The following is a 144,179-nucleotide window of genomic DNA, read 5'->3' on the forward strand; positions in this document are numbered from 1 at the left end:
GGATCATCTATGGGTCCCTTGAAACATGACCTGCTCATATTAATCTTTCTAATATAGGTAGTATAAAGCAGCTCTTCAATCACTATGTTCAATGAAAGAACCATAAGATATTTGGTCATTTTCAAACAGTGATGCATAGCAAGACCATTCTAATCTACAATACATATACTAAAATTTATACGTGTGCAATATTTCAAAACTATAAGTATAGCAATAACTGTACTTCTATCTAAATTGTATTTAGAATTTAACTATTTTGCCTCATAGCTAGAAAAGAATTCCTTAATACATTTAAGGAAGAAGAGAGTGAAGTACATTTTACATTTATGATAAAAGATAAAAAGTTTACAAAAGTAAGTATGAGGTATAACCTCATTGCTTAAGAATAGGAATTAAAGTAGGAAAAGTATAATACCAACCTGGGTTCAATTCTGGTTCTGCCAAGGGCAAGTAATTCTACTATGGGTAAGTAATTTAGTATTTTAGTGGGCTGTTTTCTAGTGCTATAAGTTGAAATTCTGAATTAGAATCTAAGGTTTGTTTTATTGTACCATTCAATTATTTCCCTATTTAAAAATGTATCAGATAACAACGGAAAGAAAAAATTAAAGTAATTTTAAAAGTAAAATAAAACTTTTGTAGTGAATTAATCAGTAAAGGTGATTGTAGTAGTGGACTTTAGTGTCTTTTCTGGGCAGTGTAGTTCTGAAGTACATCAGTGCAGTTCTGAAGGACAGGATCCCAGGGAGAGGAGAGTGTTACCAGTACAGGAGCAAAAGGATTGGATCAGTTGTCCTTGATTGAATCAGTTTGTTCCTGATTTTTCTCTATTTAAAGATTTAAGTATTGGAGCCATTGGAACAATGATTCAGCATCCTCAATGTTTTACGAGTTTTTTTTTTTTTTTTTGACATTGCCATTAATAATCAACCTGCTGGAAGAGTTGTCTTTGAATTTTTTTCTGATGTGTTCCCCCAAACATGGGATGAATTTCATTGTTTTTTTACAAGTGAAAAGGGGTCAGGGATATTCACTCAGGGGCCATTATAAGAGTTTTCTTTTTCACAGCATTGTCAAAGATATTATGGTTGTGACTTCATAGGTGAAGTCAGGTGGTGACTTCAGTGAAGAAAATGGAGGATATTTTGAAGACGAGAATTTCATTGTTAAACACAAGAGAGAATCTCTCTTATCAGTGAAAGAAGGAAGGATACAAACGGTTCACAGTTCTTCCTAACAAAAACAGCTCCTCATTTAGATGGGTATCATGTTGTTTTGGGGGCAAATGACTTCTTTGCAAGAAGTCGTGCAAGAGAGAAAACCAGAAAACAGATGCAGTGAGCAAACCATTTGCTGAGGTAGACACTCAGTTGTGGAGGGCTAATTCCCAAACTAAAGAAAGAAAAAAATGCATAAATCCTCCTCCTCCTCCCTCCCCATCCAGTGACTCATATAGCTCAAGAGATTCTCAGTCCTATTCTAAAAGTGCTTCTGAAAAGAAATTTTAAAATTTCTCTTAAATTTTCTTTAAAAAAAAAAAGAAAAGAAACGTAGGAAAAATGCCCCCCACACACACAATAGAAAGAAAAGAAAATCACATCTAGTGAAAGTGAGGCTGAAAATCTTAAAGCATAACACAAGTGTATTGTTTATCCAGAAGAGTTCCCTCCTATGCCTGAAAATTGATTCTTAATTAGAAAAAGTGCTCCCAGAGCTGATGGCAAAGAAAGCAGAGAGGGGAGAGAGAGAGAGAGAGAGAGAGAGAGAGAGAGAGAGAGAGAGAGATTGATCTACCTAACTTCCAGCCTACTTCACAGCAGAGGAGACTTTCAGTTACTAGGTCTGGCAATAAAATTAAAGAAATAGAACAACAACATTATCAAACTCCTTCCAGATCCAGTTCAAGGGATCGTTTCAGATGTAGTGAGACTACTTCACAGTGGAGGCACGAGATTCAGAAAGCTCAAAGAATGAGGGTATCCAATGGTGAAAGATCAATCAAAGGAGCTTAAGAATGAGTTAGCTAAAACTGAAACAAAAGAAAATCAAAGAAGCCCAGTTGGAGTAAAAGAGAAAAATATAACTGACCATAGGCATGCCAAGAGTCCAAACAAAAAGTAAAGAGGAAAAGAAAGTTTAAGACCATAAATCTAACAGCAACGAGAGAGACATCAGAAGAAATTCAGAAAAAAAGATAATATAATAAAAACAAGGTGAAAAAGGGGCCAAATCTAAAAGAGGCAATAAGAGCAAACAGAAATCAGAGTTAAGAAAAGCATAATACAAAAAAAGAAAAAAAACGATAATACAAAGTATAATGGACATGAAGAAAAGAATATGGGGTCAAGGAGTAAAGGAAGGGATCATGAGACTGTTAAAGAAAAGTCAAAGTCTAAAGGAAAAGATCAGGAAAGGGGTAAAATTAAAGAGAAGTTTAAATAGAAATCAAAGAGCAAGTGAGCATGATCATAATAAAAGTGAGACAAATAACAGATGCACATAGTCTAGAAGGGAACGTGATACAACCAAAGGCAAACAGTTACATGGTCATCACTCATCAACAGTTACTCCTCTGTCCTCACTCCTCCTGGGGCCTCAGCCCTCCTCCTAGTACCTCACTCTCATCAGGAAGGAATTGGGCTCCAACAAACACATAGGAGACAGGGTGCGAGCAGGATTCTAAAAAAGAAAAGAAAGAGCTTTTCTTCTTTTTCCATAGTTGAGGTGAGGCTGAAATACAATAAAATGGTCCCATTTTTTCAACAAAAATTAATTCTACCAGCTACAAGAAGACTGTAAACCAGATGCCACTTCTTAATAGTTTAAGAAACATGTGACCTGGAGAATCAACTCAATTTTGTCACCCACAAGGTGAGGTTCTTTTATCTGACCCCAGTATCAAAGGGATATTATGAGAAACATTTATATGGTATCTTTAAAGTGCTTGTGGTTGTCAGAGAAGAAAGTGGTGTACAGGGTAAAACTACAAAATAAAGCATCCCCAAAGGAAAACCAGTTACAATGGTAGAATGAGAGAAAGAAGCAGTAGGGCTGGAGTGGAAGGGTGCAATCTAGAAGCCCTGATAGAACTAGCAGCAGAAGCAAGGAGTCCCACAGATACAGAGAACAGGGTACAAGAGGGGAAGGTCATAAAGCAGAGAAAAGTAACATCAAGAAAAAAAGAAGGAGGAGAGATTTATGGAGCTCAGAGAGAGAAGAAAATCAAAGCAGAAACAACAAAAAATACAGAAACCAAGAAAGTTCACACTGGAAAGAAAATGCTGAAGGTCAGAAAAGAATGTATCTTTTTTTTTTTTTAATATTTATTTATTTTTGAGAGAGAGGGAAAGTGAGAGAGCGAGAATCCAAAGCAAGCTTCAGGCTCCTAGCTGTCAGCACAGAGCCCAACACAGGGCTCAGACCCACAAACAGAACCATGAGATCATGGCCTGAGCCGAAGTCTCACTCTCAACCTACTGAGCCACCCAGGTGCCCTGAAAAGAATCTACTCTTAAAAACATCCTAACAGCCCAAATAATAACAGGGGGGAAAGGCTGATAGAGATCAAAGTCATTCTTAAAATGAGAACAAAGTAGGACAAAGAATTAAAGTTCTTCACATTGAAAAATAAGGAGCATGCAAAGTCCATATCCTCAGTGGAAAAGGAAAACCAAAAATCAAAGGGTTAACAAAATGACCACATACATGATAAAAATTAAAACTTTGACCATAAAAAAGTTGACTATGAGTCCAGCTCTAGAACACTTGAAGACAATAGTGGATGAGTGAGTTGTGGAAAGTTCGTTTCCATTTTGTCTCAAATTTTAAGTTGTAGAGTCTTGCTGATAAATCTTTTTGTTGTCTTCCTCTTTTCATTGTTTTTGGTTTATGTTTGTCCTTTTTTTTTTTTAATGTGGACTTCATCTCAGTTGATCTTTTGATAAATTGCAACCTGAATAATTTGTACTGCTAATATTTTAATAAACTTGAAATGAGAAAAAATATTGTAGTAAAATTCATTTAAATTTCAAATTTTTTAAAAATTTCTAAATGGTAAAAGGTTTACATTTCCAAACTGATCAATACAGAAACAAACCCCAGAATAATGACTTTATTGTGTGTGTACTTTCTAAAGGATTGAAGCCACCTACTGTCATAAGGATGTGCTTCAATGGGCAAAATGCTAATATCAGCTGAATTTTCATTCCTTTTTTGATAAAAAAAATTATAGTTACAACATATATGAGTGCAGGTTTATGCACATTTTTCTAAATCTTTCAGAATAGTATGGGGTTTGGGTTTTTTTTGTTTGTTTGTTTCATTCTGTTTTGCTAAAATATGTAAGAAGTTTTAAGGCATATGTTAGTTTAGGGAAAGGTTTCTGAACTGAAATGTGAAAATAAGAAAGACAAAGATTGGTCTTTTGAATTATCGGCTTTTATTATGTTAATTAAAACAAAACTCTATAGAGCATCTAAGTGCCTCTCAAGCTACATAAAAAAAAAAATACCCAGTTGATGCATGGGAATTATAAAGATAATTTACACAGTTGGTGAAGAAAACAACCTATACTGAAAGGCAATTAAACAAGAGTGATATCACCATATTACATTTAAAATAGGAAATATATGTGCAGAAAACCAACTAATCATCATTACTCTTCTAGTTGTCTTCTGGAATGGATTCTCTTAAAATTCTGATATTGCCTCCTTTCCTTTCCTTTCCACCTTAAATAAGTGCTTCTCACAATGCAACGTGCATGTAACCAACCCAGGATCTTGTTAAAATGCAGATTCTGGTTCAGTAGTTCTGGAGTGAGGCCTGAGAACTTCTAACTCCAGCTCCAAGGAGTTTCTCCTATTACTGGTCTTTGGATCAGACATCGAGTGGCAAGGCCTTTAACTACTGGCAGCCAGGAAGTGACAAGCTAAAGGATAAGAAGTGCCAGCATTTTCCTTTCTTTTTGTTTTGTTTGTTCCACTAACCAAAACCCACGTTGAAATTCTTAGACTATTTACATAATAAACTTAGTAAACTTAGTTTAGTTTACTTCTCTTTGCCCTAACTTTCTCCTCACTGGTATCTTCTCTAGTCCCACAAAAGTAGAAGTTCTTAAATTAAAAAAAATTTTTTTTAATGTTTATTTTTCAGAGAGAGAGAGAGAGAGAGAGGCAGAGTGTGAGCAGGGGAGATACAGACAGAGACAGAGACACAGCATCTGAAGCAGGCTCCGGGCTCTGAGCCATTAGCACAGAGCCCCACGCGGGGCTCGAACTCACATTGAGCCAAAGTCAGACACTCAACCGACTGAGCCACCCAGGCACCCCAAGAGGTTCTTTATATCGACACCTGTTCTGATGTAAGATGCCACAGGTGTTATCCATATAACCCCTAGGCTACAGGTCCTCAAGTAGCCTTGAGATCATGTAGCTCCCTAACTATCCTTGATGAGGGTGTTTTCTAGAAATGGGGTCAAAGTAAAGAGACACTTTGTGTGACCCTACTAAGGAGTAAACTGTGAATAATTTAGCAATCATTTCTATCTGGTTTTGGAATGCATTATAATAGAATTTGAAGATTTATTTTTTAATGTGTATTTATTTAGAGAGAATTGCACGTGTGCACATGATCTGGGGGGACCAGAGAGAGAGGAGAGCAAGAATTCCAAGCAGGTTCCATGCTGTCAGTATGGAACATGATGTGGGACTCGATCTCACAAATCATGAGATCATGACCTGAACCGAAATCAGACGCTTGACCAACTGAGTCACCCAGGTGCCCCAGAAGATTTATTTTCTAATTACATTTTACTTAAGGTAATACTAAAATAGATATATATGCTCTGACCATAAAACTAAGAATGCTGGTGAGGAGGGGACAGAGATAGAGCAATCTACCTGAAAGCATGAGGAAGTGTACATAGGAGGGAGGTCCAAGAGAAAATTTCTATGGATGATTCATCTATGGAAAGTCAAAGAGTTCATTTGTCAAGTCCTATGCAACTTACTGCAATTCAAATATGACAAATGAATGCAGATTTTCCTTGACTTACACTTACGATAAGGTTATATCCTGATGAACCCATTATAAGTAGAAAACACCATTAAGTCAAAAATGCATTTGGGGTGCCTGGGTGGCTCAGTCAGTTAAGTGTTGACTCTGATTTTGGCTCAGGTCATGATCTCACGGTTCATGGGTTCGAGCCCTGCACTGGAGCTCCACTGATAGTGTGGAGCCTGCTTGCGATTCTGTCTCTCCCTCTCTCTCTGTCCCTCCCCCGCTCATGCTCTGTCTCTCTCTTTCTCTATCTCTCAAAAAAATAAATAAAACATTTTTATTTTATTTTTTTTTTGAGAGAGAGAGAGCGCGCACGCGCGCATGAGTGGGGGAGGGGCAAAAAGAGAGGGAGACACAGAATCTGAAGCAGGCTCCAGGCTCTGAGCTGTCAGTACAGCTGTCAGTGGGGCTCGAACTCATGAACCATGAAATCCTGACCTGAGCTGAAGTTGGATGCTTAACTGACCGAGGCACCCAGGCGCCCCAATAAAACATCTTTTAAAAAACATTTAATACACCAAACATACTGAGCATCATTGCTTAGCCTAGCCTGTCTTAAACATGCTCAGAACAATTATATTAGCCTACAGTTGCACAAAATCATCTCACACAAAGCCTATCTCATAACAGAGTGTTGAATATTTCACGTACTTTATTGAATACTGTACTGAAAGTAACAGTTTGGTTGCATGGGTACAAAATGGTTTGTCAGTGTATGGTTGTCTATCCTCATGGTCCTGTGGCTGACTGGGAGCTGCAGCTCCTTGCTCCTGCCCAACCTTGCCACAGAGTATCCTATGCATATCACCAGCCTGGGAAAAGATCAAAATTCACAGACCAAGTATGGTTTCTATTGAATGCATATCATTTTCACACCATCATAAAGTTAAAAAACTATGAGTCCAGACAGAAGTTGGGGACAGTCTGTTTGTATTATTTCACCCCTTCCCCATGGGCTATTTAAAGTACTGCTCAGTAGGGGCGCCTGGGTGGCTCAGTCAGTTAAGTGTCCGACTTTGGCTCAGGTCATGGTCTCACGGCTTGTGGGCTGCTTCAGGCTCTGTGCTGACAGCTCAGAGCCTGGAGCCTGCTTTGGATTCTGTGTCTCCCTCTCTTTCTGCCCTTGGCCCACTTGCACTCTCTCTCCTTCAAAAATAAATAAACTTTGAAAAATAATAATAATAAAATAAAGTACTGCTAAGGATATTTTTTAAGTATGAACAACTACCACTTACTAAGAACATATTATGCATCAGTCCCTAAACTAAGAGCGTCCTACGCAGTGGCTTATTAAATTCTTGTTTCATACCTATGAGGTAGGAGCCATTATGCCAACACTGTGAGAAAAATACAGCCTGTTAAGGACTTTTTTAACTGAAAAAAAAAAAGATGAAAAAATTGAATCCAACAAAGATTTTTGTGTAAAGCTCTGTTGTGTGGTTCATCGAAATATATTTAAACCTTACGCTACAAAATGGAAACTGTAGGGTTATTCACTCATGGAAAGAATACCCAGTGACTAGACTCCTTTAAGAGATCAGTCTACTTCTTAAGAACTACTACATTTAACTTTCCAGGTAAACACTTGCACAAAATAAGGCATGTCTATGATAAAGCTGTTAATTTGCTATTTGTTTTACTTATGAAGTGAACCTACCCATGTGTTTCCAAAATTGGCTTGATAATAAAGAACAACCTGAAGTCTTGTTAAAACTATAGAATTCCCAGTCCCTTTCACCTGGCGATTCTGAAACAGGTAAGGTCTAGGAATTTTTATATTTAATATATTATCCATATGTTTCTTATGATCAGGCAAGTTTGGGAAACATTTGTCTGCTGAATAAAGCTCAGGTTTCTTAGCATTTAAAGTCTTCCACAGTCTGGCCTTAAGATACATTTCAAACACCTCCTACAACACTAACCTATGTTTAATATTATCTATTCATTATTCCCCAAATAGATATTTTCCTCCCTAGGAGCTTTGCTCAAGCTGTTTCCTCTGCCAGAATGTTCTTCTCTCATGTGTTTGTTCATCAAGATCATTTTCATCTTTTAAAGCTCAGCTCAAATTTTAACTCCTGTATAGGGGCGCCTGAGTGGCTCAGTTGGTTGAGCTTCCGACTTCGGCTCAGGTTATGATCTCACGGTCTGTGAGTTCGAGCCCCGTGTCAGGCTCTGTGCTGACAGCTCAGAGCCTGGAGCCTGCTTCGGATTCTGTGTCTCCCTCTCTCTCTGCCCCTCCCCCGCTCATGCTCTGTCTCTCTCTCTGTCAAAAATAAATAAACATTAAAAAAAATTAAAAAAAAATTTAACTCCTGTATAAAGGCTTCCCCGACTCTATGGTCAGGATTATGTTCTCTCTCCTATGAACTCCCAGAGCTCTTTAAACCTCTATTGCAGTGTTTCTCAAGGTGCAATCCTTGGACCAGCAACATCAGCATTTATTTGGGCATTTGTTAGAAATGCACATTCTCAGGTCCCAGCCCAGACTTACTGAGTCAGAAACTCTGCGTATGGTTCCCTGCATTCTGTTTCCAAACAAGCCCTCTAGATGACTGCAATGTACCCTGAAGCTTGAGAACCACTGCTCTAATGTATTCTGTATTTTATTATTGCATTACTATATGTCTTAGTTTCTCTCCCAGAATGTAAAGTAGGCTCCATGAGAGCAAAAACAGTATTTTCATCATTTGCTTCCTTTGCAGTATCAAGCAGAGTGCTTTTGCTTAGCAGATCATAATAAGTCTCGAATTAAATTGCTATTTCTTTAGTGTCATAGTCTATGTATGCAAGATGAGCAGATTGCAGTGCACCAATTTTTCATTTTAATGGTGTTTAATAACCTTTAAAGGTTGTAGCATGATTGATTCAGATGCAGAAACATGCCAATTGTAAAGATGACTAAAATAAAGGAACTGGTTGCTCTTATTTTTCAACATGGTAATAAAGCTTCTTAGTTTTGTTTTAAGCTTTTTCTCTATGCTTAATATATGATGCTTCATAAATGTTTACCAATGATAATAACAACAATCTCATCTGGAAGTTTCTCTTCTCTACTTTTCTCATCTCTAAGGCTTTTATGCTTAAAGAAAAATTCCTAAAATTTCTTTTATTTATTTATTTATTTATCTATTTATTTATTTATTTATTTTGAGAGAGAGAGTGAGCGAGCTTGAGAGGGGGAGGGGCAGAGAGAGAGAGAGAGAGAGAGAGAGAGAGGGAATCCTAAGCAGGTTCTGTGCTGTCAGTGCAGAGCACAATGTAGAGCTTGAACTCATTAACTGTGAGGTCATGATTTGAGCTGAAATCAAGAGTCGGACACTTAACCAACTAAACCACTCAGATGCCCCTAAATTCCTAAAATTTCTTAAGTGGACTTCAACTTCACCTGTATCTATAAATAAATAGAATAAAAAACACTTCTTAGACTGCCTATACACTACTTATCAATAAATATCAATAAATTTGAGAGAAAATTCATGGGAAAATAACATGAAATAGTGTTTGCTAAAGGTCAACGTAACAAAGTTTTAGGATTCACCATACTGGAAAACAAGCTAAAGGAAAACAATCTATGTTGATTAATGTTTCATTTATTATTATTTGAAATTATATAACAACAGGTTCAGACAGCCACAGATTCTTAAAAATATTTAGTAAAACAAAACAGTATTGGTGAATAACCCATACAATAAACAGATTCAGTAACCTAGCATCATTTCTTTTCATAGACTACCTTTCTTCTTGTTGAGAAAATTAAGAATAATTTTTTTTTGTTTTTTGTTTTTGAAGAACAATTTTTTAATTAGTTCCTGTCAAAATCCAGTCAAGATGTATTTAATAACCAAATAATTGCTAAGAGCAACTTAATTTTCAGCTTACTGAAACAAACCCACTGTGAGAGTGCTTTTCATGAAGTTACAATAGGAAAATGAATCTGTCCAAATATTTTGTTGCAAATCAGTCAACAGAACTGATCAAATCCAAGAGAAAAAAAAAATTGAACAATTATGAACTACCTTTAAAAAATAAAATGCTTGCTTTATAACTGGATGTCTTTATACTTTGTCTTATTAATATAAGATAAAATTTTTTGGTTTGTTTTAGAAAATACCATCAAATATTCCCAGAAAAGACTTTATTTCCTCAGCTTCATCATCGGGATGATACCTACTGGGGGGAAAAGCAAATATAGAAATATATATAGATTGCTGAGAGGTAATATATCAAATGAACTTCAATATGCATAACCTTAAGAAGTCTGTTGGGGGGAAATCAGATTTCATAAACTGTGAGAAGTAGGGATCAAACATCTTAGGTATTTCTTTAAGCATTTAAAAAAGTAATATTTAATCAATATGTGAACAAGTCTGTAAACCTTGACTATTAAAGAGAGATAGAGAAATTGCTATAGTTAGCCATAGAAGTGACCAGTCATGGGGGCACTAATTTGACTTAATATGACTTTTCATCGAACCTGTACAATTGTGAAAAAGCTCCATGGCTAAAATACAACTTGAACTTTTGAAAAACTAGCAAATCTCATTTGGATTTTAGTAATTTTACACTTTACATTATCAACATGTTGTGTTCAAATCCTTAAAAAAAAAGTTTAGCAACAAAATATATTTTAATTAAAAGTATCAAACATATATTCTCAAAAACTGACATACTTAAAATTATGAATTGTCTTAAGGGTTTAGGTCACCAGGGGTATAACTTTTCAATGTCTTTAAGTAAATAAAATGTTTAGGTTATCTTTAAAATAAATCAAGGAAAAAGGAATGCTGAATTTCTTCACAGAAAGTTTTTATTGGTATAGTCTTGAAAGACTTTAAAGAATTCTTACCTGAAATCAATTTCCTTTTTACATTCATTGTTGCTAATAAAGAAATCCACTTTCTCAATAAAATGTGAAGAATTTGGTATTTTTTTAGAGTGAGTAAAGCACAGTTTTTCAATCTCTGGTGACAGACTCTGCTGTTTTCTTTCTTGTAAACAGACCTATATTTTGAGGAAAACAAAAAAAAGGCAATCACTGAAAGTTTAACTCTTCAGGCAGAATTTAAAAGAAAAACAATGAAGTGCTTCTTACAATATCTGCATTTCCAGCTTGTGGAGGCAATTTTGTCATGGAGGATGCATCAAACTTGAACACAGGAGAATCTGATAAATAAATATCTGGCTTCTCATGTGATGAAACAACACTAAAAATCAAAATTAATTATTTGTAAAATATGGGAATAAGAGAAACAAACCATCTTAATTAGATCAATAGTGATTCTTTGGGGAAGATGATTATAGTCTTTCATATTTATTACAAAAAAAAAAGATGCTGTTTCTTAGACTCATGGAAAATCTGGTGTTATCTCCTTTCCTTTAGACAAAATAACACTTTATACATATTTTTTTAATTTTTTTTTTGTTTTTTTTTTTTGAGAAAGAGGAAGAGTGTGAGCACAAGCAGGGGAGGGGCAGAGGGAGAGGGAGAGAGAGAATCTTAAGCAGGTTCCATGCTCAGGGCAGGGCTGGACAGAAGGCTTGATCTCACGACTATGAAATCATGACCTGAGCAGAAATCAAGAGTTGGACGCTTAACTGACTGAGCCATCTAGGTGTCCCCCAATCTATATATATTTCAAATTAGATAAAAATACTATTTTTAAAAGGCTACAGAAGTAATCATTCAGTAATTTTCCTTAAAATTGGGTCTCATGCTTAATTTTCTATTACCTAGCAGTCTGTAAATCTTTTCTAAATCTCACCTGGCTCAACTTTTAATCTCCTTTCCCTGCTCTGGTCTCACTGTAGATAGACACCTTTATTTATCTTCCAATCTAAAACTACACTAGGATTCACCTTCAATCTTCTGTATTAAATTTATTCATTAAAAAACATTTATTATTCACTACCATATGCTAGATATTGTACTAGGAGCTAGGTATGAAGAGGTAAACAAATCCTGAGGGAGTTATCATCTAGTAGAGGAGCAGACAATGAGTAAACAATAAATACACATAATTATAGATCCTGAAGTTATATGAAGGAAATTAATTGAGTAATATTACAAGAAAAAGTGTGAAGACATAAACCCACTTTAAAAAGGTAGTCATGAATGCATGTCTGAGGAGGTGACAATTTAAGATGACACTCAAAGGCTAAAATATGATAGTCATGTAAAGAGTAATAAAGACCAATTTGCATTCCCACCAAAAAAAAAAAAAAAAAAAAGAGAGAGAGAGGAGGGAGCCAAAACATAAGAGACTCTTAAAAACTGAGAACAAACTGAGGGTTGATGGGGGATGGGAGGGAGGGGAGGGTGGGGGAGGGGTACTGAGGAGGGCACCTGTTGGGATGAGCACCAGGTGTTGTATGGAAACCAATTTGACAATAAATTTCATATAAAGAAAAAAAAAGAGTAATAAGCAGTGGATACAGGTAGTAGAGAAGTACATGTATTGATAGGATTGAATCTTTTTGTTTTTGATCAAAAGCAAGGAATTAAAATAGTCAAAAAGGGTACAAAAGGAAAAGCATGATTCCTTCCCACCCCAAATCCTCAGGTCCCACAGGCCTTCTTTCTAGTTCCAGCTTATGGCACAATTTTTTCTTTAGAGGCTACTTGATAAGGATTCCCTTTTAAATCCACTTATTTTCTGTTCATCACTTTTAAACTCTCCCCAAATTATTTATAGCTTCTAAAAGTATGGCTCACTAAACTGTCTACGTGCTTTGTTATCTTCCTACTTTCTACCTATTTTTTGCTTCTCTACACCCACAGCTTTGTTCTACTTTGATGCTTCTAATCCATTTATTTTGTATGACTCAGAGTTAGAACCAATGAATGGAAATAGTAAGAAGACAAATTTTAGACAAATATTCTTAAAAGCTATTGAATGGTCTGAGAGATCCAAACACGGATCAGGCATGTTGAAGTGAATGAGCTCCTGGTCACTAGAGCTGTTTTAGTAGAGATGTCATGAATACCTATGGCAATGGCGTTGGATGGTGATTCAAGTATCTTGCAGTGGAGAAACTAAATGATGCTTAAATTAAGCACACTTCAGCTCTGGAATTCTCTGAAATCTATGATTCTATGATGTTGATAAGTAAAATGACTAAATAAGAGAAAAATACCAAGAGACACCACAAATTTCGTATTTTTTTAAACTAGGAGAAATAAATAATCCTTAAGTAAATTAGACCCTGAATAAAAAGTTGTCAGTATTTCTTTTGGGGAAAGTTTTGGTTGTGGCTATAATTACTCTCCATGACTTCTCGCCAAGTCCACTATCCAGATGCACTTCGCATTTCTGCAAAAATACTTCAAGTTGTTTTAAAGTAGGCTCCACACCCAATGTGGGACTTGAACTCACAACTCTAAGATCACAAGTCTCATGCTCTACTGACTGACTGAGTCAGTCAGGTTCCCCAAAATTGAACATTTTTAAAATTACTATTTACTTTTACAAATGTCTGTGTGCCTTATATTCTCAGATTAACATCTTTGTGTACTCACTTGCCATGTATTTTTTCCCTCTTCCTCAACTACTGTAGTATGTGCTATCTATGAAATGTTTCAAAAATCTAACTACCTCTCAGTTCCCATCACCTCTGCTCTAGTTTAGGCCTTACCATAACCTGTCTTTTGTGCTGGCCACCATGCTTCTCATGGTCCCACCTTCTACAATTCAATCTATCTATCTATCTATCTATCTATCTATCTATATTATATCATATACCTATATCTCATCTACAAATAATTTTGTCTCATCAAATTGTTTATCCTGTGCGTAAGTATCTTGGAAGGCTTCCTACTGCTTACTATGGAGACTAAAAACTAGACTATACCTGGAGTGGGGGTTGCTATAGATTATATCACATTTTTAAAAATTAGTTTTCAAAATTTAAGTCAGGAGATGTCACACCGAATTTTAGACACCTAGCTTTTTTTGAAAATCAGAATATTTGACAACACTAGATACTTACTTCTTGCACAGCAACAACTGGCTGGACCTGAGTAGTGGTTGCTCCTTTTATTTATTTTACTTTTTATTATTGAAATATAATTGACATACAATGTTATATTAAATTCAGGCATATAACTTACTGATTCATCAATTTTATACATTACTCAGTGCTCGCCACAGTAAGTGTATTACCATCTGTCACCATACAATGTCATTAGAATATTATTGACTATATTCCCCGTGCTGTACTTTTCATCTCTGTGACTTATTTATTTTACCAGTGGAAATCTTGTACATCTTAATCCCCTTTATCTATTTTGTCATTCACCGCCACACAACCATCAGTTTGTTCTCTGTATTTAAGAGTCTTGTTTTTGTGTTTGTTTGTTCATTTGCTTTGTTTTTGTAGATTTCACATCTAAGTGAAATCACATGATCTGACTTGTTTCATTTAGCATAACACCCTCTCGGTCCATCTATGTTGTTGTAAATGGAAAGATCTCATTCTTCTTTATGGACGAGTAATATTATATAGATACAAATATATAAATATCTCATATCTTCTTTAGCCATTCATCGATACCCACAACTTGGGCTGCTTCCATATGTTGGCTATTGTAAATGCTGCTGCAATAAACACAGGGGTGCATTTTCTTTTTGAATTAGTGTTTTTTTTCTCTGGGTAAATACCCAGCAGTGGTATTACCATAGTTGTATTTCTAATTTTTGAGGAACCTCCATACTGTTTTCTACAGTAGTTGCACCAATTTATATTCCCACCAACAGTGCACAAGTGTTCCCTTTTCTCTACCTCCTCACTTATTATTTCTTGTCTTTTTGATATCACCCATTCTAACTGGTGTGAAGTAATATCACATGGTTTTGATTTGCATTTTCCTGATAATTAGTGATGTTGAGCATCTTTCCATGCGTCTGTCAGCCATCTGTACGTCTTCTTTGGAAAAATGTCTATTCAGGCCCTCTGCCCGTTTTTTAAATCAAATTGGTTTTTTGGTGTGAGTTGTAAAAGTGTTTATATATTTTGGATATTAGCCCCTTATTGGATATATTATTTGCAAATATCTTCTCCCATTTAGTAGGTTGCCTTTTTGTTTTGCTCATGGTTTCCTTTGCTGTGCAAAAGCTTTTTATTTTGGCCTAGTCCCAATAGTTTATTTTTGTTTTTGTTTCCCTTGCCCGAGGAAATATACCCATAAATATATTGCTAAAATTGATGTCAAAGAGATTATTGCCTGTGTATTTTTTTTAGGAGTTTTATGGTTTCAAGTCTTATACTTAGGGCTTTAATCCATTTTGAGTTTATTTTGTATATGGTATAAAAAAGTGGTTGTGTCTATTTTTTTGCCAGTACCATACCATTTTGATTAATATTTTTTGTAGTGTATCTTTTTTTAAGATTTTATTATTAAAAAATTTTTTTTAATGTTTATTTATTTTTGAGAGACAGAGAGAGAGAGAGAGAGAGAGAGAGAAACACAGAACATGAAGCAGGCTCCAGGCTCTGAGCTGTCAGCACAGAGCCCAACGCAGGGCTCGAACTCACAGAGTGTGAGATCATGACCCAAGCCAAATTCGGGCGCTTAACCAACTGAGCCACCCAGGTGCCTCATTTAAGATTTTAGTTTTAAGTAATCTCTACACCCAATGTGGGGCTCAAACTTACAAACCCAAGATCAAGAGTTGTATGCTCTACAGACTGAGCCAGCCAGGTGCCCCAGCTTTGTAGTATACCTTGAAATCTGTAATTGTGATATCTCTACAGTTGTGCCTTTTAGATGGGACACTCTGTGGTTGGCCTTGGCCCACTACATCTTGAAGGTGGTTTCAGTTTGTGAGCCCTGACCTACTGGATATGGTAAAGTTATATAAATATGGCATTTGAGGCTCTTTACAATCAGACCTCAGCACTCTCAGCCTCAATGCTGTGACCATACAGACAACACTTTATTGACCCTTGAGCATGAGATGCCTTTTCAAGCCGTATCCCTTCACACATGCTTCTTCTATCTGGAATGCCTTATCTTCCTCTTTTCTACCTGTCAAATTCCTACTATTTACTTTTCAAGTCTTTTGAGAAGTGAAAATTCCTGTGCACCGGCCCTAGAGATCATGATATAGTAAGTCTAGTGTGGGACCCAGGAATGTGTTTTGTTTTTTTGTTTTGTTTTGTTTTTTTTAGGAATGTGCACTTTTAATATATTTCAATACTTTTGAAGTAGTTGGTCTGTCAATAGATCTTTGAGAAACACAGCTCTAAGAGTAAGAAGGTTCAGGTTAGCTAATACCTTATAGCTTCTCTGACATCTAATGATTTGATCCTCATTCTCCAATTATATGTCAGGAGGATATACACTTTTAAAGTATTTCAAACCAAAATTCCAAAACTTGCCTTTTTGACATTTCTCCTTGGAATTTGCTCTTTGACTCTTGAAGGGATAGCTTACTTCCCTGGATACTTGAACTCAAAGTGTTTCTAAATCCTATGTAAAGAGATAACATTTTGAAGTAAACTGTCAGGAAACAGAAGAATGGATCTTTTCAGAAGTTCTACAAGGGCTGTCTCCAACAGATATGATCTGATTAAAGAAGGAATGAATACTTCTCACTAATCACATTTAATTTGCATAGAGAAATAAGGGAGCAAAGCTAAGGGAGTAAAACTATAAACACACGGGTTAGCTTATTAGTCACTATACTAAAAGGTCCCAAACCACTTTTACTTACTTACTTAACTCATGTAAATGATCAGTTTGAATTTCATTCAATATTTTCAATGGTCTGCATGTAGCTAAGTTCATTTAAAGTGCTATATACATGACATTTATTGAGACTGATTTTTCCAGTGTCAAAGCTATGCCCTCACAGGATTAAGCTACCTCAAAGAATCAGTACAAATTGCCTCTTAAATTGCAATACACATGACTATTAATTTTGAGGTAGGGACTAGTAGTTGTACAGCGATACAGGAAATTGTGCCTACTAACTCCACATCATATATTCTCCGGACCTATTTTGTGAACGTGGTCAAATCCTATTCCTTCTGGAAGGAATAATAGCTCTTTAGGCAATTCTTAGAGCCCTAAAACAATAATATTTTGACTTCTAATTGCTTCCCTTAAGAAGATTTTTTTTTTTAAAGAGCACTGGGGTGGGATACATTAAGAGGCAACTATAGTTCTGAAGGACTGATTTCCTTCTGTCATCCATCAGTATCTCCATTTTGCTGTCTTCTCATATACTTACCAAGATTTTCATTTTCTGTTTTAGTGAGATAGAGTGAATCTGCCAGTAATTCAGAAAATTCAGTCCCATTATTTTGGGGTTGTATACGATTTAAATACAATATCCAATACAGAAGAAATTAATTTTTTCCTAATTTTGTTTACTTATACCTGAAAAAAAATCAGTTATGTCTGCTAGAAATAAAAGGTGTCTTTCATTTTCCTGGCTAACAGATGAATACTTTTAAAAATGGAGTATTTTTTGTCCTTCACAAACATTAGCAGATTACGTGTGATCACAGAATTGAAAGCTGGATAGTGTGTTTTATAAGGGAAAATTCAATAAATAATCTGAATTTGAATAGCGTTTTTAACAATATAGGGGAGCAATAGAATAGAAAAAGCTCATGTGCTGCACCATTATCATGGAAAACCTTGACCTCTGTCCTTAGAGGAGGAAATGCAATTTATGGAAGGGTTACTTTTTCAGTTTCGCTAAAAATCATAATCTTAACAAACCAAAGCTAGTTAAGCAAGCGCATAAACAAGACAAAGAAAATGAGTCCCAGAAACTGAACTGAAAAATACTCAAAGAATTTCTCATGAAATTATTTCATGCTAAGATACAATTTTACCTGATATATTTGTCTTCTCAGTACCGGCTGAAAAATCAGTAACTTCTATTAAGTTCTCATCATCAAAATCATCCCAAACTTCATCTCCCAATTCAAAGTTCACATTCGGAACTTCTGAGAATGGAGAATTACTTTTATCCGCATCTGTCAAATTCTGGTTTCCAGATGCATTAAGATGTCTGTTGAACAGTACTGTTTGAGGGGCTTTCTCATTTGAAGTTGTAGAAGAGTTCCATCTAGAAAAATCTGTCATGTGCATGTATAAAAGAGTATAGGTACTTTTTAAACCATTAACATCGTTTTCTATTGATATATCAAACACATCTTTCAACTACTAAACTGAGGTTTGAACAGTAGTTTTCAAAAGTATTGGGTCAAGCATTATTGTTGAATATTGTTTTCAACCAATTCTATTTACTGTAGTACATATATTGATAGTTGCACTAAATTGAATTTTCAATAGATTCTTTCAGACAGAATTAATTTTCCCTATTAATTTCTAGATGAGAATACCCATACTCTAAAAATGAATAATTTCTAAAATGGTATTCCTCCCCCCAGCTCTTTTCCCTACAGGTGAATTTTGAATATTGTTATGAAATATATTTATCCAAAATAGATCTTAATTTTCTCCTGCTAAAAAATCCTCAGTGTTATCTATTATTTATAGCCTGGGCTTAGAACCAGACTACCTGGGTGAAAAATTCCACTTCTCTCATTGTATAATCTTAAACAACTAATTTAAAGTCTCTGAGCTTCATTTCTCCTCTGCAAAATGGGAATTATAAAAGTACCTTTTTCATAAGATTGTTGTAGGGAATAAATGCCTTTAACTCTTGCAGTTTTCCAAAGTAATTGTGCTAATAAATGTTTAATAAATTGCTTCTCAAAACATGTATGCATTTATATACATACATGTGTTTATTATATGTATTTATTATAGGTAAAAGATATGTAGCACATGATTTACAAATAATAATAAAATATATAACATGCATAATTATAAATTCCATATATCTGATTTTCACTGAATGTTTTCATTGAGTTTTGCCAAACTCTTACATCTATAGCCAACCTATCATTACAATTAACAAATGAATACAGTTCTCACATAAATGCTATTTAACATTCTTGTTGACTTTAGCAACTAAGATGAAAGTAAAATAACAAAGACAGAGGTTGGGACTTTACTCATTCATTCACTGACTTAGGCAACTTCTTCGCTAAATTAGACAATGGTTTTCAAATACTACAATATTCCTTCAATTTTTCATGGTATTCTCAATGTAATAGCTATGTACACAACATACTATTAAATTTAATCTGCATGATTTTTTTTAATGTTTATTTATTTTTGAGAGAGCATGAGTGGAAAAGGGGTGGGGGAGGGGGGCGGGGGACAGAGGATCCAAAGCGGGCTCTGCGCTGACAGCAATGAGCCCAATGTGGAGCTCACACTCACGTACCATGAGATCAGGAGCTGAGCCAAAGGTGGACACTCAACCAACTGAGCCACCTAGGTGCCTCTAATCTGCACTATTAACATTTTATCCATCACTCATAAATCTAAACAAAACAATAAATCAAGTCCTAATTTGTAGTGTTTGCTGATTTCTATGGTATAAATACTCCCATTATGATTAATTTCAAGTGTCCAATGTAATATCTCTAAAAGTAAAGTTGAAAAGAAATGCATAGTAGCACCCCATAATATAGTATTTCCACCATACAGATACAAATATAGAGGTAAATAATCTCAAGAACACAGAAAACAGTAATATCTGGTAGAATATTAGTTCTGAATACAGTCTTTGTTTTTAGTATAACTTATTTAATTGAAATTTTATATAATTAAACTTTTAATAATGGCTGAACGGTTCCCAAGAATAATCATCTCTCACAAGCCAGCACAAGTTTGCTCCAGCGCACTGAGTTTCCTTCACTTTTAAATATCCTCTACACTTTTCTTCACCTAGCCAAATCTTACATTATCTCTCAACTGTTCTACAACTCCAGTTCACATTTTTCTACTTCTGTTCATTGATATACATACACAATATAATACATACTAAAAACAGAAGTAGGCACAAAGTGCAATGAGAATGCAAAGGAAACAGGACTTAAACCTATAACGAAGTCAGAGGGGACACCGCTAAGAGGGTAAAATGCTTAGAAGTTAATGTTGGAATTTGAGCTTGATAGAGTGGTGCATGGAAAAATGGGCAAGAGGGGAAGGCAAGATACTCTGTGAGGGGAGAGCAACATGTGAAAGACACAGCAGTATGGGAGACCAGAGAATGTTTGGTAAACTACGTTTTCAGGATTTCTAGAGCACAAAGTAGAAGAAAAGGGCTCATTGAGACCGCACAAGCATTTAAGTGCCAAATTATGTTGATGCTTAACTTCAATGTTAAGGAATTCATTTTTTTTTTTCCATATAGGCAATGGATAACTACTGAAGATATTTTAGCAAGAGGTTTACGTGATGGGAGATGCCTGTTAGATCATTCGGAATAGGTACAGATGGAATGATAATGAGACTGAAAGCAAAGAGAAAAGTAAGACATATTATAATGGATAAGACATTGAATGTCTAAGCTAGAGTATCAGCAGAAGGGAGAGAGAAGAAGAACAGATATGAGAGATGTTTAGGAGACAAAATAAATAGGACATGGCGATTACTTGCATGTAAGGTAAGATACTTAGGATGACTCTTTTTCTGCCTTTAGCAGCTTAGAAAAGAAGAGAATTCATTCACCAACCTAAGGAGAAAAGAAAAGGAGCAGTGTGAGGTACAGAGAAGACAGAAAGAGTTCAGAGGCTGATATGTTAACTTTTAGGTGGATATGTCCAGGAAGGTGATTGTATAGATGGGTCAGGGGCTAGACAGAAAGATACAGATGCAGATGTAGAAATCATCTAAATATAGTTAGTAATTGTAGACATGGACTTGAATGGCAGTGAATAAGAAAAGTTTACAAAGCAAGAAGAATAAAGAAGCAAGAAAGAATCTTTTCTAATATCAAAAGGAAGAAAAGCCCAAGCAATTCAAGAAGTAGTAGGAAAAGCAGAATGGCTTAATTAAAACCAAAGAAGAGATTTCCAAAAGGAAGGAAAGACCAAATGTGTCAAATACAAAGGTCAAAGAAAATAAAAATTGAAAAGAGTTCACTGAATTCAGAACTTAGAAGATCACTAAATGGTCTAAATGAAACCAGTTTCAAAGGAGTGATGGAGGATCCAAATTTTGGTGAATGAAAAGTGACTAGGAGGTAAGGAAATGAGCACAGTGAGTATAAATTGCCTTTTGAAGAATTTTTGTTTTGATGTGGAAAGCAAGACATTAAAGTATATAAAGACTCTGGTGATTCTGTTTTTTTGTCTGCCTGACATGCTTTCCCTTAAAAAAAATTTTTTTTAAGTTTATTTATTTTGAGAGAGATGCAAGAAGGGGCAGAGAGAGAGAGGGAAAGAGAGAATCCCAAGCAGGCTCCGTGCAGGCTGTAAGCATAGAGCCTGACATGGGGCTCAAACTCACAAGCTGTGAGATCATGACCTGAGCCAAAGTCAAGAGTTGGATGCTTAACCAACTGAGCCATCCACATGCCCCTTTTCACTTCTTTTAATAGGAGTATCTTTTTCATCCTTTGGGGAAACTGCCTCCACCCATTCCATGTGATCCTGGTGAGGATGTCTTTCACGGTACCCTGGTCCCTAGGGCTACAGCGGGGGAACATATGACCCAATCCCCAGGCTGTAGGAATTGATCAAGAGAGAAATACAAGACTCAGCTGAGGCCAGTTAGAATGAACTCTGGTTTACCAAAGCTAAAAGAGGAAGACTGTTTTTCTACCAAGTCTGTTAAACTGGGAAGATGTGAGTTAGGGGTGACCTGTCATGTGAGAAAGACTATTGAAAAAAATAAAGCCAAGTAGTAACAGGCATATCTAAAAGATTGAGAGAAAACTAGAAGCATGACTAAAATCATAGTGCCTGGATCTAGCAAGATTAAAGCCAGATGCATGTCTGGATTTACAAGTTTACATGAGTGGTCTTCTTTTTTTGTGATTAAGTCACTTTGAGTAGCATTTCCGCCACTTACCACCAAAACGGTCAGGAGTAGCTAGATGAGAACAGGGAGCTGAAGAAGGAAGAGACATGAGCATATTTATATGTTGAAGAGAAAGAAATAAGGAAGAGAGATGGACAATATAGGAAAGAGGAAATGGATACTGGTCTCCTAAGGCCCTCCCTAAGGGGAGGCAGGATTGGAAAGATTAAAACTACAGCTGGAGAGATAAGCCTTGAATAGAATAAAAGATAATTCTTCTTTTAAGACAGAGTTAAGGATGGATGCAGAAATAGAGAATATATAGTTGTACAGTGGAAAGTTGAAAGAGTTCATATAGATTCAATTTTCAATTCTCCACTGACAACTAAAAGTCAATTTCATTTTATAGAAATGGCATTGGACTGGGAATCAAGAGATATAGAATCTATTTCTGGTCCTGCCATTAATTAGATATGTGATTTTAGGCAAGTAATTTAATCTCTCAGAGTCTTGGTTTCTTTCACTATAAAATGAAAAATTACACAAAGGTCCCTTACAATTTAAATTTTATGATTCAACATGCTTTCTCATATAGTTTCTGACATTTTTCTTTTTCCTTTCTTGAAAATGGAATTAGGATGACAAAAATTGGCATGTTTTTCTTAAAACATTCTCAAGAGCAATATTTGAATACATATAAAGTATGTTTTGCCATGCAAAACTAATATGTGAAAGGAATAATGAATATACTCAATTGCTATTAATAACAGTACCAGATACTATGCTAAGAGCTTTGTGTACATTATCTCATTTAATTGTAAAATCCCTAAAACATAAGCAGATTAGGGAATTGAGATAAAGTGGTTAGATTTATTATGAAATGTGACACAACTAATAAATGGCAGACCTAGAATTTGAACCTAGACAGATTATTCTAAGCATTTATTTTTTAGTAATTTCTAAGCCCAATGTGGGTCTCGAACTCAAAACCCTGAGATCAAGACTCGCATACTCTACCAACTGATTCAGTTAGGCACCACTAGACAGATTATTATAGATCCTGTGAATTTAAGTACTATACTACACAGCTTCTTCTATTAAAAAAAAAAAAAGTGGCCCATTCAGTAAAACAGGGATACAATTATCAATGATATCTAATGAGACTTTAATATCATAATATAAACTGGATTTGGAATGGGGGTGGGAAAGAAATCAAAGTAGGGAAACTATGTAAAGACAGCATGAAAGTAAACAGAGGGATATGTAAGTAAAGAGGGATAATTAAAGTAAGCAGAAGTGCAGGGAACAGAGCAGCAGAACAAGGAGTAAGTTAGAGGGCTATAGGTTGAAGGGACATAAAAATAAGAGTTGACAATCTCATACCTTCTCTCCCTGTTGTAATGATATTCAGGCTTTGAGGAAGTTGGATAAATGCTCTGATACTCTAAGTGAGATTAGGGGACTTTTCTTGTTCTTATTTGGGCCTAATGACTGCCATGTCATAAGAGGTGATTGGTATGCCAGCCCTTGCCTACTTAAGATCTTAAATTATGGCCAGAGGAAGCATTAAGTGACAGCATGAAAGAAAGAGTGTCAACAGATGCTAAGGTCACACACATGAAATTATTTGTGGGAAACCCCAAGTTTACCATTTCTATATACAGCAACTCAAACAAACAACTCTATAGCCAGGATTATTTCTCACACATTTTAACAGACTGGCTATTAGTGGCATGACCCAGACAAAGGATGCTATTAATATCAGGATCCAGAGTATTGATAAACCAATCTCAATGTTGAAAAAGAATTTAATGACTGACACAGATGAAAAGCAAATCTAGACTACATACAAGCTATATTCCACAAACTAGGTTATATTCTCTTATTATCATGGAAGTTGTAAGAATCATAGGTTTAGAAACTGGAGAGATATTAAAGGACACCTAATTTAATCCCCTAATTTAAAAGATAAGACTAAGACCTAAAGGGGCTAAATAATTTTCCCAAGGTCACACAGATATTTTGTAAAACTGGACTAATTTTATAAACATAAAATTATTTTAAATAATTCTAAAGACATATAAAAGTAATAGTTCAGCATTTTAACACTTTGTGTATCTTGAGATCCCTTATTTTCTCAGCTTTTCCTCATATTATCTTTAAATAAAAATAGTCAATGCTATGTAGGGCAGAGATTTTTTAAGAATCTGTGACAAATATAGCAAGACCATCTGAAATAACAGACCTAAGAATTTGAAACTGGTTCAATAACCCAAGAGAAAAATGTTGCCAAGTTAATCATAGTAATTTCAGATGCTGGTTTTTCAATAACATTGTCATTCTGAAGTAATAATAAATAATTTTCTCTTTCAAGGCAGTATCAATGGTAATTTACCTTTGTCTTGATATTCAGATGGTTCTTGTTGAACTTTGGCACAGATTTCATGCTGATCCCTCTGCTCCATTATAGACAATTCAGGTGTATTTAAACACTCTGACCTTTATAAAGATAAAGCCATAAAAATATTAAATATTAAAATTAAATCAACACTTAAATCAAAATTAGATCAACAATTAAAATTAAAATCAACACTTTTATGATAGACTGCATTAGCCTGAGTAGTAAAGGGTAAAAAAATAGGTGTTTAATGGAAGCAAGATACTTAGTCATCTTTACATGTCCCAAATATGTAGATATCTGCTATCTGTGTATAGCCTTAAAAATCTATTGCTAATGCTACTTTCAATTAGATAACAAAAGCTAGGATATCTTGAAGTAGTGTTGGCATCTGTTCTGATTGGTCAGTGGCTGTTCTGTACTGTTTGTTAAGTATATTAAATGTCATCCCTGAATATAGAATACACTTATCTGGAAGGGAAATGACATATATGATTGCCTTCTAGGCATCATGATATAGGAAAAGAATGCTGAGTTATCATCTAGGGTCTTCTTAAAACCAGGAATATGAGTTTCGATTATTTTATCTATGAGATGGGATAGAAATACCTCATTTTATGAGCTAGGTTGTTGTTAAGGTCAAAAGAGATAATGCACAATGTGCAATTTTTAAATTGTAAATTATTTTATAAATCTGAAGTGTTATTAATATAGAGTGGGCCCCTAAATGGAAAAGATTAGACTTTGTACAGCAACCTGATTTCTCTAAAATATACTTTTGTCTCCTGTTTAGAAGGCAGAAAAAGCCTGAGGGCATGACATATAGGATGGGTAGTTTCCTGCGAAAGAGATGATTCAATGAATGTTAAACTATTCTATAACTACAGAGTTCTAAATAAATTTAGATAACCAAACTCTTATGATGCCATTACTTCATTACGGAACTACATGATTACTGTGATTTGAATGTAGCCAGTGTTCACCTTTCTCTGAACACATGATTATTTGGAGAAGCAAAGAATTTATAAGGACTATTCTACCTTGGATATTAACATTATATTTATACCTTGATATGCTGGAAAGAGAAGGTTTTGGAGTAAAACCAAATTCTTTAAGATCCACACTTTGAGATTTATTCATTTGCATCTATTAATGAAAAAAAATTCAACTATCAATTTCATAGCAACACTTTTTAACAAGCCAAACAGCAAAATTCCTGCCAGTACATAAAGTCCCAAAATCAATGAATTATAAGAAATTCAGGCTAGTTTTCAAATCAAATCTCCTTCTCAGGCACTTCTTAAACGTAGGTATTTCTTCATGGTTCTTTACTAGGCCTTCTCTTCTCCCTCTACACATTTTCAAACACCTCACTTACTTCCCTGGCTTCAATTATCATCTACATGTGAATGACTTTCAAATATGTATTTCTACTCAGCTCCTTCTCCTGGTTTTCTGTTATATTCAACTGTCTGTGGAACATCTTTACCTAGACATCTTGCAGGTTTCTAAATTCAGTATTTACCAGATTGAAATTAATGTATATCTACTTCTCTAAACTTGTTTTTCCTTTGGAATTCCTACCCTAATGAAGCCTCACTTTGTTCCTAGCTGCTCAACCCAGAAAGCTGGTCATCATCTTGATCCTTCTACGTCACCCCTCATAAGCAATTAAGTACCAGGGTAGTTGATTCTATCTCTGAGAAATATTTTAAACCTAGCCACTACTCTCCACTGCTACTGCCATTACATTAGAGTAGGCCAATCTTGCCTAGATTACTGCAAAACCTATCTAATGAGTCTTTATGTTCCTTTTCTATCATCCTCTAATCCATTCTCTACATTGCATCCGGAGTGAATTTATAAAATGCAATTCTGGTAATGTCACTGCTTTAAGCCCTTTAGTGGTTTCCCAATACTTTCAGGATAAAGTCCAAATCCTTAAAATAGCAAAAAGGCCTTCATTATCCAGCTCTTACTTACCTCTTCAGCCTTTTCACCCTCATCTCTCCACTCCCCAACGTGTAACTGAACTCCAGACGTACTGTATAACTTCAGTGTTTTAAAAGATCTCCTCTGGCTCTTTCTTAGCTCTGGACCACTGCACATTTTCTGTCTGGAATACTTTTTTATCCCTCTCCACCACCACTATAGTGCCTCCCTCTCCATACTTGGCTTCAAGTCTCAGTCATGTTTGTTTAGAATACTTTCCTGGCCTATCAAATGTGGAATGAGTACACTTTCTATCCAAATTCAAGTTAACTTAAATTTCTATCATAGAATCATCCATCACACTACATTGAAAAAGCCTATTTAGCTATCTATATCCTTTACTCAGCTATAAGCTCTATGAGGATTGGGACTAAAGCTGTCTTTTTCACAGCAGTATGTTAGCATCTATAACAGTCCTTGGCATATTCTTGGTGCTCAATGAATATGGAAGGGGGGCACTTGGTTGGCTTAGTTGGAAGAGTGTGAGACCCTTGATCTCAGGGTTGTGAGTTTGAGCCCCATGCTAGATGTACATATTACTAAAAACAATAAATCAACTTAAAAAAATGAATATGGAAAGAAAGAAGGAATAATATGGAATGGAGAAGGAAAGAGGAAGGAAAGATGGAAGAAAGGGAGGGAGGAAGGGAGGGAGGAAAAGCTTGGGCTACTAAAAAATTATAATCTCAGAGAAGGTGGTAGCTGTTTCAAACTGCATGTCACTCCCTGTTTCCCAATATTCCCCTTGTTTAAGCCTCATGACTTAAAATCTTCATTCTTGTTAAAGAGAAGAGAAACAGAAGAAACAGACATTCTGCTATTTTCTTGCCTCTCTTCTGGGGCTGATCAATTATTTTGCCCTGGATATGATGATGCAGGCTTAGAATAAGTCTGCTACTGACTAGCCTATCAATTGTATAAGCTACCATTCTTTCATGACTTGGAAAGCAGGCTCTTGCTCAGTACTCATCCAAGTACATGAATCAAAATCAACTTCAGACTTTCCACACCAGTTTCAACACAAAGAGAACACAGGAAAGGGTAAGTGTCTCTAGTTTCAATTGCTGGTTAACAACAACAAAAACACTAATAAGGGACTATGTAGAACTGTGTTCCAAAAGTAGATTTACAGATTAATTATTAAGAACTATATTTTCCTTCAGAAGAAGTATTTTGAAAATACAGCCCCGAAGTAACTAAAGTACACTGCTGATACCTACCTAATTGATATACAGAATATAAAGGAATATTCATATGTATTAAATTACAGAGCAAGGGATAAATGTTATTAAAACTAACCTTGAGACGTTTAACTGGAGGAAGTGATGAAACAGCATTCCTGTTTCTTAAATCAGATAAATATGAAGAGATTGTTGACTCTTTCATTACTGACTTTTGTGCAACTCCAGTTTTACCTATGAGAAGAAATTCTAGATCCTTTAGGTTAAACTTTAGGTAGTGTTCATGTAAAGCCAAATTTCTTTATAATTTCTAATCTAATTTTTTTCATGAAAGAAAATCATTTGAATTATAAACTGCATAATATAAATATCATACATAGATAATTAGGCTGTTATTACTATTCAAAGACCTTTCAATTTTTAAAACCTGAAATAAACATCTTTTATGGAACTCACAGCAGTCATGTCCACATGTATGTTTATTTTTACAGTGATGATTACATTCTCGGTTCCCAGGTTTTTTGCAAGCAGTCATTCCTAAATTTATATAAGAAAAAAACCTGTTTTTTACTAGAATTTATTTCCTTTCAGACAGTACAAAAAGATTATGATTTTACACTTCCTCAAGTGTTAACCCATTTAATATTTTAAAATGGTATTTCTGATAACACCTAGTCCCTGTTGGGCTATTTGCCCAATCCCAGCTTTTTGCAAGGAGCATCGACCCACCTATAAGCTTCTCTTAACCTCCCTGACATAAATAGAGCCAAATACCACAGAATATCAGTAACTCTTATCTTGAATGAGGTAAGAATGAGGGTGGAGTTTTTAAACTTCTCTGCTGCTTTATACTTACACTTAAGAAGAACCTGGAAAGAAGCAAACGTCGTTTCATTTTAATGGCATCAGTGATAGTTTCTAGTAGGGAGGACACCATACGTATTTAATAAACATTGAAATAAGTGTTTTAGGGGTATAAGAAATTTGCTATATGAATTCATAAAGAAAAGAGATTGCTGCCTGCTTGACCCACTGAGCTAGTATATCCAAATACATAATTTATTCTTCATAATATTTTAAGTAGGTTTTTTCTTGATCTTAGTAACATGGGGGAAGGGACAGACATCTGAATTGATAGATAGGATCTGGACATGAGAAGGGGACCAGGGGAACATGTTCACATAGAGGGCATAATACCCAAAGAGGGCAAACCACATACTGTAGAAATAGAAATAAGTTTATTTTTGCTGGAGCACAGATTTTAACTAGAAATGTTGAAGATAGTGAAGAATTTTGAAAACCTTTACAATCATTTTTTGGTCCTTTACTCTTAATTTTCAACGCTGTTGCTCATTTTCAAGACATGGCATATCTGGATAACGATAACATCTGTATAGCATTCTGGACTACATGGATAAGTCTACTCACCACAAGAGGGAACTGGTTAGATGCCTTAAGGGCCAGCAGATCAATGTACTGGGTAGTGATAAAGTAATGAAACTGCAAGCTGACAGCTGGACCATAGTGCTCCCAACTGAATACAATCAACTTTGGCAGAATATAAACAATACTCAGATAAGACCATTCTGTGACTGTGGTAAAGACAGAGATAAAAACTACTGTGTAATTATTTCTGAAACTAGAGGCAAGGACACTCAGGAACCACAAAAATAACTAAACATCCCCCTCTTCTGGCTAACACAAATGACTACTATTTCCTTAATCCTCCCATCTCTAAGATAAGATACCAAAATATCCAACTCCACTTTTTAAAAATATCCAATGTACAATTGACCTCTGCTCTCCCTAAACTCTCCCAAGAATCACCAGCACAAGCTGAAATCCTATAAATAAGCTCCTCTCAACTCCCTGAGATAACCCACAGCTCTGCCACAGCTGTGCTCTTTTGCTATAGCAAGTTTAAAAATACTTAATCAACTTTCCTCAAATATACGTGTATTCCCAGTGGTCTTTGGTTGAAAGGTTTCAATATTATATTCTGCAAGATATGCCATGGCTTACTGGTTAGAAGTTTTGCCCCCCCTCCCCCCTTCATAATTTCATCTCTCAGTCACCTGGTCTCCTTGTCTAGTCCTACCAAGCTACAATTTATTCTCCACGCTGTTGTTTAATTAGTCCTCCTAAAGTTCAACTCTGATCAGATCATTTGCCCACTTAGAAATGTTAGTTACTTCCTGCTGCCAACAAAATTAATTCCATATTTAAAGTCTTCCACAATGTAATTCTAGCCTCCCTTTCTGGCACCCATATTAACCCTAATTCATCAGAACACATTCGCTTGCCATTATTCAAACAGTCTCAAGACTTTCTATGATTGTACCTTTGATATTACCTCGTCTTAGAAGCCCCTCACTTCTTCATCCATCAGAGGTTTATCAACTTTCAAGGCCAACTTAAATGGCACTTTTATCATGATCTATCCTTATCACTCCATCTGAAGTGATTTCTCCCTCCTTTTGAGCCCCTCCAGCATTTTCTTTGTCCCTCTGGCTCACAGCATGCTGCCTTACATGAAATGTATTTACACAAAAAACACAGTGGTGAAGTACAGGGTACCCTAAACTAAAGTAAGAAAACATGAGTTTGGGGGGTGTGTGACAAGTTCAGTCAGTAGAGCATGCAACTTACAATCTCAGGGTCATTAGTTCAAGCCTCATGTTGGGTGTGGCCTACTTTTAAATAAATAAATATACAAATAAATAAATAAATAAATAAATAAATAAATAAATAGAAAACATGAGTCTTAATATAGGCTCTTATTGTAAAAAACAGATTAAAAATAATACCTGTTTTGTTCATCTCAGAGATAAAAAGATAAAATGAAATTAAGTATATGAAAGCATTTTAAGTTTTTAAACGTTTATTCATTAAAAAAATTTTTTTAATGTTTGTTTATTTTTGATAGAGAGAGAGAGAGAGAGACACACACACACACAGCATGAGTGGGGGAGGGGCAGAGAGAGAGGAAGCAGGCTCCAGGCTCTGAGCTGTCAGCACAGAGCCCGACGCAGGGCTTGAACTCACAAACTGCGAGTTCATGACCTGAGCCAAAGTCAGACCCTCAACCGACCGAGCCACCCAGGCGCCCCTTAAACGTTTATTCATTTTTTTGAGAGAAAGCGCAAGCGCGAGTTGGGAAGAAGCAGAGAGAGACAAACACAATCAGAAGCAGACTCCAAGCTCTGGGCTGTCAGCATAGAGCCCAATGTGGGGCTCGAACTCATGAACCATGAGATAATGACCTGAGCTGAAGTCAGCCACTTAACTGACTGAGCCACCCAGGTGCCTCTGAAAGCATTTTTAAATTAAGTGATAAACTAATGTATTAGAGTATGTACTATCTTTACTATCATTACTTAAAGATTATACAAGTAACTATAAAATTAAAATTGTTCAGAGTGCTATGAAGGAGAGGGACACAATGCTATATGATGACAGGAGGCACTGTTCTGGTTAGGGGATGTCTTGGAAGGCTTTCCTAAGAAGCAACAACTGCGTTGAGGATTAAAAAAAAGAATGGGAGTTAAGAAGGCAGAGGTAGGAGAAAGAGTACTTCAGGCAGAGAGTATGGCATATGCAAAAGCCCTATGACAAGGGAAAGCATGGCATATCATAGAAATTGAAAGGTCAGTGTGGCTGATGCTTAGCATCTAAGAGAGAGTACACGAAATGAGATTAGTGGAGAAAGGTCAGGCTATATTTGTAGGAGAATGGTTCTACCATGGTACCCTGGCAATTCCAGGTCTCCACATAGGCCACATAGGTAAGACTCAATCATTTTCAGAATGCCTTCTGATCCTCTTTGGGATATTTCTAGATAGGCAGTCTTGTAAGGAGGTGTTAAAAACCATTTCTCATCTGCCTCCTTAGCTTGCAAGAGGCTCCATATCTTCATGAGACTGCCATGAAGCAGTTTCCCGTCCACCTCTGGTTCCACTAAGGCACTGGACTTTCAACCTTGCGTCTTGCAAGGTACAGGTGCAGCCTATGGTTGATGTCTCAAAAATAAAGCAAACCACCATTTCTGTCATCTGGTCCTTCCAGTTCAGTGTTATCCTGTGGGGTTAGGAATGTAAGCACTTGAGAACATTATGATCTTGTTTTGATGTCTATGTAAATAATACACTACCTAGATCCATTTAGGTTTCTTATGTCCTTACCAGGCAATTCTATGGAGGTGGGGTGAGATTACCTAGCGGCTGCCACCCTACTGCTGCTTAGGAACTGACCGAACACGTCCCAGTATGGAACCTTGTAGGGATGTTAATGATTTGGATCTTTTATTCTAAGACCTATGGGGAGTTACTACAAAGCTTCAACCTAGGAAGGGACACAATTGAATCTGCATTTTGAAAAAAGGCTACCATAGGAGTCTAGGCAAAAGGAAAAAAAAATGATGGTAACTCAATCTAGAGTGGTGGTAGTAGTAGAGTCAGAATGGACTGATTTAAGAGCTATACAGAAAGTAAAAATATTTTTAATACAGAACCAAGTGAAATGCTTTTCTTTCTTAAGCAGCACATTGTTTTCTCTCAAGTTTTACTGCCTTTCTTTTAGTCTAGCAATAGCTAAAGTTTTTTTTTTAAGTGTATTTGATATTTTAAAGACAAAGACAAATACATGGAAACACCAGCCATTTATTCTCCCCCTCATAGATACCTCCTTCCTTGAGCCTTATATCTTCCTCCTAATGCAATCTAGGCCTGTCCTATAGTTGTCATCCAGGAACTTCCTTTCATTTAGCTTCTTGACTGAATCCAATATTCTTGGACTCTTTAACTTTTTTTTAAGTTTATTTTGAGAGAGAGAGAGAGAGAGAGAGAGCAAAAGCAGGTGAGGGGCAGAGAGAAGGAGAGAGAGAATCTCAAGCAAGGTCCATGCCATCAGGGCAGAGCCCGATGCAGGGCTCGAACCCACAAGGCATGAGATCATGACCTGAGCCGAGATCAAGAGTTGGACGCTTAACTGACTGAGCTACCCAGGCACCCCTCTTTGACTTTTTCTTTCTTGGTTAACTGCTTGGTTAACTGCTTGTGCTCATCGTCAAGCAACTGCTTTGGAAAAGATGTTTATGAGTTAAACATTCCAAATCCTTGAATATATTAAGGATTCACACCTACTAGTTTGGCTGGGTATAGAACACAGGGTTGAAAATCATTTCCCCCTGGATTTTTAAGTCTATTAAATTTTCTACCATCCAGTGCTGCTGATAAAGATTAATAAAATTTCAATTTTTGTTCCCTGGAAGTATTTATGATTTATCCATGATGTTCTAAAATGTTGCAATTATTCCCCCTTCGTAGATATTCTTTCATTTATCCTAACTAGCACTGAGTAAGCCTTTTTGATCTGCAGATTTATATCTCCAAGTGTAGGAAATTTTCATAAATTATTTCTGATTTGTTCGTTCTTTCTGGAACAGTTATTAGTCAGCTATCAGACTCTTATATTTCCCTTTATCTCCTACACTTTCTGTCTCATCTTTTTGCTTTCATCTAGATCATACTGACTTTATCTTCTGGTTTACTTCCCTGTGTTCACTGTTATTTTCTAATTGTTCTCCCTCCCTCCCCATGGCATCCTATTCGGTTTCATGTTTGCAATTAAATCTTTAATTTCTCTGATGTTACTAATTTGTTCATATGATGTTTTATTACATTCCTGAATTATCCTGTTCTTTTATCCATTTTTGGTTTACTTATTTTGGGCTTTCTTTCATATACTCCAGATTTTCCTCAAATGTCTCATCTTTAGTTATCTGCCTATAAGGCAGTCCTATTATATCTCCATTTCACAGATGAGAAAAGTAGTTCATACATAGATTAAGTAATATGTTCAAGACTACCCAGATAATAAATATCAAATCTGAGATTCTAACTAAGGTAGTTTAATTCCAGAGCCTTATCTCTCAACCAATCTGCCTCCCTAGTTATACTAGCTACCTTAGTTCTTCCCCAAATAATGCATTTAATTTATTTAGTAAAGAAACAGAAGAAGGGGCACCTGGGTGGCTCAGTCAGTTGAGCGTCCGACTTCAGCTCAGGTCATGATCTCATAGTTCATGAGTTCAAGCCCCACATCGGGGCTCTGTGCTGACAGCTCAGAGCCTGGAGCCTGCTTCTGATTGTGTCTCCCTCTCTCTGCCCCTCCCTTGCTCACGCTCTGTCTCTCTCAAAGATGAATAAATGTTAACAAAAATTTTTTTTAGGAATAGAAGGAGCTGGAGATGGGAAAAGTAAGAGGAAGTGCCTTATAGCTTGTTGTTTTGCAATAAGGGATAAGGAACTGCTTTCGTCTCTTAATCCAAGGACTCCTAATAGATGTATTTCTAAATGTCACCACAAGATGGTGCAAAATGACTACACATATTTACTCCCAGTGGTTAAAAACCACCATTTGGGAGCTGAATTTTAGAGATTCTGGAGAATCCCAAAAAATTCAAGGCAGAGTTGGCAAATCTTGTCAGGAATAAGGACTGTATACAAATTTCTTTATAGAATATTAGCACATGGATGTTAATTATCTAAGGGAGAAAAACTTTATTTCTGTTAGAAATGGTACTTAGAAACTGTAAGTGCTCCCCCATCCCCACCCCACCTCCCATATCCTGAGAATTGTCTGAATTTGTCTTGTTAGCAAATATAAACTTAAGCTTACAGAGATTGATAATTGGAAAAATTAATTAGGTTCTCAAAGAAAACTGACCTATGCTGTACTCAGGTATAATTTAAAGAGACCCATAACTCCATCACTATAATAATCTGAAATACATACATTTTCACAGATTTGTCACATATGAATTTACATGTTTTTAAACCTCTAATTCTAAGTATTTAAAGTAAAATAAATTTATTTAAAACATAAATTTATTAATGTCAACTAGAACAGTATTTAAGGAAAATATTTAAAATGACTTTAAGACAGGGCGCCTGGGTGGCTGTCGGTTAAGCATCCAACTTCGGCTCAGGTCATGATCTCACAGTTCATGGGTTTGAGCCCTGCGTTGGGCTCTGTGCTGATAGTTCAGAGCCTGGAGCCTGCTTCCGACTCTGTGTCTCCCTCTCTCTCTGCCCCTTCCATGCTCATGCTCTGTCTCTGTCTCTGAATAATAAATAAAAGTTTTTTAAAAAGTTAAAAAATAAAATAAAATGACTTTAAGAGATCAATAAGGGTTGGTGGGGCAAGGGTTAGTTGCTTGAAAAAAAAATCTTAAGGAAAACTGATAATAGTAGGCACATAATCCCTGATGCACTTAGCTTCACATCCTAATTATAAATTTAATAAGTGGTCTGTGCCTAAGCTACTGAAGTTAGTATTTCTAAAAGAATATTACTTTGACTTTTGCAGTTTCTGATTTATGCTAAGCAGATTTATGTACTTTATGACTTCACTTTTTAAATGAGAACATCTCCTCTTAATTTTTTGTCAAATCTTATACTATCATCTTGTTATTTATCAGGAAAAGGTTAACACTATGAATTGGAGTCCTTGGTTTTGCAATTTAATGTATTTATACACCAAAAGGTATAAAGAACAACTAAATGCATTTTGACTAGCATTTAAATCTGCATACTTTCAGTGCTCAGGCATTTGTTTTATCCTTGCATTTTTCAAATATATTAAATTTTCAACTCAGAATGGCATAGTAAATGCAAATGAATTTATTAGTGTCAAATCAATTTTCTTCAAATTAAACAAAGTCCATACTTCTTATTATGAATCTATTTAAAGAAGAAGAAGTTTAAATGCTTAAACCTCGTATATTAAGAATTGACCTGGGGCGCCTAGGTGGCTTAGTCGCTTAAGCATCCAACTGTGGATTGTGATCAGGTCAAGATCTCCTGGTTGTGAGATTGAGCCCTGAGTCGGGTTCTGCTCTGCAATGGGTCTGGAGCCTGCTTGGGGTTCTCTCTCTCTCCCTCTCCCATTACCCCTCTCCCACTCCCACACAAGTGCATGCTTGCATGCACACACACACACTCTCTAAATAAGCATTTAAAAAAAAGAATTGACCTGAAAATATTTAAAACTTTTTAAAACCAAAAAGTGTATTTTTCACATTGCTATATCTTAAAAATAGCAAAATTATTTTTCCTTTAACAAAAGAGTTATCTATTGGACTGTAACTATATATGAGAAACTACTGCTAAAAGAATGCTTTTGGGTTTTTTGCTAAATTGGGTTGGGTGGCGCTTGGCTACTTCAGTGGTGATGCCACTTCATCCTGTCTTTCCTGATACTCTCATATCTGGAGATCTTCAGATTTCTTTAAGTTCTTCCATCTAGATACATAAGCCTGTATCTCCCTCTTTTTTTTCTTCTCTACCCTCAGCTCAGCAATATGAGTGTGGATCCAGTTCAGCCCCAATGCCTGCCTTGCCCCGAAGCCCCCAATTCTAGGGAGTCTTCTCCAATGCCTGAGATTTATGGGCCTGAAGAAAATTATGCATCCTTGCAAATGTCATCTGCTGAGACCCTCCCTCACCCCCTCCCCCGGAGACTGTCTCCCTTCTTCCTTCCTCCATGGATCTGCTTATTCAGGACAACCCAGGTTCTTCCACCAGTCCCAGAGTAAAAGTGCTACCCACTTTTGCAGAGATCACGGTGAAGAAGGAAGATCCAGGTCAGGGCAAGAAACAGAAGATAAGAACCATCTTCTCTCAGACCCAGCTATATGTACTCAATGATAGATTTCAGAGACAGAAATATCTCAATCTCCAGCAGATGCAAGAACTTTCCAACATTGTGAACCTTAGCTATAAGCAGGTTAAGATCTGGTTCCAGAACCAGAGAATGAAATGTAAGAGGTGGCAGAAAAACAACTGTCCAGATAATAATAACAGTGTGATTCAGAACAGCTCTGCAACTCCAGAATACCCAGGCTTCTATTCCTATCACCAGGGATACCTGATGAACACTTCTGGAAACCTTCCAATATGGAGCAACCAGACCTGGAACGGCCAGTCGTGGAGCAACCATTCCTGAAACAGTCAGGCATGGTGCCCCCAAGCCTGGAATGACCAGGCCTGGAACAACCAGCTGCATGACTGTGGAGAGGAATCCTTGCAGCCCCAGATCCAGTTCTAGCAAAATTCTGTCAGCAATTTGTAGTCCATCTTAGAAACTGCTCAGGAAAGCCATAGTGTAATACAGCAAACCACTAAGTATTTTAATGTTCAGCAAATAATAGATTTATTCCCAAATACCTCTGAACCTACAGCCTGAAGATGCGAGAGGATGAGTATATTAGCCAATCTCCATTTGGGTGGTGGCTATATTACTTCTCCTAGGATTTGTCTTTTAGGGTCCAGTATCTCTGCCTTGATATTGTTTTTCGTTATGCTTATTCTGTCAATCAAGGGAGTACGGTTGGAGTCTAATCAAAGAGGATTCCATAGCTTTGGCTGCTATGGACAACATGCTAAAAGATGTTTCTGGCTATAGATAACTAGATATAATACTAATTTGGATATCTTTAGGCTCCAGAATTTAACCTCAAGAATAGAAAGTAAAAATACAGAGACATGTGATGAAGGATTATTTGTATTTTCTGAGATTGTGAGGCTTGTTAACAACCTCAGTTGTTAATGGTGGAGGGTTAAGTTATAATGTGTGTCACTGATTTTCTCTGCCCCAACTCCTAACCTGTTCATTATAACCAGTATTTGTAGAAAGCTGTTTTATATTTTAATGTATCATGATAATAGGGCCAGTCTGGCTGGTGGTTTATAGGTTTAAGTACAAATAAATACCCACTTTATCTTAAAAAAAAAAAGAAAAGAATGCTTTCAAAGACTTACAGGAAGCAGGAAAATAATTTTTAACTATATTATGTAAATTAAGGTGCATACTTCTATTTTTATATGCAGTAGAACCTTTGACTGTAACTTGTTCTGCGAGTGTTCCACAAGATGAGCAAAGATTTCTAATAAATTTTAACTTGATAAATGAGCAATGTCTTGCAATATGAGTAGTACGTGACACTGAATGTCGCATGATCACAACTGAGCCAATGGTTCTCTCTTTCTCTCTCTGCGGGATTGTGGGTGATCATCTCCCATGCTCAGATGCTCAGTCTCAGGTGCACTGTTTGGCAGGAATCAGTGATTTTTCAGAATGTTGGAAGATGCCCACACAGGCACCAGTGTATTTTTTTGTCAAAGCACCTATGGACAGTCCTTTGCTTTTCCATAAAAGAATAAGCCTGGGAATGCTTTGCTTCATTCTAGGTCAGGCTGCCTGCAAACATAGACCCTTTCATCTGCTGCCTTAATGCCAATTACATTAAGTACACTATATGACAAGAGTTTGTTAATACTGTACTGTAGTCAACATCTGTGTAAGCGTATACAATGGCCCCCATGCAGATAAAGGTTGAAAAGAAAGGCAGTGAGAAGGAGATGATTACAGTTGTAGGAAATCATCGAGAAGTACAAATGAGGTATGCAAGTGGCCAAAATTCCAAGATTTTATAAGAGGGTCTACATGTGCATCTCATCTGCAAAGAGGGAGGAGAAAAAGGCAGAGAATCCCTCACTTAAAATGAGACTAGAGAAATGTGTAAAATGTGGTAAGCAGTACAAAATTTTACAGAAAAGCACCCCCTAAGGTTGTATCAGTGCGAGCAATGAATCTGTTTAACGACAACACAATGTCACATTTCCTCCTCAGAAGGAGGCAAAAGTAAGTGTCATTGGATAGGTTCCTTGTTAAAATTGCAGGAAAAGAAAAAGATTCCATGATTTCATTAGTGACAGTGAAAGTCATCCTACACAAAAACCTTCCTCTCTCTCCTCCCTCACACCAGCCATGAAGGTTTTCAGAGGTTAAGTGCAGGTTGTTTATTTTTCTTTATATTTTGTATTTTCTTTATTATTTTGTATTATATTATAGCATTGTAATCATTTTTATATGACTATTTTTGGGTGGTGGGATGAATCATCTGAGTTTCCATTATTTCTTATGGGGAAATTTGCTTTGATATACAAGTGCTTGGGATTACAAACATGTTTCCAGAAAGAATTATGTGCACAAATCAAGGGTTTACTATAATTGGAATGTTCATAAGATTTGGGATGGTTATGTGTATGTGTATGTGAAGGGTGCATGTGTAAGTGAGTGTGTGTAATAAAACATTATTTGTATGATAGGAAGCATCTTTTATCTGTTTTCCACAGGATTGTTCTAAATATGTGGGGAACTTTTGCCCTCATAAAAGGCTCATACTTGGGGCACCTGGGTGGCTCAGTCGGTTAAGCATCCGACTTCAGGTCAGGTCATGATCTCACAGTTTGTGAGTCTGAGCCCCGAGTTGGGCTCTATGTTGACAGTTCAGAGCCTGGAGCCTGCTTTGGATTCTGTGTCTCCTTCTCTCTCTGCTCCTCCCCCGCTCATGACCTGTCTCTCTCTCTCAAAAATAAATAAAAATTTTTTTTTAAAAAGGCTCAAGCTAGCAGGAAGTATAGTAAACATTCCAACTTCTCACTACATTGTAAGTAACAAACAATTCAAGCTATTTTAAATAAAAACAGCTGGTGAGTGGGGGAAATGTGTTACATGAACATAGATACGTCACAGAATCCAAAGCAGCAGTTCAGCTAGGCATCAGAAGGGACTGAAACCAAGAAACTGAAAGTCATCAGAAACCCAGCTCTGGCATTTTTACCTTTGCACCTCTCTGTATCTCTACTTTAGTCTTCTCTTCCATAGTCCAGCTGTCTGTGATCCTGCATGTGGTAAAGGATGGCCAAGTGACAGCTCTGAGTTTATACTATCTTTGTGCAGCACTAATTCTAAATTGTCTTTCTTAAACTGATTTCTGATGCTATAAACGGTATTTTTAAAATTATGATTTCTATCTCTTTTTTGTTTGCTGGTATATGGTAATAATTTTTCAAATTTTTTAGTTGAAATATAATTCATACTATAAATCCACCCTTTTAAGGTGTACAATCCAGTAGGTTTTTAGTATATTCCCAAGGTTGTATACCATTATCAGTATCTAAGTTCAGAACATTATCACTTTAAAAAAAATCACATACCTATTAGTAGTTACTCCTTATTTCTTCCTACCCCACCCTCTGCAACTACTAATCTGCTTCCTATCTTTATAGATTTATTTATTCTAGACTTTTCATATAAATGGAATCTAACACTATCTGATATTTTTTGAATGGCTTCTCTCATTGGCATAGTGTTTTAGCATTCATCCTTGCATCAGTTTATTCTTTTTTATGGCTGAATATCCCCTTATATAGTTCTAATACAGTTTACTTATCCATTCATCAGTTGATGAACATTCAGTTGTTTCTACTTTTTGGCCATTATGAATAATGTTGCTGTAACATTCATGTACTAGTTTTTCTATGTTCTCAATTCTTTCGGAATTATAAACCCAGAAAAGGAATTGCTGGGTCACATGGTAATTCTATGTTTAACTTCTGGAGGAACTGGCAAACTGTCTTCCAAAGCAGCTGCACAAGTTTACATTCCCACTCACAGTGTTATGAGGGTTTCAATATCTCCACATCCTCATCAACACTTATTTTTGTCTGCCTTTTTTTTTTTTAATTGTCCACCTTTTTGACTAAAGTAGGTGGGAAGTAGTATCACACTGTGGTTGTGATTTGCATTTCCATATTGACTAATGATGTTGAGCAATTTTTCATGTGTGTGTTAGCCATTTGTAGCTCTTCCTTGCACAAATACCTATTCACATCTTTTGACCTGTTTGAATTTGGCTATTTGCTTTTTTATTGTTGAGTTATAAGACTTCTGTATATATAGTAGATACTAGTCTATACATAATTTGCAATCAGATATAATTTGCAAATATTTTTCTCCCATTCTTTAGATTGGCTTTCCACTTTTTTGATAGTATTATTTGAAGCAAAAATGTTTTTAATCTTGATAAAGTCCAATTCATCTTTTTAGCGGCTTGAGCTTCATGTATCATATCTAAGAAACCACTGCCTAATCCAAGGTCATGAAGATACAAACCTATGTTTTCTTCTATGAGTTTCACAATTTTAACTCTTACTTTCAGGTTTTTCACCCATTTTGAGTTAATTTTTATATATGGTATGAAGTATTTATGGTATGAAGTAATACTGTAAATGATATAAAGTAATTACGATATAATTAATGCAATTGAATATCAAGTTGCCTAGCCCTATTTGTTGAAAGCCTATTCTTTCCCCCTTGAATGGTTTGACATCTTTGTCCAAAATCAGTTGACCACCGATGTATGGGTTTATTTCTGTACTCTTAATTATATTTCATTGATCTGTGTCCATTATTATGCCAGTCCCACATTGTCTTGATTACCATAGCTTTGTAATAAGTTTTGAAATCAGGAATTATGTGGGCTCTGTGCTGACAGTGTGGAGCCTGCTTGCGATTCTCTCTCTTCCTCTTTCTCTGCCCCTCTGCTGCTTTTGCTCCCTCGCTTTCTCTCTCAAAATAAATAAACTTTAAAAAACAAAGAATGTGTGTGGGTGGCTTAGTCTGTTAAGCATCTGACTCTCAATTTCAGCTCATTATGATCTCATGGTTCATGGGTTCAAGCCCATGTTGGGCTCTGTCCCGACAGTGTGGAGCCTGGTTGGGATTCTCTCTCTCCCTCTCTCTCTGCCCATTCTGTGGTTGTGCTCTCTTGCTTTCTCTCTCAAAACACATAAACTTTGAAACCAGGAATTATGAGTTCTCTTTTTTTTTTTCAAGACTGATTGGCTAATTTGGACCCTTACATTCCCATATGAATTTTAAAACCAGCTTATGAATTTCTTCCAAAAGCACAGCTGGGATTTTGACAGAGATGGCACTGAATCTGTGAATTTGGAAAATGTTGCCATCTTAACAATATTAAGACTTCCAATCCATGAACATGGGATATCTTTCCATATATTTAGGTCTTTTTTAACTTCTCTCAATGGTGTTTTGTAGTTTCTGTTCATATCTTAATTTTATTAAATGTATTCTTAAATAATTTATTCTTTTTAATGCTATTGCACAGGTTTTTTAAATATTGACTCTGTATCCAGTGTATTTCTAAACTTCCATGTTAATTCTAACAGTGTGTCTCTAGTCTTTTGGATTTTCTAGATACATAATCATGTTGCTTTCAAGTAATGACAGCTTATTTATTTCTTCCCAATCCTTGCCATTTTTATTTTTTTATTATATAACTGTACTGAGCAGAACTTCTAGCACAATGTTAAATGGAAATTGTAATAGAGAACACTCTTGTATCATTCTCCATCTAAATAGGAAACATTTTAAACTATTTCACTACTGTGTATGACATTTGTTACATGTATATATTTTTTAATAAAAATGAGCACTGAATTTTTGTCAAACTTTTCTGATCTCTGTCAAGACCAGATGGTTGGTTGGGGGTTTTTTGTTTTGTTCTGTTTTGTTTTTTGCCAGTTAATGTAGTGAAATACACTGATCCATCTTTGAATGCTAAGATACTCTTGCATACATGGAATAAGCCATACTTAATAGTGCTATATTATGCTTTTAAAATATATGGTTGGATTCAACTTGCTAATATTTTGTTAAGAACTTTTGGATGTACATCCATGAGAAAGATTGGTGAATAATTTCCCCCTTTTTTTTTAATGTCCTTGCCAGGTTTTGAAATAAAGACCATGTTGGACTTGCTTTAAAAAATTAAAACATTAGAAAATATTCTTTCTTTTCTATTCTCTGAATAAGTTTGGGTAAGTTTGATATTTTTTCCTAAATGTTTGCAGAAATTTACCAGTGAAATCATCTGACCCTTAGGATTTCTTTGTTGAAAGATTTTCAATTGCTTAAATTTCATTACAAGTATCAGACTACTCAAATTTTCTATTTTTTCTGTGAGGGGTAAGTTTTGCTTCACAAGGATTTATTCATTTTTACCCAAATTATGTCAGACTTATTGGTATAAATTTATTCATAATATCTTTAACTTTTTGATGCCTGTAATGGTATCCCCCTTTTCATTCCTAATATTGTTAATTCATATTTATTTCTTTATCAGTCTTGATAAGGGCTTCTTAAATTTATTCTTTTCAAAGAACCAAATCTTAGCTTTGTTGATTTTTCTGCTGCACATTTGCATTCTATATTTCATTCACTTCTGCTTTTTTTTTAAATAATTTTTTTTAACATTTATTCAGTTTTGAGAGACAGAGAGAGACAGAGTGTGAGCAGCAGAAGAGCAGAGACAGAGGGAGACACAGAATCTGAAGCAGGCTCCAGGCTCTGAGCTGTCAGCACAGAGCCCAGTGTGTGGGGCTGGAACCCATGAACTGTGAGATCATGACCGGAGCCGAAGTCAGAAACCTAACCGACTAAACCACCCAGGTGCCCCTCTCTGCAGTTACTATTTATCATAACTACCAATACTATTCAGAAAGCATAGTTGTTTAGGTTACTTTGGTAGGAGCCATTGCTCTCACATTCCCAGTACCTATTAATTGCTCCCCTTACTGTGCCAAAGCAGTGAACTGGATGCCTCCAGTTAACAACATTCAGTTTTTGCTTTATAGATTTAACTATAGAACCATGTAAATGCTTTACATTACTATAAAAGAAAATTCCTAAAAGTTATTCTAAAAACATAAAATATAAAATAAAACAAGGGCACCTCAGTGACTTCAGTTGGTTAAGCATCCAACTTCGGCTCAGGTCATGATCTCACAGTTCCCGGGTTCAAGCCCCACATCAGGCTCACTGCCGTCAGCACAGAGCCTGCTTTGGATCCTGTGTCCCCCTCTCTCTGCCCCTAACCTGCTTGAGCACACTTTCTCCCTCTCTCAAAGAAATTAACATTAAAAAAATTTTTTTAATGAATAAAATCAAAACAAAATGTATCCAGTTAGTGGCACAGCCACATACAGATCTATTCCAAGTAACTTAAAACACAGTAATTTGATTATACATGCCTAGCGAGTTATATTCTAAGAACAAAAATATCTCCACAAAAATTTTAAGCTATTTTTAACAATTATATTAAGAATGGTAGTTTGGTTTGTTATTCTGAGACTATTTGTTGTGTGTATAATGTGGAATAAAGAAAATGAGTGACATTCCATCATTTCTGGAGTCACTGAGAAGCAAATTTCTCAGCATGGCAAGAAGGATATACTAATAATTGCATTTAAGGATAAACCCTATAGCCCTGAATTTGACTTAGACATTTAAGCATGGGTTACTTATGTATTTTATCTCTAAACACAAACAAAAATCACATATTTCCTAATTCTGTGCATGAAAAAAAAAAGCCAAGAGATAAAGATCACATAATAGCAATGAGCTCCTCTAGCCCACAGACTGTGATCTTGGAAACGTATTTATCACTAAAAGAAACCAAGGATCCTTGGAGAAAAGGCTTATTACAGATTTGGGGCTAGAAATATACATGATAAGCCTGGAATATCATAGCATCCCACACATTAAGGAAGCTCTCAAAAGTACTAGGGACAGACCAAAAGGATTCAGGAGCCAATCTGGTATATCTAGATAGTATTAAGATGATGAAGCTGCACTTACGAGATAATTGTTCTTAAATCCTTACCATTTACAAATATATACTAAGACATTTACAGAGGATATGATAGGATACCTGATTTTCTTCAAACTATAGAAGGGGAAAACTAAAGAGAGGTATAGACAATATAAGCCATGAGTTGATCATTGTTAAAGGTGGGTGATGAGCATATAAAGGTTCATTATACGTGTCTGTTTACTTTTGTGCATAGTTGAAATGTCCCATAATAAAAATTTTTAAGTTTACTGTCATCTGGTTTACCTCATCAAATCTACAGTTTTGTAAATCACTTGCTCTCCCCCAACAATGGCTATAACAATATAGTGGGTATAAAAAAGAGGCACTGTATATCAAAAAACTAGCCAACTAATTTGTGCTACAAATATCACTCCAATATGACAAATATTAATTATAAGAAAGAATTCCTGCTATATATTATTAACTCAATTATTATGAAGCTTAAACATCTAATTCCAGAGTATCCACATCTGAATGGAACAGAACTGTAACACTGATACTCCTCCCTAGCCATAACTTTGCTTTAAGGCAAAACAAGAATAAATATAGCTATTTACCTTTATTGGATCCTGTTATAGTAGATCTATTTGAATGTTTAGAATGGGAAATCTCTGTTTCTGATTTTTTTTGCATAATTATTTGATTTCCAAACCTCTTAGGTCCTAAGTAAAAGACTGTAAATTTCTGCTGTATATCAAGTCCAACTGGAAAAAGGAAAAAAATATACAAGTGCTAATTTAAGTTGTATAAATCTAGCCATGAGACCATCTATTTGTTGTTATTTGTTGGTGAGTTGGTTTCAAGTTTGTATTTAAATTCTAGTTAGGTAACATACAGTGTAATATTAGTTTCAGGTGTAGAATTTACACACTTACATATGACCCATAGTGCTCATCAGAACAAGTGCCCTCCTTAATACTCATCACCCATTTCTATACCTTTTGAAATGAAAGAGCCAACAAGTCCAGGAAGTAAAAATGTTTAAAAAAAGGCATTAAAAATATAATGAAATTTATACATCTATCATCATAAAAATAAAAATCAAAGTTCCTACAAGTTCAAAATTTATCTTGGAAATTAAAATACCTATAAATGAACAAATAAAATTTTAATTTTGTTATCTTAGTCCACGCTACCTTTTATATCTCTAAATACATGCAACTTCCCTTAAAATTATTCATAGTATTTAAATGAATTATTTTTACACAATATCATTTAAATTGTTTTTCTGTTTCAGCATGAAAGAAATAATTTTTAAATGCTATCACATGCTTTACATTCATGTGTTCATTACTTCAATGAACTTACCATATTCAGAACTAATTAGATTTATGCTAAGATCTTCAGATTTAAAAGCTCTCCTCACATCAATCTTTTTAGTCCAATTTCCAGCTTTTAGCAAAACAGAATCCCTGAAAAAGAGTAATTTATCATTTAAATAGTGATCCAAATACTAAATGAAATAATATTATTGACCCTTAGATAAGTCCTATCTCATAGTAAACTAAAGTCAATACTGAAAATCACTTGCTGCAAATTCTGAGGGGAGAAATGGGGTGTCAATGGAGATACCACAACCATTGACCAAACAGCTGATTCCAAACTGCATTGCCTCATTTCAGGCCCACCTGAACACATAGTTGCTGTCAACCACACAAGAGCCTGCCCCTAAATCACTACCACTTTTAAATGGCTATACACAGGTTACATAAATTTGTGAGAACTTTAGTATCTTTAAAATTAATATAAAATAGCTCATATCCAGTAACATCACAAACCAGCAACCAATATTGTGACTGAATTTATTTTAGCCTTAAATAGTCAAGACTATAATCAGATTTAATTTTCACAGAGAACAAAGATTTGTATAATGACATATTCTCTACAAATGTGCCATGGCTAGTTGCAGGAGAGTAGTTAACAGTGAAAGGGATATCCTATCAGACACTGTAATTCCTATAGGAATCTTGCATAGAACATTTCAGGATGGTATCCTCCAGTACTCTGGCAACAATGAGGAGTTTCCCATTTCAGAGTCAATGCCATTCCTGAACTTATAAGTAAATCAATATAATTAGGAACACAGCCTCTGGACTCAGAATGCTTAGGCTCAAATCTAGACTTTGCTATAAACTATCTATATGCCATTGGACAAATTAATTAAACTCTCTTAGTCTCAATTTCCTTCTCTATTAAATGTAGATAATGATAGCACCTATCTATACAAAGATTAAATAATTCAATACCTGAACCTACTAAGTGCTCAAAACTATTAGCTATAGCTATAACTGATATCCTTAGAGTTTGCTTATGACATCCTGGGAGAAAATAACAGTATTAGAAACAAGGCTGATGTAAGAATTACAGAATGGCATGCTAGACAACTAGCATGAAGGTACCTCCTTTACATATTTGATCTGGTTGCCTGGATCCTACAGTGGAGCTACAGTAGGTTGTTACGTTTTAATTTGGAAATAGAAGATGTATCTTAAAGGAGTAGGAGAAAGATAATCAGAGTAGTAAAGTCATGAATGGAGAAAAGCAACAAAGTAAGAAAGTTCAGCAACAATGGACTACAGCCACCCCTAATGGTCATTTATTCGCTTGTTTCAAACCATGGTGATAGGTTTCACACTTTATTCATTTGAGTACTAACAACGAACCCAGAGTTAATAACTTCTTTAAAGGACAAGTGGAGAAACAACCCTACTACAGTGTAAGGAAAATGTAATTTAATTGATCCGCCAGTGATTTTATTACTTTCTCAGAATTTTTATTTTAATAGTATACACTTAAAAATAAAATCAAATAGAAATTATACACTTACATAATTTTGTGCTTGAAAACCAGTTGATTATCTGCATCACCTATGATTAAGGTAACATAGTGAGAATCTGGCGCTGTTCTTTTAGTTTGTAGCTGTTTAAAGTTTCTTAATATAATGGTCACTAATATTTCTGCCATGGTATCATTATATCTTGCAATCTTAAAAAAAAAAACGATAGGAATAAAAAGTGTTAAAAATAACCTTACTGCTCATATTCAGTTCCAAGTCAGCTAGAGGTAGATTTATTCCTGAAAAGACAATGAAAATACCTAAAAAACAACAAAAACAAACAAAACCAAAATATTTACCTGTTCCACTTCAAGTTCATATTTTGGTAGATACATCACTGTTTCTTTTATTTGCGTTCCAAAAGGAGGGTGTCTATTTAAAATCTAAAAACATTTATATCATTATATTCTCACCACAACACCAGAAGTTCTTTTAGTAAAATATAGAGTCAATAGTTTTAATAATGCTTATTATCCAAAACTTTAAATAACTTATGACCACAAGAAAGAAAGTATTTTTTAGAAGAAATAAAGATAAAAAAGATTAGAAGAAATAAAGATATAAAAGGTAGGCTTTATGGGAATGAAAGCTGGTACAGCCACTCTGGAAAACAGTATGCAGTTTCCTCAAAAAACTAAAAATAGAACTACCCTACGACCCAGTAACTGCACTACTAGATATTTATCCAAGGAATACAGGTGTGCTGTTTCAAAGGGACACATGCACCCCAATGTTTACAGCAGCACTATCAACAATAGCCAAAGTATGGAAAGAGCCCAAATGTCCATCGATGGATGAATGGATAAAGATGTAGTATATATATACAATGGAGTATTACTCGGCAATAAAAATAATGAAATCTTGCCATTTGCAACTAGGTGGATGGAACTGGAGGGTATTATGCTAAGTGAAATTAGTCAGTCAGAGAAAGACAAATATCATATGACTTCACTCATATGAGGACTTCAAGAGACAAAACAGATGAACATAAGAGAAGGGAAACAAAAATAATATAAAACAGGGAGGGGGACAAAACATAAGAGACTCATAAATATGGAGAATAAACAGAGAGTTACAGGAGGGGTTGTGGGGGGGAATGGGCTAATGGGTAAGAGGCACTAAGGAATCTACTCCTGAAATCATTGTTGCACTATATGCTAACTAATTTGGATGTAAATTTAAAAAAATAATATAACATAAAAATAAATAAAAGGTAGGCTTTAAAATTCAGATAAAATTCATGTAACATTAGTAATAAGTGAATATTAAATACCAGTTCAAGCTCCCTTGCATCTGTTTCTTCTATTTTTTTAAAGGAGGTCAAACCCGCATTTACCATTGCATTTGACAATGTTATACCTGTGGAAAATTAGTCAAATAGCAGTTTTTAAACAATCCATTTTAAACTAAATCTATACTTAAGTTTTCAACAATAGTAAAAAAAAATATTTTAAAAGATCTAGAATAAGAACTAATTTTTAAAGTTTTTTTTTTTTAAGTTTTCAGTTAGATTAACTGGGCTGTGACATTTATTCAATTGTACGTATTTATTTTTTCAAACTAAAATAAAACATGTATTCATTTTATAGAAAAGGAACTCTAGTCCACGTGATGACTCAACCCTTATTTATATCATATGTCATCCACAGACCAAGTACCAAGAGATTCCTATTGTTATACTCATGTTTGAAAAAAACATGATTCATGGATGGGAATATTGCTTCATAAAGCTATCGTTCTCTGAGCATTTTTTTAATGTTTATTTTTGAGAGAGAGAGAGGGAAGGAGAGAGGGAGAGAGAGAATGAGGAAGGAGCAGAGGGAGACAGAGGATCCAAAGTGGGCTCTATGCTGACAGCAGAGTCCGATGTGGGGTTCTAACTCACCAACTGTGAGATCATGACCTGAGCTGAAGTTGGGATGCTTAACCGACTGAGCCACCCAGCTGCCCCATCTGAACATTTGTATCTTAGAAAGAGTTCTCTGTTTCTGTACTGAAATCAGATAACTTTATTCTTCTGTCTAAAATTTCATTACATTTAGAATAAAGTGAAAATTTCCTACCATGGCCAAAATCCCTTACCTATCTGACTTGACCACAGTCTACCTATCCCTCTAATTAATTTCCTACCATTCTCTTCCTGACTAACTCTCTAGTCACATTGGTTTTAATTTTGTTCTTCAAGTACATCAAGTTCATTTCCATATTTGTATCTTCCCTGTTTCTTTATGCTTTAAGAAACTGGAATTTAAAATTCTTACACTCATAAATGAATTTAACCAAACCCCCAAATAGGAGATACTGTCAGAAGTACAAAGTTCCAAAATATTACCATGTTGTCTAAGGCACATACATTACTGGTGGGAATATTACACTATTCTTTTTCCAGATCCTTAACTATCCTTGGGAATTTCTCTTATTCATTCGTAAGATACAACTCCTAGTATTAATAATTCCTTCATGTTCATTTTCCTTTAAAACTTTTCCTGAATTTTAATTTTTTATAAACATTGTTGAAAATCAATATGCATTCATTTTTTTCCCCCTGATACTCAATAAGAACTTAGATTTGCTTTTTTGTTTGGATTCCCTCACTTTTCTATTATATGAGTTTTGCTGGGTGATTTTTGCTTCCTTCTCTTCAGCTGTACTAAGTATGAAAAATACATTAGTGTTTGACAATTTGGAAGGGAAAGAATGCAAATGATCCCTGATTGACAATATTCTAGAAAGTCAGACAGGCTGGCTTTTTCATTAGTAATTTTATTAGTAATCATTTAATCTAATTTCAAAATTTTCTATAAGTTGCCATTTCCTAATGTTGTATGGAACCTCCTTCTCAATTTAGAACTCATCTTTGTGAGATGAGTGCAGCATTTGGTTTGCCAGGACCTCCACAGAAAGGTGAACCTTAATGTCAGGAACGTTTCCTCTAATTTGACCTTACTTTCACCAGCCAATCCCTATTTCCCCCCAGTTTCTATTTCCCCCCCAGAGGACTAATTAGTCCTCTGCCATCCCACTAATTTCAAACCTCAAGGAAATAAAAAAGGACTTCCTCACAAAATAGCTGGAGAACTTTGTTCTAAGGAATAATGAGACAAGCCCTAATAACCCATTATATAATTTTTTAATGTCCCCAAGATGCACGTAAAATTATAAAGCTAACAAAGCTGTCAGTCATGGAATATAACAACTCTCTTCTTCTTAGAGTTCTAGGTATCTAGGAAAGAGTAAGGGTCACAAAGTCAAAGGCACCAAGCTGGAAAACTCTAGAGGACTTTAGTTATACCCTAATCTTTGTAACTGACATACTCCATAGTTTTTCAGTTCATACCCAAGTTAGATCTCAATAGATAGGAAATAATTAGGCACAATCTTTTGTCTGCAGAGTCTCTATGAAGATAAGTACAAATATTGTGCTGTTACTGAAAAAAAAGAGGAAAAGTTAAGATATAATTAGATGGCGTAATTTTCTGTAATGTATTAGGAATAGCCAGGATTGCCAGCTCTGTAACTTATCATTGAGATCAAACCAAAATAATCATAAAAGTGGAAGAGAGAGCAACACAGAGTTACCCAATCACTAAAACAAAATTTCACTCTTGGTTTGAGAACAAATTTAACAATAAGAGCATTCACTTTTATTGGGTTTCCCAATTGATTTCAAATAGAATCCTTCAAGGAGGAAACAAAAATCAGATTTTCAAGAGAAGTACAGTACTTATTTAGGCCTACAAACACATTTTTTCTCAAAGTCTATAAACACCACAGAATAATTTTCCTAACAATAATAAATAAAATAAACTGCAGACATTGACAAATTGCCTGCCTGTATTTGGTACCTACCAATTTTTTCCAGCTGTTTTGATACATGCAGAGAGTTTTCCCAAAGTTTACATCTAAAACATTTAGCTAAAATCAAACTGTTCAACAGTACAGCAAACTTCTTTTCTTGAACAGCCACAAAATCTGACAACCCTAAAAAAAATTTTCTGATGTTAAATCTAGTATACTAGTTTACTGGAAAAAATACTGAAAAATCCATTAATCCTGTAACATACATCTTGTAATTCGTGAGCCATTTCTGAAAATCTTCGAGGTATCTTGGGTCAAAGCAAAGTCTTGTATGGGAATGCATCCTAGTTGAGCCTGAATAAGGCTGAGGGAAAGAAATTTCATGATTTCCTTTTACAAACTATTATCTCATAGTTTTTGATATCATTTATTGAAGTTATCTCTTCTTAAATACCTCTCTGCCTTAATCTCTGTGACACTAGATGATTCTATACCTCATATCATTATTGTCACAAGTCATTGCTGACTTTCTCTTTCCAATGTCTAAAAGTCCCCTTCTTTGTCTCTCCCAGAATGCCACTAACATTCAATACACATTTATTACTTGTGTTTCTATACTGTTATCTTTATATATATGAATCTCATTCCAGCCAACCTGAAAGCTCCTGATGATGAAAAACTTAGCTTCTTTTCTGTCATTTACCTTGCTTCAGCAGAACACACTCTCAAAAAAACGTTTGTTGATTTAAAAAAAAATCACAAATTATCTATTTTAACTGAAGTCTAAGAGATTTTGGACATTAATTTCACATCTATATTCTGATATATATTCTTGTTTTATGTAAATATGTTCTTTTTGTATTAAAGAAAACAAATTTAAAGGCTTAAAACTAAAAAAAAAACTTTCAGAAATATGAATCACAAACAGTAGTCAGTATTTTAAGACATGTAACAATCATCTTTACCAATTTACTTTCATTTCTCTTGTTTTAATTCTTCCTTCCATTGGAAATCTGTAAATAAAAACACAAGGCAAAACTTTTATTACTACTTATTTTAACTAAATAAAACCTTTTAAAAGTTATTTAAAACATATTTCCATACCTGATAGTTACCCGATGTGGATCTTTGTTCAATGTATTCAATGTTTTCTTTTCATTTATCCTTAACTGCACATCTACAAATTCCTTGCAGCTGGCTATCATTGTGACCTATAAAATTTCACATTTGCTCATTCATTTATGTCCATTCTTTACTTCTTTCCTTTCATACTCTATGTATTTACTTCTTTTTCTTTTTTTTAATTTTTTAAATGTTTATTTATTTATTTTGAGAGAGAGCAAGCAGGGCCGCAGAGAGAGAGGGAGAGAGAGAGAATTCCAAGCTGACTCCACACTGTCAGCACAGAGCCTGACGTAGGGCTCAATGTCATGACTGTGAGATTTATGAACTAAGCCGAAATCAAGAGTCAGACACTTAGCCAACTGAGCTACCCAGGCACCCCAGTATTTACTTATTTTTCATGCTGCCTTGGGACATCACAGCTTTGTCATTTAGCACAACAGAATTAAAGATTTACTTTATATATTTTGCTTTTTAAAGGATTCATTCACTAATTCATTCATTCATTAACAAGTGTTTACAAACACTTGTTATATGCTAGACATTATGTTACACACTGGGACTATGCCAATAAAATTGTAAAGATTAACAAAATAAAATTTAAAATATTCAGTCCCATGCCTACCACATAGTAAGCACTCAATAAATGTAGCTTTCATTTCTACTACTATTATATTATTATTCACCCTTCTGTAGTTTGCAAAATATTATCCTGATTGAGACTAATTTTGTAATGAAAAGAGTACTTTAGATATTAAAAAATTTGTGTTATAGAGCCTAGTTCTGTCAGATGACTGAGCAAAGCACTCTTTGTACTTTGGTTTCTCATATCTGTAACATGAAACTCACATCCCTTCTAATTCTCTTACACACTTACTGAACTCAAATTAAGATGAGTTAATTTAATATTAGTTTAATATTAAATATTAAGTGAATTTAATATTATTCTTGATTTCTTCTTAGTTAAGAATAATATTTACATAAAATACAAGCATTCTACTTTTCATCAATTTTGTGCATTTTTTCACATAATAATCTTATCTCAGTAATCAACGTAGATATTTTAAATAAAAATTAATGGTTGGGGCACCTGGGTGGCTCAGTCGGTTAAGCAGCCCGACTCTTGATTTTGGCTCAGGTTGTGATCTCATGGTTTTTGAGTTCGATCCCTGTATCTGGCTCTGTGCTGATGGTACAGAGCTTGCTTGGGATTTTTCTCTCTCCCTCTCTGCCCCTTCCCTGCTTGTGCACTCTCTCTCTCTCTAAATAAATAAATAAACTTAAAAAAATAATGGTTAAATTTGAAAATAAAAATAAATGTCTTATTGCATATTCATGTCCCCTGTAAAGAGAGAAAGGACCAATACAGTTGTCGGGTATCAACAACATGACTATGGTACTATTTACTGCTGTAGCTGCAAAGTTGTCCCCCCTGTTGATATCTCAGTATAACCTTGTTTTCACTCCCATTTTCTCCACAATCACTGCTTTTCTCTGGTCTATCATCAATACTATTCTATTTCTACTATTATTGTTATTCTTATGCAAAAGATTTAGGGAAGAATTACAAGTATATAGCACACTTGCCCCTCACTATCCGTCATTCACAGCAGACTGGCCTAATATATCATGCCATATCATCCTGGATCCTTCTCAACAAAGTATACTTGGTAGCCACTACCAAGGTAATTGGCATTATCACATAAATTGAAAGGCAGTTTCCATCCATACTTCGGCTATGTATATAAATTTTCTTAGCCCTGATACAGAAATACAATTGAAAATACATTATAAAGAGTAATATTCCATATCTAATGATCAAAGGTATATAAGGTTGGAAGACATAAGCACTATTAGAAATGCTTTCTTGGGCGCCTGGGTGGCTCAGTTGGTTAAGCATCCAACTTCGGCTCAGGTCATGATCTCACACTTCGCCAAGTTCAAGCCCCGCAACCAGCTCTGTGCTGACAGCTCAGAACCTGGAGCCTGCTTTGGATTCTGTGTCTCCTCTTTCTCTGCCTTTCCCCCATTCAGGCTCTGTCTGTCTGTCTCTCCTCTCTCTCTCTCTCTCTCTCTCAAAAATAAATAAACATTAAAAAATTAAAAAAAAAAAGAAATGCTTTCTTATCTGCTCAATCTTAAGCTGCAAGAGATATGCAAATTAGTTGTTTCCCCAATATTATTTTATACTATGTCATTACATATTTATTTTCTAGTGACAACTAATTTACCAGATCTAATAAAGTCTCTTTTCCACTGATGGTACAAAATTTCTTCACTGTCTCAAATGTAATATAATACCAAGCCATCAATCTTCCTGCCTCTGTGGAAAAAGATGAAAAAAGGAACATTGACTCCATCAGTTGAAGCAACCTGCTTTTTCATCAGTTTAACAAAGATTCCTTAACATGTATTCTGTACCTATAACAGCATCAGGTAAAAAGACACACCAAAAAATCTCGAAGACACAGTGTCTGGAATTTATAGGTTGACTAGGGAGATGGCTACATGCAAAATAGCTAGACTAGAGGACAAAATCCAGTTAATGATAATGTTTATATATACAACCTTAAGTTCAGAGGAAATTAAAACCTAAGAGAATGGTCAGTGTGGGACGGCTTGGTAGAGAAAATGGGGCTTGAGCAGGATTTTAAAATAACTAATATGCCTTGGCAGAAAGAAAATAAAGCTGTCATGACCTCAGTAAAAATCAAGACTTGTTTATCAAAGGAGTAAAGTTAAAAAGACTATCTTTAGAAAAATAAAAAAGACTATCTTTAGAACACTGTAATGAGAGATATGGCTTAACAGTGACTATGCGTTCAGGTCAAACTGACCTGCTTCAAATCACTGCTCCACCACTTGCTAAGTAGGTGATCATGTGCAGGTTATTTTACCAGTTTCTTAATGTAATGTGGGGATAACAGAAGTACGTATGTCATAGATTTTTTGTGAAGATTAAATGCAGTAATACATATATAGTACTTAGCAGAGTGCCTAACATTAAATAAATACTGCCTACTTTTATTGCCAAACCATGATGAATAATAAACTATGAAGGCCTGAAGAGCCTGGAAATACTAGTAAAGGAGTTTAGATTTTGGATTTGATTTGTAAAATAACAGAGGACCACTTAAAATTATAAAGCAAATTGTAATTAAACTGAAGTTTGAAAATAAATTGTTTTGAAATAGAACTTTGAGTTGGTTGGGGGTAGCAAGATGGGTAGAGTGGGGGTGAGTAAATGATGACATGAAATTCATTTAAAAAGCTACTGGTTTCAATTACAGGTTGTTAAAAGCATTACAAAGAATTTCAGCCTTGTGAACACACACAAAGAAAACAGCTGGGAAGAGAAAAACGGCATACTGCTTCTCAAGGAAAGGGCTAACATTTATGTATGTGCTACAGGTTTTGCTGAAGAAGGGAAGAATTTGACATCCCATCAGACATATAGGCATCAAGGACATGGTAGAGTAGAAAGAACTAAGAATCAAGAATAGAGAAGTAACCAGGGCAGCTTAGAAGTCACTTTATCAATTAGGATCCTGATGGATTTGTTCAGCCAAAATGTAGGTGATGCAGTGGTTCATAAAAGGGAGCATCTGGGAGCAGTGTGTGAGATATAGAGACTATGGTTACCATGGGAACTAGTACATTAACCCGTAGGATACATTTAAAGATGCTCCTCTTATCCTAGATGTTTATAAATTAATAAAAGGTTTCTCCCTGCCAGAGAAAATGAAATGTTTGAGAAAAGACTTGATACTTGCTGGCTTATTAGAAAGGATGAAAGTTTCCTAGGTAAGGGATAAAATTAACTTAGAAAGGAAGCCATGAAGCAAGTGAGTCAAAGAACTGGCAAAAGAGCATCTACAAGTTATAAGAGATTTGAAATGACCCTAAGATTTGAGTATTTCAATTCAAGTTACCAGAATCAGTGAAGACAAAGTCTGTGCCTGCCAAAAAGAAGTTCTATTAATTTTATAAACAGGACTCATAGAGTATAAATAGATCATGCTAACAATGATGATACCCTGTTATCATCATTGAGATATTTAATGAGATATTTAACTGAGATCACAATTTAATTTTAGCATCATCTAAATTTTAGTAGAACATATTTTAAAATTTAGTTTTAAGCAAGTGTTAAATTTACTAACTGATGGAAAAATTACCAGTTGGTTTGAAATTAACATCTTCATCCATCCTAATCAAGTCCAGAGATGATAAATCATTCAGATTCTTCAAACACAATTCTGTTCAGTAATAAGAAACATATTTTTCTATTTTAGTAAGATAAGGGAGTAGCACAAAATAGAATTGATAATCAAATATGCTAAAGTTGTGTTTCTGTATATTTGCTGTGGGAAAAACTATAGTCTCTACTTAAGTGGTAAGAAAAAACTCATTAAATAAAAAAGCCAGCTAATAGGCTAAAAAGTATTGTTTCTAACAGTAACAATAATACAAATAATCAAAATAACATTCATTAAGTGATAAAATAACATTTACAACTTGGAACTTTTCATTTTAATAAGGAAATTTGTATTTCCTCATTTAATCAAAATAACACAATGAGGTTAAGTATTAATATTATTTGATATACAAGCTAGGAAACAAAGAAAAGGGCTAGGTTACTTGCTCAAGGTCTTTGCAACCACTTTCTATCTGACTTCCAATATGGCATGGTTTTCTTTTTTTTTTCCTTTTTTTTTTAAAACTTTTATCAAACATGTATACACATGAAGTATAGAGTCAAACAGATCTATAAAGATTGTTCAAAAAAACACCAGTCTTTTCCCTCCTCTGAGTTTGCCACTTTTTTGAGTTTGCCACTTTTCTGAGTTCGCCACTTAAGAACATATCAGCTGATGCTTTTAGTACTTACTTCAGCATCTCTAAAATGCTACTATTGCTACCTGGAAGGAACTTTTGAACAGGAAGTTCACTCTCATTGACTGATGAAGATCAGAGCAATTATAGTAGCCTGCTGCTTACAGTGCTCTCATTGTTCCATGCTATAAAGCTCAGAAGACTGGAGGTTGTTCAGAGCAGGGAGTGAAAACACCACAACCTGCTCAATCTTAAAGAGAGTAGCCACTCACAAAAACACAGCTCTTGGAAGGCAAAATTCTTTGAGAAATACTTCAGTTTAAGCAACATTGCTTAGGCAGCTTGATAGTTTTAAGTATTTGTTTAAGTAAGGCTTTGAGGTCTTTGCTAATTTTCTTAATTTTTCACTAATAACTTTCAGTAAGTTAATCAAAGGAATGCTTATTACATTACATTCTGAGAGCACTATTCTAAGCTTTAGGTTTAAAGCAGTGAAGAAGACAAGGTTCCTTCTCAAAAGAACTTACATTTTACTGAAGGAAACAATCAGTACACAGTTTAACAATAATAAGATTTCAGGTATTGGTGTGTTTAAGGAACAACAAGAGATCCAATTTAGAGACAGAATGAAGGAGGGGGAAAGTGACAAGAGATGAAATCAGAGAAACAGGCAGTGAGATATCAAGAAGGATTTGTGGGCTCTGGTGGAAAGTCTGCATTTTATTCTAAGAGTGATGAGGGAGCTATTGGAGCATACTAAGCAAATATAACAATATTTAGCAATATTTAACAATATAACAATATTGGGGCATACTGAGTAAAACATAACAAACTTAGGAAAACAAGGGATCCTTTCTAAGATTTAATGCAGATCTCCAAGGATACCAAAACATTATATTCAGTTATATAATAAACTTGGCTATTCTTTATAAGCAAACTTAGCTACCCTATAATGACCAAAGATAAGGCAAATATAAACTGTGGTTCTACTAATTTAACGAAGTTAATTAGGCTTAATTAAACTAAATTAAACTTAATTAAATTATAGTTGTCAAAATATAGCAAGACATTTTTTGGACTATCTCTGATTTCTTGTGTTCCTTATGATCAAAATATGTTTTAAAAAACTCCATTCAAAATTGGCCAGTAAAGGACAATACAACTATTTTATAGATCTGTTTTTCAGCAGCAGCATTATGAATATATGTTATTACTTATCACCTTGTTTCAACAATATATTTATTCTTTAATTTTTTAATGTTTTTTTTGTTTTGTTTTGTTTTGTTTTGTTTTGTTTTTGAGAAAGAGAAAGACAGAGGGCAAATGAGGGAGGGGCAGAAAGAGGGAAACACAGAATCTGAAGCAGGCTCCAGGCTCTGAGCTATCAGCACAGAGCCCGATGCGGGGCTCGAACTCATGAACTCTGAGATCATGACCTGAGCCGAAGTTGGACACTTAACTGACTCAGCCACCCAGGCACCTCAATAATATATTTATTCTTTAATCAATACAGTTTTACTGCTTCATCCTTATCTCTGCATTTTAATATGCATATGTGTATATCCAAGTAAAGAATAAATAAAAGTTGGCTAAATATTTTTAGATCTACACCAGGTGAAGGCCCAGACTAGTATTGTTGCTCTGTAGATGAATATCTATTCCTTGATCCTTTTTTTTTTTTCTTAAAGTAGTCTTTGTACCCAGCATGAAGCTCTGGGGCTTGAACTCACAACTCTAAGATCAGGAGATGTATGCTCTACTGACTGAGCCAGTGAGGTACCCCAAAAATGGCTAAATATTTTTAGTGAATCTAACATTTTTTCTTCTACTGAGAGTCTCAATACAATGAAAAGGTAACAATTTCTAATCTTAATAAATGCTCAACTATCTTTTGACATCTTAAAAGAGAGATCATGAAGTATTGACTGATTAATTAGAATGAAGCTAGGGTTTGATGGGAATATACCATTAGCACAAATTAGGATAAGAAGCCCATAATCAAGGTAGGCTTATATTTTCAATTAAAATTAAACTAGAAAAGAAAAAATGAAGAGTTGTGTATCTACAGCCAATATTTTCAAAGTCAAGGATCATTGTAAAAATAAAAACAAACCAAGTTAACATATTTTACAAAGGAAGATATTCTGATAGAATTAATTAATTCAGACAAAAGTACATGTGCTAAACTTTATTTGCATGTGAAAAAGAAATAGTTCATTTTTTTTTTCTGGAGGAAACAAGTTTACTTTTTAAAAATAATTTTAAATTAAATTTTAAATTAAAAATACTTTTAAAAAATAATTTACCAAAAAGTATTCTTACTTTCACTCTAACCTTTTTCATTAAACTTTGTAAAATATAATTTTTTATAAGGAAATACATCTAACCTTGTAATTTTGCTTCAATTCCATCTTTGTTCAATCCAGATGCAAAACCTATATAAGTTATGAAAATTCATAAAAAATAAAATAGAGAGGATTTAACTTACTTTATAGGCTCAGTTTACACCTGGTTAACTAGAAAAGAACAATCTAAATCTTAAATTGGGAAAAAAATAGCTTACTGAGTTAAAGCAAGGCTTAACTATCTACAGAAGATAACCACTGTTGTGAAATCCTTTCAATATCAATTGACTATCTTTTGCATATTTTATAACCTTGACCAGGCATTCTGTACTTTTTTCCCTTGGAGATCTTAAAGTTTTTTGTATTGTTTTGTTTTGTTTTGTTTTGTTTTTGGGTTTTTTTTACTCAGGAATACATTTAATTAAAGATCTCTACTCTGAAAACCACAACATGTTGAGGAAAGAAATTACAGAAGATACAAATAAATGGTAAGGTAGGAGATCTTAAAGTTTCAAATGTGTGTGCATTAGAATAGTATTGCAGCAAGTCAGGTTTTAATTTGATATTCAGCAATTGTAAGTATTTTTACTTTATAATCTGTACCACATGAAGAACCCTCTAGAAGCAATATAACCACATGTATATTAGCTTTAGAAGCAGGATTCAAATTCCAGCAGCAAGAGCAGTACTACATACTTTGATGGGAACATAAGTTCAGACAAAATTCAGGAATTTTTTATTTTAACTTTTAAAAATAATTTTAGGCATATTTTAAATTTTTATTCGAGTTAATTTTTTTTTCTAAAAGATCTATTTTTAATGGTGCTGATTTCTAACCTTATTAAAAGACCAGAAGCATAAAAGATAAAGATTTCTCACATTTGTCTACTCTTGCCTCTAAATGTATTTCTGAATGTTATTACTTTTTGCTTTTGTTACCTACTAGTGTCTGTAATCTATTCTGTGACCTAATACTATGCCTAATAGTATAAATATAGAACCATCTGGCTTGAAAAATTTACTACTTTTTCAAATCAAAGTAACAAACCATAATGAGATGGATTTTTCAAGGCTCTGATATAAAGCAAAGTTGATCGTATCCATTCCAAAGCAATATTCACATCTGTGATGGTATGCAGCACTATCTCTGCATTTAAATGTTCAATAAGATGTCTGTGTAAACTAACAGAAAAAAAAAAACAACTTCGCCTTAGTAACATGTATTTCAATGCCATAACCCTTACTTTTTTAAAACTTCAATATTTTGAATAATTCAATAATATAATTGAATAATATACTCATTGCTATATAAAAATTCATGAAAGATAACTTAATTTTCAAAATATAAGAGAAAACTTTAACAAGCGAGTTAAACTGTTAAAAATTTATAGATTTTTCTCTACTACATGCCTCTAGAAGACATTATTACTTAAAAAAGAGTGGGGAGTGAATTTTCTCCCAGAGTATTAAAATTATATACTTTACTAAAAGGTCCCAGATTGCCTATTATTAAACAAATTTTAAAGATGTAAAAAGATGTGAAAATTATAGTCTTCTCTTATTACTAATTTGGCCTTTTATAACAAGGATACATGCTACCACATGCTAAGAAACTACTGGATGAAAATATTATGTTGTCTTTTTTTTTTTTTTTTTACTACTAAGTTTCTTAAAAGGATACAAACTTTCCACTTAGATTATTGAAAAATTTCAAGAAAATAGCCTTAGAAAATCTCCTAATCAAATTTCCTTTTATATGTGAAAAGTAAAAATATAGGCTATATTAACATTTTTTAGAATATTTTCTGTATTACCTGCTTTCTACAGTGTCACTACAAGCTAACATCTGAATATACTTCTCTTTTGTACTTAACCGAGTCATAATAACTGCAGTAGCTGTAGTGTCAAACTGGAAAAAAGCACACACACACACACAGACACAGAGAAATGTAGTAAAAAAGAGTACATGTTGGTACCAGTCCTCTTCAATAACTCATGAACTTCATTTTATATTAAACAGTCTCTGTCTTAAACAATAGGTCAAAAGGGCATTAAAAATGCTTCTGAATTTGAATGTTCACTGAAAGTGTAATTTAAAACCTTCCAAGAGTATAGATGCAAAACTATCACTTGGTTTCAATGTAATATAATTTTGGCAATGGTAAAATCAAAACAAACTTAGGCAACTGGATAAAAGTTATAAGATTTGGTGTACTTTACATATAATCTAATTGATCCTATAAAAATCATGGATTTGGATAACACAGTATTTTGACATTCTTTGAAAAATTATTTTTCCTACATGTTCCCTTACTACCCATACGAATGACTTCTATAAGTATTTGTTAGAGTAGGACATGTTTTGTAATATATATGGGCCAATTTTTAATTGTCACAATACCTGGGGACCACTATTGGCATTTTGTGCTAAGACTCAGGGATACTACACATTTTGCAAGTTATGACAGTCCTACACAATGAAACACTGTCCCATCTAAAATGCAAATAGCATCCCCATTCAACAAAAAATAAAACAAAAACCCTCAAAACCAAAAAAAGCATTAACAGCATACACACATTCATAAATCCAACTATCAGCCAATGGAAACTCAGAGGGAGTAGAGCAGTATGTGTCCTTTGGTAAGACTTGTTTTACTTCTATTAAAGTAGATTTTCCATTACATTTATTTTTAAACTTAATCTAAATAGGAAATGTTAATCTCCTGTTTAACAAAAAGTACACAAAAAGAGTTTTTGCTTTTTACCTCGTTTTAAAACAAGTTACCAAAATAAACATTGTCACTTACTTGAGGTCGACCCGCTCTACCAATCATCTGTAGAATATCTGTTTCACTGTATTCTTCAAACATTCCTCCAGCATAATGCATTGTAGATTTTATAACTACTAGGTGAGCAGGCAAATTTACTCCCATAGCTAAAGTACTGGTAGTAACTGCATCGGATTAAGAAATAGTATTTTCAAGCTTTATAACTTTATTGCTTCAGGTAGATATCTTCTTATAAAATATATATTCTTATAAATGTAATAAAAACTCATACATAGGGAATTTATGAAGAACAAAGAGGAAAAGAACACTACAATGCAAAATAATGACACTTTTAAAAACTATTAAATTCTTATTTTTGAAGTAGCACTGTGTTCAGTAACATGATAACTAAAACTGCCAAAAAGTTTACTGTAGCATGTGTATGCACGGGTAGTTACATAATTTTAGAATCTTGGAAGAAAAGCAGAAATAAGTCAGAATGATTAGGCTTTTTCTTTTTTTTTTTCTCTTAATAAATAGTTTTCCAAAATATCTTATAATAGCCACAAGAATTTGTTTTACTTACAAAGAACTGGTAGATCTCCAACAGTGAAAGCTCCTTCAACTACTTTTCTATCTGACGGCTCCATACCAGCATGATGATAAGCAACACCATAGATTAAGATATCTTTAACAGAAATATATAATCTGTTATACACTGTTAATATTGCATCAGTAATTGATTCCTTTTATCTATAGCTGAAAATGCAGTTCAAAAATAATCTCTAAACCTACCTCTCAGTTTTGAATCTCTTAAGGAATATGCACATTTCTGTAACCTATTTTAAAAAATCATAAAATTATTAAATCATAAAATTATTAAGTTATTCACTTATATACTTAATAAATAACTTAAATAACTTAATAAAAAATCATAAAATTATTAAGTTATTCACTAATATAAAAACTCTTAGTTTATTAATTATTGTGAAAGTACAGATATCAAAACAGTTTCACAATATCATTGTTTGAAATCATCTTTAAGAAGTAGAGAATATCTAAATGTTTGTTTGTTTGTTTGTTTGTTTGTTTGTTTATTTATGAAAGGGGGGTAAGGGCAGACAGAGAGGGAGACAGAGAATTCCAAGCAGGCTCTGCACTGTCAGTGAAGAGCCCAACAGAGGGCTCAATCCTACAAACTGCGAGATCATGATCTGAGCCCAAATCAAGAGTCAGATGCTTAACCAACTAAGCCACCCGGGGGCCCCAAGAAGTAAAGAATATCTAACTTTGATACTCAGACATCCCTAAATTCACAACTCAGCAAAACAAAACAAAAATCAAAAAACAATTTAAAAATGAGCAAAGGACCTAAAAGGACATTTTTCCAGAAAAGACACAAATGGCCAACAATACATGAAAAGGTGCTGAACATTATTAAACATCAGGGATAAATACAAATCAAAACTATAATGAGATGTCACCTGTTAGAATGGCTAGTATCAAAATGACAGGAGACAACAAATGTAGAGGATCTAGAGAAAAGAGAGCCCTTTCACACTGTTGGTGAGAATAGTAAACTAGTATGGCCACTATGGAAAATAGTATGAAGATTCCTCAAAAAAAATAAAAATAGAACTACTAAATCATCCAGAAATTCTATATCTGAATTATATCCAAAGGAAACATCAGTATCTCAAAGAGATATCTGTATTCCTATGTTCACTGCAACATTATTCACAATAACCAAGGCAGCCAAACAAGAGTCTCAGACAAATGAATGGACAGACAACATTTGACATACACACACACAGGAATATTATTCAGCCTTAAAAAAAGAAGGAAATTCTGCCTTTTTTGACAACATGGATGAAACTAGAGGGTATAGTCCTAAGTGAAATTAGCCAAAAAAAAGAAAGACAAGTACTGCATAGTGTCACTTCCATGTGAAATCTTAAAAGAAAGAAAGGAAGGAAGGAAGGAAGGAAGGAAGGAAGGAAGGAAGGAAGGAAGGAAGGAAGAAAAGAAAGAAAGAAAGAAAGAAAGAAAGAAAGAAAGAAAGAAAGAAAGAAAGAAAAAGAAAGGAACTCAGAAACAGAGTAGAAAAGTGGTTGCCAGAGGTTGAAGCTGGGGGAAACAGGAAGAGGTTGCCAAAAGGGTACAAATTACACGCGCGTGCGCACACACACACACAAAGAAGTCCCTATTTTATCAGCTGTAACACTGAAGCTCATTTTAAAACAGGAATTTGGAAACCTCACTTTCCACCAGAAAAAAACATAAATGGTGATTATTACATTCATGGGTCAGAATATAAGTCTATTCCCATAATTTGCCTGAAAAATATTCACAGGAAGTAACAATTTTTAAATCTCTACTATATTACTAGTAAGCCAAAAAAGATAAAAATAAGAAATAGTTGTTTATAGTCTTCTGAGATATGAAAGAAAGAAAACTAGGTTAAATCAACAGAAGAGGAAGTTAAGAGAGTTTCTTGACAATCTGAAAAGGAATTCTGGGTACTTTAGAAGATTTTGGAGGTTGGTGGGCTTGGTTCTTATTTATGTCTAAGAACCACCAAATTTGTGTTTTTCCATTTCACTGTTGCAGATAATGACACTAGCACACATTATTTCTAATATAACATTCACAATTTTTTTAAGGATTCATAATGTAATGAAGAGAAGGTAAGAGGAAAAGACATGTTGGTATTAAGCACAAACTCTGTGCTATACACTGTTAAGTGTCTTAGAAATGTTGCTTTATTTAATTCTCACAATAACATAGTGATACAGATAGTCGATTCCCATATTAAGAAATTGAAACTGATTAAGAAATTGAAATGGAGAGGTGTGCCCAATGATACACTGCCAGTAAAGTGGCAACACTGCAATCCAAATCATGGTCACTAAGTTCATGCTGTTTCTAACACTACCATTTCATTCCTGAAAAAAACAGGAATAAAAAAGGGGGCTAAAGAAAAAAAAAAAAAAGGAGAGACAAAGAGTGAAGACAGCAGGGAATTAAAAGAGCAATTTTTCTTGAGTTACTTGGTAAGAGTGGGAAATGAGAAAAGGAGAAGTATGATACATGCTTCTGTCTAAGAAAATGATTATCTGAAACAAAATTAGCTACTTTGTGTGCAGCAGACAACAGAGGAAAAGGGAGAAGATGGAATGGAAATTAGTTTTAAGGATGTTTAAAGGTTAACTATTTTAGTTCCTTACTCCTATAAACAGGCTCAGGTCCAAAATGCTAATTATTAAGTATTCATTTTGGGAGGCTATATAGTCATTCCGTATTAATGATGCCACCACTACACAAAAAATTCTGTAAGTTTTTAAAAATTTCCTTCAGAGTTAGTTTTAGATCAAGAAAATAAGCTTCACTGCTTGACAGCCACATGTGTTTCTCACTAAAAGTCACATGACCCAACTTGATCAACTAGTTTATTCACCCAAGTAGTTTTCAAATTAGTCATTGATGGGGCGCCTGGGTGGCTCAGTCGGTTGGGCAGCCAACTTCCGTTCAGGTCATGATCTCGAGGTCCATGAGTTCGAGCCCCGCGTCGGGCTCTGTGCTGACAGCTCAGAGCCTGGAGCCTGTTTCAGATTCTGTGTCTCCCTCTCTCTGACCCTCCCCCGTTCACGCTCTGTCTCTCTCTGTCTCAAAAATAAATAAACGTTAAAAAAAAAAAATTAGTCATTGCTACTTAGAGTCTTTTTATACCTACTTTTTTTTTTTTTTTAAACCCAGTTTACATTTATTCTATTACTAGTTTTATAATGACCTGGTCAATCAGTTTTTGAAACACCATCTTTGCTGAAAACATTTAGAAAATTAATAATCAAGAATGTTATAAAGCCAAGTGCTGCTGGTTTGAAAACTATCAATTGTGATTCGATCATAGAAAAGGTTTGTGCTAGCAAAATGACCTGATGGATGCATACAGTCTCCCAATATGCTTGATCATGGCACATAAATAGCCAAGGAGTTTTCTTGATTAGAACCAAAGGCTCAGACTAGTTGATTAAAATAAAAACTTAAAAAAAAAAAAAAAAAAAAAGCTCAGGAAACATTCTCATTATGAAAATACTACCAATTAACTTCCTGAAGTTAATTAAGAAATTTCAAAATACAGAAATATTTTGTTATTTGGATGTATGCTACAACAGAAAAAGTATTTGGGGTGCCTGGGTGGCTCAGTTGGTTAAGCATCCAACTCTTGATTTTGGCTGAGGCCATGATTTCACAGTTCGTGAGTTCGAACCCCATTTTGGGCTCTGTGCTGACAGTGCAGAACCTGCTTAAGATTCTCTTTCCCTTTCTCTCTGCTCCCCCAATGTTCTCGTTCTCTCGTTCTCTCTCTCTCTCTCTCTCTCTCTCTCTCTCTGTCTCTCAAAAGTAAATAAGTAAACAGGGGCACAAGGGTGGCTCAGTGGGTTAAGCATCTTACTTTGGCTCAGGTCATGATCTCACGGTCTGTGAGCTCGGGCCCCACATCAGGCTCTGTGCTGACAGCTCAGAGCCTGGAGGCTGCTTTGGATTCTGTATCTCCCTCTTTCTCTGCCCCTCCCACACTCACACTCTGCCTCTGTTTCTCTCTCAAAATAAATCAACATTTAAAAAAATTTTTAAATAAATATGTAAAAACAGAAGCAAAAGTATTTAATAAAAAGCTAAAGAAAACACAGTACAAAATAGGTCATAGCTGGGGATGTTAGACAGACTTAGAAACCTTAGTAACAGAATCTGGGGATTGATGGACAAAAAGAAGTCTTGTATAAGTTGTTAGAATGTGAGCGGTTAAAGGCAAATTGAGGTAAGCATCAGTCTCTTTCCCTGGTCTACACCAACTCAAAATGGCATTCCATTCCTTTTCGTTCAATGTATCTAAAATAATTCTATTTTATGATTCTTTCTCTCAAACCAACTCCTCCTCCAGTGTTTCCCAGCTGAATTATATAGCACTCCCTGGTTGCTCATTGCAGAAACCTAACACTAACACCTCCCTCACCTTCCTCCACATAGGTTATCGATTACCAAGTCCTGTTGATTTTTACTTCTAAATATATGTTAAATATATAATTTTACCTCCATCAACACTGCCACCTCCTTAGTTCAAATCACTATTAGTTTCTAATAGTTTGAGATGCCCATAGATATGTAATTGGAGATGTCAGTTAGGCATGGAGTATAGACCTGGAACTCAGAATGGAGATCTGAGTTGGAGCTATAAATTCACAGACATATATAAATATGAGCGTATGTATATTCTTTGAACCCATGTGATGGATACAAATACTCAGAAGTATGGAATTCGAAAGAATGAACCTTGGACAGAACCTCTAGAATGTCAACATTTAAGAGCTGAATAGAAGAGGTGAAAAGAGGGCTGAGAATGAGCAGCCGGCAAAATAGGAAGAAATCTGATAGAGGATGATCTTGAAAGCACAGAGTCCAGAGTTTTTAAATACAGTGGGAGGGACCAAATGTTTTAGAGGCTCCTGAGAGATCAACAGCAAAATTAGCTTTAGTGAAAGATTACAACAGATGCTGAATTGAAAATGGGCAAAAAAAAAAAAAAAAAAAAAAAAAAATGAGGACAGCAATATGAATAATTTTTCAAGAAACTTGGCTACGAAATAAAGAAGACAAGATCATAGTGTCACTAAGATTCAGTCTCTCAATCTTCCAAATTACTATTATCCTTGTTTTATAGACAAGGAAACTGATGCTTAGAGAGGTTGAGTAACTTCAAAAGGTTAAGGAATGAACCCAGATTTCTCATCTCATCAAGGTAATCCCTAAAAGTCTTTCTACCTCCAATAAAAAAAAGAAAAAAAATACCTCTGCTTCTGTTCCACAGCCATAATAAACTTAGCATCTTTCACAAGAACCAAAGCAGCCTGTTGCACACCTTTCCTTGTTGCACAAAACTGAAAATAAATGCATAATTCTTGGATTAATCATATTAAAAACTGAATACTACACTCAAAAATATGCAACTAACAATCCATACCACAAGTGTGGGTTTCTGATCAGAGTATGTTTGTATAACATTGGCAATTTTGTAGTTGAGGGTTAAATCAAACTTAAATTCAGTTTGGTTACTACTGCAGGGAAATCCAAGGACCACTTTCCGAAGTTTCACCGGCCGATGTTTCTCATCCACTTTCAGACATACAGCAGGTCTTTCACCATTTGAAAGCCATTCTGCAATCTTTAAATAACAGAAATATACATTAAAAGTTTTGTCTAGTGAAGTTTTATAATAACCAAAATTGGCTAAAAATAACTAAATAACAGAACACTTTAAAGTCAAGGTATAAAAATATGTAATCAAGTAGTCTTTTTCAGTATTACATTATTCCATTGACACTGCTCTATTGATATATTGGTAAATATTATCAGTAGCAGTATTTTAAGATTATACCCCATTTTCACTATGATAAATTCCCAATTAATTATAATTATTTTGTTTTATTTTCCTTCCTACAAAATTGATTTCAGCAGAGAAACTGAATTTCTCACTATCATTATAACCTTCCTATTTTTCAGAACTATGCCTAGATATGGGTGACACATCTTTTGAGTTGTGCTAAGTAACAGCCAAAGAGTACCAAAGTAATGGTTGGCCTAGATTGGCAAGAGCTGACAATTTTTAAACAAAGAGTAAATAAATACTTGAGAAATGGCAATGCCAAAAGCACATTACAGGCTCAATGCTGAAGTCACTAATTTCTGGAACTATTGTGACCAGAACTCATTGTCACATAACCCGGTTAGTAATCAGACTTCATGCCCTGCTCTGAAACTGACCATTGCTTTTACAGGAAGATGGATTAATGAAATTGTAGTTGCACAGGAAGGAAATATAAAAACATTTTCAAGATTATCATGGGTGTAAAAAAGATCACACAATAATTTAATTTGAAAGGAGCAGAAGGCCAAGAGTAAAGACACTAATTTAGGAGAAAACTGAGGAAGAGGATTTGTACAAAGAGATAGAAAAGTAGCATTCACAGATGTAGCAATTATCACAAAGGGGGAAAGAATTTCAAGAATTACAGAGTACTAATATTTAATGACTGTTTACAAATCAAAAGAAAAGTTTATTATCCCAATGTGGAAAAAGGGTAAAGAACATGACCTGGCAAGTTGCAAAAAAGAACTTAAAGTAATTCATTTTTTAAAAATATTTACTTCAGTAAAAATCAAAGCAGTATAAAATTTTAATGTACGTTTAAACAAGAAGTGTGACAACCATTTAAATGTAATAATAACAATAATAACATTATAATATCCAGTGCTAGAATAGAGAAATGGCTAATAGTGGAAGTACAAATGCCTGTACCATTTATTGAAAGCACTATGTCCTTAGAGTTTTATATATCCTTTCACTCAGTTATCCTACACTAGAAGTTCATCCTAGAAAAATCATGTTTTCAAAGATATATTAATTTTAGCACCATTTACAATAGCAAGAATGGAAATAATCTTCCATCATTAAAGCTAGATAAATAAATTACAATAAAACCACAAAAATTGTATTAAAAAAGAATATTTAGGGATGCCTGTATGGCTCAGTCGGTTAAGCATCCAACTTTGGCTCAGGTCATGATCATGAGGTTTGTGAGTCTGAGCCCTGTATCGGGCTCTGTGCTAACAGCTCAGAGCCTGGAGCCTGCTTCAGATTGTGTCTCCCTCTCTCTCTGCTCCTCCCCTGCTCATACTCTGTCTGTTTCTCTATCTCTCTCAAAAATAAACATTAAAATTTTTTTAAAAAAGAATACTTAATAACATGGAAAAGACTGTAGGTGACTTACAAGTCACAAAAGAGCATGTACATTTTGATTCCACCTATACATCTAGAATGACAAACACTGGGTTTCTGTTGATTACATATACTTAAAATTTTTCTTTATTATTCTTGAGCATGAACAAAACAAGTTGTCAATTTAAGAACAAAAAAATGTTTAATGGTGCCAAATTAAAGATAAAGATAAAATTTTCCATTGTATTAGACAATATGGGAACAATTTGTGAAATTTCTAAGTAGTGGGAGAAAAAAGTCATACTATAGTAAGCTGAGAAGTAAATAAGAGGGAGAAATAATAATTATTTTTCAAGAAGTTTCCCTAAATATTGAGGGAAAAAATTAGGATATATATTCATTACAGCAAGTATAATATGGCATACAATTATTTCTTTACCTGTCTGTGTACCCCATTAACCATGAGATCCTCAAGTTCAGGGTCTATATGTTTTCACTTTTTTATCTATTGCTAGTGCTTACCATAATGCCATTCACATAGAATGTGGAAAGGTGGGTAGTAATCACTTAAGCAATTATTTTATTCTCTATTGTACTTTGCTATTCAACCAGAGTCAGCTGATTAGAACAACCATAACAAGTTATTAGTCAAGTTATTATGAGGCATCTGAAACTCATAAAAACTAAGACTCTTAGATATTAGTAAACAATAGACTTATCCCAAAAATGTTTTATTAAACAAATCAACCAAATATTGATACTGCCGTATCTATGAGATACAGCCATAACTTTCTACAACATACTTTCCTACTAAACTGGTTCTGAAATTTTCAGGAAAAAAACCTTTATTTTCCTCTAAGATTAAAATGACAAAATGTTCCACCAGCACCAGTGATTAAGAAAAAAAATCTGACAGACTAAAATTCTAACTTACATCCTCAGCATTTGGAATTGTTGCAGATACAGCTACAAATCTCATTGGAATAATTGTGCTGCTATTTTCTGAAGCAGGAGATAAAGACTGTACAGTTTTCATTCTGCTGACTACAACTTCAAGAGTTGGTCCACGATTTTCATCTTTTACAACATGTACCTAAGAAAGAAATCAAGAAAAAATGATTGGCTATAAAATTAAAAAAATCCTTAATCAATTAAAATCCTTAATATTATCACTCTTCCTTAAGAAAATAAACTTTTCCACTTAAAGGGATAAAACATATAGTTCAGTTGAAAATGTCTTGTTTCTTTCTATCCATTCTAATCATTTTACCTTTATCTCTAAAAGTGAAAATGTGTTCACTACCTCATCAATGAGAAACAGTCTAACCAGCTGGACCAAAGAGTTGTCTCTCCATTTTCTAGTCATGCTATCCCATTTTTCCTAGAGAAAAAATGCAAGTGGCTTAACATGATAAAGAGTTATAATAAATATTATTAAGATATCAATAAAAAATTTTAACATGATACAAATCATGGGCAATATTTCAGTTCAAACTTTTAGTTCTTAAAAGTATCCTGAAAAAAATGTAAAGATTAAAAACACTTTAAAGGATTTTGATAGTCTTACAAGTGCTTAAAAAACTAAACCCCCATTTATTTTTAAGTTTAACCAAAAATATTCAAAATTCTAGTCTAATTGCCTTTTTAAGCCCTCCCAAGTTCTTCCCTCTGCAATACATAATATTTGGATAAAAGAAAGCAAGCAAAAAGTATCATTACAAATTATCCTAAATAACAGATTGTTTATTCATATCTTTTTCTTATTTTTCCCATTTGGTAATTTGTCCTTTACTGCTGATTAGTAAGTATTCTTTATATAACCTGAACACTAGTACTTTTTATGTTTGTTTGTTTTACATTGCAAATATATTCTTCTACTTTGTATTTTCTTTTAACTTTTATTCTTGGTGAAGAGAAACATATTTTCTAATAAACCAAAAAAATAAGAGTATAAATAACACCTACTGGAGTTGTCATTATAATATGGGCATGCTGAATCTCAAATAGGTCATCCATTACTGTATCTCCAGTGAGTTCTTTACAATTCAATCCTATTGATCCAAATTTTTCTTTCCAATCATCAAAACGCTGACTACACAGGGCTTTTATTGGTGCCACTACAACAATATGAGATATTTACTTTGAATGTCAGTACAGTTTTAAATTTACTTTCACAAACATTGGTTAATAAAATTAGGATAAAACTATACATCCAGGTGCTGTGTAATATTTATTAATTGAGAGTTAATAATATAAACATATTATTTAGAGATATGTAATAACCAAACTGAACTAAAAATAGAAAAAGAAGTAAGTGTTCAGGGAACTGTAACTAAGAATGAAGAGAGGTAAGGCAGGAGATTACTGGTCTTCATTACAAGCCTTTTTGTGATAATTGATTTTTTTAACCATGTACATAAATTACTTTGATGAAAAATTTTAAATACATATATACCTAAGAAAGGAGAGTAGAGGTTCCTATGGAAATTTTTAGAATTACAAAATGTTTCAATTTATTGTTCATTTTGTTGTCCTTTTAAAAATAAACTTGTAAAGGTCAAATACTCAATTCAAATATTACTTTTTATTTACAACTCTGGGAAAATGTGTGTTGAATTTAATATAACAGACAAGAGCAAATGTGATGTGTCTTCATTAAAAATGTATGGAGAACCAAATATTAATTCCTATGGCTTGAACTTGAATTTATTTCTTACTTTTGCTTTAGTGGTTTTTCATTATTATAATTAATCACTCTTACAATATATAAATACTTACTATAAACAATTTTAATGTTTGACCATGGCAATGGTACTTCCATTAACAATCTTGTTATAGCTAGTTCAAACATTACAGTTTTCCCAGAACCAGTTGGAGCACAAACCACAAAATTTCTATCTGTGTAAAGAAGCTAAAAAAAAAAAATTAATCAATCATGATATATATAGAATTTTTCATTCACACTCTCAATTTGTTAGAAAATATGTAAGAAAGACTCTCTGGAATAATAATTCAAATTATTTCTACCTCTAAGCTTATTAAAATTCTAACCTTGTTCTAGACCTACAACTCTCAAAAAAACCCATTAATAATGTATCATTTTATTTTATATGTGAAAGTAATATGTCAGACCTAGAAGAAAATAATTTCTTTTGTTTCCAGAGAAATTTTTAGAAATATAATAAATGTAAACAAACCCACCTATGAAAATCACATGCATTCATTTGGCAAACAGTTTTTGAGTTCCTGTAATGTACCAGTCACTGAGCATAGCACTAGAAACATAAAGATGAATGTTATCTAGTCCTTGCCCTTAAAGAACACACTATCTAGTAAGAAGAGGCAGATAAGTAAAAATCAGAATAAAATACTTACATCATCAAAGGCTTTGGACTGTATATAGTTAAAATATGGGAATTCTTTGAAAATACTTCTAAATTTTGACGCTTAGAATAGCATTAAGGAGTCAAATATTTCAGAATTTTAAGAATTGGTTACTTTTAATTTTAAAATTCAGTTAATTAACTGACAGTATTTAATAATGAGGCTTTAATACTTGCTATTTTAACATCATAAGAAAGGAATTAATAGGTATAGAGGGAAGGACCAACAGAGCAAGTGGCTCTTTAACTTCCTCTCCTGTCACAGATGCACCAAATACAGAGCTACACATGGAGCAATTTTGAAAAAAATTCAAAAATTATTTAAGTGACTTCTACACATTGGGTAAATGAAAATACCTATGATGAAGGTAGGAAAGGCTGAGACAACTCTTACCCTAAATCCCATCCTTGGCACAGCACCATACAATTGGGAAGGAACTCTCAAGTCCCAGCTTCTCTCTCAGGAGCAAAGATTTCAGACCACACAGCTATAGCTCCAACCTTTAAGGCTCCCACCCAAGGGATAAAATCCCCAAACACCTAACTCTATAAACCAAAAGGGCTTGCATTCATGAGTCCCATAGGACTATAGCAAACAAATAATTCTTTTTTTTTTTTAATTGAGAGAGAGAGAGAGAGAGAGAGAGCATGAGCAGGGGAGAGGGGCAGAGGGAGAGGGGGAGAAAAAATTTCAATCAGGCTCCACACCCAGCGCAGAGCCTGACATGGGGCTCGATCTCACAAACCATGAAACCATGACCTGAACTGAAATCAAGAGTCAGATGCTTAACTGACTAAGCCACCCTGGCACCCCCACAAATAATCAATTCTTAAATGGACACAGGAACAACTTCCATTCCTCTACAGGTACACATCTAGGCTTGGTGCAGAGAAAGCAGCAAAAATGTTCATCTCTAGTTTCCACCTAGAAAGGATTTCCACTGCAGACTTTTTCAGCTGCTGCCTCAGGTCCTGGCTTCTAATTAGTTTGCACCTAGACGCCAATTACAACCCTCCCCTTTGGGACACTGATAAATTTTGGCACACCCTCAATTTCTAGAAGCCACTAAGAACAAAGACAGTAAGTTGGGCAATCAAAAAGGTCTGAAAGGCAGCTAGAAGCTTGGGTTAGGTTAATTGATGAGGCTCAGCCTGTCAAGACTGAGAGAGGCAGATATTTTATGGAGTGTGTAGAAACCAGCAGCACAGAGAGTTAAGTGAAGAAATGGGAATATGTTCCAAACAAAAGAACAAGATAAATCTCCAGAAACCAAACTCAATGAAATAGAGATAAGTGATTTACTCAATATTTTTAAAAAATGCATAAAGATGCTCACCAAGGTTAGGAGAGCAATGCATAAACAAAGTGAGAATATCAACAAAGTCATAGAAGATACAAAAAAGTATCAAACAGAAATCATAAAGCTAATGAGTACAATAAGGGAACTGAAAAACTCGATAGAGGGGTTCAAATGCAGACAGATCGAACAGAAGAAAGAATCAATGAACTCAAAGATGGGGCAATGACATTAATCCAGTCAAAGGAGCAAAATGAGAAAAGAATGAAAAAAAAAATTAAGATAGCTTAAGGGACTTATTTTACACGGATACCAAAGCCAGGACACTACAAAAAAAGAAAATTACAGGCCAATATCCCTAATGAACATAGAGGCAGAAATCTTGTATAAAATATTAGCAAACTAAATTCAACAGCACATTAAAAGAATCATACATCATGAACAAATGGAATTTATTTATGGGATACAAAGATGGTGCAACATCCACAAATCAATCAGCAAGATACTCCCACATCAAAAAGTTAATGACAGGGGTGCCTGACTGCCTCAATTGGTAGAGCATGTGATTTCTGATCTCAGGGTCATGAGTTCAAGCCCCACATTGGGCATAGAGCTTAATTAAAAAAAAAAAAAAACTTAAAAATAAAAATCATATGATCATATCAATAGATGCAGAAAAAGGATTTGACAAATGCAGTATTTTTTTCATGATAAAAAACTCTAGAAACTAGGTAAAGAATGTACCTCAATATAATAAAGGCCATATATGACAAGCCCACAGCGAACATATTCAATGGGTAAAAAGCTGAAAGCTTTTCGTCTAAGATTAGAAACAAGACAAGGATGCCCTGTTTCACCACTTTTATTCAACATAGTAATGGCAATCCTAACCAAAGCATTTAGGCAAGAAAGATAAATGAAAGTTATCCAAATTGAAAAGGAAGAAGTAAAACAGTCTCTATTTGCAGACAACCTGATATAATATAGAGAAAACCCTAAAGACTCCATCAAAATATTATTGGAACTAATAAATTCAGTGAAGTTGCAGGATACAAAATAAATACACAAAAATCAGGTGCATTTCCTTACACTAATAACAAAATATCAGAAAGAGAAATGAAGAAAACAATCCCATTTATAATAGCATCAAAAACCAAAATACTAAGGAATAAATTTAACCAAGGGGACAAAAGATCTGTACATTGAAAACTAGAAGATGCTGATGAAAGAAAGTGAAGACACAAATTAATGGTAAGATATCTCTTCAAGGATTCAAGAATATTGCTAAATTGTAAATTGCCAAAGCAATCTATAGATTCAATGCAATTCTTATCAAAATTCCAATTGTATTTTTCAGAGAAATATAAAAAGCAATCACACAAGGAGCTACAAAAGACGCCGAACAGCCAAAGCACCCTTGAGAAAGAACAAAGCCAGAGGCATTACACTTCTTGATTTCAAACTGTATTACAGAGCTACAGTAATCAAAAACAGGATGGTATTGGCATAAAAACCAGACACCTAGATCAATGAAACAGAAGAGATAGCCTAGAAATAAATCTGTGCGTATATGGTCAATAAATTTTCAAAAAAGGAGCCAAGAACTGGGAAAAGATGATCTCTTCAATAAAGGATACTGGAAAAACTGAATATCCACATGCAAAATAATGAAACTGGACCCCTATATACAAAAATCAACTCAAAGTGGATTAACCACTTGAATGTAAGATGTGAAATTATAAAATTCCTAGAAGAAAACACAGGGAGTAAATTCCCCTACATTGGTCTTAGCAATTATTTTTCTAGATTTAAAACCACAGGCAAGGGGCACCGGGGTGGCTCAGTTGGTTTAATGTCCCACTCTTGACTTCAGTTCAGGTCATGATCCCAGGGTCTTGGGATTGAGCCCTGTGTCGGGCTCCACACTGAGCATGGAGCCTGCTTACGATTATCTCTCTCTCTCCTTCTGTCCCTCTCCCCTGCTTGCGTGCTCTCTCTCTCTCTCTCAAATTAAAGAAAAAAGGCAAGGGCAAAAATGCAAAATAAACAAGTGTACTACTTCAAACTAAAAAGCTTCTGTAGAGCAATTTAAAAATGAGCAAAGGACCTGAATAGATATTTTTCCAAAGAAGACAAAAATGGCCAACAATACATGAAAAAGATTTCAACATCACTAATCATCAAGGAAATGCAAATTAAAACAACAATGAGATATCCAAAGCAAGCTCCAGGCTCTGAGCTGTCAGCACAGAGCCCAACATGGGGCTCAAACTCACGAACTATGAGACCATGACCTGAGCCAAAGTTGGACGCTTAACCGACTGGGCCATCCAGGTGTCCCCCAAATTTCACTTTTTAATGTTGACTGTGTTTCATTACCTGATGTGGGTTTCTGGTCACCTAACCCCGAATCCCTTTGTTATCAACAATTTGGTTGTACTAAGTGGTGGATTTAAATGCAATTAATCAGCATACTGGCTGAATAAGAACTTACACTGTACTTCCCCTGTAAGAAAGCTCAAAAATATTAGTAGATATGGAGAATAGACTGTCCCCTCTCCAAGGTGAGCCTGTTGTCAGTTTGGAAGATACTTGTATTTACATGGTATTCTTCCCAATCTGAGTCACATCTATCAACTACATCTATTAAACACTATATGCAAAATACATTACTAGATTTAGAAAGCTGGGGGAAGCTATAAAGAAGAAAGTGAGTTCCTACAATGGAGGCTGTTATAATCTATTAAGAGACATAAAATAGATAATATACCTAAAAATACAAATACATTATTATTTAAGCAATTATATTTTTATGAAGATCTATAAAAATTGATGGATTGTAGTAAGTGATCTTGTTGAAAAGTTAAATCAGAACGTATTACTTCTCTGCTCAAATTCCCTGCTTTCTCTTAAAGCATATGGCTACAAGGCCCTACATGATCTTGCCTCTCCTCTCCATCTTTGTGATTCTGACCTCATATCCTACTACTCTTGCATCTGACTAATCTCCTCTAGCTATATTGGACTCTTTTTTGTTCTTCAAAAACAACAGAACTTTAGCTGTGCTAATATAGCATGAAAGTCTTTAAAACTCTTCAAAAGTGTCATATCATGGCAAATTCTAGGGATAAGAAGACTTTCCTATCATACAGCTAATGAAACTAACTTTAACTATTTAAAGCTAACCTATTTCCTATGTTCCAACCATATTTAGATCACCAGGGAGAAGAAAGTATAGCAGGATTGAGACATCATGCTGAACAGAAGCACTAAAGGCTAGCTATATCTGAAGTTATGATATCATCATGTATACCCTTTATTGTTCCTTCCCCTCATTCTAACTTAGTTCAGTTATCTGCATTGGAGGCAAAATTTCATGATGAGTCAGGAAAATATTTTCTAACTATACTTCAGAATTGTCTCAGTCCCCTGAGTACCCAGGATTAGAATCACTCTCCTCTAGATTCCTCCAACTTAACTGCCCAATATCTGGATTTCACTTTCTGTTTTGCCACCTAGACAACAACTTTTGTGGAATCTAGAGCCTTCCCCAGATTTGAGTCATTAATTCTATATTCCTAAAGCATGATTTTGATGACGTAACTTGACCTGCTCAAAAATACTGCATGGTTGGGGTGCCTGGGTGGCTCAGTTAAGCGGCTGACTTCGGCTCAGGTCATGATCTCGCGGTCCGTGAGTTCGAGCCCCGCGTCAGGCTCTGTGCTGACAGCTCAGAGCCTGGAGCCTGTTTCAGATTCTGTGTCTCCCTCTCTCTGACCCTCCCCTGTTCATGCTCTGTCTCTCCCTGCCTCAAAAATAAAAAAAAATTTTTTTTTAAATTAAAAAAAAAATACTGCATGGTTTCTCCTAAGTGCTTAATTAAAAAACAAAAACAAAACAAAAAACAAAACAGAACAAAAAAAAACCTCTTCACCTTGGTATCCATGGCACTAAATAACCTGATCCTGGATACATATCAATCATTATTTCTGACTAGTCCTGGAATCATAGCTTTCATTTCAGCCAAACTGGAATGCTTGGCCTTTCTAACATATTCCACATTATTCTACCCTCATCCTCACACATGGCTACTTTTTCCAGAACAACTTCCTTACTTTACCTGCTTTTCAATGTATTTGGCGATAGTAAGATAAATAAGGGATGGCCCTTGCCTTCAAGGAGTTCATAGGTCATAGGGAAACACAATAGTCACAGCTGATGAATTATAATTAAAAAAAACAGTAAGTACACTGTGTTACAGACATACACAGGGTATCAAAAAAGCAAAGAGGATGTTACCTCCAGAACACACATATGTACTCAAAATATTTATATTGGAAATTCCCAGACATGTAAATCAGATTATAGGTAGAAACTACAAATTTCTTTAAAAAAAAATACTAGATTTGTAAAAATGTTCCCAATCCACAGAATGTCCCACTCTCATTTATTTCCCCTACCCAAGTTTATCCCAATATGCTCTCCTTACCCAAAGTATAAGAAATTATGTGTATCTATTTGTAAGTAAATATGCTAAGAGTTTAGCCGATAACACAAAACTTGTTTTTGTACTTATCTTGTCACAAAGATAACTTGTCACTGGTAACAAGCAGTTCACAAATTGGCACAGTCTGCAGACCACACTCTGAGTAGCAATGACTATCACACGCATTGGGTCTCTTATATGACCCCAAAAATTTACTTTTCCCTCTTTTTCTTTGTCAACCAAAATAAACATAGACACAATGAAACGGCATGTTTACGAATTATGATTTCAAATATAAAGCTGTTGTAGTAAAATAACTTAAAGGATACGGATTTCTGTGACAGCCTTCAAGGAATCTAAATCATTTTCTGTTACTCCTAAAAAAAAAAAATTACACATATTTATATAGGTATTTTTTAACCTCTTCCATACAAACTGCTTCAATAAAATTAGCATAACTTTTTACTAAGAGCACAGTTAAAAAATATTAAGTTGTAGTTTTATTTTTTAAGTAGGCTCCATGCCCAACATGGGGCTTGAACTCATGACCCTGATATCAAGAGTCACATGCTCTACTGACTGAGCCAGCCAGGTGTCCCTATATCATAGTTAAAAAAATACAGTATGATAAAGAAATGCAAAAACTACACATAGATAATCTACTCAAATTTACTATTTTTTAACTTTTCCTTATGCTGAGAAACATAGACTTGTTTGTACTGTTTGTACTTGTTTAATACTGTTTATACTAAAAAAAACAAGGAATTACCTTGAACTTCATGAGGCTGGGATGTAACTGAAAAAGTTGGTGCTTTGAATATGTCTTCTCTGATTTCAGAATGAGAAAAAACGTCACTTGCTGTAAACATGTTAATGTCTGAATATTGATGTCTCTGCTTATTATTGCTACATTTCCATGATTCCCCTTTGTTCATTTCTGTTGGGACAATTTTCACTGAAGCAACAGGAAAGTCCAGGTTTGTACTGTCATTAGAATAAACATCCTCATGTATGTTGTCAGATATTTTAAATAATCTGCAAAAAAAAAAAAAAAAAAAAAAAAAACACCAAAAAAAACACATTTGCACTTGTAACAGCTGCTTAGAATGGAAAAAAACATAAAATTGGTCCCTTTAAAAATATCCATAGACTGTGGTTTATTCAAACATAAAATTCAATCACTCCCCTAAAATATGACTTGCTAAATTTACCACTGAATTATGTCTTTTCACTTTTCTAAAACCCAAATAAATCCATTTGTAGTAGCCAACCTTCAAGACAGCCCTAATGATCCCTGTCTCCTGCTATGCACACCCTTTTCAAGCTAGGACTTCAAGTCAGGACTGACTCATCAGACTAGAAGAATATGATGGAAGTACAAGTGTGTGACTTCCAAGGCTAGGTCATAAACAATACTGTCACTTCTGCATGGTCTCTTGGATCATTCAGTCTCAGAGGAGCTAGCCACTACATCATGAGAATACGCAGGCAACTTTATGGAGAAGCCCACAGAGACAGGTATTGCAGCCTCTTGTCAGTAACTGCATCAACGTCCCAAATATCCAATAATCATTTTAGTGTAAGAAAATACTAAAGAAGTATAGAAGTCAAGAATACTTTGCAAAGAAACATTTTTTTTTTTGCAAAGTTCTAGAAAACACAGGCCATCTTTAGGATTGTAATTTATTATATTCAACTGATCAAAAGACAACCCACCAACTAATTTGTTCACCAGGGCCCTAAGGGACGAAGTGACCATTAATTTCTTAATATAACATTTACAAAGTAAGTAATAGGGATGACAGCAGGTATCAGAATTCTGTAAGAAATGACACCCAAACAAGTATTGTGCAAATACAGGACACTTTCTAAATTATTTTTACCATCAGTTAAAAAAAATTGTTATTATTATTAATTTTTGAGAGAGAGAGCACAAGCAGGGGACCGGCAGAGAGAGAGGCAGACAAAACTTGTCATCATGGAGCCTGATATGGGGCTTGAACTCAGAAACCACAAGACCATGACCTGAGCCAAAGTTGGACACTCAACCAACTGAGCCACTAAGGTGCCCCTACTATTAGTTTTAATGACATGTTTCCATATAAGAATGAGTCTTTAAAAACACTATAGATTGAGAAATACATTTGAGAGAAAACTGTAGGTACGCATCCTCCAACACTAGCAGCTCTCTTTTTTTTAATGTTTATTTATTTATTTTTTAGTATATGAAATTTATTGTCAAATTGGTTTCTATACAACACCCAGTGCTCATCCCAAAAGATGTCCTTTTCAATACCCATCGCCTCCCCTCCCCTCCCTCCCACCCCACATCAACCCTCAGTTAGCAGCTCTCTTTGAAGATAGAAAATTCAAAAGCAGATGGTTAGCCTTGGATAATATAATAGAATCTGATTATGAAATAGTATCGAGGACAAGAAAAACAACTTAAACAACTTATGCCACAGGATAACTCCTTGCTGTATGCTGTCATTATCAGTTAAAAGCATAGACTTTGGAGTCAGAAAAACCTGGGTTTATTTTTATTTTTTGATGTTTATTTATTTTTGACAGAGAGACACAGCATGAGCAAGGAAGGGGCAGAGAGAGAGGGAGACACAGAATCCAAAGCAGGCTCCAGGCTCTGAGCTGTCAGCACAGAGCCCGATGTGGAGCACGAACCCACGAGCCACAAGATCACGACCTGAGCTGAAGTCTTACACTCAACCGACTGAGCCACCCCGGCGCCTCAGAAAAACCTGGGTTTAAATCTAAAGCTCTCGGGGCGCCTGGGTGGTTCAGTCAGTTAAGCAGCCGACTTCGGCTCAGGTTGTGATCTCGCGATCGGTGAGTTCGAGCCCCGCGTCGGGCTCTGTGCTGACAGCTCGGAACCTGGAGCCTGGAGCCTGGAGCCTGGAGCCTGGAGCCTGGAGCCTGCTTCTGTTTGTGTCTCCCTCTCTCTCTGCCCCTCCCCCGTCCACGCTCTGTCTCTCTCTGCCTTTCAAAAATGAATAAAATGTTAAAAAAATTTTTTTAAATAAATAAATAAATAAATCTAAAGCTCTCTACTTTCTAGTTGTGTGACTTTAAAGTTAAAAATAAGTTTTTCAAACAGTAAAATATTATCCATGTGCTAGTTACCTAAATTCTCTAGACCTCAGATTCTTCCTAGTTCCTCTAGAACTGCCAACCCATATACTCCTCCATGTTCTCAGCTTCTTCACTGATTGTTACAGTTACTTCCTGATCTTAACAAAAATATTGCATTACCCTAAAAAAACTCTTGCTTCTTCAAATCTTAAGGAGAAACTTAAATCTTCCACATCCAATGTACTTGAGGGTTGAGAGTCTGTGCCTCCTCCACCCTAAATCTGCATCATTATTCTTCCATTGTCTTACAAAAGTATCTATGCTATCTAGTTACACCACCTTGCAACCCTCCTCATGGCATTTATCATATATTAACCTCGGGTCACTTTAGAATCTTTTCCTCTCAATCTCAAATTCTGCCACTATCTGCATTACTTCAACATTCACGTAGATGAGCCATTCAAAATCCCCTCCCCTCCATTTCTTAGGCATTCATCTCCAGTGGCTTTCTTCTTCAAACAATCTCATCCACCTATTCTATCATCTTAAACACTGTCATTATCCAGAACTGCTCCTCCTCTCAAATCAATCATTCTGATATATCATTCTCTGACCACAACCTCTTATCCTTTTAGCTTGTTTGCACAAGGTACCAATGAGGTAAAACAAAAACAAAAACAAATTTACTTTAATGAACCTCTTTATTTTCTCCCAAACTATCTTCCCTTCTCTTTTCTCATATATCTTTAATGAACTTAGATTCCATGGCCTATCTTTTTGACCACTCTTTTTTACCAATATTCTAAACTCCAATTCTCCTTTATCCTTTTAACATACTTATCTTGCAAAACCTCAATCCTGGATGAATCCATGTACTTTTTAAAATAATTGCAGGTTGGGGCACATAGGTGGCTCAGTCAGCTAAGGGTCCGACTTCAGCTCAGGTCATGATCTCACTGTTTGTGAGTTCAGGCCCCGCATACGGCTCTGTGCTGACAGCTCGGAGCCTGGAACCTGCTTCAGATTCTGTGTCTCCCTCTCTCTGCCCCTCCCCTGCTTGCACTCTGTCTCTCTCCCTCTCTCTCTCTCTCTCCAAAACAAATAAACATTTTTAAAAAAATAAAATAAAATAATTGCAGATGGAGGGGCGTCTGGGTGGCTCAGTCGGTTAAGCATACAACTGCGGCTCAGGTCATGATCTCACAGTTCGTGGGTTCGAGCCCCGCGTCAGGCTCTGCGCTGACATCTCAGAGCCTGGAGCCTGCTTCGGATTCTGTGTCTCCTTCTCTTCTGCCCTTCCCCTGCTCACTCTCTCTCTCTCTCAAAAATAAATAAACATTAAAAAAAATTTTAAATAATTGCAGCTAGGCAGGGGAACACTCCTGGAAAAAGCAGTTAGGTGGATGATATAATACCTGAACATTAAAATTCAGTGTCACAAAAAAAAAGGGAGGAGGTGCTTGGGCAGCTCAGTCAGTTAAGTGCCTGACTCTTGATTTCGGCCCAGGTCATGATCTCGCAGTTCATAAGAATGAATCCTATGTTGGGCTCTGTGCTGACAGTGTGGAGCCTGCTTGGGATTCTCTCTCCCCATCTCTCTGTGCCTCTCTCCGGCTCACGTGCACACTCACGCTCTCTCTCTCTCTCGCTCTCTCTCTCTAAGAAACATTTAAAAACAAAATAAAATTCAGAGTCATCATCACCAAGATTGCAGATACAAAAATCAATATATACCAAAATCAATTGCTGATGTCTATACACTTGCGATGTACAATCTGAAAAAAAAAATTTTATTTTATTTTAAGAAGTATCGAAAAGAATAAAATACTTAGGAATACATTTAACAAAATAAGTATGACCTGTCTACTGAAAACCTCACAACATCATTGAAAGAAACTAAATAAAAACTAAATAAATGGAAAGATATCCCATATTCACATAATGGAAGGCTTAATGTTATTAAGATGCCAATATTCTTCAAGTTGATCTACAGATTTGACACAATCCCTATCAAAATTCCAGCTGGCTTCTTTGCAGAAATTGACCAGTTTATCATAACATTCATATGAAAATGCAAAGAACTCAGAGGAGCCAAAAAAAATTCTTGAAAAAAGGAACAAAACTGGAGGATTCACACATCTCAATCTGAAACTTTACAACAAAGCTACAGCAATCAAGACAGTGTGGGATATGCCCTTATGCAAGTCATAAGGACAGACATGTTGGTTAATGGAATAGAATTCAGAGTCCAGAAATAAACCTTTATTTAGTATACAGTTAACTATTTAGTATAGTAGGACATTTCCTATTTAGCATAATAGGAAATATGTATTCACTTTGTCCTCAGTTCCTGGCACAGAGCTCCCAAAACCCTTAGAATTTTCTGTGTAATAGGAGTAAGAGAAGCATCATTTGTTATTCATGACAACCCCTTTCAATCCCACCTGAGTTTATGCTAATGAGGTGAATCTTGTAGGACCCCCACATAGTTTCAGGATTGGGGTTAACTGCCAGAAAAAAAAAACTTTGATTAGAGGATTGAATTTTCAGCCTCACCTGTGGCATCCAAGGAAGGGAGAGTGATGGAGAGGCAGTTCAATCACCAATGGCCAATGATTTTATCAATCATGCCTATCTAATGAAACTACCATAAAGGAAAAACCCCTAAATGACAGGGGGCTCAGAGAACTTCCAAGGTGGTGAACAAACCAATGTGCTCAGAGGGTAATGTACCTGGAGAGGCATGGAAGCTCTACACACCCTCCTTCTGAATATCTTGCTCTATGCATCTCTTCCATTTGACTGTTTCTGATTATCCTTTGTAATGAGGCGGTAGACATAAGTATAGTGTTTTCCTGAGTTCTATAAGTCATTCTAACAAGTTATTAAACCTAATGTGGGGATTATGGGAACCCCAAATTTGTAGTCTGCAGGGCAGAAATGTGGGTAGCCTGGCACCCTATTTGTGGATGGCATCTGAAATGGGGCAGTCTTATGGAACTGAGTCCTTAACATATAGGGTGTAATGCTAACTCTAGGAGTTAGTGTGAATATAGAATTGAATTGTTGGACACCCATTGGTACCAGAGATTCAGAGAACTTGCTGGGTTCAGAAAACCCCCCAGACTTTACATTTACGGTCAACTGATTTTCAATGAAAGTGCTATGACATTCAATGGGGAAAGAATAGTTTTTTCAACAAATGGTGTAGAACAACTGGATATCTACATACAAAAAAAAAATGAAGTTGGACTTCTACCTTGCATTATATAAGTTAACTCAAAATAGATCACAGACCTAAATGTAAGAGCTAAAACTATAAAAATCTTAGAAGAAAATGTAGTAGTTAATCTTTACAACCTTGGTTAGGGAATGGTTTCTTGGATACGACACCAAAAGTCAAAGGAACAAAAGAAAAATCAGATAAACTGGACCTCATCAAAATTAAAAACTTTTATGCTGATAAAGAGTGAAAAATAGGGGTCCTGGGTGGCTCAGTCGGTTAAGTGCCCAACTTCAGCTCAGGTCATGATCTCATGGTTCATGAGTTGAAGCCCCATGTCAGGCTCTGTGCTGACAGCTCAGAGCCTGGAGCCTGCTTCGGATTCTGTCTCCTTCTCTCTCTGCCCCTCCCCTGCTCATGCTCTGTCTCTGGTTCTGTTTGTCTGTCTGTCTCTCTCTCTCTCAAAAATAAATAAACATTAAAAAATTGCTTTAAAAAGTGAAAAAAAACACAAAGAATGGGAGAAAATATTTAAAATCATATAGCTGATGAGAGACTTTTATAAAGAATATATAAAGCATGCTTATAATTCAACAATAAAAAAAAACAGGCAAAGGATTTGAATAGACATCACTCCTAAGATGATATAAAAGTAGCCAATAATCACATGAAAAGATGCCCAATATCATTAATCATTAGGAAAATGCTAATCAATGAGAGGCACTCACACCTACTAGACTGGCTATAATAAAAAAGACAACTGCTAAGAAGGATGTGGAGAAACTGGAACCATCACATACTATTTGTGGGATTGTAAAGTGGTACAGTTAATTTGGAAAACACTTTGGCAGTTCCTCAAAAAAGTTAAGTATAGAGTTACTATATGACCCAGAAATTCCAATTCTAGGTATAAATCCAAAAGAATTTCAAAATATTTTTAAAAATGGGGCACTTGGGTGGCTCAGTCAGTCGAGCACCTGACTCCTGATTTCAGCTCAGGTCATGATCTCACAGTCGTGGGATCGAGCTCCACAGGGGCTCCTCCGTGGGAGTCTCCAAGAGGAGATTCTTAGCCCCCTCTTCTCTCCCCCCGCCCCTCCCCCTTCTCAAAAAAATAAAAATGAATAAAAATTAAAAATATGTTCACAGAAAAACGTGTATATGAATGTTCACAGCAACATTACTAGTAATAGCCAAAAAGTGGAAACAATTCAAATGTGCAACAATTGATGGGTAAAGAAAATATGGTATTGTCCACACAATGGAATATTATTTGGCCATAAAAAGAACGAAGTACTGATATATGACATAGTACAGATAAACCTTGAAAACATTATGCTAAGTGAAACAAGCCAGACACAAAAGACCAGACACTGTATGACTCCACTACATGAAATGTCTAGAATAGGTAAATCCATAGAAACAGAAAGATTAATGGTTGCCAGGGTCTGGGGAGAGGGGAGGATGATGAGTTGGAAAGGAGAGTGATCAATAATGAATGCAGAGTTTCTTTTGAGGATAGTAGTGATGACTGCACAACTCTTGTGACTATTCTAAAAACCAATGAACTGTACACAGAGTGAATTTATATGTAATTATATGCTAATAGAGCTATTATACAAAATGCATAGACATAAACCTCAATCAGGCCCTTTAGAGTACCCAACAATCCTGTTATTCTAAGTGAATTGCTTTCCCATTTTCCATAATCTCTTCTACCCTTCTCATACTTGCTTAATACCTTTTCCCCTCAAACTCCATAAATAACTTCATCTCTTATGTCACAGAGAACACAAAAACTATCAACTAGATCTCTTCTGAATCTTAAACCCATACATCCAATTCTCTATTTAGACAATTTATAGGTACTTAATATCAACATATCAAAAAAAACCCCCAAAAAACCAACATGTCCGAATCTGTACTCATCGCCTTCTTCTAAACCTGCTCTTCCTTTAGTTTTCTAGATCACGAAAGGGCACTACCCTCCTACATCATTCGGGCTTAAGCCAGAAAACTAGGAGTCCAGGTGTCATATCTAATAATCCTTTGGGTCCTATGGGATACGATCTCATAAATCACTCTGAACTCTCATTCTTGCTACCACAGTCTACATCAGGCTCCCACTCTCTCTCACCTGGACTAATAAAACAACCTTCTAAGTAACTTTTCACAGTGCATCCTAGATCCCTTCTAATTCATCATACTGATGCCAAGATGGACTTTAAATTTTTTTTAAAAATCTAATTTTACTCCTTTGCTTAAAATGCAGGACCTCAGCACACCAGTTCTCAAACTTTAGTGTGCACAACAATCATCTAAAAAAATTATTAAAAATGGTCTGGGTTCCATCCTTACCTTTATCTAGACTGTGATTCAATAGGTCAATGGTAGGATCCAAGAATCCAACTTTCCTTCTAGTAAGCACTCCAAGTGATTCTGATACAGTGGGTCCACAGGCCACAGTTTAACAAACAGTGCCTTTAAAAGGGGCACCTGGGTGGCTTAGTCAGTTAAGCATCAGATTTCGACTCAGGTCATGATCTTACGGTTCGTGGGTTCGAGCCCTGCATCGGGCTCTGTGCTGACAGCTCGCAGCCTAGAGGCTGCTTCAGATTCTGTCTTCCTTTCTCTCTGCCCCTCCCCCACTCACAACCTGTCTCTCTTTCTCTCAAAAATAATAAACATTAAAAAAATTTAAAAAAAGAAAAAAGAAACAGTGCTTTAAGAAAAAGCACAAAGTTTACCATGCCTACCTGACTCTGAATGACCTGGCCTTTCCAAACCTTACCCCTCAGCATTCCCTCTGATTCTAAACAAAAGGAATTTTTCTAAGAATAGGCCAAGCTCTGTGCTACCTTAGGTCTTTTCTGCACATAGTATTCCTTCTGCCTGGAATACTCTCCTTCTTTATTTGTCCTTAGTTTAATTCTATATCTTCTTAAGGTTAAATTTATTTACATATTTTGAGAGACAGAGAGAGAGTGAGAGCATGCTGGTGTGAAGGGGAGGGGCAGAGAGAGAGATAAAGAGAGAATCCTAAGCAGGCTCCACACTAACAACACAGATCCCGAGTGGGGCTCAAACTCATGAACCATGAGATCAAGGATGGTGGAGACTCTTTCAGAGAGTTCATAAGGTCAAAACAATTTTCATAATATTACTAACATGTTTGCCTTTAAAATTTTTCAGTTTTAATGTCTAATATGGTTAAATATTGATAGATATAAATCACATACACAAAAACTGTTGGGAATTCCCAATAATTTTTAAATGTAAAAGGGTCCTGACAACAAAAAGTTTGAGAACCTTTGTTTTAACCATATATTTCATCAAAATAATTGTCATACTACAAAGCATTTAATCAATTATTTTTAGTTATTTACTGTCTTTCTCCCATTAAGTTGTACCACTCTGAAGGCAAGAACCTATGACTACAATCCCAGAGTTAACAGGGCATCTGGTATATAGACTCTATTTGTTGTTGATGTTTTTCCCATTTAGATTCTATCATACTTCATACTTCTGGAAAGACACATAAGCATTTAACTTTATCACTGAATAGTGTGTATTTCATTTAATTAATTACCTTTTTCGGAAGGCTGATGTGCTCTCTCCTTTATCTTCTGCAAAATTAACTAATTTTGTATCATCTGGAACATTTTTCTCAGGTGCTATCTCAGTGCCAATGTGATTTTTGTATTTCTGAGAAGAACCATACGTCAGCTTGCCAGGAACATGTGATAAGTCATCATTACCTGCCCCTCCTAAATTCAGATAATCTTCTTCATATTTTTTTGAGGAAAAGGCAAACTGGAATTTTTGTGTTGGTGAAATATAATTTGTGTCTTCATTAGTTATCTTTAAATTTGATGGTAACATTTTTGGCTTCTTTTCCTGACCTACAAAAATGGAATATATTGATTAATACATGTTCTTTATGAAAACAAATTTTCAAAATGACCATGAAAAATTGTAATAAAATTTTTCAAAAGTTTGAAATACAGGTAAGTGTAACTATTAACGTATATTATATCACTGAAGGGCATTCAGAAATTAATCAGGAATTACTGAAATTTGAAATTTATATAAAAACTATATTATAGGACAGGTTTAATTCCTGACTCACAGAAATAGCCATAATTATAATATTTAAGTATTTTATCTACTAGAAATGATATAATTATACAATTATGAAGATTTGAAAATTTATATAACTAATTTACACACAGAAATACAATGAGCAATCATAAAATGTTACTGAATTTGATTCAGTATTAAAATACATGATACAATCCTTTTAACTTTGTAATATTGCTTCTAAAATCAAAATAAAGGAATGCTTTCATCAAGGTGACAAAATGTTAAAGGTTTCTTTACAGAGACTTTACAAGCATCTTTGAGAAGTCAGGAGTCTATAGGCCTTGTTAGGGCATAAATTTGCTTTACCATCTTTATATATACTTTATACATACTATATATAGTATATATAGCCTATATATTCTATATATTATTTGGTACATACAAGAATATAAATAATGTACATTTTCATATACAAAATATATACAAATTACAAAGCTTAAGAAAATATACATATACGAACTATCACCTAATTTAAAAATAAAAGTTTTATCAACAATATCACATTAGATCACATATATTGAGTATGCTTATTTTTAGCTTTATAAAAATGGTACCAAACTATATATAATATTCTGCATATTGTTTTTTGGAATCTGTTTTGGTAAAGGTTTCCTTTATCTTTAGTAAAGGGGAAGAAACAAACTAAATGACAATGACAGTTTTAAGGGTAAGAGGAAACAAATTCATACAATAGAACATGTATATGTGTGACAGTGTATTGTAAACATATAATATGCATATGTATGTATATGTATGTAATGAGATGAAAAATGTTTTAGATTTTAAGATTTGGTGAGCACTATTTTGAATAAAAGAAGTCTCCTTTATTTTATTCCATTAAAATAAAGGAATTAACACTTTAGTGTGTTACTAGATTTTTTACACTGACATAAGCTGCATGGGTTTATGTGATAGTTTACCTAACAGTTTATGACTTTCTATTTCCTCCTCTAATGCCTGAGTATCTGGAATTTCCGATATCAATGGCACAGGTGGGAGAAACCAATCCAATGATTTTTCAATGTCTGGATAGCTGTATAAAATATAAAAGTGTGAATATATATGTTAATAAAGTTACATCAGAAACTATCAATTAAACATTACTCAATTACAGACTCTTAGATAAATATCCTATAAATTAACTTTCTGTGGTGACTGTGATGTATCCCTATACACAGCAGTGTGCTCAATCTTTTTTTTCTTGTGTGTCATAGGGTTAATGGCACTGCTATGTGAGATATGCTACCTAAATAATGACTATAACTCCGTCTCTTTTTGTCTAATTCAAACGCTTGTGACAAGAATCTTAAATCTTCTCCAACATAAAAAATTGTAAATCATTCTGAAACATTAGCATCTTAACTATCACAAATAATAAATTACTTATGACACACCTTACAACTAATCATGGGTCATCAGTGTGTAAATGACACCACTGCTGGTACTCTAGAACATTCCTAAAACATTATTACAAATTAATGTACTAATCCAAATATTCTTGATCCAGAACCATCTACAAACCCCAGAAAATCCAACAAACCAGTTGAAACTGACAATCCCTTTGTAAACCTACAGTAATTGTTGAGATTTTTGCCACTCTGTGACTCTGTTGTCACTGTGAACTACTTCTCCTTATCTTTCACCCATGATCCTATTAACATATAATGCTTTAATATTTACTTTCCAATCAAAGTTGATTTGTCCTTCATTGGAAAAAAAGATAAGTATTAAGCGACAGGAAATAAAGTTGAGAAAAGCATCACATATACTGCCTACACCAAGTTAAAAGGATCTTATGATTTGCTTTTTACTCTCTTCATTTAAAATTTTAAGCCCTCAAAAGTGAGAGACCCAGCCTTTTACTTTTCTGCCTTTCACAGCATATAACACATAGCTACTACAACTATGTTTTCCAAATCAAAAACCTACAACATGTTATCTGACAATGTCTGACAGACTGATGATAGGCCAAAACATCTGAAATTTAGTATTATGTCAGAGGGTCCCCAAGATCACCCCAGAGCCAATGATGCAGTGGGCTGATTCACAGGACTCATCATTCAGTCCTACTTGTGACTATGGGGCAAAGTTCAGGGGAAATCAGGCACAAGTTTCCAAAGATCCTTTCCCAGTACAGTAACACAGGACACCTTTAATTCCCACAGCTACAATCTGTGACAACATGTGTGAAGTGTTGACAATGAGAGAAGCTCATTAGAGATTCAATGCCAAGGGTTTTTACCGGGGACTAATCATGTGGGCATCCCCTGTCTGGTACATACCTAAATTCTAGATTCTCAGAAGAAAAGCAGATGTTCAGCATAAACCATATTATCTAAACCATATTTAGGCACTGAGCCACTCTTATCAGTAAATGGTGGGAACTTTCCTAAAGTTCTGACTCCAGCCAAAGGCCATTCTTGCAAGCAGGACTTTTTCAAGGACAGCAGTTTAGGCCTGATGTATTAACTCTTTTCTAGACAGAGACTATTTCAGAAAATCTAAGAAAGATGTTAACAAGATACAAAAAGCACACATCTAGCTCTACTATTCAGCCCCCACCCATAAAATCAAATCTTCTTTATGATTTGCCTATTTTTTCTCTCAGCCATCCAGAATCCAAATCACAGTAAAATCTTTTACCACTATAACCACACATATACGTCTTACTTCATCTTCTTATAATGCTTCTTGAATTCATCATTTCCTTGTTTTTCCACTGTCACCATTCTAATCAAGGCTCTAATCAACTTATGTCTGCTTAAAAACAAAAGGGTTTTCACTGGCCTCACTGTCTCCAGCTGTCTCTAATATATTTTACACACTCCTGTCACATTAATTTAGAATTGTTTTCATCATATTTATTCCATTCAAAATACTTTAGTGGAGGGGCGCCTGGGTGGCTCAGTCGGTTAAGCGTCCGACTTCAGCTCAGGTCACGATCTCGCGGTCTGCGAGTTCGAGCCCCGCGTCGGGCTCTGGGCTGATGGCTCAGAGCCTGGAGCCTGCTTCCGATTCTGTGTTTCCCTCTCTCTCTGCCCCTCCCCCGTTCATGCTGTGTCTCTCTCTGTCTCAAAAATAAATAAACGTTAAAAAAAATTAAAAAAAAAATACTTTAGTGGCTTCCAAATAATGCCAAACTTCAAGTGGCCTTAGGCTACCTTACAATTTTAATTCTCCTACACTACTTACCATAAGTCAAGACCAAAGTGAACTATTTGTATGCCAAATAGATGCTACATTCTGTCCCTCATCTTTGTTCAAAAATACTTCCTTTACACTGCTTACCACTGTACATGACCCTTTGCCCTATCTACCCATAGAAGTTCAACTGTTTCATTCCTTCATTAACCTATTCAATATTTATTCACTGAGTATTGTGTTCTAAGTACTAGAGCTTATGTTCATTCGAAATCCAGCTCAAGTCCTATCCTCATGAAATCCTCCTAGGTTGTCTCCCTTCTCTCTCTGTAACTACTATGTGAACCTATAATATTTATCACAGTCCTACTGCATTGTGTGTGTCTGTGTGTAGGTCTATATAGAGGTAATAAGAACATTGATGATGGACAGATAGATCAGTCTGATACCACCCCCAGATCATAAACACACAAGGGTTTTGATTTACCTCCATTCACATCAATAATAGCACAGTCCTTTAGATAAATAGGCATATTAGTGAATAAATGTTTGTTGATTCAGTTCTGTGGCTTTCAACACATACAGTCATGTCCAAGATCCTTATTCTGACATTTATCTCCCACCACAATCTATCCTCAGTTTACTTTTCTAACTTTATGTCCCACAGTCTCTCCTTTATGAATCCTCTATTCCAGGAAATTTTTTACACACTATCTCCTAAAAGTACTGCAAATTGCCCCACCTCCATTCTCTTTTCTTGCTGTTAAACTCTGCCTTCAAGTGGTCTTTTCCCCTTTGCTTCTCAGAATTATCAAATCCTTCAAAGTCTCCTGACGTCTCTCCCCACTACCATAAAGCCTAACCTGATCAGTCTGTACCAGGTCTCCCTTGAAATCTGAAATTTCATTGCATGAAAATATGCTTATCATTTGCTTTGCACCCTTTCCTGACATTGTATTGTTAGAAAGGCAACCATATGGTTGCCAGTCCTGGCAACCATATGATTGCGCAGGCCAGTCCTGATTAACACGTGTTGTGCAAATGGATGCATTCTTTCACTCTCAAAGTGTCCTACTCTAGATAATGAATTACATGGTCGCATTATTTATTAATGGCCTTTCCATATGTGTGCTTAATCTCCTCAGTTTTATGTTCTGTTTAAGTAAAAGTCTGTTTCATCCTTCTTATACCCCTTTCAGCATTCAATCAATATTTGAATATTTGAATGAATGAAAAAAATAAAGCAATAAATACTTTACACAATGCTTCCTTTTTTAAAAAAAGGATAATACAGGGACACCTGGCTGGCTCAGTCAGTGGAGCATGCAACTCTTGATCTCAGGGTTGTGAGTTTGAGCCCCATATTAGGTGTAGAGGTTAGTTAAAAATAAAATCTTTTTGAAGGCACCTGGTGGCTCAGTCGGTTGAATGTTCAACTTTGGCTCACGGTTCGTGAGTTCGAGCCCCACATCAGGCTTGCTGATGTCAGCACAAAACTCACTTTGGATCCTCTGTCCCCCTCTCTCCGCCCCTTCCCTGTTCACACAAACTCTCTCTCTCAAAAATAAACACCAAAAAAAAATTTTTTAATAAATAAATAAAATAAAATCTTTTTTTTACAAAAAGATAACACAAGAGAATACACAGAAAACTTAGAATTGAGAACAATTCACATGTGAAAATCCATAAAAGCCTGTATTTAACATACTATCTATTCTCCATTCTTATTTCCTTTAGTGCCACATCTTTATTTCCACCCCTACTTCCTGCCTGCCCTGAATCTGGCCAACACACTTGGCCCTTGGCACACTGCCCATTCCGTTGCCAAAAGGTGCCATCACTCCTTGTCCAGGGCTACTGTTTGACCGTTACTTCAAGTATTTACCTTGGCCAAAAATAATCTGAAAAAAACCCAGAAATGCAAATACATGAAAGCCAAACAGGCCAGAATCTACTCTGTTTTTTAAGTTATAACATTTAAGATGTTAAACTTCAGTTACTCCCTTTATCTGACTTCCATGTTTACCTGAAACATCATTCTGTTGATCCCTCATTTTTAATTTGTATATTTCCAGAGAAAAAATTAAAACCCCTTAAAAATAAAAAATGTCTAAAACAATATACTACGTTATCATTCTTTAAGGCAGACTTACTTTTCAGCTTCATCTGGTCTTTCAAAAGACAAAGTATCCAAAGCAAACAAGGAGTCATTTGATTTCAGCATTGTTAAAAATTGGACTGTGTCATAAACCTACCAAAATACAGAAAAAGTAGTTTATATTTTATTTATAAAGCTATAAAAAATATTTCTATACACATTAACTATAATCATTAATTTCCCAGAATAACCACAGACCATCTTTCTGCTGTATCTTCTGCAGCTTCCTCCAAAGTGCCTCAATATTCAAATACATTATTCCCTGTTCTCCACTCATTCATGCTGAATTCACATTTGTACCCCTCTCTTCACACTGCATCAATGCTTACAATGTGTTTTCTTCCATTCTCTACTTGGCAAATCCCTACCCATCCTTCATGTATAAGTCAAATGTCATTCCTTCTTCAAAGGCTTCTCTGAGTTTGTCCTGTTCTCTGAGGCAGAATTAATTGCTTCTTTGGGGCCCTTACAATATTTTGTTCATATCATTATTTTTTATTTAGGATAATGTACTTTACCATGAATGTGTGTGTCTCTAACAATATACCAGGTAATTATGCAAAGGTTTGCTTCAAAATAAATGGGGAGATGTAGAGGGACACTGATGAAACCAGACTGACAATGAGTTGATATTGGTTAAGCTATATAATAGGTACATGGAGTTTAGTATAATGTTCTGCCAATTTTGTATATATGTTTGAACTTTTCCAAAATAAAAAAAATTGCAAGTTTAACATCTATATGTATACTTACATTCACACTACATAAAACATATAGAAAGACAATTTTTACATTCATAGATGGTATCTAAATGTAAAGGATAAAAATAATCAGCAGTGGCCACCTGGGAATATAATAAAATTCTAGGGCTGAACAAAGCCTCAAATTTGACAGGAGACTATAAAGAACCATGTCTACAGACACATACATTGCTCCATTCACATTGCCATTCTTTCTCCTGCACATCAACACTGCATCCCAGTTTTTTTTCTGAATTCTGAAACATGATAGAAAATTCTAGATGACAAAACATGAAATAGATGCACAAATCACAAAGCACAAATCAGATTTCTATTTATTCTGTGATAGTTAATACATTGCAAATCTTTCCTTAGGATAGAACCTAAAATCGAGGAAACTATATGAGTGCCATCTTGTGGGCAAATCCATATAACCAAGTCAGATAATGCCCCTTCAATTTTGAGTCTTCCACGATGTGGGGATAAGATACACATAGGAGTATGTGGAGGAGGGAGGAATGTTGCCACACGCACCCGTTGACAAAATTCTACTGGTAAGAGAAAACATTCCCTTTCTCATCTTAGGAGAACTCTATAATTTTAAGCAACAAAAAAAGTTTTGAAAATTAAAACTCACCAGGCCACTTTTATATGGCTTTGCTACCTCAGAATTTAAGTAGAAAATCCCAAGGCTTACATGTATGTGTTTCGATTCTTTATTCTAAAGGAAACTGCAAACAAAGCAAACCTATAAATTAAAAATATTTGTTTTGGAAAGACAATTATTTCCTAAACTAACCAATAAACCTCCCATACAAACAGCAAATATATTCAAAAGAACTTTTGATTGTTTCCAGTTCTGGCATAAAAGAGAATATAACTTTTTTGGTTCAGAATAGAAACATGTATGCATTTTTGTTCTGATGTGCCTCTATGAAAGAAACCACTTATCTAAAAGTCTCCATCCTTACCGTGCATTATTTTTCTTCATAACACTAACTGATAACTGGCATTACATTATAGCTTATTTACCTTTCTCCCTCTTGAGTGAGCAGGAACTTTTTGTTTACTAACATATTCTAATAACCCAGAACAGTGCCTGGCACATAGTAAATAATCCATAAGAATTCATTGTGGGATATACGCATTAGCAATGACCAGCTTACAAAAATAATTTTAAATAAAAATATTTTTCCATCAGCTCTGAAACTTAGAATTTCACCCCAAGCTTTTAATATTCAATTTAGAAAACGTGATTTTTTCCAGTTCAAGTATCATGCAATGAATTCTTTAAGGATCTAAAAGGCTATTAATTTCACACTTTCATTACATAAAAAAATATTTTAATTTTTTTTGTTTACATTTATTTATTTTTGAGAGACAGAGTGAGACAAAGTGAGAGTGGGAAAAGGCAGAGAGAGAGGGAGACACAGGATCGGAAGAAGCTCCAGGCTGTGCGAGGCGGGGCTGGAACCCACACACGGAGAGATCATGACCTGAGCCACCCAGGCACCACCATAAACAAATATTTTAAAACACAGGCCCTAAAAGGAACTTTGCTACATTTTAATATGAGTTTGTGATTGTAGAAGATGCTAGCCTTTGAATTAATTAAAGTTTCAGGTCTAGAGTCAGATTTTCTGAGTAAGTTTCCATGTTAGATCATTTTTCACTAAGTTTTAGGTTCAGCATGTGGTATAAAATTATTTTTTTAGATGTTTGCTTCTGCTCTAACCACTCTTAAAATACTTAAACTGGGGCGCCTGGGTGGCTCCGTGGGTTAAGCGTCCGACTTCGGCTCAGGTCATGATCTCGCGGTCCGTGAGTTCGAGCCCCGCGTCGGGCTCTGTGCTGACAGCTCAGAGCCTGGAGCCTGTTTCAGATTCTGTGTGTCTCTCTCTCTGACCCTCCCCCGTTCATGCTCTGTCTCTCTCTGTCTCAAATAAATAAACGTTAAAAAAAATTAAAAAAAAATACTTAAACTGTGTGTGTGACTACATAATTCGTTGCCTGTTGAGATGACCCGCATTTTATATAACTTAGTGACAATTTAGCTTTTTCTTCTCTTCTATAATGCTTATTATATAAACGTTTCTGATCTATTAGTCATTCCTTACGATTTGTACTCTCAGAAATAAACTCCTTGGGGCGCCTGGGTGGCTCAGTCGGTTGAGCGTCCCACTATGGCTCAGGTCATGATGTCGCGGTCCATGAGTTCCAGACCCCCCCCCCCCACCCCCCCCCCCCCGTCGGTCTCTGTGCTGACAGCTCAGAGCCTGGAGCCTGTTTCCGATTCTGTGTCTCCCTCTCTCTCTGACCCTCCCCCCATTCATGCTCTGTCTCTCTCTGTCTCAAATATAAATAAACGTTAAAAAAGAATTTAAAAACAAAAAAACTCCTTGTTTCAAAAGTTCAGAAACTCAGATATAAAGTATTAACTGGCCAGAAATAGGTAGTCCATAAAGAAGCTGAAATCAGCATTCACTGGAAAAAACCATCACAGGGACCGCAGGGAATGTGACAAGGTAAGAGTATAAACAAGCCAACAAATTAGCCGAAGTCTCCGAGCCTGGGCCAGGGAGGGGTCCCTACCAGTCCGGGCCCCTGACCCGCATCACTTCCCCTGGGGTTCCCACGGGGCAAGCCCGGAAGCAAATCAGGACTCGATGCAAAAATACCGGAATTCCAAGCAGACCCCACCCCACACTCCTGAAGGAAGAAGCCTTCAGGACCCGCGCGTGGCCCAAGACCCCAGCGCCGGGGCCGATCGCTCCTCCCCTGAAGGTTCCCTCCGCTAGAAAGAGAGCAAGGTGGCCACAGTGACACACGCAGCCCCCACCTGCAATCGCTCAGGGGGGACAGACACACCTAGAAATGAACACAGCGGGTCCTGGAACCGCCACCACAAAACCGGAGTCAGCCAGCTCCGTCCGCTCAGCGGCTCGGCCGTCCTCCCGACAGCCCCGCCCCCGCGAGGGGTCGCCCCGCACGGGGCGCCTCAGGCCTCGCGCGGCTTCTGACAGGAACGCGGTGAGAGAGCGCCCGCGCGGGCGCCGGCCGGGGGCGCTGTCCTCAACTCACCAAGCCCGTCCGCCGCCCGCCCGCAACTCGGAGTCGCCGAGGGTCGACCGCTTCCCCCGGCGGCCGGCCGTCCCCACCTCCCCGTGGGATCCCGGATCTCCGGTTCCAACTGCCTCCCGGAGACGTCCGACCAGACCCCACTCCTCACCCGGCGTGCGGACGCCTAGTTCTCAAAGCGGAGCGCCTATTCACCGGCCCCTCGGAGGACCCCCAGCCTGGCTAAGCGAGCTCCAAGCAATGGATCGCGGGGGTCTCCGACCTCTCCCTTCCCGCCTCTTACTTTTTAGCTTCGAAAGTTACTATTAGCTTTGACTGCGTTGCTCTCTCCGTGTTCTGTGCCCTATTCTCATTAAATAAAGCTCTAAATCCTTCCCCCAGCGCCTCATAACCTCTATGCTACTTCTCCTCTCTATGAATTTGCCTATTCTAGGTAACTTATGTAAGTGGAAATACACAGTATTTGTCCTGTGTCTGGCTTATTTCATCTGACGTAATGTCTTCAAAGCTCACCATTTGTAGCATATATCTGAATTTCGTTCTTTTTATTCTTTTATAAGGTTGCGTATTCCATTGCGTATCTATCACATTTTGTTTATCCATTCATCTGTGGATAGACATTTGTGTTGTTTCCACCTTTTCGCTATTGTTATAAACATTCGTGTATAAATATCTGTGTGAGTCCCCGCTTTCGCTTCTTCAGATATTTACCTAGGGGTGCAGTTACTGAGTCATATGGTAACTCTAAGTTAAACCTTTTGAAAAACCACTAAACAGGTTTTCACAACTGCTGTATCACTTTGCATTCCCACTAATAATGCAAGAGGGCCCAATTTCTCTACATCCTTGCCCGCAGGTATTTTCCATTTTAAAAAAGGTCTAGTTGGGGCGCCTGGGTGGCTCAGTCGGTTAAGCGTCCGACTTCAGCTCAGGTCACGATCTCACGGTCTGTGAGTCTGTGAGTCCGTGAGTTCAAGCCCCGCGTCCGGCTCTGGGCTGATGGCTCAGAGCCTGGAGCCTGCTTCCGATTTGTGTCTCCCTCTCTCTCTGCCCCTCCCCCGTTCATGCTCTGTCTCTCTCTGTCTCAAAAATAAATAAACGTTAAAAAAAAAATTAAAAAAAAAAAAAAGGTCTAGCCATCCTATTAGATGTGAAGTAGTATCTCATTGTGGTTTTGGTTTTCCTTTCCCTAAAGGCTAATGATGCTGAGCATCTTTTAATGTGCTTCATGGCCATTTTGAGTATCTTCTTTGGAGAAATATGTATTCAACTCCTGCGCCAATTTTTTGTTATTTATCTTTTTATTATTAAATTGTAGGAGTGGTAGGGTTTTTTTTTAAGTTTGTTTGTTTGTTTATTTATTTATTTATTTATTTATTTTGAAAGAGAGAGAGAGAGAGAGAATACAAGTAGGGAAGGGGCAGAGAGAGGAAGAGAATCCCAAGCGGGCTCCATACTGTCAGTGCAGGGCTCAATCCCAGGACCCATGAGATCATGACCTAAGCCAAAATCAAGAGTCAGACACTCTACTGACTGAGCCACCCAGGGACCCCTGAGTTGTAAGAGTTTTTAAAAATATATATTATGGGTATTAATCCCTTGTAAAACATGATTTGCAAATATTTTCTCCCATCCAGTAGGTTGTCTTTTTGTTTTCTTGAAAGTATCCTTTGATGCTCAAAGGTTCTTATCTATTTTTTTCTTGCACTGCCTGTGCTTTTGGTGTTATATCCACGAAGGCATTGCCAAATCCAGTATCATAAAGATTTTCTGAAATGTCTTCTAAGAGTTTTATAGGGTTAACTCTTAAATTTAGGTCTTTGACCTATTTGGGGCCTGTCAATGGACTAGTAAGTTTTATTCATGTAGAGTAAGGTTAGTAGAGGGGCCCATTTCAAACGAAAGGGTTGGGGGGATATAGTTTCCAGAAAGACTGGGAGAGCTTGAAAGGCAAATAATAGGTGTTCATGACACAAGAACAAGATGCATTTCTGCTTATACAACTGATACCATAGATCCTGGCTCAAAAATTCAAATCAACATAACCAAAATTTTTTCTACTTTGTAACCCCCACTCTGCTTAAATTCTGTTCAAGAGGAGTTGATATTGAAAAATTAGTGCTCTAGAGCAAGAAATGTTTCAGGACTATTTTTCTCTGGGTGACAGCCAGAACTGTGTTGCACTATTGTCAGACTTGAAAAAGAGAAGGTAAAGAGACCATTTTGGAAGAATCTGAAAATTGTAGAATGAATGTCTGAGAAAAGGAAAGAGAAAGGAAGGGAAGGGGAGGGAGGGGAGGGAAAGAAATGTAGTCTGGTACGATGGGATACTTGGGAGGAAAGAAAACTTTAGGGGGTCATGTACAATTCTGTGTAGGGGAGTCCAATGTTATCTATGCATTTAGTAGGTGTAATACTAGCAACACCATAAATGAGTGAAGACCAAATCAATGGATAATTGTTCTTTAGGCAAAGATTTATTAAGTCTCAGTGGAACCAAGAAAATAGACATAAATTGATTAGAAAGTAATTCCTTGAGTTCCAGCTGCTCAGGAGTATGTTTAATGATGATGTACAAGACCCTAGTACCCATATTTCAGGAGATCTGTTTGTTTTTCAGGAAGAAATGGACTCCTCCAGCTCAAATGAATTTAAAATATCTTTTGTTCTCTAAAGCCAAGAATGTTAATTCTAATGGGACTGCCACGGTGCTCCAATTAGACTGTGAACCAAACCCACAGCCACAGCTAGCCAGAGAGTATTATTACAAAGAATATAAGCCATAGAAGTCAGTTGATAAAGATTCAGTATTCAACAGCTGTTCTTTGTGTAATCACACCGTCGTATCTAAAATGTGGTAACATAACCCCTGAAGTAAGAAGCAAACATCCCAGCACAGAAACTTTGGGGAAACAAGCAGTATTTCACACTGTAATAGAATTATTTCCTAATTAAAAATCAATATCAGTTCTATCAAGAGGAGTAAATGGAAACTGGTTAACTAGCGTATAGTCTCTATGGGCAGTTGTATTTAGATTTGTGCAATAAACTGTACATACTTTTTCTTGTGGTATGTACTTTGTTTAACCATTCTTAGCAAAGTCTTCTGCCATTATGATAAAATCCGTGGGTAAATAAGAATTAACACATTCTGTCACGTGGTTAGTATCTGAAAGTAGACTTTACCTGACTCTTACAATCAAGGTTCTCACATACAGAATCTTATATAATCTTACATGTTATCTTAATGAAACATGGGATGCATTATACCTGCAAAAAGATTTGAAAGAAGTTTTTAAAGCCACTCTAACACTTTTAAAGTTATTTAAATGTCAAGAATCAGAGTATAAAACAAATTTTAAGAACAAGCGTTCTTTGTTTTATTTTTTATCTAAAGAGAAAAAAATAATTGGCAGGATCTTGCAGCAATATGATCAAAGATTAATTAGTATTGTTTGTATGTTCTTTAGAAATAAGACAGTTTGTAGAGATGATATAATTTTGTAGTTAACAAAGAGATTTGCAATGATACAAATGACCAGTTAAGATCCTGGGCAGATTGGAGTGTGGACAGAATTACAGAAATAAGAAACACCATGAAGAAACAGGAATAATTCATCTGCATAGAGTCCTTTCCCAAAAGGGAGTGTGGTAGGGGCATTGGTAAGAGATGCTATTGCAACTGGCAGATAATCATTCATTTGTGATATATGTTGAGTTATGATACATTTAAGCACAGGTTAATCTCATGTTTAAATATGTCAAAGTATTGAGAAAGCACAGTGCAGATAATAGCGTATATTTTAGCATTTTGAATGATCCCTGGAACAAAGTTGGGAGTGCTATATCCCTGTCTGCCCAGAAACTGAAGCCACCGCAAAGAGAAATAGACACATTAGTTTTCTCACAACAGCTACCCCCATTAATAATGAGGGAAGAAAAGAAACTAAATCTAAAGATATTCTCTAGAAATTCTGGCTGTTCATGGCTCCCACCAGTTCAGAGAACACAGGATAGCTTTCTGGAGGAAGAGTGGGCATTTTGAAGTGCAAAAGGAATAAAAGTAGCTCAGTGCCCAGGTTAGGACCCCTCTCAGCCTCAGTGCTAGGCGCTCTATAAGGAAGATTCTTTCCCATTCAGGGAGCAGCCAACTCAGCAGGAAGCGGCAAGAGTAGCCAAGGGCGGGGCACCTGGGTGGCTCTGATGGTTAGGCTTTCCACTCTTGATTTCAGCTCAAGTTCTGACCCCAGGGTTGTAGGACCGAGCCCCTGTCTGGGGCTCTGCTCTGAGCTTGGAGCTGTGCTTGAGACTCTCTCTATCTCTCTCTCTCTGCCCCTCTGCCCTCTCCCGCCCCTCTCTCTCTCTATTAAAAAAAAAAAAAAAAAAAGTAGCCACAGGGACCAGGTTATGGAGGAGAGGCTGCTAAGCCATGCTCACAGGCCGCTCCAAGCTTCTAGCCTGCCCCTCCACCCCTAGGCAAGATTCCCTTCCAAAGGGAAAAGTCCTGTCTTGGGAAAGATCTGCTGGCATCAGAACAGCGACCAAAGGCAGTGATATGGGCAGCAGAGCTGTGATAATGGCTACGGTGGCATAGGAGGAACTGTGAAATCAGCCAGGAAAGTGAGCCTGGCTAATGAAAAAGTATATGCTGTTTATAAGGGTGTACTAAGACAGACTGCTGAAGCCAGGAGAATTTACAAAGCCCCTTCCTCCCGTTGTCATCTGGGAAACAGGAGACTGTTGGGCAGGGGTCGTCAGAGAAGCTGGATTCCAACAATGAGGAGGCACAGTTTCAGAGTAATAATGTGTTTTATTATCTTCTGTGGGGAAAGAGTTAACCTACATTGTTACCTAACTTTATATAATTCAGATTAGTGACCTGTGGAAACACCAGTGTCACAACAAAATTCACATAGCATTCTAGAATTTACGAAAATCTATCCATTTAATGGATGGAGGGAAAGGTCTGATAATTCATACAAATTGTGTGTGTGGGGGCCTGGCCCTGAGTGAATGAAGGAGAGAGTAGATTCATGGCATGTGGGTGTTAGGGAAAGGTCAGTGGAACCAAGTGGATGGAAAATAAATTACATATTCAAGTGGAAGGAACATTGTCCTTCCACTAGTAAACAGACACATGTGGGTTAAAACAAGTCCTGGTAAAACAGCCCAAAATGTGAAGGCTATGGATTTAAGAAAATACATAGAGTCTGGAAAGGAAATTAAAACCCTCAACCTAGGAAACACCAAGTAAGATTAAGAGAGTGATAAATATGAAGGTGAAATGAGCTAATGTGTACTGTTAGAACTTTTTCAGGTACCTGTGGAATAAAGCAGCTGTCAAATTATAAGACCTTACTGAACACTAGGAACTTTATTCACCTATTTTATGTATCTCTGAATTAACAAAACACTTAAAACATGCTATTCTAGGGGGGAAACAATTATAGAATTAACTCTAAAAAGAAGACCTGCCAAACCCCACAGCCTGTTTTCACAGTTTCTATTCCATCCACATGTGTAAGAATGGGCAAAGAACCAGCAGGAAACTTCTTTCTCCAGCACGATGCTTTGTATCACAAATCATTTGGGGAAGTTTCGACTAAACAAGTTATTTTGTAGGCTATGACCTATAATACTGGAGAATTATAAATTTTTTTTTTCCTAGATAAAAGTACTGTTCACAGAGTTTAGCTGAAAATTTCCCCAAATCAGGAAATATCCTAGAAATAAGTATTTGATATCTAACATAGTGAAGATATTTTGCTTGAATTTTCCTATACCTGGTCCCAGGCTCTTTCTACAAACCAGATGATTGACTCTGAACAGCAGTTGTTGCTGATTTTTTGCTATGTTGTTGTTTTTTAAATATGGTCATTAGAAAATGTATATTTTTTAAATCTCTGGCTTTGAACAAATTCCCATTTTACCTGCAACATCTGCTGTAACCTAGAGCAGACTTAAAGTATAAAGAAGATATATCTTTCCTTAGACTTCCCTCCTAAGTGGCATCTTTCTCAACATATTCATGTATACAAATCACATAAAATGTATGTTTATATCAATGCATCTTCTAAACCGCTCTGCAATTTTTAAATTTTTAATTTCTCCCAACCTAACATCTGAGCTGCCATATTTTTTAAATTTTTCCAACTCACAGAGATTACATAGCGAGTCACAAACCTACATGATCTAAAGCACATGACTGGAAAATCTCTAACATCAGAAGTTTGGGGTCATTGATCCACACGCAAATGGAAAAATGTACAACCCTCCAAAAACAAATCTGATACAAAACTAAACAATTCTTTTCAAGTCACAAAACATTTTTTGTCAGCTTCAGTCATTTGTAAGCAGAATGTCTCAGTTGATTTATATTTCCTAATTGAGAAAGTTTCTCAGAGATTTTCTACCTGTGCTTTCATTTCTGGATGCTAAAAATGAATACAAATTCATAGGCTAAATAAATAATTCCAGATCCCTCATTAAACTGAGAAATCTACAGTGACTGATTTGCTTAAGATCAAAACGCTTGTCATTCACTGGCAGAGCCAGACAACTTATGCTTCCCTACCCCTGGTCCCCTGCTCTTTCTACAAAGCATACTATCTCCCTTGAACAAGACAATGGATTGATTACACATAGAGTGTTGCATTCAATTTTGGATGACTCATTTGATTAGGAAAGTTGAGAAACTAAACTTTGCTCAAAAGTGGGAAAACAAGAGTGTTAAAAAGCCTAGGACTTAAAGAATATCTAAAGAAACAGGCAAGGGGCAGAGGTTGGAGAAGAATAGTATATAATATGGGGAAGGGGGAAAGACATAGAGGAATACACAGGCTCTGTTCAAGTATTTGAGGGACTCTTGTAGTGGAATAAGTAATTTGTTCACAATTTTCTAGGTGTGGTTTCACTGGGCAGAACCAGGACCACAGAATTAGGGTAGGAAGAATGATGTAGAAAAGGCCTTTCCATGTTTTCTTATCAAATAAATTAATAAATTACTTTCATACAGTAAACTACAACCATTTACAATATACAATTCAATGAGTTATGACAGTTGCATACATCTATGAAATCCCCATCTTAATAAAAATACAGAACATTTCCACACCCCCAAGATTCCTCCTTCTCTTTATAGCCAATCTCTTTCTCTGCCCTTGGAACACAGGCAACCACTGATACACTTTTTATTACTCTATAGTAGTTTGCAATTTATATAAATGGAATCATACATCATGTACTCTTTTATGTCTGGTTTCTTTTACTCAGCCTAATGATTTTCAGATTTCCTATTGTTTTGTATATGAGTAGTTCAGTCTTCTTATGGGCTTAGTATTATTCCACTGAATGGATACACCCCATTCCATTTACCCTTTCACCAGCTGATGAACATTTTGGGTTGTTTTCAACTTTGAATTTTTGTGAATAAAGCTGCAATGAACAGTTATGTAAAAGTAAAAAACTTGTGTGGACATGGTGTTTTCATTTCTCTTGGGTTACACGTAGAAGTAAAATGAACAGACTGTACATTAGAGGTATGTTTAACTTTTTAAGGAAAATTCCATATTGTGTTCCAAAGTAGCTGTGCCATTTTACATTCCCACCAGCAGTACATGAGAGTTCCAGTTAATCTACATCCTCACCAACACTTGTTACTGTTAGTCTTTTTCATTTTACCCCTTATAACGGGTATAATGGTATTTTACTATGGTTTTAATTTGCATTTCCCTGGTGACAAATAAGGTTGAGTGCCTTTTCATGTACACAAAATAAGATGTCTTTCAAGAGATGTTACTGAGTTGTTCATCTTCTTATCATTGAGCTGAAGAGGTCTTTATCATCTAAATACCAGTCGTTCTTTGTTATGTATTTGATAGAGAATATTTTCTCCCATTCTGTGGCTTGCTTTTTTGTTTTCTTATAGTATCTTTCAAAGAGAAAATATTTCAGGTTGATAAAGTCCAATTTATAAATGGATTCATGCTTTTTTTGTGTCCTAAGAAATCTTTGCCTACTCTAAGTTAGATAGTTCTATAGTTTTAGCTTTTACCTTTAGATCTCTGATGCATTTGAGTTAATTTGGGGTATTGTGTGAGGTAAGAGTTGATGCTCTTTTTTTTTTTTTTTTCCATATGGATATCCAGGTTTTCCAGCAATGTTTGTTAATTTTCCTTTCCCCATTGAATTGCTTTGGTAACTTTGCTGAAAATTTTTGATCATATATGTGTATGTGGTTCTCTTTCTGGACCCTCTAATTCCATTAATGCATCCATCTATATTTCTATCTTATCTATATATTATTTTCAGTGCATCTTTATATTTAAAGTGTATCCTTGTAGTTAGCAGATGGTTAGATCTGCATTTTAACTTGTTATGGTCATCTTTGTTTCCTCATTGGAGTGTTTAGCCAATTTACATTTAATGTAATTATTGTTAAAGTTGGATTTAGGTCTATAATTTTATTAATATTCTCTTTGTCATCTCAATTTTTTGTTTCTCTGTGCTTTCTTTCCTGCCTTCTTTTGGATTATCTGGATATTTTTTAGATGTTCATTTTTAACTTGTCTTTTGGCTTTTTAACTCTACCTCTTAATTGTTTTAGTGGTTGCTTTTGGCATTATAATATACCTTAAACTTTTCACAGTCCACTTAGAGTTAATATAATACCCCACAGCTATATAGGTCCTTTTACTCCTATCCCTACCATTCATTATGTTATGGCTGTTGTATGTATTACTTCTGGATCTATTTAAAACCCCTCAAGACAATGTTCTAATTTTTGCTTTTAAAAGTCGTGTTTAGTTTAGGGGCGCCTGGGTGGCTCAGTCAATTAAGTGTCTGACTCTTGATTTTGGCTTAGGTCATGATCTCATGGTTCTTGAGTTTGAGCCCTGCATTGGGCTCTGTGCTGACCACAGGGAGCCTGCTTGGGATTCTGTCTCCCTCTCTCTCTGCCCCTCCCCTGCTTGCTCCCTATCTCTCTCTCAAAATAAATGAAAATAAACTTAAAGGCATATATAGTTTAAAGAAATTAACATAAATATAGTTTCAACATTTACTTGTAAAGTGAGCATTTCTTATCCTCCCTATTTCTTCCTAAAGAACCACATTTCCCTCTGGTATCATTTTCTTTCAACTTGAATAAACTCCTTTAGCATTTCTTGCACTATGGGTCTGGTGGGGACAATTCTCTTAGGTTTCTTTATCTGAAACTAGCTTTGTTCTACCTTTATTTTTCAAGAATATTTTCAATGAACATAGAATTCTGGGTTGGCAAGTTTTTCTTTCAGCATTTTGAAGATGTTATTGCATTGTAATATGGCCACCATAGTGTCTGATGAGAAATTTGTAATCATTTGAATCACTGTTCTCTTGTATGTAATATGTCATTTTTCTCTGGCATAAGATTTTTCCCTTATCTTGGGTTTTCTATGTTTTGACCATGATGTGCTTAGACTTAGATTTCTTCAAATTTATCCTGCTTAGGATTCACCAATCTCCTTGAATCTATAAATTCATATCTTTCTTCACATTTGAGCAGTTTTCTGTTATGATTTCTTCAAATATATTTTTCTGCCCTATTACTTATTTCCTTGACTTGGGGACTCCAGTTAATTGTATAATTGGGGACTCCAATTATCAGAACTTTTTGTTGTTGTTGTTCCACAGGTCCCTGAGATTCTGTTCAGCCTTTTTCAATCTTTTTTCCTCTCTCTCTCTTCTTCAGATTTAATAATTTCTGTGGACTTATCTTCTAGTTTACTAACTCTTCTGTCATCTCCATTCCTATATATCCAGTTGTGGCGGTTAATTTTATGTGTCAATTTGTGTGGGAAATCAAATAGCTATGTCCTGGTTAGGGAGATTATAGGCAACACGTTACACTGCTTTCTGGCCATGCTGAAAACAGCTGACCAGTATCTAGTTAATGCGTGTTTTTAGGGGTTGGGTCTTACCTGTGCTCATGAATTCCTTAGGCCATGTTATCTATGGAATATCTTATCTTGTTTACCCTGCATTAGGCATCTGCTCTTTTGCAGTCTTGGAAACGCCTTGTTGTTTGTTTGTTTGTTTGTCTGTTTGTTTTTGTTTTTTGCATGCTTTCTATGCTTTCTACGAGTTCTTACTGGCATGTAGCCATGGACATATTGAGCAATGTTTTCCCTATAATGTATGTCTAATAAATACGGGAGCTTGAGAGCTACTCAGGGAGACTTCCTTTAGCTTCCCTCTCACCTCTGCTGACTTATGGAGTCTTGAGTAACCCTTTCTGCCATCCTGGGCTTTGCTGGACAAAGCCAAAAGCCCAACCCACAAACTTAACTGAGCTAAGGGATGCTCAGATAACTGGTAAAACTTATTTTAGGTTGTATCTGTGAAAGTGGTTCTAGAATAGATTAGCATTTGATTTGGTAGAATGTGTAAAGAGCTACTTTCACCAATGTGATCAGGCACCATTTCGCCCACTGAAGGCCCAAATAGAATAAAATCCAAATAAAGGCAAACAGCTGAAAAATAGAAATTTTCATCAAAGAAATATAAGATAAAGAAGAAACAAACAGAAATTTTAGAACTGAAAAATATAATAACTGAAATTAAAAAATTCATTGGATTGTCTAACAGCAAAATAAATGGAAAAGAGGAAAGAATCTTGAAGTGGAAGATAGAACAATGGAAATTAAGCAATCAGGACAACAGAGAAAAAATATACTGAAGAAGAAGGAGGAGGAGGACAAGGGGAGGAGGAGGAGAATTGGAAGAAGAGCCTGAGGAGACTGGGGAACTCTAATAGATCTTGTATTTAGGTCATAAGAGTGGCAGAAAGAGAGTGAAAGCAGGCAGAGCTGGACAAGTAATCAAATAAATAAATACTGGCTGAAGTATTCTCAAATTTAACAAAAGACATAAACCCACATATTCCAGAAGCTAAGGAAATCCCAAATAGGATAAATCCCTCCAAGACACATCATAATCAACTTCTGAAAACTAAAGACAAAGAAAAAAAATCTTAAAAGCAGCCAGAGAGGAACATCATATAATCTATAGATGGAAAACAATTTGAATGACAGCAGATTTCTCATCAAAACCCATGGAGGCCAAAATTAAGTGTTATAACATTTTGCAAGTGCTGAAAGAAAAGAATTAGAAGCTTGTAATTCTGTATCTAATAAGAATCTCCTTAAGTTGGCAGTAGATATGGTAAGGGATATAAGATGTAGCAATTTGTTTGTGAAGTTCATTCTCATGGCTGTGACACCTCCTTTCTCTACTATGGCCCTAGTTGCCCCAGGATCCCTTCCTTGAGTTCTCTAGCCAGAGAGATGGCAGATTTTCTAAGGAAGTTTTAGCCACCTCTATACCACCTGGCTCCACTATGACTGCATTGGCCTTGGAACAAAGCATCAAGACTACAGGGATGTTTATTCCAGTTATAAGATTAACACATTCTGGGATGGTGATTATAGCTAATAATACTCTATTTACTTGAATGCTGCTTAAAAAGAAGATCTTAGATGTTCCACCACCAAAAAAAAAAAAAAAAAGAAATGGGAATCATGTGACAGGATGGAGGTATTAGCTAATGCTATGGTGGTAATCATTTTGCAATGTATAAATGTATCAAATCAACATGTTATACACATTAAACTTATACAATATTATATATAAATTATATCCCAATAAAGCTAGGAATGAATGAATGAAGAGTTTGTTCTAGTTGCACAGTCCAAATTTTGCCTCCAAAATCTTTCTGCTTTGTTCAGTCTCCAGAATACTCAGGTAGTGATGTTTTTCTATACCCTGTTCAGTTTACACTATTGTTTGTGAAAGGACTGGTTCATTAGATACTCAAATTGTCCATACCAAAAGCAAACAAGGACTTACCATCTTAAATCTTGTATGTTACTAAAATAATGGGCCCAAATATGTGATTTCCTTGCATACACTATGATTTATACAAAACTTTCTTAGGATAGAGCTTGTGACAACCCAAAACCAAAACCAGAAAGTAAGATTATTTTTCTGTAGTTACTCTATGTACTCTAAATCACAACAACCTCCCATTCTGTCCTAACACTCTTACACTTCCATTATGTTAATATGAACTTTCAGAACAAAATCTTCAGTATGATTACATTAGAGAGTTACTCTAAAAAGGAATGTCTACCTTCATTCTTTTAATAACTACACCTCTCCTAACATTCAAAGTATTTGAATATTTGTCATTATTCAATTTATCATTAACAATTTGAATTTGGAAAGAAAGGGACAAAAAATTGTTAAGACATAGATTTAGAAATCTTGGCTATTTACAGATAAGTCAGAAATAGGAATAAAACTGAAATTGTAGTACACGTTAGTACTTCCAAAACAATTATAATTTTCAGGATTTGAGAATATTTTACAACAAATGGTATACGTAGCCCAGATACAAACAAAGCTCATAGGTGTGTTATTTTAATAATATTTATAAAATAATTTTATTGGTTCTGGGGTGCCAGGGTGGCTCAGTCCATTAGGCCTCTGACTTGAGCTCAGGTCATGATCTCATGGTTGGTGAGTTCAAGCCCCACGTCATGCTCTGTGCTGACAGCTGACAGCCTGGAGCCTGTTTCAGATTCTGTGTCTCCCTCTCTCTCTGCCCCTCCCCTGCTCTCTCTCTCTCTCTCTCAAAAATAACTAAACATTAAAAATTTTTAAATAATTTTATTGGTTCTATTTTATTCCCTCTATTCTCTTTTGATGGGTACTGCTTCATGTCTACCGAGATCCATTTTTTCTACATTCCATGCAAAGCTACCACTGGAATTATCTAGTTAGGGACAACATTTGTGACTCCCACTTGTAGTTAAGTGTAGCCACTGAGGTCCCACCAAAGAACTGTGATGCAAATGAAGTGTGTCACTTCTAACTCAGATCTAAAGATACGCTCTCTTTCCCATCGGCCAGGACCCACAGTGACCCAGTTTTGACCGTGCAGATGGTAACAATGCCCCAGGATGATAGCACAATATGGTGGATGGACCATAGGTCCGTAAATGATCACAACCAGAAAGGTTGTCTGCCAGCCTGGAACACTCACAGCACACTATTATAGGATAGAAGAGTAAATGTTTACCTTCTTTAAGAAACTGAATTAGTGGTAGGTGTCTTTATTTCAATAGGTCAGCCTTTCCCTAACTAATATGCCCTGAGTTTGGTCTCAAATCTTCTAGGTAATAGTACAGGTAGGGAGAATAGTCTAAGCCACAGATTCTACAATTGTTCTGCCCCCCTCCCTTTTACACAAGGCACCAGAAGAAAAAGCACCTGTCATTCCAAGTATGAGACTCCTTCCAGGCAAATGTGTCAGGTGATTAGGCAGTGGAACAATGTAGCCAGAAGTTATTGTCTACAGAAACTTGACCAAGGTCAACATAAGAAATAATAGATATGCCTCATTCCCAGAAGCTCTCTTAAATAAGAGAGTTAAAATTAACCTTCTTAAAATAACTCACATTCTTCCCCTCCTGACCTCATTCTGTGTCTCTGGCACAAACCTGCCCAACTTCTTCCCAGACTTCTCCCAAAGTGAAGCTAAGAGTCTCAGGAGCACCATTTCCATCAATCCCAGAAGCTGCCTTTTACATCAGAGTCTAATTACTGTTTCCAACAAGTGTTTTTCCCTATTATAATGTTATTACCATTAAGTTCAAGTCCCATTGTCTGGGACATTTGGAGATGGCTGTAAGTGTTAGCTTTCCTTGTGAGAATTTAACTCTTCTTTTTTTTAAGTTACTTAGTTATTTGCAGGGAGTGGGGGTGCGGAGGGGAACAGGCACTCAAGCAGGAGAGAGGCAGAGAGAGAGGGACAAAGAGAATCCCAAGCAGGCTCGGCACTATCAGCTCAGGGCCTACAGAGCCCCCAGAGCCCCATGTGATGTGGGGCTCAATCTCAGGAATCTGAGCTGAAATCCAGAGTCAGATGCTTAACCAACCTGAGCCACCCAGGCACCCTGAGAATTTAACTCTTCTTGCTTAAATTTGTACCATGTTCTTGGCTTACTTTACTCTTGAGAGCAAAAGAATGCAAAATATTCCATAGTCCTGCCTGATTTGTCTCCCTGTGGCATCTGTCTCATCTTAAAGACCCACTGATCTATACAGTATCTCATGAACTGACTAACCTCCCAGAATCTGTTGCAAATACTTAACCTTGTTGCACACCTTCTTCCTCCAATGCAATTGTGTCTCCATTTTGAATTTTTGTCTAATGAATACCTCTCTTACAACAACCTCTTTCCCTCAAATCATGAAAGGATATTTCTTTTTCCAATTTCATTTTTATAACTTTGAATGCAACAAGATTGCCGATTAAGATGCCACTTTGTAACTCTTCCTGTTAGAATCCCCATCCCCAGCAGCTCCTTTCTGAGCACTTCTGTAGTGACCTATGGTCTGCCTTGGGCTCCAGGTCTGTCAGAGATGGCTGCAGGATAACTAAAATCGTTTTTTATTCCTTACCACAGAGCATCCTACATTTCCCAGCCCCATTGTATTTTATAGGACCAAGTGACTAATTCTCATTATATAATTAGAAGGAATTTGGGGGCCAAGACAGTTAGAAGAAAGTATGTGTTCTCCATACTCTTTGTTTTTGCTCATTGGCTGGCCAGATGGAGAGGGTCCAGGAGGAACTCAAGATCTTAAAGGAAAGCAGAGCTAGTAGACAGAAGGCGCCTGGGCCCCTGAAACATCACCTGCCAAACATCTAATTAGACTGACGGAGCAAGAAACAAACTTTTGTTTTAAGCCACTGAGATTTGGGCATGTGGGGAGAGGAACATTTTTATTATGTCATAGCATAGCTTATCCTAACACAACAAATAATTTTCCCTCAGTTATACCTGAATATCCTCTAATTGAAACTTTAAAATCAAAGTAATTATGTGAAAATAACTAAAGCAGACAACAGATAAATTTAAAGCACTTACAGGGGTGCCTGGGTGGCTCAGTCGGTTAAGCATCCGACTTCAGCTCAGGTTATGATCTCATAGTTCATGAGTTCGGGCCGCACGTCAGGTTCTGTGCTCACAGCTCAGAGCCTGGAGCCTGCTTCTGATTCTGTGTCTCCCTCTGTCTCTGCCCCTCTGCTGCTCGTGCTCCGTCCCTCTCTGTCTCTTAAAAAAAAATAATAATAAAACTTCAAAAAAATTTTTTTAATTAAAAACAAAAATGTTCTTTGTCTCTGAAACTGGGATGCAGACTCCATGAGAGCAGAAGCTTTGTCCCCTTTGCTGACTACTGTGTTCCAGAACCTAGAAGAATATGTGGCACACTGTAGGTTCTCAGTGAATGTTTTTTGAAGTAGCTAATTAATGTTCTACTGAGAATACCTTTTTTGTCCTTCTCTCCTCATTTCCTGGTCAGTTCAACTTATCCTTCAGATCTGAAATCATATGCCATTTCGTCAAGGGACCTTCTCTGATCTCTCAGTCTGGGTCAGGTTCCCCTGTTATAAAACCCTGCACTTCTTTTTCAACACTTACCTACCTACTATTATATGGTAATACTAGTTACTATGCAATATTATATATTATTTGACATCAGTCTCCCACTTAGAATATAAGCTGTGAGAGGACAAGAACCAAGCATATCTGAATTTCTTGCTCACTTCTATACCCCCAGTACCTGGCCTGGCAGCCTTGCACAAGGCCAGTGTCAAAAAAAGTATTACATTATTTTCTAAAAGAGGCCTAATCTCCCTCTTCTGTTTCTTAAAAATAGAAGTTATTATATTGTCAACACTTTTTTACTTTAACATCAAACATCTCTCCAGATGTTTTCTGCTGTTTTTATCCTCTGGATTGTTCGATAGGCCTTCTCTACCAGAATTCCTGAGGGGGTCCTCCATGGCCCCCATCCCAGACTGGCTGAATCAGAAGACTCCTACATTGGAACTGGGGACGCTGCATTGCTAACAAACTCTGCAAGTAACTGTTGCACTCATGAGTTTGGCCTCCACTCCCTTGGACCACATTCATGACATGGCTGCTTTATCTCTGCACTCCACAATTTTTTTTTAACACTGCTCTGGGTCCAGTTACTCTTATCATCACTACCCATGTTGTGTTCTGCTTTTGCTCGCAAGGCCACATTTTCTCTTTGGCCATCTGCTCTCCGAGGACCACCAGAAGGCCACCCTGGCTGCCTAATCAAGAACCTCATTAATTTCATCTTTATCTTTCTGGTCATGCTGACCACCCCAGCCACAGGGGCCACACACTGTCTCAGTTCTCTGATCCAACTTCAGAGACAGTTGAAAAGGAAAACAAGGAAATAGCCCAAGATTTAGGGAATTTTGAACTGGGAACCCAAAATCTGCTGTCTGTGTGACGTTGGAAATATCATTTAACTTCTCACTTCAGGTATAATAATAATACCTGCCCTCTCTACCTCATAAATGTTGTGAGAGTCAAATGACATGATGTATCATTTCAGAATTTTATAAGCAGTCACTATATATATATATGCATATATATATATGCATCCATATAAATGCATACAGTCACTATAATAGATAACCTCAATCATCCAACTCTTTTTTTTTTTAAGATTTTCTTTTTGAGGCGCCTGGGTAGTTCAGTCGGTTAAGCGTCCGACTTCGGCTCGGGTCATGATCTCACGGTCCGTGAGTTCGAGCCCCACGTCAGGCTCTGTGCTGACAGCTCAGAGCCTGGAGCCTGCCTCGGATTCTGTGACTCCCTGTCTCTCTGACCCTCTCCCATTCATGCTCTGTCTCTCTCTGTCTCAAAAATAAATAAACATTAAAAAAAAAAGATTTTATTTTTAAGTAATCTCTACACCCAATGTTGGGCTTGAAGTCACAACCCCAGATTAAGAATCCCACGCTCCACCAACTGAGCCAACAAGGCACCCCACAATCACCCCACTCTTGGCAAGATGGGAGGGACTATTTACACCCTGCAGTGTTTAATGGGAAAGGACATCCTTCCTGTTGCTGTTTTGTTCCTTCTAAGAAGTAAACCAACCGGCTAACTATTGTCTTCTCTAACTTCAAAACATTGCATACACTGTTCTTCTGCTGCATGGTAAAACCTTTCAACACTTTTGAGCTTTTCTGTATTTATACTCATCTGTCTGGGTTACACAACTTTGCCTTGGTAAAACTAACACTTTTCAAGCAATGAAAGTTGAAAACTATCGAGTTGTTCTTTTGGAAACCTGAAAAGTATTAACCTATAGGGTGAAATAATGATTTCCATCTCTGTAATGAACCTCAACGATCCTTCCCCTGAGGTCTACAACCCAATCCTGTGGATTCTCTTTTAATTTAATTTTTTTAGTTTTTAATTTTTTGAGAGAGAGTGAGAGTGTGCTCACTTATGCACATGCATGCATGCACAAGATGGGAAAGGACAGAGGGAAAGAGTGGGAGAGAACCTCAAGCCGCTGCATGCTCAGTGCAGAGCTGCTCTCCAGGCTTGATCCAAGGACCATGAAATCATGACCTGAGCTGAAATCAAGAGTTGGCCGCTCAACTGCCTGAGCCACCCAGGTGCCCAATCCTGTTGATACTATTTACTAGCTCTCTATTCCATCCTCTTCCCTCCATCTCTACTGCCTTTGTCTTATTCATTCTTTCTCAACCTTATTGTTAAGCATTATAAATCCCTCCTGACTCGATTAATTACCTTAACTGTTGCCTTCCAATTCTTCCTTCATGCTATCAGGGGTCAGCAAACCAAAACTGTGAACCAAAGCCAGACCCTACAATTTTATTGGAACATAGCCGCACCCATCATTTACATATTTTCTACAACCATTTTGGTGCTACAACTGCATAATTGAGTAGTTTTGACAAAGTCTATAGAGCCTGTGCAATGGGTTGAATGATGGCCCCGTAAAAGATATGCCCACCTCCAAAACCCTGGAACCTGTGAATGTTACCTTTTTTGGGAAAAGTATCTTTGCCGGTATAATTAAATGAGGGATCTTGAGATGAGATCATCTTGGCTTACACAGTTGGGCCCTAAATTCAATGATAAGTGTCTCTTTTTTTCATATAAACAACAGAAATTTACTTCTCACAGTTCCAGAGTCTTGAAATCTGAGATCAGAGTCCCACTATGGTTGGATAATTTCTTGAATGTAGATTTCTTGGGCAAAAGGTGCTATGGAACTCTGTGGGATCTTTTTCATAAGAGCACTAATCCCATTAAATGGAAGCTCCATGCTCATGACCCAACCACCTCTCCAAAGCTCCACCTTCTAAAGTCATCATATCGGGCCTTAGGATTACAATTTGCGGGTTTTGAGGGGACACAAACATGCAGACCATAGCAGACCATCATCATATGGAAAAACATGGCCATCACAAATCTGCAAACTTATTAAAATGTCTATCAGGTTACTTTTTCTTTCCCTTTCATTCACTATGGATGTTTATATCAGAGCAAATCTTTATTTTCTTTCACCAAAAATTGAGTGGGTGGACAACTTTCCTTCCCTGTAGATTCATTATTTGGAAAAACAGCTGTGTTCGCACATTAAGATGTAAGTGGTTTTCTCCAGAGGCAGAAGTGTATCACTGGTGTCAAGACAAGAGACATCACCATTACTATGCCTGTGTGGTGAGTGGATAGAGGCCAATATTGACCCTCTGCGAGGACAGCTTGGGACTTCCACCCAGGAGTTCCTTAAAAACTATCTGGACAGCAAGGAGTAGTTCTCTAACATTTGCATTTTCTGTTTCATATTTCTAATGTTCAAAATATACTTTATTTAAATGATATTTCTTAGCAACTGATAAATGTCTTTATTAGAGAAGACACACACAGAGAAGGTGATGTGAGGATAGAGACAGAGATTGGAATGATGTGGCCACTGTTGATCTTCTATTAAAGATTTTCAGAGCAGGATAATTCACATCTCTAGTGGTAACTGTTAGTATGGGAAGAAGAAGGAGAAAGAGGAGGAAAAAGAGGAGGAGAGGAGGAGAGGGAAATACTTAAAGGAGCCTTGAAAACAATGACCCTTTTAATTAATTTATTTATTTAGGATTTTTTAATTTATTTTTGTTTTGTTATTCCACCTCCCCCCTGCTTTTTTTTAATTCTCAAGTTAGTTAACATATAGTGTAGTCTTGGCTTCAAGAGTAGAACCCAGTGATTCATCTCTTACATATGACACCCAGTGCTCATCCTAACAAGTGCCCTCCTTAATGCCAGTCACCCATTTAACGCACTCCCCACTGCTACCCCCCACCCTCGTCAAACCTCAGTTTGTTTTCTGTATTTAAGAGTCTCTTATTGCCTCTCTCTGTTTTTATCTTATTTTTCCTTCCCTTCCCCTGTGTTAATCTGTTAACTTTCTCAAAGTCCACATATGAGTGAAATCATATAATATCTGTCTTTCTCTGACTGACTTATTTCACTTAGCATAATACCCTCCAGTTCCATCCACATTGTTGCAAATGGCAAGATTTCAGTCTTTTTCATTACTGAGAGGTATTCCATTGTGTGTGTGTGTGTGTGTGTGTGTGTATCACATCTTCTTAATCCATTCATTAGTTGATGGACATTTGGGCTATTGTTGCTAGTGCTGCTATAAACATTGGGGTGCATGTGCCCCTTTGATCAGCATTTTTGTATCCTTTGGATAAATTCCTACTAGTGCAATTGCTGGGTTGTAGGCTAGTTCTATTTTTAATTTTTTGAGGAACTTCCACACTGTTTTCCAGAGTGGTTGCACCAGTTTGCATTCCCACCGAAAGTGCAATCATGCTCCCCTTTCACCACATCTTCGCCAACATCTGTTCCCTGAGTTGTTAACTTTAGCTATTCTGACCGGTGTGAGGTGGTATCTCATTGTGGTTTTTGACTTCTATTTCCCTGATGATAAGCAATGTTGAGCATCTTTTCATGTGACAATGACCGTTTTTATTAAAACATTTCCAAACAAAACAAAACAAAACAAAACAAAAAAACATTTCCAATCTCATCAGGATTTGAGCAGATGTGAGGGTACGCTCCAACAGCCACTTAAGGTTCCTTAGTGCCACCAACATGCCCAGATTTTGTGCACCTTAGAAACTGGGCTTGGCTGAAACATGAACAACAGCCAAATCCTTTTGTCTTTTTTCCCTAAACACAACTGAGAGCCCTAAATCTGATTTACATTCACCCTAAACATGAAATTGCTTAGAAATTATCCAGAACAACCTCATCAATAGGAAGAGGAAATATTTTGGTTACCAATTTTTAGAAACATGCAATTAAGGCTGTATGGTAGAGGCTTGTTATCCAGTATCCATTCTCCCCTTCTTCACTTTGTAATGCAACCTTTGAATTTTAGCTACTCACAATAAAAGCTACATTTCCCAGTTGGCCAAGAGCTAGCATCGTCACACTACTGACTTCTGGCCCATGGAATTGGAGAAGTAATAAACATACTTCTTGGTCTAGTCTTAAAAGGGAAGGATATGCCCTCCATACCCTTTTGTGCCAACTGGAATACAGAAGTGATACTGAATAATTTGGGGCAGTACGTACATGGGAAGTACCTTGTGGCAACAGGATAGAAGTCTGGATTCCTGGACAACCTCATAGAGCAAAGCTACCCTTCTAGCACTAGAACACCAATAGACTGTTTCATAAGAAGAAATGAAGAAACGAGTGTCTGCCTTGGTTAAGCAATTGTTGATTTGGGTCTCAATCTAGGTGCTGAACCTATCATCTAACACAGACCAGCATGTAAATGGATTAGACAGAATAACCAAAATATCATAAGGCTAGAAATGTAAAAATGGTGTTCAAAAAAATGCAGTGGAACTCAAGTGTAGTCAAAACGATCACCTCACAAGTGAAATGCTGAAATTTAAATTTAAATATTTTTTACAAGCCTGATGTGTTATTTGAGGATTGATGACGGAATACTGAAATTGGTAAAAGTTTGACAAATAGCAAGGAACATTCAAAAGTTTAGCAAACATGTCAGAAGAAATCAAGAGAATCTTATCACAGATGAAAGGCTACATTTTAGTTTTAAACAAAGAACAATAAGTATTTTGAATTGATAACAGTTTGCAGAAAGGTTTCACATCCCTTCTACTCAAGCCAGTGGAAAGGAAATGATGATGTCTGGAAAAGATTATTAATATGAACTATATGTTTAATATCTCTAATAATATTCATACTTTCTTTCACCAATAACACAGTATAAGTATTTGGGAAGGATCAAACAAATTGATTCAACAAACTTAAAATGCTAAAAGATGGGTAAAGGGAAAAGTGACAGGATCAAACACATAATAAATTTTAAGTCTAAGTATTGATTTCTAGAAATAAACCAAGTTAAAAAATTCTGTTTGAAAAATTGGTGAGAGAATCCTATTGGTAAAATAGAAACGTCATTGAAAAAAATTGAAAAGAAATTAGTATATACTGATTTTTAAAATTCTTACTACTGATGTGGGAGTAAGGGCGTGAACATGGGATACAGACATGGATAAGAATAGGGGGCCCTGAAAGCAATGATGTGAATTATAATTTCAACTTCAAATGAACTTTGCCCTTGACTCGGAATGAGGGCAACATTGACCAGATTTCTTACATTTTATTCCTGTTCAGCACATAGGGGAAGGTTTTCTGCACCAATAGTTCCCAAGCTTTTTGTAAGAAAAAAAAAAAAATGGTACTAATCTGTTTTCAAAGATAATCTTGTGTAAAAGCCCAAAATACTCAGCAAGCAGTAAACAGAGTGGCTCTGCCTAAGGGTACAGCAGAAATAATTGCCAGGGCCCAGGACTCTAGCCACCCAGATTGTTTGGCTTTCCCGTGTCTCTCTTCTCGTGCTCCAGAGAATTATTCAGAGGTAGGGATTCCTTGCAGTCTTAGTCGTTCCATGAAGACTCATTTAAATGCCATATTTATATTCTTCCAGTTTGCTGCTCTGATCAGTGATACCATTCACGTCTATTTGCTTGGATAGTGAATATTTGTTTCCTACTGGAAGGACGTGGTAATCCCTTTTAACCAATATTTAGTACCCTTCATTTTGTTAAATATCAAGTTAAATTTAAATTAGGTCCTTTTTTTCCCATGGTAGGTAAGTTAAGCGCTGGACATGGTTTATTACCCTTTCCTGAATGTGGATATAGAATCTCTGCCCACTACTTGAGAAACACTGCTCAATAGTGACAAATATTTGGTCAGGTTCTGAATAAGAAGCTGTTTAAAACTTTTTGGTACTGGTTTTTAAGAGAGGACAAAAAATTCTGGGCATCTTCCTAACTTTCAGCACTTTTTACAAAGATGTCTTTTTCTCACCCACTTTTAAAAAGTGATTGACTATCTGTAGGAAGTTAAGTTCTGAGCCACAATATATAGTCAACCATTCATTAGGAGCCATCGCCAATGTCATGAGTTCTGTGCTCTGAGGACCATTTTGAAGATGAAACTGAACACTGAGTTCTGAACTGCCTGCTACTTCTGGCCAGACCCAGAGCCACAGCGTATATTATACTGCAAGACTTATTAGTGATGGAGGGAAGAATATACCGCCTTTCTAAAAACTGTGTTCATTAATTCCTAGTAGAAGACAATAACTTCTTTAAATATGAAAAGTATGTATATCTTTTTTGTAATTTTTGTAATCTGAAATTAAGACGAAATCTTATCATCATTGAGAAAAAAGAGTAAACATAATTCCAATGCCAAATAATAGAAAAGAAAAACATGCCACATCGTACCAACCAACTAAATGTTTCATAACAATGTGTTGGTAAGTTACTATCATTATTTAGTAAAACTAAGAATTCTAAATAACACTTGTCTAGTTTATTCAAAATTAAAAGCCACTAAAATTGTTATCATTAATGCTGAAAAAGGTTTTTTACTTGTCTGGTTGTTTTTTGTTTTTTGTTTTTTTGGCCTGGCCATAGTATACTATGATGCTCACTGGATACAGAACTTCAAGGGTTCAGAGAAGTAAACAGGGTGCAAAGTTTTCTGTGTGATTCTGTAGCCCTTTAATCATAGTGCTCCTAGAATAGAAGTAGAAGAGTGGGGATAGACTGGAACAGCTTCAGGGAACTAGCTACTTTGGAACACTAAACCATAGTCCCCAAGCAAATTCCATTTTAACAATAGCCACAGAGTCCTTTCTAAAGTATTGCCTCATCTTTAATATTTTAAACCCAATGCCTTAAGTGATGTACTGGTTATTTTCCTCTCTCTAGATGATTCCTGCTTTGATGAGTTACTTTATGTCTCAGGGTTTCAGCACATGGTCTGCTGGGTATGGCAAAAACATTTCACATTTGCCTGCTGAGATTTCTATATACTTCTGACAAGCTGTTGGATTTAGGGGTAAGGCAGATTTTCTCTGAATGTGCTTCTTTGTTCTATCTTGGGGTTTAAAATAATTTTCTTATAAATCCTCTGCCTTTTTTTCTTATTGAAAGTGAATGAAAAATAAGCAGAAACCCTATTATAGCTTAGTTTTGGCCTAAGCAGTACAATGGAAAAGCTTTGAAAATCCATAATCTTTGTGACTGAAAAGTTCATAGATTTTGGTTTCTTAAAAATTCAAGTTAAATAGACTCAACTATGTTGTGGAAAAACTATAACTTGAAATAGTGTTTTCCAAGGTTTGAACCTAGTAGGTGCTTAGCAGATTCACATTAATTACTTTCTTTTGAGGCCATCGGGAGGTTCTTCCTTCTTCCTCTAGAATCAGTATTATGCCAAAGTAATCCTTGAAACTCTCATAGGCCTGAAATAATTATGCTTTATAAGCATCTGATTACTTACTATACTCTAAAATTGGACTTTCAAACTCATCATTGCATTTATTATAGGGAGGGGGCAAAGAGGAGCACAGGGTGGGGCTAGGAGTGTGGGCTTTGGCATTATCCAGACCCGTGTTGGAGCTGACAGCACCTGGATGAGTCACTGGACCTCTCTGGGCCTTTATCTCCTCACCTATAAAAGGGAAGCAATAATACCCACCTCTAAAAGTGTCAGTGGAGGGGCGCCTGGGTGGCTCAGTTAAACGTCCAACTTCGCTCAGGTCATGATCTCCCTGTCCGTGAGTTCGAGCCCTGCATCGGGCTCTGTGCTGACAGCTCAGAACCTGGAGCCTGTTTCAGATTCTGTGTCTCCCTCACTCTCTGACCCTCCCCTGTTCATGCTCTGTCTCTCTCTGTCTCAAAAATAAATACAAAAGTAAATAAACTTGGCCCAGTAACTTCCAATGTGAACATAGTAACTGAATATTGTTACTATCATTGCCATTATTATCAAATGACTGAAGTGTCAGAGGAGAAAAAGAACTTAAGTGTTAATATATTTATAAAGGTATGCCATCTGTATCCATACTAAGTTAGCACTTCCTACATGTGATATGAAGACCATGAGAAACCTGTCATTTTCTACAGAATATGCTGAAGTATCAGATTTAAACATTAAATTATCAAAAATAATGTATTGTATATTCACATGTGTATGGAATCAGGACTAGCACTGACAGGGGAAATGCAAAACCAAAAACAATCCAGAGGCTTATGGAATATCCACTCAATCCTTCTAAGGTTCTGGGTTAAATAACAATAGTTTAATTTTTCCTCTGGCTTTTAAATTTTACCCTATAATACATTTCGCTGTCACCAGAGGTAATAAGTTATCCATTGGAAAGAGCCAAATGAAGGTCGCATTATACTTTTTAATATTCTTTCTTTAGTGATATTCTATAAATTTGATAATTAAATGAAATGACTCAGCCTAACAAGGCTATAAAACCAGAGTAAAGCAAAGGACAAGTTAGAAAAAAAAAAAAAAATCTTCCTAAGACCTGCATCCATGATAAGCACTATCCCAGCTTACCCTTATAATATTATCTAGAAATTTTAATATACTGACTCCTGACTTTCTTTCTTACATGTAATTAAACTTACCCCATCCCTGGGGTGCCTAGGTAGCTCAGTCGATTGAGCATCTGACTTCTGCTCAGGTCTTGATCTCACAGTTCGTGAGTTTGAGCTCCGCGTTGGGCTCTGTGCTGACAGCCGAGCCTGAAGCCTGTTTCAGATTCTATGTCTCCCTCTCTCTCTGCCGCTCTCCCGCTCGCATGTGCTCTCTCTCTCTCAAAAATAAATAAACATTAAAAATTTTTGACAAAAAAATTACCCTATCCCAAAGTATCTTTTTTAGAAAAAGTTAATCCTTACCTCTTTCCCTTTTTCTTATACCATTCTGCTGCTGCCTTGCTTTTAACTTCTGCCCTGTTTTCCCTGGAATTCCTTATTTAACATCAACCCAGCACATCATTGCTTAAAATCTCCCCTAATTTTCTTCCTCACTTGGATAGGCTGGCTTAATTCAATCCTTCTTTATTTTTTCCTCACAGAATATACAACAGAAAATAACTGTATTATTTAAGATTTTCTCCTAACAACTAAGAAATTACAATGCAATTATCGATATAATAAGGTTTAAATGTGCCATCTTGCCATTTGTTTCCTATTTTTCCTTTTATGTTTTTGTTTCCTTTATTCTCCTCTTCTACCTTCTTTTGTACTAATTGAACATGGTATATTAATATAATTTACCCCCCCCCCCCCGCTTTTTAAAGCTTATTAGCTATGTTTTTTTGTATTGTTATTTTAGGGCTATTTTAGGGTTGATAGTATACATCTTTAACATGTCATAGTCTACCTTCCAGCAATATTTGGCATTTCACATGTAGTGTAAGAAATTTACAATAATGTATTTCTATCCCCCCCCACGCAGCCTTTGTGTCTTTATTGCCATCATGTTACTTCTACTTAATTTATTTTTAAAGTTTATTTATTTATTTTGACAGAGAAAAAGAGGCAGAGAGAGAGGGAGAGAGAGAAAATCCCAAGCAGCCTCCACGCTGTCAGTGCAGAGCCCAATGTGGGGCTCAATCTCTCGAATTGTGAGACCGTGACCTGAGCCAAAATCAAGAGTCAGACACTTAACTGACTGAGACACCCAGGCACCCTTTACTTCTACTTATTTTATAATCAACATAATACATTATATATTTTTATTATTTTATATTATTATTATTATTCATCGGGATTGAGCAGTTTGAGCATGATGTTCCTCTGTGTAATTTTCTTTGTTTCTTGCACTTTGGCTTCATTGAGGTTCTTGGCTCCGTTGGTTTATACTTTTCAGCAAATTTGAAAAAGTTTTGTCTACTATGTCTTCAAATATTTTTTTCTGTTCCTCACTCCTCCTTCAGGGACTCCATTTACATGTATATTAGACTTCTTGATTGTCTCTGGGTTTTTTTTTTTAATTCTTTTCTCTTTTTTTATTTCAGATTGTTTCTAGTAATTTTGAGTTCACTAATCTTTTCTTCCCAGTGCCTAATCTGCTGTAATTTCATCCAGTATGTTATTGTTTTGCATACTGTTTCATCTCTAGAAATTAGAGTCAGGTCTTTTTGCATCTTAAATGTCTCTATTTCACTTTTTGAAGGTGTGAAATACAATTATAACAATCATTCTGATGCCTTTGTCTGCTAATTCTAATTTTGTCAGCTCTGGGGCCAGTTTCGATTGATTAAGTTTGTCCTTATTATAATTTATATCTTCCTGCTTCTCCATATAGCTGGTAATATTGGATTAGATGTATTGTGAATTTTAACTTTTGGATACTAGATACTTTTGTATTTCTATAATATTTTGGGGCTGTGTTCTAGGATACAGGCTAAATTACTTGGAAACAATTTAATCGTTTTGTGTCCTGCTTACAAGATTGGTAGACAGAAGCAGAGTAGCATTGAGTTTAGAGCTAATTATGCCCCACTATTGAGGCAAGTAGCTTTTATAAACTCCACCATCTAGTCCCCCTTAAACCTTGAGATTTTCCTGTCTGGCTGATGGGGCATGGGCATTATTCCTAGCCCTGTTACTTTGAATCCATTTGGGTGATTCTTTCCCAGCCGAAGGCATATACTTCCTGGCCACAGGTAAAGTTTTCTCCTTTCATGGTTGTGTTTATGCATACACAGCTGAATATTTGAGAGGATCCTTTGCAGGCGTCTGAAGTTCTCTCTGTGTATGTCACTTCTCTCTAATACTCTTTCTTGTGAACTCTAGCTGCCTTGGTTTCCCCGGACTCTCAGTTCTATCTACCTTCTCAACTCAGGGATTCTTCCAGATTCCACCTGAGTTCCCCCTTCCTGTGTTGTGACCTGGAAATTCTCCGAGCATACCCTACCCCCAAGTCATGAATGGATCACTAACAACAACAACTTTTGGAGTTAGTAACTTACAAACTCTATAATTTATAGAGACCAGGGTACTCATGATACACAGAGAGACCGGAATCACATTCTTTAAGTGGGCGTCTTCCTAGGCAGTGGTCTTTTTTTTTTGTTTTTATTTTAGAGAGAGCGAGAGTGCAAGCAAAGGAGAGGGGCAGAGTGAGACAGAGAATCTCAAGCAGGTTCCATTGTCAGCGCAGAGCCCCACATACAGCTCAATCCCATGACCCTGGGATCATGACCTGAGCCAAAATTGACAGTCAGATGCTCAACCAACTGAGCCACCCAGGCACCCCAGGCAGTGGTCTTTTTGATTGTACATGATCTTACATGAGCAGGAAAAAAACAATTGTAGAGGAATAGAGAGAAAGGGTCTTGGGAGAATAGGCTTAGCAACAGTGCCTGAGTTCCATATGGGTCAAATATCAGGAGAGCAGGAGGACTTTAAGCCATCTCACTTATACTCCAGCTGGATGAGAATTCTGCTGGTTGAAGTGACCCCAGCAGCAAAAGGCAATGGTGTACACCGTTTTTGAGGGTGTCAAGGAAGTGGTTCCTCTGAAGGATACCGTAAGTGCCCCCACCGAAACCAGCAGATGGACATCTGTCAGACAGAGGACACAAATGCCCAGTCAACATTAACCAGGGAAGCAGTGATGTACCACAATTTTAGCAAAGGGTTCAACTAAATAAAAAGATTGATGTCCTTTGCCTCTCCTCCCTGCCCTCAAGCCCAAGAGAGCTTGACAAGGGAGGGGAAGGGGAGAGCAGTAAAAAGACAGCTCCTGTCCCTCTATCCTTGTCCTTTGAGCCACAGACAAGTGAGAGGTAATTGGAGGGAGAAGGTGAGATTAGAATTTTTAACTGAAGTTGACTGCAAAGTTATGCATTTGCCTAAGAGTCTGTTGAGAGAGCAATGATTAGAGAAAAATAAAATCACTTCATGTTTATTTCCCAGTGAGTTCAAACTGCTAGATAAATTGGTTACATTTTTACCCCCCAGCACATAAGAAATATTTGCTAAATTAGTTGGTTAACAAACCTTGATTATTTGGAATTATAATTATTAGATGATATGAATAATTAATGCAAATAAAAATATGTCAAGACTAAATCTTAGCCACTGGGCAGCAACCTGGATGCTCCAACATTTAATTTGATCAAAGAAACTCAATCACAGGAAACTGATTCTTGATTATAAAAGTAATTTCTTTCTACTATCAAATCAGATATCACTTTTGTGTTGTTTTCAATATTTGTGATGAATTTCTCCCTTTCTTTACACTAGGAAAAATGATATGCTTTTACAAAATCTTGTCTGGGGCTAAGGTGATATTTGTGTCATAGTTCTCTGCTGTAAAAAGATAAGTGACTGACTCAAAATAACCCCCACCTTCATTTAGCAAAAATGTTAACCCCAGTGAATTTACACTGTCCCATGTGATAATCCCCTTACCACTAGATGGCCTGATCCTCTCAAAAAATGAATAAGAGCAATTTAATATTGGAGATTCTGGCACTAATTGCCTTACAAAGAAAGAGGACTAAATTCAAGTAATTGTATGAGATTGATATATTTTTATTGTAATAAATATGCTCTGACTTTACTTGATTCTTTAAAAAAATTATTCCCACTTCTACTAATATATTTTAATTAATTCCTCTCCATTTTATCTTTTTCCAACTTGGTATGCTATTTTTTTCCCACTGTCTTTTAAAATTCTCAGAATATCTTGCTATGGTAATCATTAGGAATAAGCTGTCTAATTATCACACATTTTTCCAAACCACATTGTTACAGCTTAATCATCAGAAAGATGCTCATTGTCTTTGAAGCATTTCATTAGGAAAAAAAAAAAAATGAAAAGAGGCTTCACAGTTAAAAAAAAAAAGTCAGTGTCTCTTTCATAAAAATCCTTTGGAGTTGATAAAGCATTAAAATTCTTTAATAAATAAATACTTTCAATATAATTTTCTTTCCTTTTACATGTATAGAACTTGCAATTATTTGGGGCCTGAGCATTAATTTTGTAGCTAATTTGGAGACCTCAAATCCCTGTTACCCTCTTAGGTGCAACTTGCCTTTAGGTTATTTCTCTGCTCATTAGTACCTCGACCACAGGATGGACAAGGAAAACAAAAGCTCTTCTCTTTTCGAAATGCACTCCTGGAATATAAATGACTGGCACTGCAATAACTCATGTCCTTTATTTAGAAAGGAAATAGATAGAAAAGAATTAAAGATGAGATGTGTCAGGCACAGCTTTCTGTACCAAGCCCCACAGGCATAGCAAGGCTGAGACAAGTCCAGCTTTTAAAAAGCAGGAACATAAGATCTCTTGTCCAGGTTCTTGAAATTTTCCTCCATTCATATTTGTGAGCATGATTAAAGCTGTCTGACCTTTGGTGCTTTCTGTGATCAGGCCATTTTGTGAGCCCAGAAATGTGGCACCACCTGTACACAGACAATATACACGTTTCTATGAAACCTCCACTTTATTATATATTCATGTGCTTGCTTTTCTTTCATACAGAAGACATGGAAAGTTACGGCTACCCTGGCTGCATTCAAAATATAAAGTTCAGACTTACTGAAATATTTCCAGTTAATCTATGGACTACAAATATGTAAGATAATAGCAGTTGCCTTCCAGAGTTATTAGAGGATATTATTATTATTAAGGATTACAGATGTGAATAATGTACTTAACACAATACCTAGTACATTAATAATGCTTAAAAAAATGATTATTGTTGTTAAATTGAACTATAATAAAATGTATTCGGTAATGACAAAAATCTTAATTATTTAATTATTTACAGTACCTACTAACAAATTTATATTATTATTCAACAATTTAAAAGGTATCTCAGAATCTGGCAGCATCTCAAAGTCCTTGGCCCCCATTTCCAGTCAGTCACCATTAGCTACTACAGCTCTGAATGCACCCAGGCGGCCTATATAAGCTAGCATGAATGGCCTCATCCAAAGCCCCTTGGAATGTCTACCAAACTTAATCTAACCTCTCTCTGCCTTCTGCTTCTTTTTATGTACCTTCTGTATCTTGATTCCACACCTTCCACCTTCCCCATGGATTAGTAACCCTGATTTTGGTGATTTGCCCTAGCTCTAACCTTGGCATCCCTTCAGGGCACAATTTCTGAATCTCAGCAAAGATAAGAAGTATGAAATCTGTCACTTTCACCATTGTGGGAGGCTTGTCTGATGGTGGAGGAAATTCAGGCAATTAGACTTTACGGATTCTGATGAAAGTAGCAGACATATTTCAAATTAGCTTCTGCAAAAGAATTTATTGGTAATGATTCTGACTCCAGTTCCAAAGTGGAAGTTGGAGAACCACCAAGCAATTCTCTTATACCAGCTGGGTGTCCCACAATTCAATTCAATTCTGACACTATTTACCTGAAGATAGCATCAGATCCCACAGGTGAAAGGTTCAGTTCCACAGACCTATCTGCCTCCACCACCCTTCAGAGGCCAGTCACAAGCCCCAGTTATCACCTGTGCTTCTGAACAACTGGTTGTAGATTGGAGGGTCTAATGTCCCACTCCCTTTGGTTCGATTAATTTGTTGGAATAGCTCACAGAACTCAGAGAAATATTTGACTGGACTTACTGGATCATCTGTTTATTATGAAACTGAATACAAGAGACTTCATTTAAAATGAAGTTTGCATCCTCTCCAGCATTTATAGTCTCCTGATTTGTTCATTTTGGCCATTCTGACTGGTGTGAGGTGATATCTGAGTGTGGTTTTGATTTGTATTTCCCTGATGAGGAGCGACGTTGAGCATCTTTTCACGTGCCTATTGGCCATCCGGATGTCTTCTTTAGAGAAGTGTCTATTCATGTTTTCTGCCCATTTCTTCACTGGATTATTTGTTTTTCGGGTCTGGAGTTTGGTGAGCTCTTTATAGATTTTGGATACTAGCCCTTTGTCTGATATGTCATTGCAAATATCTTTTCCCATTCTGTTGGTTGCCTTTTAGTTTTGTTGATTGTTTCCTTTGCAGTGCAGAAGCTTTTTATCTTCAAGAGGCCCCAATAGTTCATTTTTGCTTTTAATTCCCTTGCCTTTGGAGATGTGTCAAGAACTTGCTGCAGCTGAGGTCAGAGAGGTCTTTTCCTGCTTTCTCCTCTAGGGTTTTGATGGTTTCCTGTCTCACATTCAGGTCCTTTATCCATTTTGAGTTTATTTTTGTAAATGGTGTAGGAAAGTGGTCTAGTTGATGTGGAGAAACGGGAACCCTCTTGCATTGTTGGTGGGAATGCAAACTGGTGCAGCCACTCTGGAAAAAAGTGTGGAGGTTCCTCAAAAAATTCTATGACCCAGCAATAGCACTGCTAGGAATTTACCCAAGGGATAAAGGAGTGCTGATGCATAGGGGCACTTGTACCCCAATGTTTATAGCAGCACTTTCAACAATAGCCAAATTATGGAAAGAGCCTAAATGTCTATCAACTGATGAATGGATAAAGAAATTGTTTTATATACACAATGGAATACTACTTGGCAATGAGAAAGAATCAAATATGGCCTTTTGTAGCAACATGGATGGAACTGGAGAGTGTTATGCTAAGTGAAATAAGTCATACAGAGAAAGACAGATACCATATGTTTTCACTAATATGTGGATCCTGAGAAACTTAACATAAGACCATGGGAGGGAAGGAAAAAAAAAAAGTTAGAGAGGGAGAGAGCCAAACTGTAAGAGACTCTTAAAAACTGAGAATAAACTGAGGGTTGGGGGGGGCGGGAGAGGGGGGTGATGGGCATTGAGGAGGGCACCTGTTGGGATGAGCACTGGGTATTGTATGGAAACCAATAAATTTCATATTAAAAAAATAATAAATAAATAAATAAATAAATAAATAAATAAAAATGAAGTTCGGAGGCCAGGAGGGGGAGCTTTCACACGTGACCACTTGTGATCAATTGCAGACCCAAAGAGGAAGAGTACTTTGGATTCCCAACAGGGAAAAAGCCTACTTTACTGCTTCCAGCAGGAAGAAGGAAGAAATTCTCCTTGTTCTGTCATCAAGCTCAGGCAATAAGACAATGGTACAACTTAGCCAATGAGAAACCCTCACCACCCTGAACTGTCACTTTCCTACAACAAATTCCAAAGCAGCTTCTCCTAATTTCCTCCTTTTCCCTATAAAGTAACATTCCTCCCCTTTGATTACTAGACTTGACAATGCTTTACCATAGCTTACATGTCTGAATTGAAATTCCTCTGCTATTCCTGAATAAACCCATTTCGCTGGTAAAATAGCTAACTGTTTTATCTCTAAGTTCAACATTATAAAAGGACCTCAGGAAATAACTTAGGAATGGCCAGATGGCAGATAGATATAGGACAAGGTATAAGGGAGGACATGGATCTTGACCTCTCTGAGAGCACCACTCTCCCCAAATCTCCACATATCCCCCACATATTCACCAACCTGGAAGCTCTCTGAACCCTATTCTTTTGGGGTTTTATGGTGGCTTCATTTCATAGACATGACTGACTAAATCAGTGGCCACTGGGGATTGATTTAATCTCTAGCCCCCACTCCTCTAATTGCATGGTTAGTTCTCCTGGCAATCAACCCCCATCCTTAGGTGGGGTCCAAAAGTCACTACATTAACATAACAAAAGACACCTTTATGGCTCTCATCACTTAGGAAATTCTAAGATTTTTAGGAGCTCTGTACCAGAAATGGGGATGAAGACCAAATGCATATTTCTTATTATAAATCACAATATCACAGTTAGAAATTATGATTGCTTTACAGATTCAAAGGGCAAGAACTGATACAGAGTCTCAGGGGAAAAAAGGGACAAGGGACCAGAAAGCCATCAGGAAAGTAGGCATCACCCAAATCTATCTCTTTCTTCCAAAGCTGCCCTCAACATTTTTATTTTTATGTAGACAACATAACTTTCTAATTAATACCATCTTTGTTCATGGGAAGATTTCAAACTTATCCAGTGTGTCAATCCAAATGGCAAATTCTCAGGAAAGAATATGATTGGCCCAGTTTAGGTCATGTCCACCTTGATGCAATCAGCTATGGACAAGAAATAGACTTGTGTAATGCAAATATAGCAATCTACTCTCATGTTCTTAGAAAAGAGCTGTGTGATCAGACACCCTGAATGATGTCTTCTACATGGTATCTTTCCCATTTTTCCCTTATTTTCTATTACCACTTCCACCATTCCTGGCCCTTCAAGACAAGTAGACCTACCCATTCACTGTTTCCCAACACTTTCCTTTCCTTTCCTTTCTACCTCTGACTTCTTTCATTCACTTTCACCTCTCTGGTTCTAACTTCTTGGTTCATACCTCAGCTTCTATTTCTGTTCCCTGTCTCTTTCTGATTTCATACCCCTTGACCACTTATCTGGCACATTGAACTGGCACTTTCTGCTATGATTTGTGAGTTGGCTTACTTCTATTGACCCAGCAAATCCACTGACCACCTCAGATGAAGGATCCTGTTATAATCCCTAAGCCCCCAGAACACCATTCCCTGGTTCTTTGCCCATTTAAGCAATGGTCTCATGTAAGGGGAGAAGGAGAACACAAGGCTGTCGATGCTTCCCAATGAGTACAATATTCCCAGAACATTCATATCATTCCTTGCCTCAAAAATCCTCCCACGATTATTCAGCCTGATAGTCAAAAGTCTTTCACAGTTAGGTTCCAAACTACTTTCCCAAACTTTTATCTCATTATTTCTTTACATGAAGGTTCTAATTGATGTATATTCTCTAAGTGCTTTGCACAGAATTGTATTGTGAGTCTATTGTATACCTGGCACATGGGACTCAATATATACTTATTGCCTGTGTGAATAAATGCACAGTAAATGTTGATCTGGTGTAATTAGATTTATTTGACCCTGAACAGTTTTCAGTGTAGAGCTAGCTATATGGGAGATGTGAGAAATTACACTGAATCTGTACTGAGCCTATGGTATATACCGGTTTTGATTGGTTTGGGGGTTGCTTTTTTGTTGTTTTTTGTTTTTGATTTTTAAACCAAAATTCTGGCAACCATTTTTCCTATTTATCTTTTTTTTCATAAAAATTGAGTGTAGAATAGGAAGGGAAAATATCCTAGCTATTTGCATATGCTGGTTGTTTGAATTCCAAGATAAACAAAAATTTACTGTATTCCTAAATCCATCCTTTACTAAATGCCAGGAACTTGAGTTGTATTGTGAAGCCATCTGTAATTTTTTGCCCCTAGGATCTTTTGGCCTCTGGACAATGCTGGACAATACTGTTGCTTATCCTTTCTATCACCCTTAGCCAAGTAAAATGAAACAAAGCCTGTTTTGTATGCTATAAGAGCAACCACTTCAAGTTAAATTCTTTAGAGTCTGTACTCACATTGTTTTGTGTCATAGATATAAAATACCTTGACCTTCATTCTCTAACATCTGCCTTTTGGAGGTCATAATGAATCACAAATACTAAAAAATGATTTAAGTATTGACATTTTTTGCTAATGTATGAAGATACTCTATGGTCAAAGAAATGTTTTACTATTAAATAGACTGTTTTAGCCCACCACATAAACCAAGCTTTCATGTGGATATCAATAAATATTTGTCAAAAGAATGAATAAATAAATGGAAGTGGAAAGTAAGAGAGCTGTGCCTTTCTAGTTAATGGCAGCTATATTAAATGGAGTTAGATACAGGTCAACTAATTTTAGAAGTAATTACAGAAAATAAAATATCTAACAGAGTTAACTAGGTTCATCCTATTTTCTTCATTCCATGACTATCTTTCTCCCCTTTTCTCTTCTTTAAAAATGAAAATTGTATTTTTAAAATTTTGATCTTAAGAATTCTCAGCGGGGTGCCTGAGTGGCTCAGTTGAGCCTCTGACTTCAGCTCAGGTCATGATCTCGCGGTCTGTGAGTTCAAGCCCCGCGTTGGGCTCTGTGCTGACAGCTCAGAGCCTGGAGCCTGCTTCAGATTCTGTTTCTCCCTTTATCTCTGCCCCTTCCCCGCTCATGCTCTGTCTCTCTCTGTCTCTCAAAAATGAATAAACGTTAAAAAAAATTAACAACAAAAAAGAATTTTCAGCATTTACATTACCATATACAATTAAATGCAATTTACTGCTTCTGTACTGGATTTTTAAAATATCTTTTATCATGGCATATTTATTCAATTTGATAACCACCATGTTTGCAAAGAGGCATTGGGGCAGGGTAGACATGGTGTCTCAACCTGAGTTCCTAAAATTAATGCTGTGATAATTTTTTAATGAAGGTTTCTTGGGTTAGTTTTATAGTGGTAAAATCCTGTCTTATTAAAGGGCTATTCAATCTTTGCTCTTTTGAAAATCATAATCAAAGTCTCTTTAAAGATTTTTAAGTTCTAGAAGATTTTTATTATATATGAAGTTCATTCATGAAGCTATAATTCCAATTACTTTTCCCTTATAATATTGGAAATCATATTGCCAATTATTTTAAATTTATGATATATTTTCGAGCTCTTTTAAGATATCTACTAACACTAATAGCTAACATTTATTCAGGATCCTCACTCTATGTCAGATACTATGTCAGGGCTTTTACATAAATTACCTCACTGAATCCTCACAATAACCCTATGTGTGCCCATTATGCAGATTAAAAAAACAGGAATTGAGAAGCAAAGCAAAGTTATCAAGATCACACAGCTGACAAATGACAGGACCAAGATTTGAAACCAGGTCTGTCTAATGTCAAAGCATCTGGTCTTTAAATCTGCAATATTACAGTGGGGTCTTCCTACTAGTAATGTAGTCCCACTTGGGGGGCACTTCAGAAAAGCAAAGCACTGAAGCAGATCTTTTCCTTTGGTATACCTTCCAGATCTTCAGTACAGATTAACATTTGCCTGCTTGCCAGAGACAAACGGAAATTGTACAACAGGAAAACAGGATAGTTAGTAGCTATCACATTTCTAGCATTATTGTATTGCAGTAGCTGCTACATCCTGGTATACCAGACCCTTGTCCTTTGGAAAATGGGTTAAAAACAGCTATGCTTAATCATGACAACAAAATACGAAGGAGAATGTGAAATCTGGAGAGCTATTTTAAACTGTGTGAATGTGAGGGTGAGGGGATAACTGTTGAGGAGAAATAAAGGGACCCCCACCACCCTAAGAGGAGAAAATACCTACTACCCTCGTGCTCATGGAAACATCTGGATTTTCCTCTTTACCTGGTCCTGCATGAATCTGACATCTCTGGGAATTTTTCAAAGTTAACTTGTTCCCAAATGGAATGCAAAGGAACAGCATGCTTTTATTTTTCTGTTTGCTAGTTTAAGCCAAGAATGATGCTTCTAGATAGCAGTGGGAGTCGGGTATGTGACTGAATGCAGCACGTGGTCCCTTAATTTTATTAGAGTTCCAACCCACAGACTGAGGTTGTTAGATGTCATCCTAAGTGCGTGTTTAATATTTCTCACTTGTGAACTTTGACCTTAGTTTAATCCAGACAGGCCATATGTAGCTACTCACTTTTGAGCTCAGACACCAGCATTCCTCTTGTGTCAGTGTTTCAGGTCATAGTCCTTGGGCATCAAACATTCCCAGAAACAGTCTACCATTGCCAAACATTTTTTAAAAGACATCACTGATGCCTCTTGGAAAGAAAGACCAAGCTAGCATGCTAAAGTGCAATCTCTAAAGCTGAAAGTACAATAGCTTTTTTTTTTTTTTTTAGTTTTTATTTAAATTCCAGTTACTTATACAGTGTAATATAGTTTCAGGTGTACAATACAGTGATTCAACACTTGCGTGCTCATCATGACAAGCGCACTCCTCAGTCCCCATCACCTCCATCCATCCCCCCATCCACCTCCCCAAACCATCAGTTTGTTCTCTATAGTTAAGAGTCTGAGAACACAATAGCTTTATAAAAGGTATTTAGCAATAATCTGATCTGGTTTTTCCCCTCAGGTTAAGTAACATATATTTGCATTTCTCACACATACACACACGCTCTCTCTCAACCTCCTTTTTTCTGGGAGTGGGCCTTTGTTCCTCAGCCTCCTCTCATCCCCACCCTATCACTATACTAAAACTGCTTTGTTAAGGTCGCCAGAAAACTTTATATTGCTAAATTCCAATATCTCTTTTCAGTTCTGTTGTTGTTGTTAATTCAATTAAGTTCCTCATCCCCTTATTTATATAGCAAAAGATACAGAAATTCAGTTCAAATGAAGTGTTTCCTCCCACCCACCCATGGCAGGATAGATGCAGCATGATGCAGAGGATTTTTCCAGCACTCTTCAAAGTCCCTAATAGGACATACTGCAGCCAGTGACCATATCTGCACCAGGTGGAATCTTGCTAAATCTCAGACACTTAACTGTGCAATGCCAAGTCATTTTATACTTAGAATTTACGTCACCATTCAAAGCACCTACATGTTTTCTTTAAATAGTTTCTGGGTTTGGTTTCCATGCAAGCACACTTCTGATTTTCTTTCAGCTTTTTTTTTTTTTTTTTTTTTTTTTTTTTGCTATTCTTTCTTAGTCTCTTATGTCAGCTTCTCATCCTCTACCCAACAATGAAATGTTGGTGTTCCTCAGAATTCTGTCCTAGGCCCTCCGCTCTTTGTTCTCTATGCTTTTTCAAGAAAATATCAATTCCCATGACTTCAGTTTTCTATACACTGACAAATCCAAATTTATATCTCTGGCACAGATCACACTTCTGAGTTACAGATCTGAATAGGTCACTGCCTACAGGACATTTCAAATTGAATGTCTCAGAGGCATTCCCAAATCATCCAGTATGTCCAAGCTGAACTCATGATCTCGTGTTCTTTACCTCAGTTTGTGGCTCCATTATTCATCCAGTTACTCAAGTCATAAACCTCGGGGTAATTTTTGACTCCTAATTTTCCCCCATACCTCACATCCAATCAATCAACTTTTTAGATATGATTTACCATTATTATCCAATGGAGAGAGTACCCCTGACTACAGATGCAAGCATCCTAATCCTTGGGCTGGGTATCTCTCCCCTATGGATCGTCTATTACCAAACACTGAGCTGAAGAAAGACCACATCTGTGGCAAAAACCTCCTCTCCCCACCTCCAGGGATAATAGTTTACTGCCAGCTGGCCCAGGATAATATCAGCTACAGGTTGTGTGGAGTTCCTGGCACTAAGACCAACTCTATCCATTTCCTTCTCACAGATGTATGACACATGAAACTCTCCTTACTCTAATCCTTAATCAGACTTCATATTCTAAGCAAGTATTCCAGTCTTTGGGAGAGTTACTAATATATAGATGCTCTGGCTTTTTCCATCAGTCTTTGTGGGCTGATTAATGTGAGTCACTAATGACAAATAGATCTATGTTGGAAGTGTTGATAAAATCCAGTTTCTAAATCTACAGGGCTGAGAGCCAGATCATAGGCTGTGGTAAACTCACCAAGATAATCCATCCTGTGGGGCCTCTTGAAAGGTAGCCAATTGATCTTGCCTGGAGATACCCATGTGCTTTCCATTTGAAATGTCTCTGAGGTCTTCTTGGGAAGATGCCTAAAGCCCATGAAACATTAGTTGAAAAAAATACAAAACTTCTTGACTTAGTGTAAGAAATGCACAGACTTCCTTTAGTGACGGGGATTATTTACAAAAATATGATGAAATCTGGGCTGCTTCACCCGCCATTTAGAGCACCTGGATGTGATGTTCCTCCTACACTGTTAATCATAGTGGCTACACAGAGAATTAAGAATGTGGTGTTTCTCATAATAGTAACCTGAACATAGTTGACTTCGTTCATCTAAAATCTTGTCCTTCCCCCTCCCCACCCCCAAAAAGGAATAACCACCCCATGAAAGATGACTTTGGGGTCAGATTTGTGACAAGTCACCTCAGAGATGGACCCACCCCAAATACAGCTATCTCTGGCACATGCAGTGCCTATCCAGTCCAGGCTACCACAGCTAGGACGCCAATTGGGCTTACTGAAAGCATCCTGCTAGAATCATTGCAGCTTACTCAGGAAAGAATTAGCCATTCTCTGTGTACAGCAGGTATTTTAAGGCTTCAAGGAGTCCTCCACTGGCTCGTCCAGCAGAGAATACAAACTGCTTTTGGAACTTAGAAAGATAAAGGGGTGCCTGGGTGACTCTGTCAGTTAAGTGCTGACTTTGGCTCAGGTCATGGTCTCATGGTTCGTGGATTCGAGCCCTGAGTCGGGCTCTATGCTGACAACTCCAAGCCTGGAGCCTGCTTCGGATTCTGTGTCTCCCTCTCTCTCTGCTCTTTTTCCCGGTAGTGCTCTGTCTAGTGCTCTGTCTCTCAAAAATAAATAAACATTAAAAAAAATTAAGAAGAAAAAAAAGAAAGAAAGAAAGATGAGAAGCAATGAGGCCAAAATAGACAGAGGACTTGGCAGCATTCCCTAATTGCAAGGGTTGAGAAGGTAGGGCATTCCACACAGACAAGTTTTGAAAGCACATATGAGCTTTAAAGAGACCAGCCTGCAGAGGGCAGAGTGTGCAGATCAGGCCCTAGCTAGCAATACAATTCAAACCGAGGGTTGGTGCTGGATTGTGGAGGGCCTTGAGAGCCAGGAAGAATAGTTTAACCTTGACATAGTTGGAGAGAGACGGAGAATCAAGAAGACCAACCAGGTGACTATTATATTAACCAGGGTCTGAAGATGTGAACCAAATTGATTGCTATAAGCAAGAAAGAGAAGCATTCTGAAAGGAAAGTGATGTAGTGGAAAATAACCCAATCCACAGCTATAACCAGCTGTCATGTAGAAGAGATAGTGCAGGCCCAGCACCATGAATCTCTTGGTGATGTCCATAAAACACATTCATAAACACCCTTCTTTGTTTCATTTCATCACACAAGACTTGATTCTGGGACACTTGGTTGTTCCTTACCCAAGCTGCAGAACTTTTTGCAAAAGAAGAAAGATTTCTGGGCTTCTAAAAGATTGTTGGCCTATAGGGCAAGGAAATTATCCTAGCTCTTCCTCTCTGTCTTTCATATTTAATCAGTCACCAAGCTTTCCTTGTATCTGCCCCTACAGTTCATCTCCACTGCTTCTGTTCTCATCACTACATTTGGGTTCCTACCAGAGACATCCAGAAAGTCGTCCATTTTCCAGTCTTACCCCTTTTCAATCCATCCACCGTACTTCTATCAATGAACTGATAGTCTTTGTAAAACACAAATCTGATTGTATCAGTTTCCACTTAAAAACATTCAGTAATTTCCCACTGAATGTGTTTAGGAAGAAGTTCAGTCATACAAAGTTTATCATGATTTGGCCCAGATGTTGCAGGCACATGTATTTTGTTTGGCCACATAGTATTTTAATCAATTTGGGAAAATTCACATAAAAATCTATATATTAGGCTTCTCTCAAAAAATGAAAAAATATCTGACAACATATGGGTCTGTATTCACAGTGGCAACATCAGGCTACCGTAAGGAATAGTTGCCCATTTGGATGCTGTCTGTGCTCTCTGGTTTGTCACAGTCTCCATGGTCCCTATTGTATTTCACCCAGCCTGCTTCACTCGTTGGCCTCATCTGCTTAGACTTTGCAACCATTTTTGTTTGTGACCTGTGGATACCCTCCTATCATTCCCTATTACTTCTTTCCACACACACCTAATTTACTGAGCCTCTTGAAGTTTCTGCAATAGGTATTGTAGCTTCCAGACTGTGTGATCTTGTAGCTATTGCTTCTTCTATTTAGATCATTCTGATTTTACCCCAACCCATCCTTTACCTACCTTACCAACTTTTCCTTCAAGATTGAGTAGAAGGACTCCATCTCGAACTTTCCCTCAGTTTCCAGGTTCATTACTTTGACCCTTCTCTGTAATTTTTAACTTTTAAAATCTGACTTTGATTCTTTCAAATTCCAAAGAAGGGACACTCAGAACCATCAGATGCCCTAGAAAAATCAGGGATGGCAGAGCAGCATAGTGTGTTGAGAAAGCCCAGGCTTTAAGCAAATTGAAGTCCAAACCTCTGTTCTACCAGCAAGTCACAACTACCAATCTGTGATTCTAGCAAATAAATTACTCAACTTCCTTAGCTCTTTGAGACTCAGTTTCCTAACTTGTCAAATGGAACCTACTGAGGCAGGAAGGGAGCAGAGACAGGAAGTCAGAAACAGAGAACTACTCTTGTATAAAAGGTTAGGATACATTGGAACCTCTTTATCAGTATGTGGCAAATGCATTCTCTATCGCTTTCACAAAGAACACCATGTAACTCTGAAACCCTCAAGACTCAGGCAGTTGACAGTGGTAGTCAGTGGAATTGATAGTGAAACCTGGCACAGTCAATGGTACGTACTAGAAGCAGCAGTGAAGGACAATGACAAGGCTCTCACCAAAGCCCAGAGGAAGCAGGATGAGTGACCAACAGTCCACAGCAGTCTGTGGATGGCGGACACAGAGGAACTCAGCAAAGATGGTCACTGGCTGAACTTGTCTGTGAATGTGTGTGAGGCCCCATCTGAGAACACCCAGAAATATTTTGGGGTAAGGAGAGAACTCTGAAGAACACCAGTAGGTAAGGTTCTAAGAAGAACTCAGGTTATATTATTGTGGACAAGGTAACACATGGAAAAACACCTCACAGAGTAGAGTGCCTGGCACTTTGCAGGTACTTCATAGGCACTTTATAGGGACTCAGAAAAGATGACTTTTATTGCTGTTACCATTATGTTGTCATTATGATTAAAGCCAATCATCACAAAGATCTTGTCACAACATCTCCCTTCCACTTGCTTTTTACAAACACTGTGCTTTACCTTTTCTTTGCCAATGTTTACCTCATGCTAAATAATTCAACCAAAAGGCCAGGCTTCTTTTCCATACCTGCCCATCTGTTTACCCCATGTGCTCCCTACTTTATTCTTTCTCCTGTCTCAGATTCCAATGTTGCAAAGCATCAGAGAAGTCTGACAGAACTTTACTTCATTTAGCCTATAAAACATTTATTCCAGTCTTTTTAGCAACGGAAAATATGCCAGAGTATGCTTCATTGAGAAAAAAAAACAACACACTCATATTATTTTTATATGCTTGTCCCGATAACTGTTTGAGTACAAGTTACATTACCCAGTTTCACTATAAATATTGTTCACAATTTTAAAAAATTTATCAGCATTGCCATGTTCTATAAGTTCCTCAGAGCAAAGAAAAATTAAATTTCATTTTAAAATGTTTATTTATTTTTGAGAAAGAGAGAAAGAGAGAGAGAGACAGAGCACAAGCAGGGTGGGGGGCAGAGAGAGAGGGAGACACAGAATCCAAAGCAGGCTCCAGGCTCTGAGCTGTCAGCACAGAGCCGGACGCGGTGCTCAAACTCACAAACCGCAAGATCATGACCTGAGCCAAAGTCGGCCACTTAACCAACTAAGCCACCCAGGCGCCCCAATTTCATTTCTGAAATGTAAATTAAAAAAAAATAATAAATCATTTCATAATGCTTACAGAATCTCTTAAAATTGTCTGGATATTAGGCCTACATAAACTTAACAGAAATAGAGTCAATATACTTTTCCATCAAGGCTGATCTTTAGGGGTGCCTGGGTGGCTCTGTTGATTGAGCATCTGATTCTTGATTTCAGCTTGGGTCATGATTCTGGGGGTCATAGGATCAAACCCTGCATCGGCTCCGCTGAGCATGGAGCCTGATTCAGATTTTCTCTCTCTTTCTCTGACCCTCTCCCCTGCTCATTCTGTCTCTAAAAAAATAAAAATAAAAATAAAAAATAAAAAAGTGATCTTTAAATATACTGTAAATGTAGAGTGAGACATTTGAAAGAGGAACTATAATGCCATGTACACAAAAACGAAAGAAGAGAGTTGTTTTAAACACTAGAGTTAGTTCATCAGGCTCTAGGATGCCTGTTGACCTGCTGACTGACCACTCTTGACAACTGATCTCCTAAGAAGCCAAGAGGCACTACAGGGGATCAGGGATGTGGCCTGCAGCAGAGAATTTGTGTTTACTGAAAATCGTCATGACTTCGGATCTCTTATTTCTGGTCTTAAGAATCAAATCAGCTTCACAGGACATACATATATGCATATGCCACCTACAGATAACATACACAATTTTGGCGATTTTTCTAGAAACTATCCTAGTGGAAGATCACATCAACAACTGAAAAGGAGAACATTTTATAGGCAGCATATGTTTTTATTTTACTCATGAATAATACTCATGAATTTTACTCTAAAAATGTTGGTATGAAACACAGAACAGCAGATGATTTGAGATTCTCTTTGCCACCACAAATTGAATGGGCAAAAAGATTTAAGCAACCACAGTGGTATATGTGAATAATGAAACAAAGGAGAAGTGGATAAATAGTATACCCTTATTTATTTATATTAAAATTGTGATTTTTTTATATCAAGGTAACTGTTGACTTAGATAGTCCTATAATTAAAAACAAAGACCCTTTTCAATCTCACACTTATGGGTGATTTTGTTGATTTCATTATGTCAAGAAAAGTCTGGGTAACTAAGGCTTTTGGTGTCTCTAGCTTAGCTGCATACGGGAACATTTTAACAGGCTTAGAGAAGGTAGAAAAAGGTGGCCATATAATTTATTGTCTAAGCTATGACAATTTTGAGAATGAAAGGGGCACTTATCAGATGGCATATAAGGAAATGAAGTATAGAATAGGACTGTCCCAGGCACAGCAGTGTGTATGCTCCTAGTCTAGCTGGAGACAAATTCTTTCTCATCCTAGCTTTCTATACACATTTCTCAATGTCTTTCTGTCCCACACCATGGCACTAGGGTGGTATTGAGGGAGAAATCCATCTTTCATCCCTACCCTAATTTCCCCCCAACTCAAAGAGGCTGGCTTCATCTTCTCTTTGAGAGATTTCTGCATCAGTAACATTCAGCACTGCCTGCACATCCAGCATCAATAAATCAAAAGAATATCAAAATTACACACAACGTATCTGTCAACTAGAGAAAAGATAAAAGACTTTCAAAGGCTAAAGACAAAAGAGATTGTAGGTTATCGCCTGATGACTCTGTTTAAAATGTGGTGGCATAATATCTATGAAGTATTAATAGAATATTTTTCTTTGACATTTTCCCATCTTTTAGCACTTCCCCTCCTTCATTGCCTCAGGGAAGGGGTGTTACAGAAGAAAGCAGATTTTAAAAGAGACTCTTCCTTGCTTTTGAGTTTCAAAACCTAGGCCCTGAGGGGAACTGAACAGACTCTGCCAGTTTTTAGAAAAAAAAAGAAAAAGAAGAAAGAAAACAAAGATAAGAACCTGGCTTCAGGCCTGGAAGGTAGAAGGAGAGGAGTGTCTGGAGAGGGAAGCAATAAGAGCTTAAAAGCTTGGGATCCTTGAGGAAAGGGCATCTGCACTTCCTCACTCCATCCCTCAGGTTGAATTGAGACCTGGGGGAGTCTACAGAAATTCTGGAGGGGTTTCGGAGAGTCAAGAGCAGAAATAAGTCCTGCAGGTGGCAAGAGCCTAGAGAAGAACTAGCACCTTAGACAGCCTCACCCGCATGCCTCAGTGTGGTACAGAAATGATGGAATGCCTCTACCTGCCAAAGAGGTCACAGAAGTGATGAATGACCCAACACCTTATAGAGTTTTTCCACTGCTCAGCATATCATGGGACCACCTGACTGAGAAGCAATATACATGCTACTGCCCAGGAGGAGGGGCCTGAACCCAACGGGCTTTAGGAATGAACTTGAGAGGTGAGTCAAAATACAGCCCGGATGGATCACAGACTGAAGACCCAATGGGGTGATGGCAGCCTCTGAGGGTATCAGTTTGGCCAGGTGATACCAAGGAGCTAATGGCGAACCCCATCCCATATCCTGGAACTCCTAGGACATAAGTATAACCTTAGGAAAAGAGAGGAAAAACCCCAATTTAAGTGAAATTATGTTTTTGCCGTCCATGGGGAAGACTAAAAACAGATCTAAAGTTGAGCTGGAGAAAAAGACATTTATATTTCTTGTGTATCTGTATTTGTGGATGAGGTTTGAACCCACTACCTATATAGATAAGGACATGCAATCCACTCAGAGAACAATGGAGGAAGAACATAAACCAGAACAGCTTTGAATCTGGACCTTCTTTACTCACCCAGTGAATTCAAATAAATAGCTCCCCTGCCCCTCCACTCCTTTTAAAGTCAGGTTAATACACTCCATTAACAAGTCCTTTCCACTCCGCTTCCTTGACATCATCCCCTTCTTCCTATTTCCACTGCCACCTTCTTAGCCCAGGCCCTCATCATTTCCCTTTTGCACTAATATACTAACAACAACAACAACAAGGTAGCATGTGCTTGGGCCTCATTATGTGGCAGGCATTGTACTCTTTGCTGTATCTCTATTACTTTTTTTGAACTGTCACATCAATCTTATGAAGTAGGTATCATCTTTTTTTTTTAATGTTTATTTATTTTTGAGGGGGGGGGTGGACGAACGGGGGAGGAGCAGAGAGAAAGG

At 36.3% G+C, this 144,179-nt stretch overlaps 1 protein-coding gene and 2 pseudogenes across 11 annotated transcripts; 2 read left to right on the top strand and 1 right to left on the bottom strand.

The window, feature by feature from the left end:
* Nucleotides 1–359: 359 nt before the first annotated feature.
* Nucleotides 360–2,611, top strand: LOC102972694 (annotated as a pseudogene).
* A 4,080-nt stretch (nt 2,612–6,691) lies between these two features.
* Nucleotides 6,692–98,506, bottom strand: HFM1 (helicase for meiosis 1). 11 transcript variants are annotated; one of them, XM_042997849.1, is made up of 40 exons: nt 98,118–98,139; nt 95,887–95,980; nt 94,505–94,602; nt 90,131–90,243; nt 88,657–88,969; nt 79,527–79,792; nt 79,087–79,134; nt 72,966–73,036; nt 72,369–72,501; nt 71,556–71,707; nt 70,894–70,971; nt 70,525–70,683; nt 67,836–68,036; nt 67,664–67,752; nt 62,609–62,652; nt 62,400–62,501; nt 61,853–61,998; nt 60,860–60,954; nt 60,094–60,227; nt 59,088–59,135; nt 56,043–56,123; nt 54,096–54,187; nt 51,847–51,953; nt 51,708–51,755; nt 51,009–51,106; nt 50,794–50,925; nt 48,218–48,303; nt 47,244–47,327; nt 46,936–47,093; nt 45,417–45,520; nt 44,666–44,812; nt 27,983–28,063; nt 27,645–27,760; nt 25,420–25,499; nt 24,351–24,454; nt 17,905–18,150; nt 16,438–16,528; nt 11,153–11,264; nt 10,907–11,061; nt 6,692–6,869 (listed from the first exon to the last, which is right to left on the bottom strand). In XM_042997849.1, the coding sequence occupies exons 3-40, from the start codon at nt 94,573–94,575 to the stop codon at nt 6,710–6,712; spliced, it is 4,545 nt and encodes a 1,514-aa protein (XP_042853783.1). In that variant the 5' UTR covers nt 94,576–94,602; nt 95,887–95,980; nt 98,118–98,139; the 3' UTR covers nt 6,692–6,709. The 11 variants fall into 11 exon arrangements, 10 of the variants coding, with proteins under 10 accessions (XP_042853783.1, XP_042853785.1, XP_042853784.1 ...); XR_006221696.1 differs by lacking the exons at nt 95,887–95,980; nt 98,118–98,139 and adding exons at nt 10,077–10,230; nt 95,438–95,506 and having other exon boundaries at nt 6,818–6,869; XM_042997851.1 differs by lacking the exons at nt 95,887–95,980; nt 98,118–98,139 and adding an exon at nt 98,331–98,506.
* On the top strand, nt 35,889–36,772 carry LOC107179619 (annotated as a pseudogene).
* Nucleotides 98,507–144,179: the final 45,673 nt, after the last annotated feature.

The sequence above is a fragment of the Panthera tigris genome, chromosome C1, assembly GCF_018350195.1.
Source record: "Panthera tigris isolate Pti1 chromosome C1, P.tigris_Pti1_mat1.1, whole genome shotgun sequence".
NCBI classification, from domain to species: domain Eukaryota; kingdom Metazoa; phylum Chordata; class Mammalia; order Carnivora; family Felidae; genus Panthera; species Panthera tigris.

Coding starts and splice junctions, on each gene's coding strand:
- HFM1 (XM_042997851.1), bottom strand. CDS start 94,575: ATGCTGAAATCAAATGACTCCTTGTTTGCTTTGGATACTTTGTCTTTT. Junction 48,304..50,793: donor AAAACAGCTGGAAAAAATTG/GTAGGTACCAAA, acceptor AATTTTCCACAG/GTATAACATTGTCAAATGCA. Junction 11,265..16,437: donor CAAGGAGAAATGTCAAAAAG/GCAAGTTTTGGA, acceptor TTTGATTTTTAG/TGTTGTTTCATCACATGAGA.